Genomic DNA, 144,179 nt, shown 5'->3' with positions numbered 1-144,179 from the left:
CTGCTGCAGAGCTCATAAATTAGATTCAAGCCTGAAGTCGTGGGACTCAGCCAACTTCATTTGCAAAGTGCAGGTGATAAAGATACAGACTCTCTTGCTTTCTCTCTATATTTCTCTCTCTAACCCACACACACACACATTAACAAAATGTCTGTCTCCTCTGAACAGTGTGTGAGCGACAAGGGTCTTTACAAGGACTTATCTATTATGTATTTAATAGAGAAAACAAACATGAGAGCTTTAGGCTGATTTTTATCTGTACTCTATGACCTCCGCTCACAGACTAAATGCTGAAGTGTAGCCTACTTACTAACAACTTCCTACTACAGTACAATATTACTTCAGACCAAAGGTCTGAGCTGCTTTGAATGGACAAATACCGCCCAAGAGGTCATATGACTGACATGTAAAGCAACCAATCATGTTTCGCCTTTTGCTGCGTCATGTTTAGGGCTGAGGAAATGTCAATAACAGACCCACACTGCAAAAAATTATTTTCAAGAAAAAAATGTCTTATTAAAAATATCAAAAAATTCTTAACTTAAGATGCTTTTTCTTGATGAGCAAAACAACCCAAGAAAATAACAAATTTTTAGACCAAAAATATCAAATATAAGTGATTTTGTGCATAAAAAAATCTGCCAATGGGGTAAGCAAAAAAATCTTGAACATTTTTCTTAAACACTAAATTAATTCAAGAAAAAATAGCTTACCCCATTTTTGCTTGTTTTATGCACAAAATCACTTAAATGTGATATTTTTGGTCTTAAAACTAGACTTATTTTCTTGAGCCGTTTTGCTCATCAAGAAAAAGCATCTTAAGTTAAGCAATTTTGTATTTATTTTTCACTAAAAACAAGACAAAAATACTAAGAATCTTTTTCTTAAAAAGAATTTTTTGCAGTGCAGTGTTTATTTTGATAGCAGATTTTGAATCTGTTTTAGTTGTAGTCTTTTGACCAAAATGCAATTTAGTTTTAGTCATATTTTAGTCATCTGAATTGTTTTTAGTTTTTAAAGGGCTAATGTCTTGCGTCGAGTAGATCATTACGTTGCGTCTGTGTAATATTTTGTGCTACGGTGGCTTTAAGCAAACTGTTCAGCGTTCAAAGTACTGCGAGTCCACAATTTTCCATATGCTTTTGATTCGCTGTTGCAGTATTTTGATTTCATACAATCACTCATGCTTGGTGCCGCATGAAGTCCCTCAGTTGTCATTGTGTGTCTAACCTCCCGACCACACACATTCTATCCCTAACTTATTTACTGACACTTTGCCTCGTTTTTATTCATTGACAAAAATGTCATAATGGATTTGTTTGACTTCATGCGGCGCCGCTGCAACTGCCAGGACAAGTTCTGTATTTTAGACTTAAAGCCCTGTTTTCAGATTGTTAATGGTGAAATAGAATGGTTTTGACTGAAATTTCGACATTTGCGGCTGCACTGAGAATTGTCACGTGTTTGTTTTTCACCTCAGACCTCTACAATGGGTTTAATGGTGCACTGGAACAATCCTTCCTAAAATGCATTAAACTTTCGTTTACAAAGAGGTGAAACTCACCGAGTGGTCAGGGGTGTTCACTGATATGCTCACACAAAAATCGCTGCAAAAGATGCTTTCAACAGCTGTTTTAGCATTCGTTGTTAACTTGTGGACCTATTTTTCCAAACGCCTCACACCCGTACATTCTTCCGCTTAGAGCTTGAATAATAGACACTCCAGCCCAGGTGGTGGCGCTAATCCGCCTTTGCCAATTGCAAAAATAGAAACAAAGTTCCTGGCACGGAGTAATACCGTACCTCACAGGACATCTAATACAAGTCAATGGAGTTGGCAAAAACTACGATTAAACCTGTTGGAATGCGTCTTTTGCAGCGATTTTTGTGTGAGCATACCAGTGAACACCCCTGACCACTCGGTGAGTTTCACGTCTTTGTAAATGAAAGTTTAATGCATTTTAGGAAGGATTGTTCCAGTGCACCATTAAACCCATTGTAGAGGTGTGAGGTGAAACACAAACACGCAAAAATTCTCAGGGCAGTCGCAAATGTCGAAATTTCAGTCAAAACCAAAAAATAAACAATCTGAAAACAGGGCTTTAAGTCTAAAATACCGAACTTGTCCTTTAAAGTACCACGAAAGCGAGACAAAATTTTACTTTGTATGAGTTCTCGCGGTACTTTGACTAGGGATGTAACGATTAATCGCATGTCCCATTAAAAATGCCTGTCTGAAATCGATTCTGAATCGCAAGGCTGCGATTCTTTGTTTCATGCACAGCTTGTGCGTGTTGTAACGTGGTCAGAGTGTTAGATTTTACCCGGAGAAAAACAATATGGCTTATAAGAGGAATAAACACTCGATGCAAACAGCAAGTTATCCCAAAAAGCCTTTGTATTTTAGTCCTCTTCAGCAATCACATCCAACTTACATACATGTAAACGGAGTAAAAGGCGAAGTAGAAACAAAACAACACTCGGTTCCCGTCACAAAAGAAAAGAAAACATTGGTTTGTTTAGCTCACATGGCAGGATCACAACAACATGTCTGAACATACCCCGCTTAGCTCTAGCTCTAGCTCTGCCTGGCGCATGCGCACTCACCAGTCTAAGCGCATACGTCAGCAGAGCTCTCATAAAGGCACAGTACACATAAACCATTACAACATGAAAGTGGCCGTTACAGATCCCCCCAGGTACTTTAAGGCTGTCCTCAGCCGTACACAACAGAGTACAGTATTTTAATAACCACATACATGAAGTCATTCAAAACAATCAATAACACAGGGCATATCATAGTGAGGCACATACTAACATACAATGCAATGTGAACAGACTTATAGAAATACATGTGCAGCAGCGAAATATTTCACGTATATGGGGATTTTTTCCTTTTTAAGGAATCAGCCATTAACAGAACATATGACCGTACACAATGTAACAACAGTGAAACATTTGAGCCATTGAACACAACATATACCTTAAGCGTACCCCGATTCAAAACCCACATAAACACAGGGCATCAGAACAACCATATGTCTAAAGATTCATTCTATTAGTGTGATAAACATTCGTCCACCTGTTTGAGGACCAATCAGAGGTGATCCTCGGCACACGCCGAGGTCTCAGAGTATAGGGAGGACTGTTTGGATTATCCCCACCCACAGGCAATTCAACTGTTTGCTCAACACTGTCCGGCTGTTGGCTAGACAAGCAATCCACATCATCAACATGGTCAGTAAGAACAAGGTCATCAGAACCCAGCGGTTGACTACAGTTGACTTCACACTGGAGATCTGGCACAGAAACCTCATTTTCATCCATTTCCGTAAACAATGAACGGTCAATTAAGACATCATCCGAGACATCGGCGGCCACAGCCTCAGGCGAGTCCCATGTACGAAAAGGCAGGAGGTTAACCACATGAAAGACTCCCGCATCCATCCCTGAATCTGCATCAACAAGGCGGTAATTCACATCAGAGAGTTTTTGTGTGACGCGGTAAGGGCCCGAATACAAAGGAGCCAGCTTTGCAGTGAAGTTAGCGAGGGCATCCGATCGAGGGTGGGTTTTAACTCTGACCAAGTCATTCACAGAGTAAGACACTGACCGACGCCTCTGATCATAATACTTTTTCCTCTTAGCATGGCTATCTTCCAACACAGCCCTAGCGTGATCCTGTGCCTCCCTGATGGAAGATTCTAAGCTTTCAGGGTAAGGAATCCCCGGCTCATCCATCCCATCACAGTTAGGTTGGGTTATGATATCAAGAGGAGTATTCAACTCTCGACCGTACAACAACATGGACGGACTGTGTCCTGTGCTCTCATGGGTCGCCGTCCTCAATGCAAAGCAGATTTGCGGCAAGTAGCGATCCCAGGCCGTATGCTTGTTACCAACATAAGCACGTATAGCAGTCTTCAAAGAGCGATTCACCCTTTCCGTTGCATTTGTTTGCGGGTGATACGCCGTTGTAAGTCTGTGTTCCGACCCCAAAGTGGTAAGTACATGATCAAAGAGCTCACTGACGAAAGGAGAGTCCCGGTCAGAGATCAGGTAAGTGGGGGCACCGTGACGAGCAAAGACATCGCACAGCAGCTTGCTGGCTGCAACACGGGCTGTGGCTTCTCTCACCGCGCTAATCTCAACCCACTTAGAAAAATAGTCAACAAAGACCAGAATGTATGCATTACCCCCAGGAGTACGTGGCAAGGGCCCCACGAAGTCCACACCTGTATATTCCCAGGGCCTTTGAGGGCGGATGGGGATCATGAGACCAGCAGGCTTTTTCTGGCTAGGCTTTGTGAACTGGCATGTTGGGCAGGAGGCGACATACTGCTTAGCATCTGACGATAGGCCTGGCCAATAGAAACGAAGTTTAAGCCTAGCAAGCGTTTTGCTCATTCCCAAGTGTCCAGCCAACGGGTGGTCATGATAGTATTCCAGCAAACTCCTCTTCATGGCAGTAGGTGCATACAATCTGAGTCGCTTCATAGGGTGGAGGTTACAGGATGCCTTGCTATCCACAAAGTACAAAAGTCCATCCTGGATTTCGAACTGAGACAGTTCTCCTTCCATGTGCTCCTCCTGGCTTTCCAACATTTGCAGTAGCTTTCCCGTATCATGATCATTGAGCTGCATTTGTCTGAGGTGTTCTCTATCCGAGAAAACCACCGGGGGCAAAGTACGCAAATCCAGACCACCGATTACAGCATAATCAGGGAGAATGTCCATCTGTGTTTCGCAAGAAAGAACAGGGTTGCGAGAAAGAGCGTCTGGCACTTGGTTGCACGCTCCAGGTTTGTGATTGATATCAAAGTCAAAGTCCTGCAACCGCAGAGACCATCTAGCCAGCCGGCCAGAGAGATTAGGGCGAGACATTAGCCAACGGAGGCTGTTGTGGTCAGAGAAAATTGTCACGTGAAGGCCCTCAATGTACGACCTGAAGTGCTCCAACGCCCATATGACCGCCAGACACTCCTTTTCTGAGGTGGAGTATGGTCTTTCAGCCTTGTGCAGGGTGCGACTCGCATAGGCCACCACAACATCTCGTCCTCTGTCATCTCTTTGCATGAGAGCGGCCCCAAGCCCCACATCACACGCATCAGTATGGACAAAGAAAGGAAGCGAGAAGTTGGGAAACACCAGGATAGGTGCAGAAATTAGCTTAGCTTTCAGGAAGTCCATAGCTGCCTGACATTCACTGGACCAAACAAAGGGAACATCCGTTCTGGTAAGAGCAAAGAGTGGTTCCGCGTGACGAGCATACTCATGGATAAAGCGTCTGTAGTAACCAGTAAGACCCAAAAATTGTCTGACTTGTTTGACACAAGTGGGTGGCATGAACTCAGTCACAGCTCTGACTTTTTCCACACACGGCCGGATGCCCTCTGCAGTAACATTGTAGCCAAGAAAGGTGAGCTCGCTTCTGCAGAATTGGCACTTTGCAAGCTTAACCGACAGGCCCGCAGTTTCCAGCCTTGTCAGAACATCCTTCAGGTCAATGATGTGTTGGTCAAATGTGGGTGATGCCACGACGATATCATCCAGGTAAACGGCACAAGACTTATAAATGAGCCCAGCAAGGACAGAGTTCATCAGCCTCTGGAATGTGGCTGGAGCGTTACACAATCCGAAAGGCAAGACCCGGAACTGATATAATCCACAGTGAGATATGAACGCAGTCATAGGCTTAGACTGCTCAGACATTGCCACTTGCCAATAGCCCCTAGCTAAGTCAATTGTGGAGATGAAACTGCCCCTTGCCAAAAATCCAGTGATTCATCAATCCTCGGAAGAGGGTACGAGTCCTTAACTGTCAACTTATTAAGTGCCCGATAGTCAACACAAAATCTGGGTTCTCCTGACGGTTTAGGAACAATTACGACTGGGGCGGCCCAAGGACCCGAAGCAGGTTCGATTATTCCTTCCCTCAGCATATCTTTGATTTGGGATTCAATGAGCTCCTTTTTAGCAGGAGAAGTACGGTATGGGGCAAGGTGAACTGGCTTAGCGTTTCCAATATCAATCTCATGTTCGACGAGAGACGTGTGACCCAGATGACCATCGAACAGCACTCCAAAAGACTCAAGCAGTTCAGTAAGCATGCATTTCTGATCCATGTCAATTGCAGCCTCGTTAACTTTATCAGACAAGAGGGAAGAATTTGTTCCCAAGCATGAAACATTTGAGGTTTCCATCAAGTTTATACTCTCAACACCCTCTGAAGGTGGTAAAACATCACCCAGGGCTACAGTCCTGGAGGGTACATGAAGAGTGGCTGAGGATCTCATCAAGAAGTCCATCCCCAGGACAACAGGAGAGGAAAGATTTTCAAAGACTGCAAAACGCTGATAAAAGCGCTGACCCATGAAACCCAGCGACAGCCAGATCAAACCAAGTGGGCAGCAAAGTGCACCATCTGCAAGCTGAACAGGGGGTGAAGACCAAGATTTCATGCGCGTCAACCCCCCAGGTAAGTTTGAAACCACAGTCGATTGTACTGCGGACAAAGATGCACCGGTGTCAAGAGTGGCATCAAAAGCATGCCCATAAAGGTTTACTTTCCCCCTGAAAGGAGTGTTCCAGTGTGAAGTAGAAGAAACATCCTCAACATGACCTAGCACCTGGTCTCTTGCAGACGTAGTACGTGAGCGAGGTGTATTTACATCAGACGTCGCAATTTCCTCCTCCGTTGTGCTCCGGCGTTCTCTTTGAGGTGAACGCCGTTTTCCTCTTGTGGAACAGTTTGGGCAGGTACGAGTAGTAAAACCCGGTAAGGAACATTTAAAGCAATGGACATCCGTAGCTGGCATACTGCTAGGTTGCGTCTGAGGCAAACATCCAACACTCGGGCCCAGAACCGCATGAAGCTCGTGAGCTCGTAAAAGAAGGTCCATGGTTGAAGGCATGGGCGTGCCGTATAGCGCGAGTCTGTATTTCTCTAGCGCATGTTTCCGAATCACATCAATTTGCTCTTGCTGGGGTGGAGGGGTTTTTAGTTTACGGAACTCGCCTAGCATGTGAGCGACAAAGGTAGGTAGGGGCTCCTCAGGCATTTGTCTACGGTCTAGGATACCCCTCAGGATACGTTCTTGACTGTCTGAAGGTAAATAGACAATGTTGAAGAAGTTACAAAATTGAGCCCAAGAGGTTAACTGGGTGCAAAGTACAGAGAACCACTTCCTTGGCTCCTTAGACAGGAAACGTGGAAGCTCAAGAAGCATTTGCGCGTCCGTGAGGTCCAGAGAGGTTCTGTAATTGTTAACTGACTGAAGCCATTCCTCAGGACTAAGGGAGCCATCAGCAGCAAACACAGGTGGTTCAAGTCGTGATTGTAACAACAATGAGGATAGAGCATTTACTGTGCTATTCAGACTGATAGAATATGGCTTTGAAACAGTTGGCGTTTCCTCATAACAGGCATTTGGTGGCACTAACCTTTGGGTCGTTGGCTGACTGCTTGTCATACCATAAGGGGTAGAACTTGCCAATGGAGTGTGGTGCGGTCTGACAGGTGTTGTACTCTCATTCCATTCTATGCACTCCAACATGCCTTTCTGCAGGTCAATCGAGTCACGAACACACCGCCGTAGGACCATCACCTCGGCCTGTAACTGTTGTACTTGAGCCTTCAAGTCGCCAACACTTGGCTGCGCCCCCTCCTGTTGTGAGGGAGAATCATCGACTGCAGACCTGTCATCTAAATCAAACTTAAGGTCAGGGTGAGAAGCCATATTGTCCACAAGCACAAGTAATCATTAATTGAACTTATTTGAAAAAGAAAATAAAGGGAGAAAAAGAAATTAAAATTAAAATAAAAAAATACACACCATTTACACAATAATACAGTACAGTAATATTGTGATACAAAGTGCAAAAAGATATTTACTTGGTGTATCAGACAGAAAAATTCACCACCCAATATAAAACAGTTTTGATTAATTCAGCAAGTTTTAGAACATAAAGTCCAAGTCAAACAGCTCTAACACATCACCCACTGTAGTCCCCCCTTGTCCTAGCAACCAAGACGACAGTCCACACGTGTATTTCGAAACAACAAGGAAATACACAGTCCGAGTTTGCGAGTGGGAGAAAGTATTGAAAAAACAGGGGAGGAAAACAAATCAACGAGTTATGTCCACTGACAGTTTAGGGATTAACAAAAACGCTCCTCGCCGATGTTTATTGTAGTCTACAAACAACGCGAGCATGTCCGGGCACGTCCAGGCCCAGCACAACACAGTTAACTCGGTGAAGAATGTCAATAAGTGCAACAGCACCACATTAACTGAAGAAATAGATGGAGAAAAAAAATCGTCCAAATACCGTATAACCACACGGATTGTCAGGATTGTTGAGAATTTAACTGGATTATGTACACAATTTTTTGGACCGAAATGTTCAACTGTACCACAAAATGGCCGCGGCCGATCCTATGCCGTCCACTGTTAGCATGCTAATCAACACGATCCGCCGGTTGTAAAACTTGCAAACCTCCTCCGTTCGTGGAAATCATCACACAAAGGGTGGCAAAACAAACGCCGACATCCATGCAGGTGGTAACAGATGTCAATCGGCAGGAATCCAGCAATCCAACAGTAACATACTTCCAACAAGAAAACGTAAAAGATTCAGTTGTTCGGGCGCCAATTTGTAACGTGGTCAGAGTGTTAGATTTTACCCGGAGAAAAACAAGATGGCTTATAAGAGGAATAAACACTCGATGCAAACAGCAAGTTATCCCAAAAAGCCTTTGTATTTTAGTCCTCTTCAGCAATCACATCCAACTTACATACATGTAAACGGAGTAAAAGGCGAAGTAGAAACAAAACAACACTCGGTTCCCGTCACAAAAGAAAAGAAAACATTGGTTTGTTTAGCTCACATGGCAGGATCACAACAACATGTCTGAACATACCCCGCTTAGCTCTAGCTCTAGCTCTGCCTGGCGCATGCGCACTCACCAGTCTAAGCGCATACGTCAGCAGAGCTCTCATAAAGGCACAGTACACATAAACCATTACAACATGAAAGTGGCCGTTACAGTGTACTATGATGTTTTGGTCAGTAGGAAGTCTTTATCAATCTAAAATCATTATGTGTTGGAGTCGTTTATTACGTGCTTTTAAAAAAGCAACACTCGTTAAATAAAAATCTTTCAAAATTCATTATGATGAAATACCTGAAACAATTTGAAGAACAGCGATATAAATATTCCTGTAGACATTTGCTGGAATAGCGTTTGTAATGCTGCTTCTTCTGTGGCACAAAGGGAGTTTCTGCATGAGAGTGCCCCCTAGTGTTCGGATGTGCCGGGATTACACCGTAATTCATTCAAATTCATTCATTGAGAAAACGGCATTTGCACGGTTAGTCCTTACACCCCTAACTTTGACGCCATCACCTGTCGGTTCCTCTGGCACCGCATAACAAGCCTATCATCTCGTTTTCGTCAGTAAAAACAAGTCGTTAACTAAAACTATGACAAAAAGTATTCGTCAACGAAATTAACACTGAACAGACGAGTGTGCAAACAGTAAATCATTGATTCACGAACATCATTGAAATCATAACAACAATCAAATCCCATTTAGATGCTCTTGGATGTCTTTTAACTCTTTCCCCGCCATTGATGAGTTAACTCATCAATTAAGAAATACGCATCCTTGCCAATGACGAGTATTTCAGGCAATCGGTAATACCACTATTATCCACCAGGTGGTGCCAACTTATAAAACCCTGAAGTATCGCCCTAGGCCAGGGCAAACAGCTGTATGTCTGTGTATGTTTTGAGGATCGTTCTGAAACTGATCTCTATCAAAAGTCAAAAGGATTTATCTCAGCTTTTTGCTCAAAATGTTGTGTTTTTGAAGAAACATACCCATATTTGAGAGATGATAAAAGAGAACTAATGAAGGTAGGATGAAACGTTTTTTTGTTCTTTGGTGTCAGGATCCTGTCTTGTCATAGTTTCTAGCTCCTTGTGACAGGGTTCTGGCAGTACCATGTTTTATGTTAAGGCACTTGGCTTTGTTTATCTGGCCATGTGCCTTGCCTGTCTTGTCTACCCCGCCCCCTTGTCTCCTTGTTAATCACCTAATGATTGTTTGATTCATGTCACCTGTTCCTTCTTGATTTGCTCCCCCATTTAAGGCCCTTGTGTTTGCTGTCCTGTGCTCGTTCGTTTTGTACTTATCCTGTGTGTTGATTCTTATTAAATCTAGTCTAGTATTCTGTCAAGTAAGTGTAGTTCCTTGTGAAGTTTATTGTTAAGTCTAGTTTGTTTGGTGTTTTGTTTCCCTAGTGTGTTTTGCCCCCTCGTGGGTTTTGTTTTCTCATTTCTGTTATAATAAAGGTTTCTGTTATACTGTCTGCGCCTGGGTTCGTCTCCTGTTCCTGACAGAACGAACGAGCCACTAAGAACCCAGCAGACAGAATGGACCCAGCTGAGCGAGCCCGCCACGCTCATCGCTTATTCGGTCTCCGCCAGAGGGAGGCCGATGTCTTGAGTTTTGCGGAGGATTTCAGGCGGGCAGCGAAAGACACTCTCTTCACCCAGGATGAGCTAAAGGTCATCCTCAATCGATGTCTCGACGAGCCTCTTAAGCCAAGTGAGATGAGGATGCTGAAACCCCTGGAACTGGAGGACATGATCCGCTTCGTCGGAAATCGGCCGAAGTCCAGGGTCTCGGCCAAGGCTGCACCGCCTCCACCCCTGCCTCCTATTCCGGAGGGTCTTGTGGTAGGGGTTCTGATGTTTGAGGACCCGGTGGTCGCCACTCCGGCGCCGGAGAGCCCCGCGCAGTCCGCCGACATCCGAGGGAAGCGCGAGCGGAGAACATCCTGGGAGTCGGCATCCGAGGGGTCCTCTACTGAGCTTGCCACTCCCACCACAGCGCTCACCCCACCTGGCCCGCTCACCGCACCATGCCCGCGCAAGAAGAAGAGGAGGAAAGGGGTTGTGGCATCCCAGCCTCAGTCTCCACCAGGGCTCACACCACACCCCCAGCCCGCTGCGGCGCCCCCTGTCTCGGCTGTCCAGCCCGCTGCGGCGCCCCCTGTCTCGGCTGTCCAGCCCGCTGCGGCGCCCCCTGTCTCGGCTGTCCAGCCCGCTGCGGCGCCCCCTGTCTCGGCTGTCCAGCCCGCTGCGGCGCCCCCTGTCTCGGCTGTCCAGCCCGCTGCGGCGCCCCCTGTCTCGGCTGTCCAGCCCGCTGCGGCGCCCCCTGTCTCGGCTGTCCAGCCCGCTGCGGCGCCCCCTGTCTCGGCTGTCCAGCCCGCTGCGGCGCCCCCTGTCTCGGCTGTCCAGCCCGCTGCGGCGCCCCCTGTCTCGGCTGTCCAGCCCGCTGCGGCACCCCCTGTCTCGCCACCATTGTCTACTGCTGCATCTCCTGCACCCTCATCACCCTGTCACTCAACCTGGTCCTCAGCTTCTATGTCCTCCCTGAACTCTCTTCCCTACCCATTCAGCCCTGGACTTCCCCTGCCTGTTTCTTCTCCGACTCCTCCTCTGCCCTGGAACCCCGCCTTGTTTCCTTCCATTCCCCCCATCATTTCAGGTCCTGCCTTACCACAACCTGCTATCCCTGTCATGCCCTGGCCCCAGATGGTGGCCCCCCCTGAGACTATCCCATCTCGTTTACCCTCCACCAAGCCTGCCCGGACTCCTCGCCCCAAGCCCTCAACACCCCCTGGACCTAAGACTGTCCCGCCCATTCCCACCCTGTCTGGACCTCCCCCCATGAACTCTGTTCCCCCTCCCCCCCCTCCCCTGTTTGTTGTTTTTATTATGTAACCCCAACCCATTTGTTCTATTGTATTGTTTACCATTGTTGTTAGTTGTCATGTTTTGTTGGTTCTTGTCTCTGTCTCAATCTTGTCTTATGTCTAGGGTGTTCCCTTGAGGGACGCCAGGTGGCGTCCCTTGGGGGAGGGGTACTGTCAGGATCCTGTCTTGTCATAGTTTCTAGCTCCTTGTGACAGGGTTCTGGCAGTACCATGTTTTATGTTAAGGCACTTGGCTTTGTTTATCTGGCCATGTGCCTTGCCTGTCTTGTCTACCCCGCCCCCTTGTCTCCTTGTTAATCACCTAATGATTGTTTGATTCATGTCACCTGTTCCCTCTTGATTTGCTCCCCCATTTAAGGCCCTTGTGTTTGCTGTCCTATGCTCGTTCGTTTTGTACTTATCCTGTGTGTTGATTCTTATTAAATCTAGTCTAGTATTCTGTCAAGTAAGTGTAGTTCCTTGTGAAGTTTATTGTTAAGTCTAGTTTGTTTGGTGTTTTGTTTCCCTAGTGTGTTTTGCCCCCTCGTGGGTTTTGTTTTCTCATTTCTGTTATAATAAAGGTTTCTGTTATACTGTCTGCGCCTGGGTTCGTCTCCTGTTCCTGACATTTGGTCTGTTCTTTCATTTCAAATACTGTATTTTTATATATTTAAAAAAGAACATTTTCTGGAAGGCATTCAACTTTTGTGAAAATCATGATAAATTTTGCTGCTGGCTGGCAAATTTTTTTTAACGCTGGCGGGGAAAAGACTATATGCTTTGAACCTCGTCTACCTTTCAACTTTGTGTTGTTTGCAGGTGCACCAGGAAAGAACACTACACACTCGTCTCCCAGATATCCTGTATAATTCAACCAAACAAATCACGACTTTCGAAGCTGCTGAAGTGTTTCCAGAAAAGTGTACCGTATGCATCAGATGTTCAGACAATGGTCTGTGGGCGTGTCGTCTGAGGTTGAGACTACTGCCCCAGTGAAAGCTAGTGACCTTTTTTTTTGACATTGTAGGTAAACAGGTAAACTGCATGTAATGGTAAAATTGCATTATATATTTATCTTTGTATTGTTTAATGTATAAAATATTAATATTTCTAAAAATGTTTCACTGTTGTTGCTGCAAAGAAAATGCAACATGAGAGCAAAATGTTAAAAAGTCTTTTAATCTCTACTTAATTTATAGTAAAAGCCTGGTGCACCAAAAATAAATCCTTGTATCTACATTATCTGCATTATTTCCTATATTATGTGAACATTTATTTCTGTGATGCAAAAAATTTCATTACAAGAGCCCAGACAAAACGAGACAGATAGTTAGAGTTAGGTGAGGAGGTCGCAGTCGCATCCTTCTAGTTGAGCAATCGATTGTCACAACGGGCACTGCATCACTCCTGCTAAGCATTCTGGGTAATTTACTGCTTTTGTGTTTATGAACGTGTGTATAGTCATTGTTTTAGTATCAGATTTGATTTATATCCCCGCCTTTGGCCATTTAGCTGCAGAGAATGGATTAGTTTGATTTGCATATACTGTTCATTTTCTGTATGCAGTAAAAGCAGTTCATTTTGTCCAGGGGCCTGTGTGTAGTCACGCTCTATATAATACAACAGAGGATTGTTTGAATCTCTTTAAAACTGATTTTTAAGTCCTGCAGCACCGTTATTCGCTTTTTACCTCTAAGATTTAATGCTTATGTAAGACTCTATAAATAGTTTGACGCTAAATTTCTATGAAATGGGCCACTGTCGTCTTAAGGAAATTCTGAAACATTTTCAGAAAATGTAACTGATTCAAATCCATGACTCATTCATGCCTGCTTGCTCTTGTTTGGTCTTAGCTTTAGTTATTTTTATGTATTAAGTGTAATTGTGTTAGTCACAATTGAAATATAAACTGGAGCCTTTTGTAAGTCACAAATTTTGGATATTACTGTGCCTTTAAACTACAGTCAGGCTATCATTTTGGTTACGTAACACAACAACCAAGCGTAGGTTTAACTATAACCCAACCATTGGTTCTGTTCAATATTTACCTAAACATGGGTTAAACCGACCCAGTATTTTTTAAGTGTACAGTAAGAGCGAGGGGGGCATTTTAAGAGAGCGTGTTTAATTATTTCGTTCACTCATCTATAAAGTTGTACAGTATGTGCAATACACTGTGACATATAAGACAGTGATGAAGTGATTCGTCACGCTGCACTGCTACTTGTTAGAAAAAGTTGCTTGTTCTTGAAAAAGCAGTTTTGAAAAGAGCTGAGCCACTGTCAAACTACTAAGAAAATTTGATTGAGTTTGAAAAATCACCTTTTTACTTTGTTTCTGCACGTAATGAAATGTTACAACTCGATGTTTACTGTAATCTGTGAATGGCCTCATGGAGATGTAAGACAGCCAGCTGTGGGTTTGTTCAGTTTGTTGCTCTACAGAGGCTCAGTTTCAAAGGTCACTAAACTCGCTATCAGATTTGTGTTTTAGACATCATGTTCAAAGAATTGCCAGGAGACTCCTGCTACAGATGCCTGTAAGTGTATTTCCTAAGTCTTTAGAAAGGGACAGACTATGGTTTTTAACTTGTACTGGGTGTCAGGCTGGTACAGATCAAGATGACCAGATGGGCGGGCACTGCGTGAGCGTTTTATCTTCAACTCTAAGCTCATAACCACCTGTCTACCTCTTGCTAAAATCTGTCTATCTATGGGTTTCATCTCTTCCTGACCGTAGGTAGGTAGGTAGGTAGGTAGGTAGGTAGGTAGATAGACAGAAAAATAAATAGTGTAGATAGACACATAGACAGACAGACAGGCGGATAGCAAGACAGACAGATAGCTATACAGACAGACAGATATAGAACGTTAGACAATGGACAGACGGACGGACAGACAGACAGATAATATAGATAAAATAGGAAGACAGACAGATAACGTAGATAGACAGACAGACAGATAATATAGATAAACAGAAAGACAGACAGATAATATAGATAGACAGACAGACAGACAGGTAGACACACTTATATAGAACGATAGATAAATAGATAGACAGGCAGGCAGACAGACAGACAGATAGTTAGATAGTGTAGAAAGACACATAGACAGACAGACAGGCGGATAGCAAGACATACAGACAGACACACAGACAGATATAGAACGTTTGACAATGGATGGACGGACAGACAGACAGATAATTTAGATAGACAGAAAGACAGACAGATAATATAGATAGACAGACAGACAGGTAAACACACATATATAGAACGATAGATAAATAGACAGACAGACAGACAGACAGACAGACAGACAGATATATACTGTAGGTTTGTAGGCAAGTAGATAGAGAGACAAACAGACAGGTATGTAGGTAGGTAGGCAGGCAGATATACATATAGATAAATAGAGAGATAAATTGATAAACATACAGACAGACAGATATAGAATGATAGACATACAGAGAGACAGACAGATTGTATAGATAGACAGACAGGTATAAAGAACAATAAATGAATAGGCAGACAGACAGGCAGACAAACAGAGAGATAGAAAGGCAGGTAGATAGACAGATAGAAAAACAGGCAGGTAGACAGATAGATAAATAGAGAGATAAATAGATAGACATACAGACAGATAGATAGTATAGATAGACAGACAGACAGACAGACAGGTAGACACACATATATAGAACGAAAAATAAATAAACAGGCAGGCAGACAGAGAGATAGATAGGCAGGAAGGGTGGTAGACAAACAAAAAGGCAGGCAGACATACAGAAAAATAAGACAGTTTAGGCAGGTAGATAGACAGATAGATAAATAGATAGACATTAAGACAGACAGATATAGAATGATAGACATACAGAAAGACAGACAGATAGTATACATAGAGAGATAAATAAATAGACATACAGACAGACAGATATAGATAGACAGACAGACAGACAGACAGATATAGATAGACAGACAGACAGATATAGATAGACAGACAGACAGACAGATATAGATAGATAGACAGACAGACAGATATAGATAGACAGACAGACAGATATAGATAGACAGACAGACAGATGTAGACAGACAGACAGACAGACAGACAGATAGATAGATAGATAGATAGATAGATAGATAGATAGATAGATAGATAGATAGACAGGTAAACACACATATATAGAACGAAAGATGAATAGACAGACAGAGAGATAGACAAGCAGGTAGATAGACAGAGAGACAAACAGGCAGGTAGACAGATAAATAGAGAGATAAATATAGACACACAGACAGACAGACAGATATAGAACGATAGATAAACGGATGGACAGACAGATAGACAGATAGTATAAATAGACAGACAGACACACATATATAGAACGATAGATAAATAGACAGGGAGGCAGACAGACAAACAAACAGATAGATAGGCAAGTAGGGTGGTAGACAGACAAACAGGCAGGCAGACAGAAAAACAGACAGACAGATATATAGGTTTGTAGGCAGGTAAATAGAGAGATAAACAGACAGGTATGTAGGTAGGTAGATAGACAGATTGACAGGCAGGCAGGCATGTAGACAGACAAACAGACATATAGGTTTGTAGCCAGGTAAACAGACAGACAGTTAGACTTGTGGGCAGAGAGATAGATAGACAAGTTTGTAGGTAGACGGGAGGGCAGGTAGACCGACAGACAGACAGAAAGACAGTTCTTTTGCATTGATTCTTATAGGCCTCTTCTGATGCCTCATTGATTTCAGTCTCTTAAATAAAGAACTAAAAGGCTTTCAAGAAATTACAAACTTTTTTTCAATCTAACCAATGAATATTAAACACAATAATGACACAGCTTCTTTGTCCAGACTAAATAATGTCCTTGTTCAAAGTGTTTAGAAACTTTGAAAAGACAGCAGAGAAAGCAGCCGCACTATATTTAATCAGACTGACTGACACAGGAGTGCTCACTACTTTCCTTCTCTGTATGAACATTGATTATAGGTTAAAGGCAATTAAAGTAATGGAGAAAAAAACTGGAGGACGCTGCCAAAGGGAGTTTTGGCTCAAGCGGAGAGATGGTGAGTGAGAGGTCTGATTTAAAGACCCCGCCGTCTTACAGGAACAAACCCTTAATGCAGCATCTTTGGAGGATGTTCAGCGAGAGAGTCTGAGTCTAGGAAAACCTGTGCCAATGTCCGATACATTTTAGCTAAAAGGCTTCAAAACAAAGCCAAATACAACTTTGAGAGTAAGTACATTTTACCACAGCAATGAAGACCTCATGAATACAAAACAAAGTAGCAATGCATTTCAGTGCTTAGAAGAAAAAGCTTATTGTTAATATGTGTTTACCACATTCAGACCTGAAATGTCAGTATGTGAGTAGTTATTTTAGTTAATGGCAAATGTGCTAACCAGGCATAATGCAATGTTTTGCTCCAGCCTTAAAAGAGACAAATAAGAGATCCAACTGCTGAAAGGGATTGTCACATAAAATGTCTCTGCAGCAAGATACTGTAGATATAACAATAGATGTCTTGAGTAATCGCAGCTGTCTTGATGTCTAAAGTTTTCCCTGTGGTAGCTCTTGGTTCAGCTAAAACGCTGAGTTCAAGCCACCTAAATGTCAATCATTTTGTAAAGGGCAGGGTTTTGTAGGATAAGGTTGTGAGAGAATTTATTGTTGAAGAGAAGGCAGAAGTTGGAGTGATACATTGCTTTGAAAATGAAATACATTGGCTGAGTGGACAAAAAATCCGGTAACGCTTTAGATTACAGCCCGGAAAGTACTGGATAAGTACAGCGAATTTACAGCGTATGTTTCTGTAATTATAGTTTACTTATGAAGTATGTACGTGTAATTATAAGGGAACAATTTATAATATTTGGGGAATAAAGGGGTAACAACCAGGAAAAATACAAATAATATATGCACTAAAGTACTGCGTAATTACAGCGAATTTATAGCATACATTTCTGTAATTATAGTGTACTTATAAAGTACATACATGTAATTTTAAGGGAACAATTTATAATATTTTCGGAACAAAGGAGTAACAAGTGCCACTTTAATTTACAGCCCGCAGATGTTGTATTTACTCTGTAACTACGTGAAACAAGGGGGTAACAAGTGCCACTTTAATTTACAGCCCGCAGATTCTGTACTTACTCTGTAACTACGTGAAACAAGGGGGTAAAATTTTTTGACTTAGACTGTAACAACACAAAACAGTAACTACAGAAAATACACTCTTAGAAAGGATGTGTTAATTTTTTACACTTCTTTGTGTGTTAAGTTTTTAACACATTATGTGTAATTTTAACACATTATATATCATTTTGTGTTGATTTTGTGTTAAAATATAACACAAGTTGTGTTAAAAGTAACACATAATGTATTGTTTCCATAATAACACAGAGATGGGTGGATTTTGGGACAACGCATTTAGTGTGTCGTCCCAGAATCAACACTAATGTGTTGTTTTTAACACATTTGTTCTAAGAGTGTAGTTCTAGTTTTGCTTGCTTTGTTTTCACCAAAGTCGCCTTGCCTATTTTTAATTTTGCTTGATGACCCAACAATTTCCTGTACTCTTTTTCTTTCTTAAGGTAAGTAACCTTTATTGAAAATTCTAAATAAATTGTATCATACTAATAAATAGCATAAACACATTAACTGAATTTTAAGTTTTGTTTAGTAATCTAAAATACTTACTGCATATATTATTTGTATTTTTCTTGGTTGTTACCCCTTTGTTCCCCAAATATTATAAATTGTTCCCTTATAATTACACATACGTACTTCATAAGTATACTATAACTACAGAAACATACGCTGTAAATTCCCTGTACTTACGCAGTACTTTACTGCATATATTATTTGTATTTTTCCTGGTTGTTACCCCTTTATTCCCCAAGTATTATAAATTGTTCCCTTATAGTTACACGTACGTACTTCATAAGTAAACTATAATTACAGAAACATACGCTGTAAATTCGCTGTACTTACGTAGTACTTTCCGGGCTGTAATCTAAAGCGTTACCAAAAATCCTTAAGGTGTAACTGCTGGTTAGGACACAGAGACCTCCAGAGTTCATAAGACGTAGAGAGAACTCCAAAGTTTATAACCGAGGATCAAATTTGGTAGCGGATGTCTAAAGAATTAGGTTAAGGTTATCTGCTCTGAATGCTCATCCAAGGAGATTTAATGGAGAGCCAGTGGAGGACATCAATTATAATCTAACCTATAAGTCTTCTCAGGGCTTAAGAAATGTACCCAACCCGAAATGACCCAAATCACTTTTTACCCAAACCCGACATGCATTTTTTTTAAGAAAGACCCGTCCCGAGACAAACCCGAGAAATATGATCTGAGTCTGACCTGATCCATTGGCACTTTTTTTTACTCGACTGGACCCAAATGTAAACGTTATTGATGTGTGTGCAGTCTACAGCCCCGCACGCACCAGTAAGACAGAAAGAAACCCAGTTTTAGCTGAAAGTTACATATAGATAATTTATTGAAACATAAAGGTGTGAGCAAAAATCTGCCATTTTTTAGTGTGTCCTTTTAAATGCAAATTAGCTAAATGGCGGTATTATCCCCTTCTGACATCACAAAGGGAGCCAAATTTCAATGATCTATTTTTTCGCATGCTTGCAGAGAATGGTTTACCAAAACTAAGTTACTGGGTTGATCTTCTTCACATTTTCTAGGTTGATAGAAGCACTTGGGACCCAATTATAGCGCTAGATTTTCATGATATGTCCCCTTTAATTTGTTATCTGACGATGACACCAAGGTAACCGCTAAAATTTGCATTAAAAATTGATCAACAGGTCTGGCTCAACGAAAATTAACCTACGCCCAGAAACTAAATGTCGCAAGCGCTCTTGGCAAACAGAGGAGAGGGCTGGAAAAGGACTTAATACACATGCGAGATAGTTCCTGTCTTCTCGGGTCCATTCACCAAAAACACATTCATTTTAAATTACCCGCTCATGTCTCGGGTCGGACCTCTGGTTTTCAGTTCTATATGGAGCAGTGGACACATAAAGACTTCTAGTCTGAACTCAAATACGTGAACCAAAGATCTACTATTCATGTTAATTCTGTAGCTTTTTTATTTTACTTTGTTTTAAAACACACTGGACTACAGTTAAAACCCATTGACGTTTTATAGTAATATTTTCCTACTATGGAAGTCGGTGGGTGCCCATGTGGATAAATAAATGTGACCCTGTACCAAAAAACATTCATTAGGGTAATTTTTGTAATTGAGATGTATAAATCATCTAAAAAATTCAATAAATAAGCTTTCCATTGGTGCATGGGTTGTTAGGATAGGACCATATTTGGTCGAAATACAACTATTTGGTGCAAAAAATCTAAATATTGAAAAAATCAATCCAAATGAAGTCATTAGCTAAACTTATTAATAATACATTTTTAATAATACATTAATACATTAATAATAATAATAATAATACATTTTATACATTTACGGTAGGAAATGTACATAATTTCTTCATTGAACATGATCTTTATTTAATATCCAAATGAAGTCATTAGCAAAACATTTTAATAATACATTTTTAATAATACATTAATACATTATTAATAATAATAATACATTTTATACATTTACGGTAGGAAATGTTCATAATTTCTTCATTGAACATGATCTTTATTTAATATACAAATGAAGTCATTAGCTAAACATATTAATAATACATTTTTAATAATACATTATTAATAATAATAATACATTTTATACATTTACGGTAGGTTATGTACATAATTTCTTTATTGAACATGATCTTTATTTAATATCCAAATGAAGTCATTAGCAAAACATATTAATAATTAATGTTTAATAATACATTATTAATAATAATAATACATTTTATACATTTACGGTAGGTAATGTACATAATTTCTTCATTGAACATGATCTTTATTTAATATCCAAATGAAGTCATTAGCAAAACATATTAATAATACATTTTTAAGAATACATTAATACATTATTAATAATAATAATACATTTTATACATTTACGGTAGGTTATGTACATAATTTCTTCATTGAACATGATCTTTATTTAATATCCAAATGAAGTCATTAGCAAAACATATTAATAATTAATTTTTAATAATACATTATTAATAATAATAATACATTTTATACATTTACGGTAGGTTATGTACATAATTTCTTCATTGAACATGATCTTTATTTAATATCCAAATGAAGTCATTAGCAAAACATATTAATAATACATTTTTAATAATACATTATTAATAATTATAATCAATTTTATACATTTACGGTAGGTTATGTACATAATTTCTTCATTGAACATGATCTTTATTTAATATCCAAATAAAGTCATTAGCAAAACATATTAATAATACATTTTTAATAATACATTAATACATTATTAATAATAATAATACATTTACGGTAGGAAATGTACATAATTTCTTCATTGAACATGATCTTTATTTAATATCCAAATGAAGTCATTAGCAAAAAATATTAATAATACATTTTTAATAATACATTAATACATTATTAATAATAAAAATAAATTCTATACATTTACGGTAGAAATGTACATAATTTCTTCATTGAACATGATCTTTATTTAATATCCAAATGAAGTCATTAGCAAAAAATATTAATAATACATTTTTAATAATACATTAATACATTATTATTAATAATAATAATACTTTTTATACATTTTATACATTTACGGTAGGTAATGTACATAATTTCTTCATTGAACATGATCTTTACTTAATATCAAAATGATTGTTTGCATTTAAAAAAGTTGATAATTTTGACCCATACACTGTATTGTTGGTTTTCTGATCCAGGGTCACAAATGAAAACAGATTTTTGGATAAACTATCCATAAAACTTCCTATCTTGGCTGCTTTATTAAGTGTAAAAGCGAGTTATAATGTTTCGTCCGATGTTTGTATTTAAGGGAAAATGAGAAATGAGTGAGCCAATGGCAAATTGACTTATTGCATTGACTTCATCAGCCTTTTGAAAATTAATAAAATCATCTCTTGTGTTCTGAAGAAAAAGACTGACATGAGGTTGAACAAATGATAACAAAAGTTTCATTTAGGGTGAACTGTTCCTTTAAAACTCATTTCAGGTCAAATATGCCTTAAACCAAAAGCATGATCTTTATCCTTTTCTTCCACCTTTCTATTCTCACATTTCTCTAACGCCGTCCCTTTATTTCCCTATTGTGTAAATAAACCTAATATCTGGCAGGATTGATTGACTTCCTGATGGTCTGGTCCACCCAGCGCAGCACCACATGCTAAATTAACTTGCGTTCCCCCGTCAAGGCTCTCAGTCACCACACAGAACTGCCCTCACCATGCTAGAGACATGCGTTTCAGCAGCTCTTAATAGATCCTGTGTGCGGGAATCCACAAGAACACAAAACTCTCATGCAAACTTCAACAGTGTGACGGATTAAGAAGGGTTTGAATGTGAGATGTGTGCTCGAACGTGATGTTGCAATGTTTGCGTATAGCCTGACTCGGTCAGATAATGCAGGCTTTGACAGCTTGAAACAGAGGGCGGTGTGTCTTGTGTGATGTTACACAAAGATATCAGTCATAATGTTTGTGTAGGATTTGTGTTTGTGTGGGTCACTTAAACTTAAACTACTCTAAAGTACACAATGTTTTGTTACTCATAGTCGGCCAATATTGGTTTCATTGAAACGTCATAATGTGGGAAGATAATACATTGTTTATCTTTGGGAGCTATGGTGTCCAATTTTTCCTTTGAACCTGCAGTTTTCCCTCATTTTGGTCCATGTGCGTGGTTGCTATCGGATGTCTGTGTGCTTTTGTTTCCTATGTTTCGTGGTTTGGTGATATTGTTTGTAAAGCAATCATGCTATTATTTTGAAATTTTGAAAGATTGAGATAAATGTGCGGAGAAAGACCTTCACCAGTCTATGACATCACACAGAGAATATAAGTACTGTATGAGGGAGAAGAACAAAAGATCCTAAAATATCCCAGAAAGGAGTTAAAGAAATGAGAAATAAAGGAGTTGTGAAAGCAGGAAAACAAAGAGGGGGAGTAACAAAATCGACATATGAGGGAGTCGATGACAAGAAAATCCCTACAGAGCTGAACACTTATCATTTTTACAACACACACAAAATGATATCATATCAACATATATGTGTATGTTACTTTAACTTAACAAATTAAGTTGAACAATTTCAACTTGTTTTTCTAAGTTAGGTCAACTTATCACAAGTCAAAACTTAAAAGTAGGTTAAATTGACTTCCATAATTAACTCTTTCCCCGCCATTGCATTTATTAAAGTATAACCTTGATATCTTTAAAATTGACTTAGTAAGGTCATGTCAAAGATTGAAATCAATGTGAATTCACTAAGAGAAATCAAACGTTGATGCTTCTAATCCAAATAAGATTGAGATTTCTCAGACAGGGTCACATATTTTCTAACCATACCACTAAACCCACTCCTTAACCATTAAACAAACCCGTTTACATTATTAGATTCAATGTAAAACACAAACAAGCTTTTTATCTAATTGCAACCATCCTTAGAATGCATTTTTTTGCCAAAAGTGCCTTTTAAGATTCACTGATATGTGCAAGGACAATAAAATATACACACGCTTACATATACAAAATTGAAGGACACATACAGACCCAAAGAGTCTCTTGTGGTAAATGGGCTGCATTAGGCATCTGGCCAGTGTGCGCTGAAAACTATTAAATGAATGTACTTATGAAATATGCATTTACCCCCGACTCACTCAAACCCGACAGACAGCTGATAAAGAAAAACCATCCACCGCCACCTAAACCAAGACAGAGATACTTTCATTGCTAAATAACATCTCCGTCACAAGGACACACATGCACCAACAAAAACATGCAGTATGTTTACAGGATATAGACGTAGACCACCTGGAGTAGATATGGGTGTATGAGAAAGATGGGGTCACCCAAAGGTCTGTGTTTTAGCTGTAGTTAAAAACATGTGGAGCTGTAACATACTAATACAGCACTTGGACTCTGACGAATGGCCATGTCTGGGTTTCACATATCACGTTCTTCTTAAGAAAACAAAACAGTCCTTCTGTTGCCTATTATACTCTTGATGTCATTATGATTGTTGTAATAGCTTGTCCTATCCTGACTCTATCTGGTCCGTTTCCTGTGCAAGGTCACAAGAGGTCAAGGTTTGGTGGGTCAGCGGGGGCAGTTTGCCCCTATACTGGTACTGGAATGTCTGGAGACTAAAAGCATCTTTCTTCATTGATGGCCATTTAAAAATGAAGAAAGAGCTCAGATGCAAAACCCTCCAAGTGCTTCATGCATGTTTTCTTGTAAATTAGCATTTTTTTAGGATATTTATGAGGATGAGGATTTTGAAGCAAAAGTATTTGATGAACATAGGCTACACTGCAAAAAATTATTTTCAAGAAAACAATTATTAGTATTTTTGTCTTGTTTTTAGTAAAAATATCTAAAAATTCTTAAATTAAGATGTTTTTTCTTGATGAGCAAAACGACCCAAGAAAATAAGTCTAGTTTTAGACCAAAAATATCACATTTAAGCGATTTTGTGCATAAACAAGCAAAAAACAAAACAAAATTTTAAACACTAAATTCAAGAAAAATTCAAAAAAATATTGCTTACCCCATTGGCAGATTTTTTTGCTTGTTTTATGCACAAAATCACTTAAATTTGATATTTTTGGTCTAAAAACTAGACTTATTTTCTTGGGTCGTTTTGCTCATCAAGAAAAAGCATCTTCATTTAAAAAATTTTTGATGTTTTGACTGAAAACAAGACAAAAATACTAAGAATTGTTTTCTTAAAAATAAAGAAAAAAACCTTTTAAGATACATTGTTACGGTTCCCTTTTGAGGGAACTCGCGCTGCGTCACTGCGGTGACACTTTGTGGACGCCTCCAGGGGTAAGTGTGTCTCAATGTGTATATCAAATTTCACCAATGTTGAGGCTTAACGACAAAGACAGGGTGACGCAGGAGCCAGGAAGTATATCGCTATCTGAAATATTGCCAAAGACGGCGTTAAAGTGACACAGGAAGTATGGCAAGGGAGACACAGCTTCTCGTTCCCTTCTCAGGGAACAACAGTTACATACGTAACCCGAGACGTTTTCATGTGTCAAACACAACTATGCAAAACGCATTTTGGTATGAATCAACATTCGCATACAGAAGATATAAGCATTTAAAGCAAACAGTTTAGCATGTGTGCTTAAAAAGTCTAGAAGTTTTATGATATTATCCTACACTACACAGGGAATATATGGATTGCATAATATTGCATAAAATAGATTCAAGCACTTTCAATGACCTGTATCTATATATGTATATTTTTAAAAACTTCCCACAGTCTTGAATTTGTTTCCCCAGATTCATAAACTTTCAAGGATTTCAAGGACCCGTGGGAACCCTGGATATACAGTATATTAGGATCTTTTTAAATTGTACTGCCCCCGTGAAAGTTTGGGACCATTTTTGACAGTGTTATGTGTTCCCTGGGATGCAAACTCGTGAACGTTTATACCAGTTGAGCTACAGGAACACTCTTGGCTTTTATTCATTGTGTTATGCTGGGAAGCCCCGGACACAGTCAAATCTCATCGGTCCAAATTTGTGCTCGGAATGGAAAATAAATTTGTACTAATTATTCTTTAGCTTATTTTCAGTGTGGATAAACCAACTTCAACACTGGAAACGTTGTTTCCTGTTAGGATACGTGAAAAAGTTATCCAAAATTTTACTGTATCGTATTTGCATGTGCTTACATTCAAATATGCCAAGCCGAATCAGATTTATAAGATAAAGCATTATTAAATATAATATATTAATTGCGGTCTGTTTACACAAAAGTGATCAAATGGCTTCCAAACATTTGGTGTATGGCACATACGTCATACGGTCCAATTTTATGATATTTTCCTGATGCTGTACCGTATGTCATTTCTGTAGCTTGACAGAACCCGTCGATATCGAGTTTCACTGTATGTAAAAGAGCGGCCAGAAGAAACAAAACTCATATGGGTTTGGAACATTATAAGGGTGAAGTATTCTTTTAATCAAGAAGATGCAATTTAAGTCCCAATTTTGGTTAGATGACAGCTGACCTTGTAAACTCCACAGCTCTGACCAAACCCCCATACTCCCTTCTTTTCTATGACAGCAAATATTCGCCTTCGGGAGGAAACCGGAGTCTCGTCTCAAAGGAGAGACCAGCTGGGTTTGCATGGGGAGTCCTCGAAAACAAGGCGAGAAGGTGGAGGAAACATGTTGTCTGGGATTTCCTCAAAGCCAACAGGGGGAGCTGTACTGGGGGGTGTAAATTGATTCCAGCTTTGCAAAGGAAATGCCATTCCTTGTGCTTGAATCTTTTGTCTGGATAAAACATCTTATACCTTTGTTCTGTCTGAAGCTTTAAACCAAAACATCTGGACTGTTTTTACTGAAAAGTTTCAGCTCCTTAGCAATTGGAACATATGGGCTGGCCTGCCTGTGCTGAAAAACAACCGAGTTTGAAAAATAACTCAGTCCAGAACCTGAGAGATTTGTTCTGTAGAAATGGTCTAATAGAGGATAATAGCTTGATTGAGGAAAACGGCAGGATATATTTTCCCATCGGCTGAATGGTGTGTCCTGGCTCGTTCTGAAGATTCCTGAAGATACAACCTGGTTCTCCTACAAACATTAGAGGAACCGTGCTGTTCAGCAACTACCGTTATGACCCCAAGCAAGTCAAATCCTTCATCGCTTTTATGTGAATTTAGGGCGGTGGGGTAGATTTCCATCCTGTTCGTGCTTACTGTTGCATGCCAGTGAAAATCGAAAAATTGCTCACGCAGAGCACATCGTCTTTCAGACGTCCTGGAATGTATCACTCAACCTCTTTTCTGCCCCAGTCGGTTTTATAAAACACAAACAGGTACAAGATTCCTGTAATTCAGATGGAGGAGAGCACACCTGATTCCCAGGAAAAATGTGTTCCTTGAAAGTCACAGAGGGACTAATGAAACACATGTGACAAAATACCCCATATGTTCTACAAACATTTTCCACGAGCACTTTCTCAGAAAAAAAAACAACAGATCCAGCTGTTAAACCAAAGTTGAAGACTCAGCATGGGAGTAGTCCAATCTAAGGGTGTGTTCACACCCATATTCATTTGTTCGGGAGATTGATTTGTCTGGATTACGTGAAGGGGGTTTCAGCAAAGTCAGGTGTACAAATGCAAACCACACTCCATTCTGTGGTGGTCCGAGTGAACTCTGGTATGGGTCACAGGTGATGCGATACAATCAATCCAAAATTGCAAAGGTAAACCGCTATCGATGCACGCTTCTGGTCACACTAATTATAGCACTGAGTTTACTAAAGTTTATGCATCAAGGAATTATTTTCGATTAACCTGTTCAAGATGTTCAGACGTAATACTTTATGTTTCCAGTCTCGTGCAAGTGACTTTGCCCTACCCACTTCATCCCACTGTGCAACCCACTAGTCATCAAAAACTGTGATAGTGCTTTTTTAGTAGACGCATGCGTATATTTCTGTGTTGTTAAGTTTGCTATAAGTGTAATGTATATGATGTATTAAGGTTGATGGTTGTAGTGGTACTGTATGATAATGCAATGTCATCATTTAAATAAAATTCGCAAGCAGTCGAACCAAGCGTGAAAACAGTCTCAGTAATGCTCTTAATGCTATTTATTATCAGGCTGGGTTTTGCCAGCAGCTACAGATGGTCAGACAATGATAGAAAGAGGTGCAAAGTATAAGAGAAAGAAAGAGAGAGCTGTTGCTGGCAGAGCTCATCCGCTGATGAAAGATCCGCAGAATGAAACGGATCGATCCAAACTAAAGTCCTAGAGCCGAGCGGATGCCAAGACTCAAAAGACTTTAACAAACAGTTCCTGGTGGACTTTGCTTTTCATTTCAGTCTTACAGGTAAGTTATGTGCAGTTGTGGGATTATTATTTTATGGCTTAATGTGGTTTTTTAATGTATTTTTAATTTAGGCTTTAATGTAATTCATTTCAGTTACACCAACACATAAGAAAGAAAAATCACAGATGAGATCTCTTTAATATCTCAATTATATCTCTCAGACATCAATGGGATTAAATAGAGAGCACATGGAAACTTTAGCTTAAGTGTCCCATGTCTCAGATATTTCTCCTGAGAAAAAGACCCAGAAATATCACAAATGTCTCCATTAGTTGCAGACGAGATCTCAATGATTTCAATGTCTTCACACTCTCAGAAAAAAAGGTACATGAAGGTAAAAAAGTTGTCACTGGGGCGAAAAAATATATATATATATAATTTTAAATATATTTCAAAATATAAAAAAATAGCCAAAATTATATGTGCTAAAATATATTTTGAAATATGTTTACAAAAATAAATTTTTCACCAGTATATTTTTTGACATTTTTTTTGTATATTTTAAAATGTATTTTAAAAATAAATATATTTTAAAGCATTTACATTCACATCGCATTGAAAGAAAAACTTTGTATGTTACAAACCTGTAAACATGACAGGTTTGAAAAGGTTAAAAATAAATATATTTTAAACTGCTAAAACATACTTTTACTTTTATATTTTATACAAACTTACATATTTTTTGCAGTATTGGTTGTAAAATTAAAAATGTATTTGTTGCCCCTAAATACATTTTTTAATATTTTCTCATATATGAAGGTTAAAACTAAATATTATATTTTTAAATTAAATTATTATTATATTGAATGATTATATTTTACTTTCTATAAAATGTATATATCATTTAAAACATATTTTTGGCCAGACAAATAAATTTTTTGCTGTATGGGCCTTTTCAAAAAGTACACTTAAAATGTACATAGTACTGTACCTCTAAGATACACGCTGGTACTTAAAGGTGGGGTGCATGATTTTTGAGTCGGGCTGACTACCAAAACACACTTGCAGCCAATCAGCAGTAAGGGGCGTGTCTACTACGCGTTGCGTATGTGTGGGGCGAGTCTATCAAAAGAAGGTCCTGATTATATTGGGGTAGGGTGTGTTTGTTTGAGTGATTTCAAATGTCAACATTTTCTTTCAGAGATCATGCACCCCGCCTTTAAGAGGTACATACTAATACCTCAAAGGTACATTTACCTAAATATGACCAAAGGTACCGTCCCAGTGACAAGAATAGTTTTTTTTCTGAGAGTGCATAGCCTGAAATTCCTTCATATATCAGAACCACAACAACAAACTTGCTAAACAGAAACATTTCATTTCTTTGTTTGGCCTCTTTACGGCAAGTCGTACATACGACATCCGACATCCGCAAACACACCGCTGGTCTTAATGGAAGGACAATGAAAGAACAAGGCTAATTTATTCCATTTCAGGAATGCACTGTTTAGAAATGGATATTACAGCTTCAGCACTCCTAATGGACTTTATCCAAACTGAATTTGAATCTGGGCCCAGCTGTCTAACAGTACAGACCCCACGGGTTTCACTGAAACCTGATGAGTGATCACCAGCAGTCAATAATCTTGTGTGGATGTAACTGAATGGGCTCTTTTAATCTGCGGTAAAGGTATCCAGTAATAAAGTTACCAATCTAGCACAAGATGCTTCTGGCTTCTCTCAGCGATGCACAGAATTGCAAACGCTGTGTCTGCTCTTTTCTGGAAGACTTTATCTCTGCAATATTGGTCATTTTGATAAATTTGTCTGTTGGGGAGAAGCCAAAACCTCCTCAAAGAGCATCCATAGTCCGCGGGTGTCCGACTGTTGACCTTTTTTAAGCACGAGATTAATGCCTCTTGGCCAAATTTATACATCCTCTGCTTTGGACTTGTGAACCAAGTGCCAAGTGTCTAGTGGTTAAATCTGGGCGGTTAGTGAAAGGTTGTGGGTTTGAATCCAGTAAGGGGTCATTTGTGAACCATCATTATGGTAAACAAAACACTTGCATGCAGGAAGGAATAGTTCACCCGATCACTCCTTATATTAAGTTCTGCTTGACTTCGATTCATGATTGCATGTAAGGCTGTTGCAGCTTGTAACCCCTGTCTATCTATCAGACATGGGGACTTGTGACTTGGTGACTTGGACTCGAGTCGACTCGAGTCGCTATTTTTGTGACTTGTGACTTGACTTGACAAAAAATAAAATACTTGAGACTCGACTCGGACTTGGAAGTTAAAGACTCGGGACTTGACTTGACTTGAGACACGATGACTTGAATGACTTGAGTGTTAATTACATCATGTTTTCAGTTTGAATATAAAATATATAAATTATTAAAAAAATAAAGTCGACCGAGCTGGAGCGCAGGCTGAGAATGGCGTTGTCATGACTGAATCACGACACTATCATCAGTCATGCCCTCTCGTACCTTACGCACACCACGCCCACTTAGATCAGATATCAACATGTCAGCCGGAGGGGTACCGAGGGTCATCGCTTTTGGCTTCAACAAGATGGCAAAAGACGAACAGTGCGTTGCAAGACATGCAACATTAAAATTACGGGCAGCCAGATGACAACCTCCAATTTCGTTCGTCATTTAAAGAGCCATTATGCCCAGTAAGTGCTTGTCAATTTGTTAATATCTGGTTAGTTGGTAGTTAGCTAATGTAATAATAGCTAATGTAGCCCTCATCATACCGTGTTGGGGACAAATGTGGGCAAAATTATTTTGATTTATTTTGTAAAATACTTATTTTTATTTTTTAATACTTCTTTTTCAAGTTTGCCACCTGAACACACATACAGAGAAAAATTACTTGATTCTACAATGTTAGGGGCGGTTCACATGTCGCGTCTTTTGCACGCTCAAGTTCGTTATTTCAAATTTAGGCACGCGAACGAAAGAGTTGCGACGCGCTCGTTTTTTCTGGGCGCATGTTTGAGAGAGAGAGAGAGAGAGAAGAGAGAGAGAGAGAGAGAGAGAGAGAGAGAGAGAGAGAGAGAGAGAGAGAGAGAGAGAGAGAGAGAGAGAGAGAGAGAGAGAGAGAGAGAGAGAGAGAGAGAGAGGCAGAAATGTAACAAAGTTTAATGTTGTACGTGAACTGTGTTTGAGAGAGAGGGAGGTGTTCAGAGAGGGGTCTGTTGGATGTTAAGCTGTTATTTGTTTTACAGTATGGACTCAATGTGGAAAATTTAAAACACGGTTGGCAGAAGTGAAAAATAAATAATTTATGAAGTTACAATTTTGTTTGATTCCATTATGTATTTTATTGAACATGAGTATTTACAATGCAAATCCAAATTATTGTAATTTACTGATAGTTACTTACTGTATATCTTGTCACTTTATTAAGATCAGACTCTGCAGGAAAAATTGACTTGACTTGACATAGCCTGTGACTCGACTTGACTTGACTTGACTTGACTTGAGGGTTCAGACTTGAGACTTACTTGAGACTTGCACATGTGTGACTTGGTCCCATCTCTGCTATCTATCTATCTATCTATCTATCTATCTATCTATCTATCTATCTATCTATCTATCTATCTATCTATCTATCTATCTATCTATCTATCTATCTATCTATCGACAATAGTCAGACATGGTCTAGTTGTTCACTTAGATCAGGGGTGTCAAACTCAAGGCCCGCGGGCCAAATCCGGCCCGCCCCCTCATTTCATCTGGCCCGCAAGAGTTTACAAATTATGTTAATTATGTGGCCCGCGAGAGTTTACAGATTATTTTATTGTTATTATAAGTTTTATTTTTGCAGGTTATTTCCTATATAGATTTTTTTAGCAGCCACAAAAACTACTTTTTGCCCCGCCAAAGTCTTTTTGTAATGTAATTATAGTGATAATGTTGATGATTGCATGAGAGAGAACGAGCAGTGCCCCGCACGCGCGCACTACTAGAGTGGGCGTGTCTGAATGCGAACGCTGCAGCGTCCGGAGCTCGCATTTCCAGGCTGCATACGTCATCAAGACTGTCTTGTTTCAGAATATTAACAATTATAAAGTTAAATATTATTCTTTGTTTATAGTAAATAGTTGTAATATGCGTATGACTTGCGAATGTCAGTTAACTTAAATAAACCAGGCTTGATGACGCTGCCTATGCGACCTCCGCATATGGAAACGGACAGTAGCCGTTTCTCAATGTCAAGGATACTTCCTTGGCAGGACTAGTCCTTACAAGTCACTTCCTTCAGAGGCGAGGCGAGGCGAGGCTCCTTTTAAGCATTCGGAGAACACGTTAAATGGAACAGGCTAGCAAGTGCACGTCATTACGTCATTACGTGATTGAAAGGTGTGCTTTCGGTGCTGCGCGCAGAGGATTGTGGGTGATTTCAGCGCGTGAAGAGCGCGAAGGATACAAATTTGCATCCTTTCCTGTATATGGGATATTTGTCGAACGAAGGACTCAGTCCTTGGCTGAAATTTCGAGGATCCTCGACATTGGAACAGTCCTTCGACGGACGTCGATGACGTAGCATCCTCGAAATTCTAGCTTCCGAGGATCCTTCCTTGACATTGGGAAACGGCTAGTATCTGCTCGTTCTTTCTCTCCCTCTCTCGCGCCCGCTCACGCGCATCCAGCGAGAAAATGTTTTCCGACTCGTGTACAGAAATGTTTCGCGATGTCCAGCTGGGATTAGTTTACAACGCGTCTATTTCCGCTGAATACGCGAACTAATGACCCATCTGACTCATTAATAAACGATTGAATCTATTGATCTGTAGCCTACAACAATGAACTCATGAGACGTCAGTCAAACAGTCAGACACTCAAAGCCAGGTAAAAAAATCACAGCTTTTTTGTAAAGAGGGCAAGAAATGACAAGCGAGGGTAGATGTGTTTAATAAATGCATGGTGGAGATTGTAAAACTCTTTATTAGTATCTAAAATGCCTCTCATTTTCTGACCTGCACAATGAAGGATAACATAACATTTTGAGTGTACTGTACTCACATACAACATGTGTTTTGTCACCACAATTTTTAAAAAAATAATCTGTAGAATAGTTGTACTCTATACACTTTGTCATTATTTGCCTGGGCTTCTACTTTCAAAGCTAGGTATTAATTGAGTTATTAACAAAACCAATAGTAAGCAAATGCAGAGAAAATTATGCAATGTACAGTAATAAAAGAGTTGATACATTCATACAGTCGTTCAAATACAACCGGCCCTTTGAGATTAACCGTAATGCTGATGTGGCCCGGGATGAAATTGAGTTTGACACCACTGACTTAGATAGTTGTTTCCCAATTTTAATTTTTATTATTAAATTAAAAGTGTTCTGTTACTACTCTGCTAAAGATCCACTGATTCCGATAATCCACTTTGTCTTTTCCCGGCTGCTCCAGTGCATCTCTCACAATCTGTGTCCGGTCTTTGGAAAGCGGAGACGACAGTTCCCTAAGTTTGTTCCATTCACAGGTAGATTCATTACATTGTTGATCACCCTGCTGAAAAAACAGCACCAAACCAGCATGGGAATTATGCTGGTCTATGCTGGTTTGATGCTGGTTTAGCTGGTGGTCACCAGCATACCAGCACCAAAACACAACATATGCTGGTTTTTCCAGCAGGGCAGCTGAATTAGTAATTTATTAGTTTGTTTTTGTGTTTCGGTTGGTAATGATTTGCTCTCTGTCTTCTAAAATTGCTAACAGTTTAGTCTTAATTCACCTCGACATCTGCTCAAAATTGGGTATTGACATCAAAATCAAACATTGGCATGACGTCAAAATCAGACATTGATCCGATGTCAGGATCCAACGTTGATCCGATGTCAGAGTCCAACGTTGATCCGACGTCCAAATCCAATGTTGTTCTGAATTCAAAATCCAACGTTGATCTGAATTCAAAATCCAAGACAGTGGATACAGCAATCTGACAACATAATTTTTTTTAGTATAAATCTGTGGACATTTATTATGAAATATTAACTTACAACTGAAAGGGTTTCTGCAGGTCTTAAATAGTCTTAACGGCTGACATTTTCTTTTACTAGAGAGTAGGGTTGCCATTCGTGCCAGTTCCGCTGGACATGTCCCGAAAATGTTTTCGGGTGCGTTCTCCAGAAGTCGCGTTGGTTGACCGCATACGTCATCATGGTTTAATATTTCGGGTTCAATTTCAGAAAAGCAGCCGTTACATTTCAAGGTAAGATTGAAACTACAATGATTGTATGTCTTAAAAGAAATAAATCTTAATTTTCTAATGTATTTTAACTGAAATGTGAGAACCTGGATGGCGTATGCGGTCGAGCAACACGACTTTCGGGAGAACGCACCTAAGATCCTGTTCGGGACTTGTCCGGTGGAACTGGCACGAATGGCCACCCTACTAGTGAGATTCACAAAACCAACAAGTTAGTTCCCGCTCCCTGGCATGCAAGAAATTTCAAAGCGTCTGGGCATCACTTGACGCGCTAGAATAAATTGCATCAGAAAGTTTCAGTCGCAAAAAATCAGTTTCTTTTTATCTACCAATCCATTGGCTGAATTGGTAGACGTCTTGTGTTTTGGTGATCTCACCTGCGGCTGACGATAGGACGATCTCGCTATATCGTACAACACTAATGCTTAGGATAAGAGCCTCCAAATCACATCTAGCAAATTTACAATATTCAAACATTGGAGTGGATACATGACCTTGTGATTATACAGTAAGATTGCCAGCCGTTGACCATAAAAATGAGTAAGCGGATATTGTGGGCGGGGATTAGACAGGAAGGACCACTGCAGCATCTTGTGAGGTCACGCTTCATGGTGGAATATGTAGGTTGTGTGAAAGAATAAAAAGTCAGGCATTTAATTCAAACAGATAAACAACAAATTAAGTTTTATATCTTGTATTCATTAGGAGATTTTTGAATAAGATAAAAAATTTTGCTCTTATCAAAAAGGATTCAGTTTTTTTATTGTTGCACATTATTTTAATAATTCATAAGTAGACCCAGATTGTAAGTTCTGTCCAGTGTTTTTGCAAACTGTTTGCAGATGTGTGACAGAATTTCTGGGTCAAGATGATGATGATGACGGTGTTGCAGAGCTTTAAAAGATTAAAGTTGGGTTTACTTTGCTATTCTTGAACTTCAACGCTAAAACTTACATTTACATTTATGCATTTGGCTGCCACTTTTCCAAAGTGACTTACAGTGCTTTCAAGTTATACATTTTTTTTAAGTGTGCATGAATCATGGGAATCAAACCCACAACCTTTGCCCTGCAAAAACAATGATCTACCAATTGAGCTATATGAGCATAATTATAAGAAACCTAAAATAAATTTGCACAAAATTTTTGAGAAAAATCTATTTTTGAGGACAATAAAATTAGCCATTTTACTTTATATTCCCTTCAATGATAATTTTCCTACTTTCCGTGGTTTCTTTTTTGTCTTTCATGTAAAGCCACTTTGCAACAATGCAACATTGTAAAAAAGGTCTGATCTTTTGGTCATTGTTGTAAATTTTGGCTTTTTCAGTCATATTAGACTAAAATATCAGACTCTGGAGGATAATTTCACATATTTCATAGTTCTTCTTAAAAATAGGGGTTAGGGTTTTTAAGTGAAAACAGTAGGAGTCTGATGTGCCCCATGTAGAGAAATGTATAAGAATTGGCTCTCCATTGCAAACGTCTGGAGTCCAGATTCAAACAAAGTTCCTGTATGAGACCACACACACCTTATGCCATATCAAAGTCAGTTTAAATACCAGCTACTCCATCCAGTAAGTTGCCTTGAGAGGAAACCACTAACGTTCCTCTTAACCTGCTCTTGGAATTTCATGGAATATTTACCAGAATTTTGGAAGCGATTTACCCTCCACAGCAACATCTGACACCTGCATACTATACTTTCCACCATACTTTCAACATGCTTTACTTCACTGTTTATAAAATACACCGTTTATCTCTGTAAATACATATTTGAGAAATTCTGACAACAGAGCTTATACAAATTTTCGGGTGTTCCCTGAAGAACACTAAACCAATATTTCAATATTTTTATTTTTACACTGCTCTTGTGTTAAATTTTTTGTATTTAAATGTAAAACATTACTTTTTTTGTTAAAATGTCTACATGGTTGTTTCTTGCTCAGCTGTTATATGGACCAAACCTTAAACCTTTCATTCACAGGGTTTGGCTTCACAAGATCACATTTCTTCCGAGACTTTCCAGGTGTTCATCTCTATGTGTTACCTCGCAGTCATCTCATAAATTACAATATGCATTACGTCCCAGTCTCTATCAAAGCTGCACTCACGGCAGCGGTTTGAGTTTCTTTTTTTATTACAAATTGAGTCTGCGTCCATAAAACCTTCACTTCCTCCCAGAGTCAAACGTCAGCAGGTTCTGCGTCTGCGTATTTTTTATTAATGATGAAAGACTGCGAAGTGCTTCCCACTGTCTCTGGTTGTATTTTCACGAACGCATTTCAACTTTACAATCGTTGTATTACCGTCTCGAGTCTTTAATGGATTAAAGGATAGCTTTTGGTTTTGAAATGCTGAACTAATTCAGTAGTATGAATAAATCAAGCTTTATGAGAAAACGATATAAAAAGACGGCAGGGGAATGTAAACTTTTTGATGCCCTGTGCATATATTAAAAATTCGTCACTTTTTGAATTTGATCGAAGGAGCGTCTATGCAGGATTATGTATGCAGAAGATGGCAACCATAAAAGTGCATCCCGATTCTTGTCAAACCTGATACTGCAGTTTAGATATACAGTGTTTAGGATTTTCTTTCCTTTTAATAAATACACCCAGATCTATACGCCTGCTAAATGCTAAGACTATATAAATAGTAAGCAACTTAAAGAAGCTTTGTCTGTCTTTGGAAAATTTTTGCTTTGAATTTGGATGAATAATTTACAATAAAATGCCTTTTACAACCAAGGTAACAGGACTCGGAGCATCTGTATCTCTGTTTAATAATTGAATCTCTCTATTGTCACGAGTTTTTGTAGACTGTTTATTTCCAAGACACATTTGTTGTTCCAAGATTTTTCTCCATATACTGTTGTATACCTTTGCACGTAAAGAGTACAATAAAATGATGACTAACTATAGACCCAATATAGTCTGGCTATGAGTAACACACTTCTACCCTAAATAACCTTGAATTTGGTAACATGCCATTTTTGCAAAAATAACTTGGAGATGTACAATATTCCATCATTTAAGCAAAGTCAACAAGTGTTTGATTTTATTTCTTTTACATGTTTTAAAAGTATATGCATAGTTTATTCTTGGGCTATGGTTAGCCCAATTACTGGCAGTCCAAATTTTGCCAAATTTTGGGTTTATATTAGTACCTCAAAGGTATTGGTACCAAATGTATACATGTTGGGGAAAGTTACTTTTAAAAGTAATGCATTACAATTTTAAGTTACTCTCCAAAAAGTAACTAATTGCGTTACTTAGTTACTTTTCATGGAAAGTAATGCTTACGTTACTTTTGCGTTACTTTAGTGTTACTTTTTCTTACTTGGCTGAGGCTTGATCTCTTTCAGGCCTCGCTGGTGGCTTTTATGATTGAAAAGTTCTGCATTCAGATATTGCATATTTCCATCGCAAAAATGACTGAAACTCTTTCCGCTAAGGCGCGCATGCATAGAGTGCGTAAATCTATGTTAATACATTCAGTTTAATGCAGTACATCGTTTTTTTTACATCGAATTAATTAAACTGAAAAGTAACTTGCATTACTTTTTTAAAAAAGTAACTCAAATATTAATATGTACATTTATAAAGTAATGCGTTACTTTACTCGTTACTTCATAAAAGTAATATTATTACTTAATGCACGTTACTTGTAATGCGTTACCATCAACACTGTACATATCTGTATAAATTATACATATTAGGACCTTTTAAAAGGTACTGCCCCATTGACCGCTAGGAACCATTTTTGGACAATTTTTTTGGACAGTGTAATGTATATGTGTTTGTTTTTTGAGCGTAAGTTAATGCCAGGTGTTTATTCTATGTTGCAGAGCTTCTGTTGATGTATCGGAGTTGAGATACATGATTGAGACACTCTGGCCTTGATCCTTCACTGGGCAGAAAACCAGCACCAAACCCATTAAAGATGCAGCAAAACCAGCCCACCAAATGTCCTGATTTGCCCTCGTGTGCCCAACGTTGCCCCACCCACTTTGGCACTTTTATAACTTTTTTATCTGTCTGAAAGTTTTTTCGCATTTTAAAAGTTTTAACCCTTGATAAATTAATTGTGCTTTGTGCTTTTAGCAAATACTACATGGGTCGTACATCTCTAGGCATTTTGGGTGTGCTTTTATCCAAAGTGACTTTTGAATCAGTATGTGTGTTCGCTGTTAATCGAGCACATGACATGCTAACCCGATGCTCTACCAGTTGAACTGCAGACTTGTTACCCATCTGATACTTAAAAATAAATTTCTTTGATACCTGACAAATATGGCTGCAATAGCAGAGATGGGAATCTTTATTATGAACCTCATTACTTGATTCAATATTGATTCATGGAGTCACGATCCAATTCTAAAGTGATTCTTAATGATCTCAATTTTCAGCAAATCTTTAGTGATTCAAGGTTGCTTTAAAAGATTCACATCTGTTTCACTCACACAATGAAATAGAATCAAATCTTAAACTTCAAGTCTTCATGACTTTAAAACTTTATGATCAAGTTTCTGAGTGTGTGGTATTTATAAACATCTACACATTTACAATAATTCCCCAGATTGCTAAACTCAAGTTGACTAAAATGTGCACAGTATATGATGGATACTTGTATTATGCACCAAAGCATTGTGTTTTGCCTGGTTCTTGTTGAACTAAAACTCCATCTGGACGGCAGAGATTTAGTGTAGGCAGAGCTTTAACATGTGTTATGGGAGCAGTGGACTCTTACAGACTGCAGTGGGAGGAAATGTGTGCAATTTCTGATTAATTTCTGAGTAATACTAAGACATCTGACAGCTCACATAGATGCATTCACAACAACAACAACAATAACAGAATAAGTGACATAAACTCATGTACAAAATCACCACATAGGAAAATGTGTTGGGGAAAAAAACAAGATAACATCTAAACGTGTTTGTCCCAATCCTTGATTCTGATTGGTTAATAGCTGTGTGTTTTATATTTTTAGGATAAAACATCTATGAAGGCTGCACCCATTACTGCACAACACTATTTATTTGGCCATGACATTATTTGTTTTTGTGAAGGTTCCTGGGAACGCAGATGATGAAGGGTGAACAAGATCACATACAATGCATTTACCAGTCAATGCTATCAAGGAGATCTGAGCTTACTGTATATCACATTCCCCCATCACTCTAAACAATTCAATCATTACCTCTTACCCACCAGTCATAACCAGATTAGAGTCGTCATGACGATGCCAGATGACGACCTATGCTCTCACTTTCCCTGTCACATGATGGGTGATAATGCTAAAGGGCAGAAAATTTCACCAGGGGTTCTCCAAATCTTATTTTGGATACAATCATGAGAGTAATAGTGGCTTAGTGTTGCGTTTCGTCTGCGGTGTCCCAGAATCCTCAGGGTCACTAATGGACCCATGCATTAGATGTCACGGATTATTTCGAATAGACATATTAATGTTCTTAGTTATTGTATGCCAATAGAGGCTATCCAATATAGGCTAAAAAGGCATATTGTCATTATGGGCTAAGCTGTCCTAAAGTTAAAAAAAAACTATTTGTGCAAAAAGTAAAGTAAAATAAATAGCAAACCATAATACATTTTATGAAATTGTCATGCATAATAACAATGTGACAACTTGCCCCAGCCTAACATTTAATAAAAGATGTGTCATGCTTGCACTGCATGAAAAATTGATTCTGGTATGAGATAATTAAGCCTGACCACATGAGAGATTGACTGTCTACCTGACATTGTGTTAAATCTTTTGTTATTAAAATCTGACATTGACATTGTGTGCTGGGATTTAGTTATATGCTGTAGTCATCACCATTAAACAAACCTGCAGCTCTTTGGAAATCTCCACCAGACAGGTTTTCCTCTTGAATCCCATAATCCTGCAACCTGTCTGTGTTTATGTAAGAGAGCTGTATCTTCCCGGTGTACATACACAGAAAACTGACATCCCTCAGGTCGCCTGGCTCAGCAATGCCAGCTTCAATCCATAATCTGTCTCAGGAAGATCTGAAATATGATAATGGCCCTATCCAGTGTTTGTTCTGATGAGAAAAGACAGCTCGGATATAATGGCAGATTTTTCTGGGTACTATGAAGACCTACCAGTGTCAAAGTACCAGCGCATTTTTTTTCCACAAGAAATTATACAAATACACTGTAAAAAATATTTTGCACTTACATTTTAAAGTTTAAGCAACTAGGATTTACAAGTCATTTCAACTATCTTGACAAGCAGTGGTGGCAGATGTTTCCTTTTTCGAGGGCGCACAATCAGAAGTTCGTCAAAACGTATTTAGCCCATCATGTGTGTGTGGCTCGTCGTGTCAAAATATGTTTTTGGCAAAGACTGATCTTACGGAAAGTCATGTTAAAGTCACAAAAAATATGATTAATTTATTTGTGTCCATAGCACGAAATTTCGCTTTTTTGTCTTTTTTGTGTCACTTGCACAAATTTCTATAAATAGTTTTTTGTGTCCGTGGCACGACTTTCTTTTTCATTTCATTTCATTTTATGTATTTTATGTTACATTTTTAGACATCCTAACCCCAACTCCAAGAAAAACATGTAGAAACCAATACATAAAAGTTCATCCTAGCCCCAACCCCAAGCGACAATGAGTTAAAAATAGGAAAAAACATTGAGAAAACAATACATAAAATAACACGGAAAAGAAATTCATAGCACGGACACAAAAAACTATTTATAGAAATTCATGCGAGTGACACGACTAAGACATGCGTGCTCAAGACACAAAAAAGCTGAATTTCGTGCCATGGACACAAATAAATTAATACAAAATTTTGTGACTATAACACGACTTTCTGTGAGATCATGTTGATTCGCCACGTCATGCAAACATATGTGCATCAGGCGTCATGTCAAAATACATGCTTGCTGCAGACGCTTCGAAAGGGTTTATGATAAAAGAAACGCTCACGTTTGCCAGATATTCGCTTAATATCATGTGTAATCAAAGTTTAGTGTTAAGTTAGTGTCTTGCGAGTATTTTTTTGAACGTGAGTGTCTCTTTGTGTGCAGCAGGCACGTATTTTGACATGACGCATGATGCACATAGATTTACATGACGTAACACATATTGAAGTCACCGGCCGCCACTGTTGTCAAGTGATGAGTTGCTGTAACTTATTAAATCAAGTTGAAATTGCTTTATATATATGTCAACTTGATTAAACTTAAAAATGTAAGGGTAAAAAAATTTTGTACAGTGTACAATTGAGATCTTTATTATTTCAGGTGACTCTCACAGACAGCAATGAGAAGATGGAGAGCAGATGGAGAACTTCACATAATTTATGTAGAGAAATCTGTCTCAACAGTGTCACAAACTGCACTTAGATTTGCCAAGATAAGTCTGAGATCATACTTTTTTATTACATTCTTCCAAAAACAAATAATCTGTTATGTACATTCATTTGATAGATCTGTTGTTTCTGTTCTTTGTTCCAAAAATGATTCCTCTATGGCATCATAAAGCACCTTTAATTTTAAGGGTGTATGTCAACAAGACTCATTTGTGTCTGTTGGAATTTTTGGAGCAAAGGTTGCGTTAGACTTTTCATTGTCCGTCATTTTGATGGAGTGGGTCAAAAAAAGGTAATAATAAATTATTATAGGTTGTTTCATATTTTTGTGATAATAATTAATAGTTTTTGTTTTCGTTTACATAACCATGAACTTATAAGACATATTACATGAAGCAGATTGTTAGCTTTTAACACAGTGACAGCGGAGGAGGTAAATCACGCGTTCTTTGTGCCTGAACAGGCAAATATGAACAACCAAATTTACAAAATACTATTGTAATTATAATATCAACAAAAAATGACTTTCTGTGTGACACTGTAGGCTATTGTATCTTGATCCGCATTCACTGAATGCTCGTCTTTGTGTAATAAACGCATCAAGGCAGATTAATGCAGACTCTATTGTCAGGAGATTTTGTATCTTTACCTCGAACAGACGACTTCTCATTGCCGTTTTAATTTTGTTCTTTAATCTCTTGCTCTTCCATCACACTGATGTGTGTTAAATCTAAGAAGTGATGTGCAGCTTTATCAGCCTATGACATCAAAGTATCGCAAGAGAGTTTGGAGACCAACGCTTACTAATCATTCGCTGAGTCCCAATTCGACTACTATCCGTCCTAAATAGTATTTAAAACTAGAATTAGTACCTCCCAAATCGTAGTATGTTGAAATGAGTATCCCAAAGATACCCGGATGGTCTACTATTTCCGGTTAGAATTCGAAGTGCAGATCAATGCACACTCTAATGGCTAATATTGCCCACAACCCATTGCGTGCGGGAGGGAGGAGCTTAACCACACTGACCCTCTTGCTTATTTGTAGTAATACTGTGGCTGTAGAAATGTTAACTTTATTAGTCCAGCGAAAGAAACATGGTTCCTACACTTTTACTGTAGTAAAAGCATGGTTCATTTTCATCTGGGTATTTTTGAGTTATATGTAAGTATAAAATACGTTAAACAATAGTTATACTATAAACTTTTAAATATTTGGACTTTAAAATAAGTAGCTTTTGAACGTCAGAACCAGCCGCCTCACAAACGACATGCGTTTGGTTCTAATGACGCTCTGCTTCACTCCTCAACTTGGTAGAACACATTGTAAAATGTATTGTGAAAATAAAATGATGAGAAATAAAGATGGAAATAGTAAATAAAATTATATTTGACATAAGTTACAAGAATGAATGAAATATTGTTAACAGTCGTGGTGTGCGTAACTAGGCAACCACGTTTTCGTTCACGTTGCATGACGTCATCGAAGTACGTCCCAGAACGTGCATACTCTTTTGCTACACACTCAAAAGTATGTACATTTTCCTCACAAAAACAGTACATACTTTTAGGTCGTAGTATAAGTAGGCGAATTGGGACTCAGCATTTGTCTAAATCCCGGGATACACTGCAGGATTTTTGCAATCCTATAAGAGCATCAAATGCACTGTGCGACATGGATCGCTTTAACTTGGGCACGCCAAACATGTAGACTGTACGATAATGAGTGCGTTTACATGCACAGCAAAAAACAATCGGCACAGGTAGTTTTTTACTCATTAGTTTCGCGTGGCATGTAAACACCTTAACCTGCTTTCTCACGGTTTTGTTCATGTGCGCATGTCTCCGCATGTAACGTTTATCTTTAAGTAAGCGCAAAGTAACGCATAAAAGTCTCAGCTCAAATAAAGCAGTTGGCAGAGAACCTGCGAAAATAAAAGCTCATGTTACTCATGACTCATGTTCTGCAGACACGAGAAGAGATAGCTTAAAACAGTATAGCTTAAGACAGATATGCCATCGGCTTTTAAAACGACTATTATGTACTATAGCTGGTGACGTCACTGCCTGCAAGAAACCTGACAATTCTCCAAGTCCCATGTAAACGCAGTTGTCTGCATAGCAAGTTTATTGATTTGCATGTAAGCGCATATAAACGGTTTTCTGCTTATTCTGTGCATGTAAACGCACTCAATGACACCTTTCAAACCGGAGGCTTTGATGGCTTGCAACATATGTTTACGCAACGTCATCAGTATGCGCTAGTAGTAAGCAAATACTGTAACGCAGGTCATAACAGCAAATACACTGAGTGTTGATCATGCTGAATTTCTGACACTGGTTTTTCGTGTCCGTGCCACAACTTTCTTTATCGTGTCATTTTATTTCTTGTTTTCTCATCGTTTTTTCAATTTTTTTATTGTCTCTTGGGGTTTATGTTAAAATCACTTTTTGCGACTTCCTAACTCAAACCCCAACTCTAACCCCAACTCCAGATGAGAATAGTTTTAAAAGCGGACGAAAAACATGTAGAAACCAATGCATAAAATGACATCCTAACACAAACCCAGAATCTAACCCTAACCCCAAGCGACAATGATTTAAAATAGGAAAAAACTATGACAAAAAAAATAAAATGACACGATTAAGAAAGTCATGGCACAGACACGAAAAACCATTTATAAAAAATTTGTGCTGGGTGGCACGAAAAAGACATTCGTGCTCCAAAGACAGAAAAAACAGCGGAAAATCATGTCAATAACACAAAAAACATGAATCATTTTTTTCGTGACAAATTTTTCAATTGAATTCATTCCTAAATGACATACGTACGAAATTACTTTTTCCCACCTAATCCAGGAAAACTAGTCCCATCTGAATAGGTATGAAAATTAACCATGGAAGTAAAAGTGTAGTAACCGTGTTTTTTTTTTTTGTGTATTGATTACTATTAGCAAAACCATGGTTTTACTACTGTAACCATGGTTTAACTAGGGTTATTGCATTTTTTTACTGTAGTAAACCATGGTTAATTTTTGTAAGGGTAGTATTTGCTCACTCAATGTCAGTCTAAACTAAAAGTTGGCGCTGTCCTAAGTCCTTCAAGGTAATTATAAAATTGTATGCATTTTTAGTTATCCATCTATCTTGCCTTTGGATGTTAGATTTAACAATGTCTCTTGTGTCAGGGGGCGGTATTATGTTATAACCTCTGCTCTGATTTATGGGGTCAAACTGACTAGAGTGATATAATCATAATATAATCATTTACAAAGTAAAATACATGAAAGTAAACAATGCATAAATCTCCATTCTCTAAAACTGTAAAGTAGGAGGACTTACAACACTGTTCTTCACTGTTGGATGCGAACGGTCAAGCTCAGAATCAGAACTAGGTCAGGCTGACACACATTTACTTCTAAGAACCGTTCATTTACCTAATCACTGCTAACAGAGTTCTTGTAATAATCCTGCTGAGTTTGATTGAGTTGAATACGGGTGGATTTGGAAATGTAAACATTAAACCCTGACATGTGAATTATTGATCAGCGAGAATTGATTTCACAAGCACAGCGGTCAGACTGTCCATCACGCACTCCCTGCCTTGATTTCTTCCCTGCTCCGATCAGATTTCATAAACACACAACATTGTAAAATTACATCGGATGTGATTTACAAGACTGGATATTGCAGTGAAATGTTTATTTACTGTAGCTGTAAACAAACAAGCTTACTCCACTTATTAAAAGCCTGAGTTTGCAGATGTAGCTTGGCTGTTGAGACTTAAGGCCACTTTAAATGCTTTAATCTCTAATCATTCAGCAATTTAATAAAAAGGGCACTTTCAAACACTTTGCTAGTTGTTTACATACAGTAAGCCATAAAAATGATACTTACAGACTTATGTGAAACAACATACAGATACAAATAATTAAAGATACATTTAATTATTTTGTGCAAAGTCCAAGGCCCCCCATGCCCCAACACTGCCTAAGGTTTTTCTTTGAATTGCACAACAGTAATATTAAGTACATAGAATTAAGTGAGACATAAAACTGCCTAACATAACAAAAATTGTTACAGTTTGGTATAAGACAAAAAATGTCACTGCACTTAATCTTTTGTATTACAGAGAGAGTCAATCGCCTCCTATATCAAACTGTGCGTAGGATACTTACTAAAAGTCTACGTTTGCACAAAAGCCAAAAATTCCATAAGCCAAAACATATTAAGACTTATAAAACAAAGCAATGTTTCCTTTATAAATCACAGATCACCTGCAAGTGTGCGTACATGAGTCATCCTCAGATCTCACCCTTCAAGCCCATTCTCACATCAAATTTGTTTTTTATAGATCACAACCTTTGCATGGGAACTGGCGTACGCACGTTTCTAGACCCGTTTTGTGAGTACGCTTTATAAATGAGGCCCATGATCTGTAGAGAATATCTCCGTCACCTGTTTTCAATGGCTCCGATTTAACATTTGGATTGATGAAATGAGAGAACTTAACATTTCAATCAAACCAGCCTTGGCACTTCCAGCAGGCTCTTGAGAGGCCCGGGGACAGTGAGTCTCATTCACCTCATTACCCCAGCAGGAGGGCTTCTTTCCCAGTCCATCCCCCACTGCAGATGGCATAGAAGACGTCAGCTTCCGAAACTCTGACCGTTCATCTTTTGACGTCTGCCATCATGACAACAAGCCATGCTGTTTCACAGACATATGCACAACGCATTCAAACCCGCACACATATGGATTCTCACTTACCCGAATACACTAATGCTTGTCCCCATAGTCTAATGCAACATCGTACGGACGCCGGTTCCTCCGCAGATGACAGGCGTGAGGTAGACTGTAGCCGATTCTTGGAAAGATGCTGCGTGTGACCTCGCTTGCACGTTTTAATCACTTTATGTAAATATCGTGTTTGCCATGCTTTTGTGGACATGTTAGCTGGCATTAAATGATATCTAAACCCCAGCTGCCTTCTGGAGCCTTTCTGTCACCGCAGCTGGACACTGAACCAGACAATAATAAAAAAAGCGCTTTCGTAACACCAGCCAATTTAAACTGGAGGCTGCAGTGTATTTTCAAGCAGGACCGGGATGTTATCGGGTACACTGGTGTTTACGGCAGTCTAACTGGAGCCGTGAGTGAGTTCTGGCTTTCAGAAACGTCTGTAGGCCTTGACCCCAGTTTGACATTGTGATCACCGACTGTATTTTATAACTGTCAGCAAGTCTGTGTGCCATTGCTGAATTAAGCTCCATCCAAATAACATGGGTTTAACCTGAAAAAAATAAAGTTATATTGCTCATATTGTGGTTTTAAAACCCATAAACGTACATATTAAACTTTTGTGCATAACAAATCCTGCATTGTTTTGCTATGAAGACCAGTGCTGCACATAGGCCACATTTACATAGCGAGTTTGAAGTGACTCAATTCCGATTTTTTTCTCTCATGTGGCACAGATCAGATATAACCGACAAACATGTAAGCACGAAAAACGCATGGATTCTGATATTCCTAAATCGGTTTCAGGCCTCATTCATATGTGGAAATAAATCGGATATAAATCGGATACAAATCGGATACATGCATACGCGTCCGCAATGTAAGTGGCCAAATCAGATATTCCCATATCAAGACGTGTCATACATCATTAATAAAGCGCCGTTGGCAAATTATGTCAACTCATGGCGAGTACACACTGCATGATTTTAGCTCCTATTTTCAGTCGCCAACAGGTTTTGGGAAAATCGCAGCAAATGCCCGAAAAGAATCGGATACAAGCAGCAAATCAGAATTGGACATCAAGATTTGCAGTGTAAATCCAGCCTTATATTTGTTTCTCAGACTAGTTCCCTCAAAAGAAGTCAATTGGATTTTTTTTACATAATCGCAAAAAATAATAAACCTAAGACACGTAAAAACTTTTCCAGCTCCCCTAGAGTTAAACATTTGATTTTTAATGTTTTGGAATCCATTCAGCTGATCTTTGGTCTGGAGGTACCACTTTTTTTGCATAGCTTAGCATAATCCATTGAATTTGATTAGACCATTAGCATCATGCAAAAAATACCCAAAGAGTTTTGATATTTTTCCTATTTAAAACTTGATTCTTCTGTAGTTACATCGTGTACTAAGACTGACGGAAAACTAAAAGTTGTGATTTTCTAGGCTGATATGGCTTGGAACTTTACTCTCATTCTGGTGTAATAATCAAGGACTTTGCTGCTGTAACATGGCTGCAGCAGGCGTAGTGATTTAACGCACTGCCCGAAAATAGTCTCCATGGTTACTTTAAATAGCCGGGGACTATTTTCAGGCACTATTCATTTTCTGTCGGTCTTAGTACACGATGTAACTACAGTAGAGTCAAGTTTTAAATAGGAAAAATATAAAAACTCTTTGGTTATTTTTTTGCGTGATGCTAATGGTCTAACCAGTTTTAATGGATTATGCTAAGCCATGCTAAAAGTGGTACCGCCGGACCCGGAGATCAGCTAAATGGATTCCAAAAAAAAAAAAAAAACTGTAAAAAATGTAATGTTTAAAACTAGGGGAGGTGGAAAATGAGCATATTTTCAAAACAAAGTGCAGTGTCCCTTTAAAAGATCTTGAGTGGTGGTATTATGGATGTGTTTTATCTTGAGCTCGTGTTTAACCAAGATCTTATTTAAGGCATTTTAAAAGGGTTATTCAAAATAACCCTTGACTTCGGTACGAGAGAACAAAAAGTGCCAAAATGAGATTTGCTCACAAAAATGCATCCATCTATATAATGCATCTCTCTATATAGCAATGCACTAAAATCACTCAGATTACCATAGTACCACAGAGTAATGCCATGGTGAACATCCATAACCAAGCACAGGCATCAATCACTATATTCTAAAAATGTAATCTTGGTTTAGATTTTGTTAAAAGCCGGAAGATCGACAGCTATCAGTGCAAATAAACTGTTAAGGCTCAACAAATGAAGAAATTGGATGGAGAAATAAAGATAAAAATGGTCAAAGAGGGTCGCTACAGCAGAAACGGAGGAAGTGATGCATGATCGGTTGCCTGGAGCAATGGCCAAATGCTTAACCCACAATTTTGAAGCTTCTGAGGTCTGTTCATAGCATTTTTGGCTGGTCTGTGAAGGAAGCAGAAGGAGCGTTTCAAACCCTCCAGCCAAATATGAGGGTTCAGCATCGGTACAAGATGCAATTATGACATTATATTCAGAGGGAAGGTTAGATAGGGCAGGAACAGAGGAGACACAGAGTCTTCTATCTAAAGTAATGAGTACAAAGAAAACAAAAGATGGACAGATAAAGAAAATAAAGTAAAGATAGACAGATGGTTGCTGAAATGAGAATGTAGTCATTATTACGTGTCAATGGTAAATGCCAGGTTTGAAATCACAGCACCTGCTCTGTTCTTCTTCTCTAACACTATGTTTCTTTCTTTACCTCAAATGATCTTCTCAATGGGACCATTTTGATAAGCACCTGTCATGTGCATCCCTACTGGCCGATCTCCACCCAATTGTTTGACAGAAATGTGACGCTTACAGCGATAGTCATTGGCAGAGAGTTGTGTATTTATCCACAGTAAACACTTAATCACTAGCAGAACCAAAGTTTCCCTTTAAGCACATAATTTTATATTGTAAATAGAAAGACAAATGGTGAATTATGCACCGCAGTTCAATACTTAGGGTAAGAGTTTTACCATAAGTGTGCGCTAAAGTAAAAGTGATGCTTGACTTGGCCAGCAGCAGCACTGTGTTCTGGTTTAAGAGCTGTCACTGGTCAGTGGCAGGCCGCCATCTTTCCTGCGGTCAGTGACGTTTAAGATTAACGGCTGGAGTTTCACAGATGTTAGTGCTGCATTTTCATCTCGTCGGACTGTTTAAAGTGCATAGCTGATTCCCTGCAGCCTCATGCAAATTGAAACCTCATCAGACGGCCGGGCCGTACTCCCTGCACTCTGCTTTCTTTCCATCACATTTGCCTGTAAGTTGGAAATCATTGATCCGATACTTAATCTGTTTTTCTTTTCGTGCCTCAATGTGCATATTCACACTGAAATAATAAAATTAGATTATTCTAAAAATATCTTCCCAATTAAGCAAATTTGTAAAAATGTAGCATAAAAACGTTCAATTTTAATTAAAGAATTATGTAAATACACACAGTTAAAAGTGCCTTTATTGCAATTTATGTCTTTGTATAGATGTGCTTTTTGTTTTGTCTCTTGTAGTTTTTGAGATGATCAACATTTCTGCCCTCTAGTGGACATGCGCGTTTCACTGCGTCTCAAAATAGAGACAAGATGTAAACATTTCGAACAAACAAAGACACAAGTATACATTAAAATGGAGAAATAATATCAATAATAAAAAAAACAGTAACCCCCATTCTTCCTAAAAAAATATAGCAATAAAAATGCATAAAGTCTATATAAATATTTGTGTTTCAACTGTTGACATTTATTAAAGTTACACGTTACACGTCTTTATTCCAGATTATATATATATCAAAAAGCATCACTTATCAAATTACTTATTAAAATATGAGATACCATTTTTGAACAAATATATATAAATATAAAAATAAATAAATGAAAAAAAAAAAACAGATATGAGATCATAATAATACAGTGTGTTGTGGTGTTGGGTTGGCGTGACGTCGGTCTCCGTGTGTTCTCCGCTGAGGTGGGATTCAGAGCGGAGCGCAGCGCGCATGCGCAGACACGAGAGGTACGGTTGAAAACTCGCAGTCCATCGCGCCGAGCACGAGAGGAGCAGCACAACTAAATGTGACTTATCCGAGCATCATCACATCCGCGTCTCCGGGAGACAAAGACAAGCTCGAAAGGAGAAAACGCCGCGACCAGAGCCTCCCGGAGTTAGCACGAGACCGTTATATCACAACAACATCTCGCGACGTGTCGACTGTTTGTCTGCCTCTAATGTTTGCGACCAGCTGAGACGAGGGGGATTTATTCCTTCTTTTGGTCCTTTGCTTTTTGTTGACCGTTCATAAGAACAGCCAAAAACCAATAAATACGGGTCATGATGGTTTGGTTAACATTGCATAATAGGAAAGGGTTGAATTGCTTGTGCGCGCAGTTCTTGCTGTGGATTGTATGTGCTGTGGACGGTGAGGAACAGCAGTTCAGTGTGGAGGTAAGACATCCAGAGAAGATGCTCAGATGATGATGATGATGATGATGTCCTTCACATCTATAATAACAAAACATGCGCTGGATTGAGCCGTTTTGCATGAGAGCACGAATGCAATTCAACCTTTGGGTATCTAATAATGCAATCCACCCAATAACAAAGCAAAGTTATCAAATGCACATCTATACAGCATGCAGTAAGGATGGCTTTCGTGTTATTGCTCACACTTTGTTGTGGTGTATCTTACATATGACTCATACAGTGCTTGATTTATAGCAAACATTGAACCCATGGGAAGGGTCTGTGTTATTATTGTGTTAAAAATAAAGGTGCAAATGGTTCTTCATAGCAGTGGCATAGAAGAACCATTGACTTTTAGTCATTAAATAATAACTTCTTTCTTACTTGTTATGCTCTGTTGAACATTTATCCACCACAATGAGCCATTTGTGCACTAGAAAGGTTCTTTGGATGTTAAAGGTCCTTTATAGAACCATACAGCCCAACAAAGAACCCTTAAGAAACCATTATTTTTACAGTGTATACTGTAAAGTTTGTGTTATTGCATCACACAGAATTCACTTATTATGTCATTTTTTAAGAAATTCTGCTACTTTGTGCGTTTCATTGCTGTCAGAACTGAAGGTACAAAAGTTGCCACTGAGATGGTACCCTTTAAAAGGTCCTAATATGTACCTTTGGTACTATTTTAAGGGACAAAGGTGTACCGCCCCATATTTTTTGAGACTGAAAGTGTATATTTATAACATGATGGCCACTCCAAAAGAACTTAATTAGTACAAACATGGTGAAATTCATGTTGACTTATTGTGCAGCACAATAAGTGTGTCAGTACTGTTATTTGTTTGGTAGAGAAGAAGGGTTTGAGATTTCCCAGCTTATATGCTTCCATAATTCTAGTCCAAAAACCTGTATGCTCTTTTTTTCTTCTTCTCCGGACACACGCATGCACACACACACACACTGTGATGTTGGGTTTGTTGTATTGGCACCATCTGATTCATGAGAGGGCGGAATAAATCAACTCGACATGACTTGATATCTGGCCAGTAACCAAAGAAGTCAGCCTGTCATTACAGCCTAAATATTGTAGCAGTAAAGTTTGCTTTAACAGTTCGACATTGCAAGATTTTTTTAATGAAACGCAGTAACATTTCATGCAAAGAAATCCTTTCAAAGCGGCTCTGTCTTTGAAATGTGCCAGTGCTATAAAGTCTGCTGCGAATTTACAGTTGGTCGAAAGTTGCGCTCATGCGACACAGCTGTTTGTGTTATTTGGGATAGGGAATACTGTAATCAGGGCAGCGTTTCGCTTTTTGGCTTATAATGAATTAAACACTGGATGATGGTGTAGAGGCAGACCGCTTGTTTATGAGTTTGACAGCTGTGTCAGATGCTCATACACCTTTAAAATATGTGCTAAAGAGAAGGCTTGCTTGAAACTCCTTTCATTCTGACAGCGGTTATTATTTTGGGTCTTTTGGAGAATTGCTCCTACAGACATTTTAAGATTAAGGTTTTCTTAGGACAGCCACAATTCTTCAACAAACTACAGAAGTAGGTACTTTAAAGTCCCAAGTCACCATGCATAAGCGTTCCTTCGTAAAAATGTCTGCTTTGAGATTACTTTCAATATATAATTAGATTATGTAAATGAAATTGAGCAAAATCGGTCACCTTTGCACTACTAGACAAACTAGGCAGAAAATGAAAAAGTTCATTCAACACACATACGAGCATAACAAACCTGTGTATGAATTATTGTTCAGTGTGTTGGGGTAAAAGATCATACAGTAGATGTACCGAATGCCCTGTTGTTATAAATGGACATTTATTGACGCAGTTTTGCTCATAGGCTCGGTTGGAATTTCAGATGCAGAAAGGTTTATATCGGTAACATCTCGTACACCTACGTTGGGATTCGTAGAGACAGGATGAGTGTGTCTTTATAAATTACAGTATAGTTCTAGCCAGTGTTGGGTGTAACTAGTTACTGTAATTATTTTTTTTGTAAAGTAAGGGATTACTTTTATTTTTCCAGTGATTTAATTACAGTGTATGGACTGTCAAAGTATTCAATATAATACAATAGTGGTTTTAACATCAACATTTAAGTCTAAGGTAGGGCCCTATAAAATCCGTTTTATTTTTTCCCAAATTCCGTTTTATTTTTTCCCAAATTCCGTTTTCTCCGTTTTAATTTTTGCATATTCCGTTTTATCCGTTTTAATTTTTGGCAATGATATTTTTTTACCCTTTACTGTTATTTTAGTCATAAAAAGAGTGTGCCTTTAATGTTAATGATTAAAATGTAAATGATTTGGGGAAAAACTGGATAACAGGATTACTTAATGACTATAAAAGATGCATTTAGACACGCACATACACACGAGCGGGCGCACACACACAACTCAATTCAATGCATTGTTTAGTGTTGTTGCAGGAGGCTACAACAAGGTGTCAAAGCAGTGGTGCCTTCAGAAGTGCCTTAAATACATCAATCCAGTGGAACGCGATCCATATTTTATACACAATCGCTTGAAATGCATATAACTTTACAAAGATACACAGGATAGTGATCTGACTTATGACAGCATGAACACGCAGCTCTTTGCACGTGCGAGTGAAAGAGAGACAGAGAGCGGCGCCATGATGCAGATGATTATATTTTAAATGCGAGGGATAGTTAGTTTGCCTCAGCTTGCTTGAAATGCATAAAACTGAACAAATACATGAGGATTTGTGTTCGCACTTCGGACAGATGTGAGAGCGCGTGCACGAGGTGCAGTGAGACAGACGTGGATGAGAGAGTGCATGTATCTTTGCGCTCACCGTGAACAGAGTGTTGACAAAACTTACAAAATAACAGTTCTCCGGTCACATAAAAGTCATGTGAGACCTGCTCGGAACTAAGTGCTTAGCGTCGAATTTCTTTATTTTTTCGCTGACGAAAGCAGAGTCGTGGAGAGCCGCTTCGCCAGGGTTTCAGTGTTTTGGAGGGGGTCTGAAAACACGGGAGGGGGCGTGTCGCCCAGATTTACTTCCCCTGGTCTGCATTTCCCACAGACATACGTTCGTCTCCCACACAAAAACATAATTTTATTCAAAATATGTAAAATTCCGCGAAATTCCGCGTTAATACTAGATTCCGTGTTAATTAGCCAATTCCGCGATTCCGTCCGCGATTCCGTGATCGCGGAAATTATAGGGCCCTACTAAGGTTAAAGGCGGGGTGCATGATTTTTGAAAACACTTTGATAAAAGGGAGTCGGGCCGAGTACCAAAATACACTTGTAGCAAATCAGCAGTAAGGGGCGTGTCTACTAACCAACATCGTTGACTGGGTTGCGTATGTGTGGGGCGGGTCTATCAAAAGAAGGTCCAGATTCTATTTGGGGTAGGGTCGTGTTTCTTTAGGAGATTTCAAATATCAACATTGGCTTTCAGAGATTATGCACCCCATCTTTAAAATGCATGTTTTGTGTGTATCCTTCTCACTTTAAATACTTTGGTGAGTAAATAACAATAATGGTAACACTCTATGGTAAATGGACTGCATTTATATAGCGCTTTCATAGACCAATGGCCATCCAAAGCGCCTTACATATTGCCTCACCCATTCATTCACACATTCATACACCGACGGCGCTGTCAGCCATGCAAGGCGCCATCAAACTTGTCGTGAGCAGTTGGGGTTAGGTATCTTGCATGATCAAGGACACCCTTAGTGGATTTAACATCAACATTTAAAGTCTAAAGTTAAAGGCCGGGTGCATGATTTTTGAAAAAACTTTGGAAAAGGGAGTCGGGCCGATTACCAAAGGACACCTCGACACTTGGTCAGGTGGGCCGGGGATTGAACCAACAACCTTTTGATTTGTAGACAACCTACATAAACCACTGCCGCCCCACTAGTGTAGTTTACAATTCTCACTATTAACTGGTTGGTTATTAGCATTAATATTACAGAGATATTGGCTGTTTATTAATGCTTAAAATGCACATATTAAAGCCTAATTCTGCAAAACCTTCTACGTCCTTAACCCTACCCAATTCCTACCAATACTTAAACAATAATTACGACTATATTGAGGCAAAAGTTGTTAATAGTTGGAATGGGACCTTAAAAAGTTTGACCAATTAGTCTAATTAGCTTTATTTGAGCTGTTTCAAGCCTATCTTTGTATCATTCACTTAATAGGATTTTGAAAGTACAGTAATCTAATCTCATGATTAAAGGAGTAATTAGTAATTAACTACTTTTTTGAGTAACTTCAACCAGCACTGGTTCTAGCTATGTTGACAGTTTGACCAAAATAAGTCTTGTTTTTAATGGCACGCTGACATTTGACCCGCTCAAGAGGGCTGAGGTCAGAAGCTGATTGGTCAGTGGAGCAGAGCATCACCTTTTACTTCCTGTCATCTCACTGCTTCTGTACATTGGTTCAACATGATTAGCATTGTTTCGGCACAATAGGCCTAGTAGTGTTATTGTGCTGCAATCTTTTTCAGATCACATATTCAATGTGAATAGAGCACACATACTGTAGTTTCTCTCTTTCTCACTCACTTACTCTCTCTCGCTCTTTTTCTTCCCCGTGTGTGTTTGGGAGAAAGACATTATTAATAGCGTGTGACAGATGGACAAAAGAAGAATTTAACTAGTGTGCAGTGGAGGCAGCGAGGTGTGTTATAAAAGAAACCATTGACGAACTATTTGGTCTTTCAGAGTGCCAAATTATTAAGAGCTGACAATGGACATGTAATCTTTTCTTGGCAGTTCCCACTTTATATTCTGTATGTATTTCTCTCTGGAGGTCTTTACGAGCCTTTCAGCTAAAGAATGGTCGTCCAGATTCAGCGAGAGGAGTTATCTCCCGAAGACACAACTGATTTATTCTTTAATTAAAAGAAAGATTTATTAAGTGGAAAAAGTTGTATTAATATAAATCGTTCAGATTACTAGAGTGTTATTTTATTCCTCGTACGGATTTAAGCGATTATGTCTTGCGAATGTATGCGGAGAAGTTAAAAAATAGCACAATTGCGTCAGAGCAGTCAATGTGAATGGTTTGTCACGGCTTTCAGACAAAGACAGCGCATTTAAGAATGACACGTTTGACTCGCATAACATGATGTGTGCGTGTGTGGAGTCAAATGAGTTCAGCCACTTTTTTTATACTGTTAATAGGGTTGGGTACCGAACTTGGTACTTTTAAAAGCACAGAACGAATTACTCGTTACTACAGAGTAAAGATACACATACAATAAATCGGTACCAAATTTTGTGATGTCACCCATGCTACTGGTTTATACACTACAATCAGGGCAATGTGCTGTGTCGTCACAAACGTTTATCATTTACACATGATATTATTCCTTGGCAATTTAACTCTTTCCCCGCCAGTGTGTTTTTGCCAGCCAGTGCCAGCATTTTTCATGATTTTCACAAAAGTTTAACGACTTCTAGAAAATGTTTTTCTTTAAATAAACATATAATATATCAATTGAAAGAACAGACCATCAGCTTAAAAAAAAATCCTACCTTTATTAGTTTATGACCCCTCGAATTTGTGTAGGTTTCTTCAAAAACACACAATTTTGAGCAAAAAGGTGAGATAATTCCATTTTTGTGAAGGACTTTTGATAGAGATCAGATTCACAGCGATCCTTAAAACATACACGGACATGCAGCTGCTTGACCTAGGGCGATACTTCCGGGTTTTATAAGTTGAGCATGGTGGATAATAGCGGTATTGCGGAAAGCCGAAAATACTCGTCATTGGCAGGGACGCGTTTTCTCTTAAGTGACAAGATAACTCGTCAATGGTGACGAAAGAGTTAAATATTTAATTATCTCAATTAGCTAGTCTTGTTTGCGTGCAAATCCGAAGCCGCATCTAAAGACAAGCACGCAAATGCTAACGGAGGTCATGTTTTCTTGTGCTTGAACGGACATATTTCCACAAAAGGATCTAAAAATCATTAGTAATTATCATTGTTAACTAAGTTTTTATGCTATCTAAAGTGAATATAAGTAGTTAAGAAATAAAATATATAATCAAATAAAATACAGCATTTTGGATCCGCACATTAAAGTTGCAATATAGACTAGTGTTGGGCGATATGCCCTATTTTCAGATCGTCCTATCGTCAGCCTGTGAGATCGGCGATACACGATATTATTGGGGGGCGGGGCAGACGTTTACTCATTTTTTTATTTGTTAATTTTTTACTCATTATAACAAGTCACTTGATGGGTGGACAAAAAAAAACAAGAGCAACAGCGTCATGACCGCAACCTTCTTAAACCTGATGCCATTAATGCGAGCGCGTCATTAAAACCCTATCATGATAACTTAACTGTAAAAACATGCATCTGCGCGCACACACACACACACACACAAACACATGTGCGCGCACATACAAACAATTCAATGCATTGGTTTAGTGCTGTTGCAGAAGACTACACGTGTGAAGCAGTGGTGCTCTCATGAGGTGCCTTTTTAAACGCATCGGTCCAGCGGAACGCGATCATATCTTAAACACAATCATATATTAAACACGAGGGACGTGTTGCTGCAACTCCTTGAAATGCATATCATACCTAGTGATCTGACTTCGGACAGAGTGCAGCTTTCTGCACGTACGCGAGAGTGAGAGAGAGGCGCTAATATGCAGCGGGTCATATTTTAAACAAAAAGTAAAGTTTGCCTCAGCTCGCATGAAACGCATTAAACTGAACAAATACATAAGGATTACTACTTTAGTTTATGTTTAGACTTCAGACAGACGCGAGAGCGCGTGCACGTGGGACAGAGAGAAGCGCAGCTGCTAATGACGGGGCGCGCTGGATTTAGTGGAAGAAGGAGACCAAGACGCGCGCATTAAGTGCAGGTACGTGCAAGAAGGAATTCTCTCTTTACAAGCTCTCCACGTAAAGTGAAGCCCACAAACCCTCATGTGAGGAAAAGCATGAATTGTGGGTGTTAATATAAAACTATGATGATAATAATAATATCCATTCGCCAACTATCGTCATGACTATCGCCATGAAAGCCTGCCATTGGCGATATGTCTGAAGATCGTCGATACACGATACTATCGTCTATCGGCACAACCCTAATATAGACCTGATACTAGGGCTGGGTATCGATTCAGATTTTCCAGATCGATTCAATTTCGATTCACAAGCTGTCAAATCGATTCGATTTCGATTCTCGATTCAATTTTCGATTCCGGTTCTCGGGACGGTTTTTATACTCTATTCTTGATTCAACTCAATAAATATAGATTAAATAAAAATACTATACTAATAAAAAGAACAGTGAACAGCAGGTTACAAGTGGGTAATTATAAAAATCGATGAAGCACCTGAAACCGCCATTTTAAGCACTGAATTAATGAATGACAGGCTTGCCTCTCGCTCCTTGGTAACCTCGCGCATAGCAAAAAATAGGGTGACATTTAGTGAAGAAGATTAGTAATTCGATTAACGTTAATCTTTCTTTCAATGTTTGCAGAAATAAATATGAAAGAAAAAAAAATCGATTCTGCTCTTTGAGAATCGATTCTGAATCGACCACATTTTAAAAAACAATTAATCGAAAAATCGATTTTTTTGCCCAGCCCTACCTGATACTTGTTGTTTAATGTTAATAATAAAATGGAAAACAAACAAAATCTTTCCCCTGATTAAATAACTTTTGTATTTTACAATACAGTTAAGATTAGGCAGAAATATTTTAAAATTACTTTATTTAGTACATTTTTATAGTTTCTGTACCCTATTCCCTGGAGGTTTTAGGGACGTTTTGAGAGGTAGAGATCAGATTTATTTTGTTTAGTGTGTAAAGTTTCTAAATAAATAGTAACCTGTTAAAATTGAGAGGTATGTACATATTTTTTCACTGAAATAAATGTTTTTGTTATTACACAGAGTAAGGTACCATAAAAATGTACCACTGGGTACCGTTACCGAATTTTGGGTATCGATATACGGGTACCAGCTAAAATGTGAAAGGTATCAAACCCTAAAGCTAGAAGTATAGTATAGTTTTTAAGCATACGAGATTATTGTAACCTCGTGTACTTTCTACGTGTAAGTCGCACATGCATGTGCATACACGAGAATGTAGTTGGTAGCCCAAGAGATGCACTGCATTTTGTCGCAATGCTCATCCGTCAAACGTCTGTGTACACGTATGTCAAATAAACGTATTTGAACGTCTGTGTACAGGTATGAGCTTTGCATGGCTGTGCATTTGACCGTGCACATCATAGACTGTAAAAAAGATGGACGACGCCTGTTCGCTCTCTTCCATTGGTGAAAAGTGAAGCTGCCAGTGCCCCGATATGGCGCTGACATCTTGGGTCTTGAGTCTGCGCAGTAGCGATTTCGGGACCAGTCATGCGCAGTAGTGAGCAGGAATTAAAGCCGCGAAATCAAGACCCGGCCCTCGCTCTCGCAGAATGCGCATATCACACGATATCACATCTGTCAATCATGACGTGACACCACCGTTTTTATATCATTAAATAACTAAACACCAACTTATTTTAATAACAAACATTTGAATTTACATCAGCGTGATAAAAACCTACAGTAAATTACAGAAAACAGCTTCGGAAAAAAGATAATTGAAGTGTAATTAAATTTTTTAGTTGGTCTCAAGTCCCATTGAATAACATGGGGAGGCGGGGTTTATGACCTATACTGGGACCAGTCACTGGGGGGGCGATCGAGACGTTTTGGCTTCACTTTTCAGGGCTTGTGCGGCACGCTTGGTGCACATACATTCGCGTACGCTAACTAACTAAACTCCAAGCTTAACTGTTAATGTCAAGTTTAAACAAGATATCTCAATGGTTAAAGTGTTTTATCTCCTAAACATGTGCCGTCATTTGTGTTTGAATGGCGTGGTGATATAGTCCAAAAACCTTAAATATTGGATATTAATAGCCATGCTTTGAGTTTTATCACGCTTGTATAAGCCACATGCAATACAGACACTTCATTTACATGTAGCTCTCAGAGCAATGCACAGCTTCAAAGAGAATATACAATTCACAACCAATCCCATAAGCCCTCTCTTTAACTCTACTTGCGCAAAAGGTTGTGAGCTTGATCTCAGAGAACACACAATGATAAAAATGTACACCTTGTAGTCGTTTTGGATAAATGCGTCTGCCAGATAAGTACATTTAAACTATGATTTTACTACAGGTTGTTTGTCCTGCCGAGTTACGTGCAAGCGACCGCCCAACCGTACGGGTTCAGTTCTGTCGACAGATCGGATCACAGCAGAACCCTTTGAATGAAGTCTGTGAGTGGCGCCCTGTCTGTTTTGTTGGCGAGCACAATGTTAAGATCTCTTTTGATGGCTTTTGAATGTACAGAAGCCAGAATGTTTATTACGGTAGATGATTTCCGCCGTCTTCCAGCTGTGTGTTTACGTCGCCTCAGTGTTTATGAGATGAGCTTCACTCAGTGTCTCGAGTTTGACTGCAGGCCCATTGAGGTCAAGATGAAAGTTAATTGGCTGTTGGGATTGTCGGACTTTTATCAGCTCTCCTGTTTTATTTCCACTAAATGGGTTTGTTTTCAATTGCCTGTCAGGTTCATGTCAGTTTAAGTAGTAGTCCACCCAAAAATGGGAAAGCTTTAATTTATCTTGGGAAAAAAAGACCATTCCTTTGACTGTTAACAGTTGCCGCATTTACGCTTTTTGGTGTCCTGCGTGTCTGTATGTTTATGCATGCATCCATGCAGTGTTCCAACATTGTGTCATCGTGTGCATTTCCAGGCGAGATCATAGTGCTCCGTGCTCAATGTAGCATGTTGAGTTCACACATGGTCCCTGTGATGTCAGTTTGGCTCAGTACACGGAGCAGATTTTTCACCGGGGAGGGAACGACAAGCCCGTCTGTTTATCTGAGTCCTGCTGGAGAACAGAGCACACCAGTGCGACCCAATCTCGGTGGCAACCCACAGCACAGCTCCATCTTTATGCAATGTGTATTTCTAGCTGGATATTTTTTACTGTTTGTTTCTGTCTGTCTTTCCCTCAATCTCACTCACCCTTTGGTTTTCCTTGGCGTATTGTTAGTGTGTTGAAAGAGGCTGTTGCTCTTCAATCTTTAATGGAGCGGGCGATTGTTGGTGTTGAACAGACGCACATTAGGCTATCAGCTCTCTTGAGATGTTTGGGATTTCCTACTGATAATGTAGGTATCTGGAAAAAATGTCCACACGCTCCAATTCGGTGACGTCTTGATGCCAAGCTTACTTCTACATAACACAGACTCCGGATAAGTTCAGATTAGCATACTACAGTACTACTGATATGGCATGATTTGCTGCAAGTACAGTACAGTAGTATGCAAACTGTGTGTGTATGTGTGTGTGCGTACATTAGGGATTCTCATATCAGTTAATTTTCCCGACCGACAACCATAGCTTCTAAACTGAACATTAACCGTTAACTTATAAGATTTTAATATGAAATTGTCATTGAGTAAAAATACAGTTGACGGTTGTCTGTGAACTAGTAAAAAGAAAAGATTTTATTTGAACGTGCAAACAGCAGCGACAGATCAACAACAGAACCAGGATTCATACATTATCAGATATTCACGCAACATTACCTTATTAAAAAGCACGCGATCGGTCCAGAGGATTAATATCCAAAGGGCAGATTGTCTCCGTTTCATCTACCACAGTGGTCATTTCTAAAGCAGGATGCTTTTCAGAAAGTTTTGCTTTTGCGTCGTCTTTCTCCGTTTGTGCAAAAAGAGAGATGTTTATGGACAGGGTCAAAGGCCATCAGCGAACGTCTGTCCGGATGTGCGCGAGACGGACCGCATCATCTTGCGCGGACACGCGCGCGTCTCCGTTCAGCTTCCAAACACGCAAACAAATGATTTCTCATACAAATTAGTACTTTATCAGACCGTCAGGGCAGCAATCATTTGTGTCATTTACAGGACATCACAAATTAAAGAAAAGTGGCAAAATGTCTGTCGGCTCATGACGACACTCACCATGTATTAACAAATATTTTTTATTTTAACTGATAATGTTAATCAGTCATAAATTCTTACCTTCGGTTAACAGTTAAACGGTCAATGTGAGCATCCCTAGCGTACATGCATGTCCAGGTCACATGACACAAAAACAAAACTGCATAAACAAAATGAACCTATTTTTATTTATATAGCATTTAATTTTAAGTGCTTTGCATATAGGATACATTTATGATAATTTATGACTTTAAATTTAAGAAAGCATTAAAGAAGCGTAAGCACAAAATCCTCATTACCGTATCGTAATACATTTTAATACATTTTAAAGGAAAACACCAACGTTTTCAATATTTTACTATGTTCTTACCTCAACTTAGACGAATTAATGCACCCCTATCTTTTCAATGCATGCACTTTTAATCTTTGTAATGCGCCTTCTGAATGTGTTAGCATTTAGCCTAACCCCATTCATTCCTTAGGATCCAGACAGGGATGAATTTAGAAGCCACCAAACACTTCCATGTTTTCCCTATTTAAAGACTGTTACATGAGTTAGGTTACATTTACACAAGTAAATATGGTGGCACAAAATAAAACTTTTGTTTGGATCCTAAGGAATGAATGGGGCTAGGCTAAATGCTAACATATTCAGGAGGCGCTGTACAAAGATTAAGTGCACGCATTGATAAAAAATAAGTATGTATTAATTTGTCTAAGCCAGGGGTGGGGAACCCTGGTCCTGGGGGGCCACTCTCCTGCAGAGTTTTGTTACAACCCTAATTAAACACACCTGAAAAAACTAAATAAAGTCTTCAGGGTTACTTGGAAATGAAATTCAGGTGTGTTTGATTAGGGTTGGAACTAAACTCTGCAGGACAGTGGCCCTCCAGGACCCAGGTTTCCCCACTCCTGGTCTAAGCTGAGGAAAGAACATAGTCAAATATTGGAAAACATTGGTGTTTTCATTTAAGTTTCATTTTTTATTCCTAGTTCTTATTAAATTCTGAACAAACAGAAACCGACACAAACCTCTCTCTTTTGGATCTGAGGGAACACACTGGAAATTAATGAAAATGTCTTTGTTTGGATTTTGGTTGCGAGGTTAAAAGTGAGCAAAATCTGTTAAGAGGACTTTGATATTCTTTGCCATTTGACCAAACCTGTCAGCAGCATTTAACAGAGGGTTTATTAAGGAGAGGGTCTCCATGGAGACCCCATGTGCCGTATGATGGTTTGAATGAATAATTTAGTGTGTGTGAAAATGGATACCAGGGAGTAATTGCCTTTACAGACACTTTACTCACTATGTGTGACGCAAGAGATCAAATGCATCTGGTGGCACAGCTAAGCCATTGTAAAAGAGACAAAAGTTGAGCACCACTGTGTGAAAATGTTTTTTTTTTTGTATAAGTGCTGAGAAATACATACACAACAAAGCTGTTTCTCTTAAAGATTAACACAATTACATGGCAGTTTGTAACTTTTACAAGATGGCTAATTTGTATGATTTCGTACCATCTCATTCATTCGTTTCTGTATGATCTGCCTACGCCCTCAGTGACATTGGGTTTAGGGTTGGAGCTCCATCATTTCTTTTTATAATAATTGTATGTTTTTGTATGACTACGAACATCATATGAATTCCAAAATAAATGTTGTGTTCCTGTGTAGCTCAGTGGTAGTGCATTGGGTTAGCAACGCAAGAGGTCATGGGTTTGAACCCAGGTAGCACGCATACTGATAAAAAATTTAAAATGTTGTAACTTTGTTAGTTGCTTCGGATAAAAGTCTCTGCAAAATGTATAAATGTAAGATCAAGTTGGATTGTTACCTTCAGGGCCCAGGTGAAAATTGCACTAAAATGCACTTTATTTAAGTACTCTTAGTAAATGTACTATTTTCACACACTGATTTTGTACTTGATGTACAGAAATGAGTCTGTAGTACTTTTTAAGATACATTTAATGTTCTAAATGTACTGTGCTATATTAGGACACAATTTATTTCAAAACACAAAAAATCATTTAAACAAAAAAGTATTATTGTTATTTAGTATACTTTTTCAAGTGCACTGAAGTACTACAGAAGTAGAACTATTTGTATTATTTATAGTGTATAACTTTAACACTTTTATTTTGCACAAAAAATAATATAGTATAATGAACTACGAATTTAAGTATACTTTTAGTACATTCAAGTATACTTTTAGCTGTATAAAAGTTGAAACAACAATTCATCATGTCAACTTGGATATCTTATCCAGTCAATTTTTTGAAAGCAGTATAGACGGTTTCATCGGACGCACGTGATACACGTCTGGATACGAACGTTACTTCCGGTTTCATTTTTTTAATGGTATGACAAGTTGCTATACTGATCTCTTGAACAAATGTCTCGTTGAAAATAACAAATGTTTTGGATTCCTAGGTAATCTATGTTTTTTTTTTTTTTTGCTTGTTATATAAATAAACTACATTTTAAGTACTTTGTGGTTATTTATCATTAGCGGAGTTTACCGGAAGTTACGTGCGGACTGCGACAGCCGCTTGTTTATGTTGTTACTGCTGAAACCGTCTATAGATGTATCCTTCGCTGCCCGTGATATGTCGCAATCCCTGCGCATGTAAGGTTAGCTGACAGTAAAATAAATAGCATGTATACATGTCAACTTTTTCATGTTTCTAACATAAAATAAAATTGTAGTGAATAAATAATTGCTTGTTGATGTCTTAAGCTTATTTGTTCTTTAGATTTTACTTTGTGGTGCCTTGAAAACCTGTCTACACCCAGTTACCTTTAAAGGTGCCACTTGTTAATACATTAACACATTTATCCAGAGTGACACATTGTAAATTTAGAGTACTTTTTAAATCAGCATGTGTGATTAAACCTGTGCCATTTCTTTGCAAACACAATGCTCTGCAAGACACCAGTCACTGACTGTCTGGGCATTGAGTCTCATGCACAAAGATAGCACTCAAATGTTCTACTGTACAGCTGGTAGAGCATTCCTTCAGCAGTGCATGGGTTCGAATCTAGGGAACACATACTGATAAAGTGTGTACATTGTAATGCACAATAATACAAATTAATATTTTAAGATGAGTTTACATAAGATGTGTTTTGGACAACCGAAAACAAGGTTGAAACTACCCAACAGACTCTTATTTGTCTGCTGTCTTTGAAAGTAGCTGTCTGTATTTGTTGCCATGGTCACATCCTCCCACTGAGGGCGTAATGAAGCGTTCAGGCTGCCTTTAGGGTTAAGCTTTGATGTTTCTATGAGGCTAATTAGGTCTCGTTCGGCTTGTTAGCCGGTGGTCTATGAAGCACATAAGCTGTAAGGTTTACCGTTGGAGTTCGGTGAGCAGAACACGTAGAGCGCGTCAGGTCCTGGTCTGTATTAAAGTAAATGTGATGACCTGTACAGAATGAAATTCATTTACATGCATTTGGCAGATTATTTTATTTAGAGTAACCTATAGTATTTAATCTTGAATTAATAATTTTTCTAAATCAGTACGGGTGTTACCTGGGGATCGAAATCATGACCTTTGTGCTATTAATGCAATGCAGTTAAAGGGATAGTTCACACAAAAATAACAATTCTGTAATCATTTACTCTCATGTTGTTACAAACCTGTATTTTTTGTTTTGTTTTGATGAAAACAAAGGAAAATATTTTGAGGAATGTTTGTAACCAAACTGATCAGAAGCCTTCCATAGTACTGTAGGATAAAAAATACTAAAGAAGTCAATACGCTTCTGATCAGTTTTGGTTACAAACATTCCTCAAAATATCTTCCTAACACAATTTTTATTTTTGGGTGAACTATCCCTTTAAGGGACAGAAAAATACAGGGTTACAACTAACTAAATGCTGAGCAGTATCTTGTTTGTAAATTTAAACAACCATACAGGGTCCCACAGGTCCTTGAAATCCTTGAAAGTTTGTGAATCTGGGGGAAATAATTCAAGGCCTTGTTTATATTTATCCAAGTTTTTTCAAGTTTATATTCAAGTTTTTGAAAATATACACATAGATACAGGTCATTGAAAGTGCTTGAATCTATTTTATGCAAGAAGTTTTCTGGAAAAAAATCCATATAATTCCCTGTGTAGGATAATATCATACAATTTCTAGCCTTTTAAGCACACATGCTAAATTGTTTGCTTCAAATGCTTATATCTTCTGTATGTGAATGTTGATTCGTACCAAAATGCTTTTTTGCATAGTTGTGAAAACTCTTGGGTTACGAATGTAACTGTTGTTCCCTAAGAAGGGAACGAGACGCTGCGTCTCCCTTCCCATACATCCTAGATCCCTGTAGTGCCATCTTTGGCAATATTTCAGATAGCGATATATTTCCTGGCGCCCGCGTCACCCTGTCTTTTTCGTTAAGCCTCACCATTGGTTGAATTTGATGTACTTACCCCTGAAAGCGTCACCCAAAGTGTCACCGCAGTGAAGCAGCGCGAGTTCCCTCAAAAGGGAACTGTAACAATGTATCTTAAAAGGTAACACGATGTAGCCTTGCTCTCACTTGAAATGTGTCCCCACATTTGGTCCTTGAATTTGAGGGCATTGGACCTGGAAAGTCCTTGAAAGGTCCTTGAATATGAAGTTAACTAAGGTGTGGGAACCCTGACCATATGTTTTTAAGAAATGTGTGTATATATATATATATATATATATATATATATATATATATATATATATTATATCAGCATGCTATGTCAGTCACCAAAATATCCATAGTCTATTTCTTTCCGTGCTAGTTCATTCTTTATATATAGAGGCAACATTTCATGTCCTACTTGTGGTTCATAATGGTTTCGACTTTTTTTCAAGTTACCTCAAGCATCTTAAATCCAAAACCACCACAGGAGACTCTCTCTCCCTCTAGAGGTCTCATGGGGTAACTTCAGTCCCCACAAAACCCTTTCTGCTGCTTAAAAACAAAGTAACATTAATTCAAGATTGAATTGGCTATATACAGTGGCAAGAAAAAGTATGTGGAGGTCCACAAGTCCGGAGTGTGCCATTTGGGACAGGGCCAAAGTAGCTGTAGTCCACACCACCAAACGTATTATCTTAACAAAACTCCAGGTGTGATAAAAGTCCAATTAGGTTTTTTGAGGTCATTAACTTTAAGGGTTCACATACTTTTCCACAAGCACTATGCACTATGGTATGTTTTGGTTGTTCTCAATAAAGATCAGAATTTTGTGTGTTATTATACACATCACCCTTGACATCGAATTTTATGACCAATATATTCAGAAAATTATCAAATTCAGGGTTCACATACTTGGAACTGAATATATATATAAATGAATAAGTCATACACATTCTCTGATCTGTATATAATCTATAGCGCAAAATAAATCTTTTTAGCACAAAAGAAAAGTTTTTAATAGTTTCTAAAAGATAATTCTGTCCATCTTTACTGTATTTAATGTGGTGGCACTCCTCTGGTATGAGTAACTGATGCATATACTGTAGGTGTAAGAAAACATTGACCTGCTGCGTGTAACAGCTGTCTAACAGGAGCAAATAAGAGAATGAATTTGTCTTGGAAAAGTGAATAAATAAGGAGTAATTCCCCTGAATATTACAGTATACCCTAAAGCTGGGCGTACACGGTGCGAATTCTGACGGTCGGAACGTCGTGAGCTCTCGCACACGACACGGGTGAGTTTATACGAAAATTATTCGGACGCAGTCACACACGACAAGATTTTACTGTACGACTTGACGAGTTCTGACGTAGGCATTTTCACACCTGTGAGGATGAAGTAGGCTACCTTTCGTTGTGGCAGAATGTACAAAAAATAAAACAAAAAGAATAGGGTAAAGATATTGGCTTAGTATATAAAACAGCCTGGAATTTCTGTTCTTTTGAATTTCTATTTATGCATTCCGAAATTGCAATATAGGTCTGCTGTGGCGGTGAAAGAATTTCTCTGGCAGTGATTGTTCGTGCTAGCACATATGCGGTTTTACCGTCTTAATATATCATGTTTTTAGTGCCAAGTAAATATCTATATTGCTATTATTAATGTTACATATATTGTTGCTTTTTTATAAATATGACCGTTCAAAAAACACATTCAGTGGGCCTATTTATTTATTTCTAAATGCAGAATGAGGAGCAATGAGGTAAAACGCAAGCTAACGTTACATGTCTTTCCCTTTATAATTAAATTACTAAGACAACACATCTATAGCCAAATATTAATTTGTAAAACGAAAATAATTTAATTTAATATAAGCACACTGTCTAGGCTTGTTATGTGCAAATGTTCGGTCAATGCGGTGTCTTGAAGTAAAAGTGAGACCGCAGCATTTATGCTCCTGTAACTGCACAAATAAATGCCATACAGAAGGCATTGCATATTAATATAGGGAACAATGTTCTCATCATTTCAAAACAAGCTAAGGCTACCATATAACTTACACTGGGCTATATCATTTGTTTCTTTGGTCGAAAATATGTAAAAAAAAATATATATATATATGTGGGTACAAATACCGAACAAGCTCACTTGTTAAAGCAGAAGCTCCATAATAAGATGGGAAACATCGTCTCCGCATATGATCATCATGTTTATGTACTCTCTCAGTAAATGCATATCTTAGCCTATTAAACATGGACATTCCGTTGCTTTTTTCTGTCGCGACAGCCCTCTTAATATCCAATAATTTATGAAACTACAGCAACTTTGGCACAGCTTGGATTACACAAAAATTGCGACATTCTTTGTACATCCTGTACTGTTTAAACCAGTGTAGTCTAATAATTTTTATATTTATTTATTACATAATTTAGTTGGCTTATTTTATGTTTACATTGTAAATAATGATAAAACATATCAACAAGTAAAGAAAAATCAACAAGTAAAACAAAAAAGTTTTAATATCAAAAAGCCTCGTTTAATGCATTGTGGTAGCACTTATCAGAACAGCGGTATATCCTAAAACAACTACACTCTGTTTCCACACACATCCAAAGCTGTGACCCGACATCACAAAAACACGTATGACAAGTTTTTTCAGGCAAATAAGCTGATCAAGAGGTCGTCACTGAAAGGACCTGTCATATTTGTCATGATGTCCGGTAACCGGAGTGTGTGTGTGCGCGAAACATAGCCAGCTATAGAGTAGTCATCAATATTTGAGGTAGCAGTGCTACATTTGTCTTTCTTCTTCTGCGTTTTGTACATTCTGATTGGTCAAATTCAAGTGCTTTGCCAGATCGTCTCGTACACCCGCACCAACACTACGAATTTATACCGACAGCTCCCGAACTTTTTTGACATGTTTAAAAATGATCGGGAGGTCGTAAGGTGCTCGTAACCTGCTCGGCTCGGCTCGTAATTCCTCTCACACGGTGCGAGCCGCGACCATACGAGCATGAACGATTTGCTCCCGAGGAAAAAAATCGCATGCGAGCCCCTACGACAGCAAAAATCGCACCGTGTACGCCCGCCTTAAGAGTACCTCAGAGGTACAAATTGGTGGCAGTGGCTCAGTGGTTCATGTAGGTTGTCTACAAACCGGAAGGTTGGTGGTTCGATCCCCGGCTCCACTGGACCAAGTGTCGAGGTGTCCTTGAGCAAGGCACCTAACCCCAGCTGCTCCCGACGAGCTGGATGGCGCCTTGTATGGCTGACACCGCCGTCGGTGTATGAATGTGTGAGTGAATGGGTGAATGTGAGGCAACATGTACAGCGCTTTGGATGGCCATAGGTCTGTTAAAAGCGCTATATAAATGCAGTCCATTTACCATTTACCAATCGTATACATATCTTGTACATTTTAGGACCCTTTTTAAAGGTGACATAGAATGATTGAACGGGGTATTTATTCTTGTTCTGTGACGTGACATGTAGACAATTTTTTTTTGGGGGGGGGGGTCTGTAATGCCTTAAGGGCGATTTATAGTCGTGCGTAGGTCCTACGATGTAGCAGCGACGGCGTAGGTTCCTCGTCGGTTTTCATTTATACTTTTGCGTCGCCGTCCGCGTCGACGTGCAAACACACGCGAAACCGCTGGTTGGCAGTAATCACGCGTGTAACCACAGTAGCAGCAGAAGTCATCACAGAAGAAGAAGCAAGTTAACCCACAAACGAAGAAGAAATAGCAACTTGTTGTGTATAATTTGAGAAGACCAGTAATGATGGAAGTAAATAAACAGCGACTTATGTTGCAGTTTGAGTTAAATCACTCCTCAACTTGGCTCATCTTTGTTTTCACCGTCTCAAACGGAAATACCTATGACACAGTTTTTTTACCTGACGGGAGGGGTTCTGGTGGACCAATCACAGAGCTTGCAGTCCGCGTAGAGCCGACGCGCTGTTAGAAATTTTGTGAGGTGTGCGTCAGGCTACGCAGAGCTATGCACAGGCTACGGCGTAGGACCTACGCACGACTATAAATCGCTTCCTAAAAACCTCTCTCAGGTAGCTCTATTAGGGTGGGGGATTTTAAACAAGTGGTTTTGCACCTATTTGGCTCCCCCTACTGGCTTAACTTGCAATCTCATTACTGATAGGCTGACTTTGCTGCCACTCAAAAAATGTAGCCAATTATTTTAAAGTGGAGGGGCAGTGAGATGCCTGTGATGTCGTAAGCATCAGATTGGGCCATTTTCTGGCTGAGATTTCTAAAAGAGGAATTTCTATGAGACTGAGAAGTTTAGCATGTCTAGCACTTTTTGTATGTTTGTGAATGCGGGTAGACTACCATTATTCAACAAAGACAAGGTAAAAATGGTTTTTCATTCTCAGTCCTTTTTAAGGGGTACCATCTCAGTGACAGATTGCACAGAATGGAAGAGCATTTGGTGAACTGTTCTTGCTGACCCTAACGCTTGTGAAATAGCCAGACACATTGGATAATCCTATATCATTTTTCCTGTCTAATTATATGTGATATTACACACATGAATGAGAGGATTGATGTACTGACTGCTGCATGGTGTAAAGCGCCAGATTTAGGAATGAAAGGGTTGCAGTCTGGGCATCTTGGGATAAGCAAACCTGATCCCCACTGCTAAATGTTATTTAACTGTGATTCTCTCTCCCCAAGGAATTATTTTATTTCATACCAAATCTATGTCTCTATGAGAAAGATCTTTGATTTCTGATATGAGCCTAACAGATACCATCTGCTTGAATGGTTTAAATAACCTCATAATTAAAAACAAAATTGACCCTATTTACTTGATTAACACACCGTGCATGAGTGCATGTAATTTTTGTGTTGTTTACTCGTAATGAATACTTGTTTCATCTTTTAAATATAAAATAAGTGTTGACTTGGGCTGTGTGCAGTACTGATATGAACTATGAGGGCGGTAAGATTTCATTCAATCCTTGTGGGAATTAAACCAGCAACCTTTCAGCTACCAGCCTTGAGCTTTAGCCACTGCATACCGCCCACAGCTTAAGTCGAAGTTGATTGTGTTTGTTTTTGCTGACGGGCTTTGCCAAGATTTAAGGTCTTTCTCAACCATTGGGGTTTGGTTGAGGTTTTTGAAACAAAAAATAGTTTATCATAATTTTTTCTAAAAAACTGTCCCTTAGCATTCCAAACAAATAGAGGAATGTGAAACTCCCGGTGTAGGCGCCGGGCAGCAACGGCTATGTCGAGTTGTGTCAGCTGGAGAATTGCGCAATGAAATATTACCACCTCTGCACAGTGCCACCCCCAAAAACGTGACATACTTTTGGATTGCACTTGTTCGGTGTACTCTCGCTCTTCAGGTCTGGTCGTTACAAAACAGTAATCAAACTCGACTGTAAACCTGAACCACCGTAGGTCCCCCTGGATCCCGTTCTGACCTCAAATTAGGTTACAATTTGTATTCATTGAGTATAGGACACAGAGCCAAACGCCTGGTCCAATGGTTCCTGTGCAGCTGAATATGATAACATATCACAGTTTAGCTGAAAACATGCTGTGAGTGTTTGCAAATTCAGGATATGGAAGTGTACAGTGATGCTTTCCTGTGCACGTGCCATCAACCGGGGGTCAAGGGTAACGGGGTGAGTTTTTAACATGTGAGGAAATGATTAATTAAATCCATTTGTTAGCAGATTATATTAGATACATATAGGCACTTGGTCCAAAGCAACATTTTCTCTGGGAATCGAACCCTTGACCGTTGCACTGCTAATGCAATGCTCTATCATTTGGCAACAAGTTATATTTTCCATGTGTTTAGTTGAATAAAAATCATGCTTGTCTCATTTTTTAAATCTTCATACATCACACACAAACAAATACACAAGTCTTTTTAAGAGGGTGTGTATTATGTCATTAAAGTGTGTGTTTGTGTAATGGCATTCATGTGACCTCCTATATCTAAGCAAGCTTTTTGTCATTCAGCTGACGAATGACCTTAACTTTGTTTTTTCATGCATGCTGATAACTCAGTATTGCTTGTAAATAATAACACAAACCAGCTGTGTGCATTGTGTTGAAGGACCTCTGTGCTTTAAACCAGATCCAAGACACTTCGATGTTAGTACATACTTAAGTTGTACACTGCTTAACGTTATTATCTTAGACGATATGTTCCTGGATCGATATCTCTGTTGGGCCTGGAAGAATTTTCCCATCAAACCAAATCAGATTTTAAGGTTAGGTTTACAGTTAGGGCTAGGATTACATTTAATCAGGTCTAATGTGATAGTAAAAAGTTTTATTTAGTAGTATTATTTTTCCTACCATGAAAGTCAATGGTGCCCCAGATCTGCTTGGTTACAAAAAAATCAGAATATCTTTATTTGTGTTTAGCAAACCAAAGACATTTAAACATGTTTGGGACAACTTAAAGGAGGGTTGCATGATTTTTGAAAACGCTTTGGAATAGGGAGTCGGGCCGAGTAAAAACACACTTGTAGCCAATCAGCAGTAAGGGGCGTGTCTACTAATCCACATTGTTGTCTGGGTTGGTATGTGTGGGGTGGGTCTATCAAAAGAAGGTCCAGATTCTATTGGGGGGTTTGTTTGTTTAGGTGATTTCAAATGTCAACATTGGCTTTCAGAGATCATGCACCCCGCCTTTAAAGGGCCATGTCACAGGACTTTTTTAAGATGTCAAATACATCTTTGGTGTCCCCAGAGCACATGTGTGAAGTTTTAGCTCAAAATACCATATAAATAATTTATTATAGCATGTTAAAATTGCCACTTTGTAGGTGTGTGCAAAAATGTGCCGTTTTGGGTGTGTCCTCTAAAATTCACATGTGCAGATCAAGTGCAAACACTGATCACAATGATGGTGGTTTGTTGAAATTGAAACTCAATTGTTCTGTGAATTATTTTCTCTCTGCACTAAATGGCAGTGCTGTGGTTGGATTAAGGGGTTGGATTATTATAATAAGAGCTCCTTATGACATCATAAGGAGAGCCAAATTTCAACAACCTATTTTTTCATGTGCTTGTAGAGAATGGTTTACCAAAACTAAGTTACTGGGTTGATCTTTTTCAAATTTTCTAGGTTGATAGCATCACTAGGGACCCAATCATAGCACTTAAACATGGAAAAAGTCAGATTTTCATGTCATGGCCCCTTTAAGGGAGAGTTAACGATGACAAAACTTTTGTTTTTGGGTGAACTATCCCTTTTAGGGCTTGAACAGCAATGAAATAGGTTTCATCTTCTTATGTTCCACTGTATATTTTATATTTCTGTATACATTATATAAAATATTATATTAGATCACCAAAATATGACAATTCTTACATAATTCACTTATGGCATCCCATGTGACTTGTCTTCAGTTAAACACAAACTAATAATTTTACATTAAAATGCAATCAGATTTTCTTCTAATATGGGGTTATCATATGCATGTTTTATCATGAGACATGTGAAAACCAATGAGATTTAAAATTAACGTGCTGATTTCTGTGTATTGATCAAAATATGAAACACTTTTTCCTCACAAACTTTGTTTCACGTCAAAAGACGTGTTCATTTTTAAGAAATCTGGGCTAATATTTACAATTTGATTTCACATTGATTTCTATCTTTGATATGACCCTAATCAGTCAGTATTAAAGGTGGGGTGCACGATTTTTGAGAAACGCTTTAGAAAAGGAAGTCGGGCTGAGTACCAAAACACACTTGTAGCCAATCAGCATTAAGGGTCTAGGTCTGCCTGGGTTGTGATGTTTAAGTGATTTCAAATGTCAACATTGACTTTCAGAGATTGTACACCCCACCTTTAAAGATATCAAGGTTATATGATTTAATGTTGGAAACAGTAAATCACAAAAAAATACTTTAATGTGGTTTTTAAGATGGGGTCAGGAATGTGACCTGTAATGATGGATAGCTGTGCATTTACATGTTGACCCCCATAACAGAATTTTAATATAAAATTGTATGCCCATCTGTGTTCATCTGTCTCAATTGAAGAAAGAAATGATGTATCCTATCTGGAATAGGACAAGGGTGAATAAATGATAAGATTCTTCATATTTTGGTGAACTATTCCTTTAAGTGGTTAGCATTTTTTACATAAGCACTCTGATTTTTAAAAAGGCCCTCGTATAGCTAGAGGAGAAATCCCAGCTCAATCTCAAGAGAAAGAGAGAGAGAGAGAAAGAGAGAGAGAGAGAGAGAGAAAGAGAGAGAGAGAGAGAGGTGATGATTCACACACACCCACATACACACACAGAGACTTCTACACACAGTGTCATGATGAATGTTGTAGAGTTGTGATGCATTTGGCTGTTGGCTGGAGGCAGCAGATGGGTCAGAATAGGATACGTATAACAGTTCCTGTTGCTTCTTTCAGGCAATAATGAGAAAAGCACTTCAATACAAACTCTATGTTCTTTTATTCTGCTTATGGGAGAAACAGCGACGGCAGAAATGTTTTTTACAAGAATCTGTCAGCATGAATTATTTTAATTATACTTATAACCATTCCATCTATATTATGTGTAGACCTCTATCATAACTGACAATTATTCACCTTGATATTGTAATTACGGTTATTATTGATGGTTAACTCATTCCCCGCCAGCCTTTTTTTATTAAGTTGCACGCCAGCATTTTTTTGTGATTTTCACAAAAGTTTTACAAAATTCCTTCCAGGAAAATGTTCTTCTAAAAATACATAAACATACAAATATATCAAATGAAAAAACAGACCCTCTGCTTTCAAACAAACAAAAGCAAACTAAACTTTGAAAAAAAAGAGATAATAGATATAACAACATTGGCCACTGCTGTTACTGTGAATGGGGGAAATGCAATGCTCAATATGGCCAATCTGGTGTTAGAAGTCCCGCCTTCCAGTATAAAGTACCAATCAACAGTCGATAATGACTGATGATTCTCTGGGCTCTAAAATATCATAAGGTGCTTGCCAACCTTTATGCATATGCAGTATCGACCTCGAAAAAAGGTTTTAAGTGCAATTCGAGCTTGGGGGGGGGGGTTCAACGTTATTTCTGATTTATTAACACAGTTTGTTTCCTCCACTTCTTCTTTCATGCCATTGTTGTGTTTTTGTTTAAGGAGAAGAACGCCAGCATTATGGACACAATGGATATAGTTTGTTTATCTGTGGTAGCAGCAAAGTTTTGCGTGTGTGTTTGTTTAACGCTGGATTTCGTTGAAAGGTCCCAACCGTGTCATGAGTTGCATGCAGTAAAACTTCTGTGCTATGTTGGAAATCGGAGCGTAAGTGCATATAATGTAAATGGCACGAACATGTAGTGAATCATAAGTTATTCAGTGTTGTATACAGTGCTGCATGACTCGTGACTCGCTCCTCCCGCAGCTCGTGACTCCTCCATCTGAATGTTTCCGTGCGTCATCAGAAAGAATCGCTAGAGCTGATCTGTCTTATAAATCTGAATAAACTAAAGACTCTTCGGAGATATGAAGGATGTGGTACTAGTACTCTCTAGGTACTCAAGATTAACATCAGATATGCAGAAACTGTGTGTGTTATGGGAACTTTAAGAAATTAAAGTTATGGTATAGTTGATGTCAGGGTTAATTGTTGGTCGGAAATATGTTTAACTGTGATTTTGTTTGCATGACTGAAATAGCCCGGACATGCCTGCCGATGAAAGTGACTTCCTTAGAGGAAGCTTTGTCAGGGCATTGCTTTCGGGTCGCTATTGTATTTTTGGCATGCGGTTACTAAGATCTTCTGGTTGCTTGCTTGTTTGCCAAAAGAGCTGAAGTGTAATATTTTGGACTGTAGAAATGATTCAGGTCCTTCCATCAACATCTCTGATATCACCATACCACAAAATATTACAAGTAACTGTCTGATTTTAATGGGGTATGATAAAAAGTACAAAAATCAAAATAAATCAAATAAAGCATAAATGACTGACCTTAGGTATAATGATTAAAGTTTCTCTCTGTTTTTTTAGGCTTGGCTGCAGAGGTATGGCTACCTCCCCCCTACAGACCCCAGAATGTCCGTCCTGCGGTCAGATCAGACCATGCTGTCTGCTATCGCTGCCATGCAGCGTCTCTACGGCCTTAATGTCACTGGTGCACTAGATAAGAACACTATTGAGTGAGTATCACTTGTACGCACTCGCTATGAAAAACATCATCACTTGCTCACACATTTGCAGGTGCGGTGTCAGAAGGGTTAAGATGATGTCGCGACTTTAAGGGCCGCTGTTTGGCTTTGTCAAGGACTCATAACCGAGATTTATAGACCGCTGTTCTTGTACTGCAGTAACTAGGCCATGTTAACCAGCTAAACCTTGACCTCATGGCCATGGCACAGACAAATATGGTTTGCTAAATTTTCTGCCTAATGAATGTGATATTTAGCACGTCAGCACATCTGACCGCCAGAATAATTTACATCATAACTCTTACTTGCTCTGTTTGTTTCCTTTACGCTTCTGCATAGTGAAAACACCATAAGGTGAGGCTAATTCTTCTCTTGTGGTCTTTAAAGATATGATTTTTTCTTTATTTGTCTATTTATGAACTGTAGTTGACGATGTCTTCATTAATAAATCAAGTCAAAAATCTGCTTTGGTATTTCTATGTATGTACACTAGCATAATGGTGATACCGTGGTTTTCCTTTGTGTACCTTGGTGTACCGTGTAAATGTTATTACAGTACCATAGTATATTTTTGTCAGGATTGTATACTGTATACCATTGTATTATACACAAATAAATATACTCAAAATATGCTATCTATTACACAAAAAATCTTTTATCAGTATTTTAGTAAAAATTTAAACATCCCTAAAATAAGAGTTTTTTTTATTTAAAGCACAGCTGCATATAATATTTAGAGAATACAAATTAAATTGCTTACCTTTTAACCCATTGGCAAATATTCTTGTTTTAAGCCTACATTTACGGTAAGCACTTTAAACACGAAAAAGCTATTTGGGGTAATAAAAAAAATAAAAAAATCTTGAACCTAATTTTGCTTCTTAGGTAAATTGAAAACAAGTATACCTTGATTTTTTTTTTTTATTAAAATACAAAAATGCTGATAAAAGTGGATTTTTGCGGTGTGTTTATAAATGTAGAATAAAAGTTGAGCTCTTATAGCAAACTGTAGCTTTTACAAGACCCTTATTTTGTAATATCTTACCATTTCATTCATGAAGATTTGTCATAAAGTAACTATACCACAAGCATAAATATTTCTTTAAGTTGAGATAATGTAAATAATAATGTAGTGTTGCAAATGTGATGTAGAGAAATGTAAATAAATTTGTTTCTTTCCCTCCCAGATGGATGAAAAAGCCGAGGTGTGGGGTGCCTGACCAGTTTGGTGGTGCCTCAAAATTTAGCGTCCGAAAAAGACGTTATGCCCTAACGGGGCAAAAGTGGCAACATAAACATATCACATACAGGTAGGCCCCAAGGACATAATATTTTCTTACTGTCCATGTCTGTTATGATACATACCTGAGAAGGTGTGTAAGCTATTGTATATACAGGACAATCTAAATTACATAACACATTAATTGGAAATTAATTGATTTGAAAGCTTTTATTTGTTGGTCTGCATACAATGTAAATAGGATGGGTGCTCATGTTGGTCATATAACAAAAAATCATATAACAGTATAAAATATGATTAAAAAAAATTTATAAAGGATGAACCAATTTATAGTTTCGATATTTGGTTTTATATGCTTAGATACTTAATTAATTACTATTGGAAAATGACAAATACTGATGAAGAAAATGATGTTGTGCAATGCTAACAGCAGTGATGAGATCATTTGACTGTCAAATTCCTCACCTCATTGTTCACCTGATAGATCTTCTCACACCCTCTGAAATAACTTCATCCAACACTTCTCATCTCTGTAACTCCCAGCAGGTCTCTCTCTCTCTCTCTCTCTCTCTCTCTCTCTCTCCCCCCAGTGTTAGAGTCAACAACAACAGCTTTAGTGTAGTGATGGTAAAGTACTTGTACAGATGTAGAAAATTAATTAAACAGGTTAAGTAAAAGAAACAGGGTTCCCACGGGTCCTTGAAATCCTTGAAAGTTTGTGAATCTGGGGGAAAACATTCAATGCCCTGGGAAGTTTTTGAAAATATACATACATAGATACAGGTCATTGAAAGTGCTTGAATCTATTTTATTTAGCCTTACCATTGGTTGAATTTGATATACACATTCAGACGCACTTAAAAAGCGTCCCTGAAAGCGTCCCCAAAGTGTCACTGCAGTGACACCACGTGAGTTCCCTCAAAAGGGAACTGTAACAATGTATCTTAGGGGCTGTTTACACTTGGTATTAAGATGTGTTTTCATCGATCGGATCACAAGTGGACGAGAGAGACACATTACGTTTACACCTGGTATTTAAATCTGTCTTTTTTGTCCACTTTCGACCGCTTCTGTCCTGAATACTGTGAGGGGGTGGTCTGTGAGACGGTGGGAAGTCTCTCTGCTGTCATTCAAACCCAAGCGGGAGTAATTATGAGTTTATATGGACGCAAACTAATATTATGTCACTCATTTAGCAAGTAAACATGCTGCACAGAGTTTTGTACATGTGTATGTTAGAGCTTTCTCTGAATTTTCAGCGCAATTGATGAAATAGGATCGCGCAACTTTCACACGCTTTCAAAACGAAACTACGGAGATCAGACGCTTTAGTTTTATCAATGAAAGGCTAAAAATAGCGTTGTTCACTGTATGTTCACGCCAGAAGTCAAAAAAAGACGTAAAACTTGTGTTTAATACCTCGGATTAGATAAATGGGCGGAGAGAAGGCGGTCGCGTGTGGCTGTTCGAACGCATTCAACCACATATGCGTTCCGCAACTCCAAAGCGATCCGATCGAAAGTGGTTTCGACTACCTCTGGATGTGGTTGAAAGTGGTAGAAAGTGGACGCGTTCAAAATGTTTTGAACACCGTTTACACCTGGCATTAACGTCGTCCACTTGTGATCCGATCGACGAAAACGCATGTTAATGCCAAGTGTAAACAGCCTCTAAGGTGTGGGAACCCTGAAGAAAATACAATAAGCCCTGTTTCTTTTGCCTTCAATCTACACTGGTATATTTTTAGGTGTAATCACTACTGTATTAGATAAAAGCCACTGGGTTTAGCCTAAAATAATGTTATGTAGAATTATGTACTGTACATTTAATATACGTATATACTATACATATACAACACACACACATATTTGTGACCCTGCCTATAAAAAACCAGGCCAAAGTCCCAACATAGTAGTGGTATGTGACAGACAACATCCCATATTACCCCAAAATTCTGATTATTTACATCTAAACTGAAATGTTGACCCACTTTAAGGACAATTTAGACAACCTAAAGCAGTGTTCGCCAACATGTTGCCCGATGGCACTAGGTTGCCCACACAGAGTCTGTGAGTGCCCGACAAAGCACATTCTATAATAGCCTCAATTTTATTATTTATTTATTACATTTTTACATTAGCTTGGCTTCTTTTATGTACTGCATGTTAACATTTTAAACAATGATAAAATATAAGTAAAAGAAAAGAAAAGAAAAAAGTAGACTATATCAAAAAATAGCTCTCCAGATTGTTTTATCCATTGTGGTAGCCTTTGCAAACAAAAAGGATGGAAACCCCTCACCTAAAGAATAAAATAACAAATTTTGAGTTTTAAACGTAACGTAAAAGCACTTTTTATTTTATTTTTTTATTGTTTATTTTTATTTTTTGATATAACTGACAAACGTCACACATGTTGTCAATAGATCCTATTTTTTATTAAGCTTTACAAAAACAGCATTCATATGTACATATGAATTTAATGTGAAAAAAGACAATATGGAGTGAAGATAGAAATTGGTTACCACTAGTCAATATATGTTATAGATAGATACTGTATAAAAGTCAATTAAAGGGGCCATGGCATGAAAATGTTAGCATTGCCACTTTGTAGGTGTGAGCAAAAATAGGTAATTGAAATTTGGCTTTCATTATGATGTCATAAGGATATCTTATTAGAATAATACCGCCCCCTTAATCTGCACTATCCAACCACTGCACTGCTATTTAGTGCAGAGAGAAAGAGAGAAAAGAAGGACTTGACAGCACAATTGAGTTTCAATTACAACAAACCACCATCATTGTGATCAGTGTTTGCACTTCATCCGCTCATTTGCATTTTAAAAAACACACCCAAAACGACACATTTTTGCTCAAACCTACAAAGTGGCAATGCTAACATTTTCATGCTATGACCCCTTTAAATGAAACACTAAGAGTGTCCATTATTGCACATGCGATGTTTTAACACTATTATTAATAGAGTAGAATGTATTTAATTGTATTGATCCTTGAATTTATTACATTAAGTACAGCTAAATGGACGGAAGGTCCTAGTTTCTAGGTAGCGCTCAATATGTAATATATTTGACAGCGAAATGCCAACTCAGAGCATTCATTTACAAATCATTGGCCAGACACAAAAGATTGTACCAGTGCATCATTTGACATCAGTTAAACAATACAGTGTTTAAGAGAGAGAGAAAGCCCCCTAAAAAGAGAGAGATTATGATTATGTAATAGAAAGCAACCTGGTGGCTTTAGGCAGTGGTTGCTGCGTGTGTAGTTGGGCAGAACAGATGGGTAGGCAGATGTTGCCCTCAGCACTGCCTGCTCTCTGTTTGATCCAGACGGTTCCGGCCTTCACCTTCCCCCAATCCTGGATTATACCATGTGAACCATCTCCTCTGCTATTGGTGTTCTGTCTTGTTGAGTGTTTGTTGTTAACCTGATCTCAAAGCAGTCTGTGTTCCCATAACCATTGACACACGTATGCTCATTCACGTCATGGTTTCAATAATGCCAGCTAAGAGCATTTTAAAAAAGCAATGTGTTGTGTATTCAGAGTCTAGAGGACAGATGCTGAGTTCTCCCTTGAATGGGGTTTGAGGGTTTGCACGACCATGGTAATGGATTTTGCTTTTGTTGGAGATTGCCTCTGCTTACCAAAATGCTTTGAAACATTTTCCCAACTTATTTTCTACAGATAACAACCAAGACTGGAAGTAGCTAGTAGAAATCCTGGATAAATGTTATTGTTATGAATGTAAATAGATTTTTTTGGACGCATACAAGTGTCACAAGACCAAGGTCGTTCTTACCTCAGCCTGTTATGCCGAAAACTAGGATACAGTTTTCCAATAAGACTTTATTCTTGTGGTGAAGTAGTCTCTTTAAAGGTCTAGCAGAAGCAGAGCACAGGAAGGTGTTGGAAGGCTTGTAAGACACCTCACACAAGCTAACAAGCAGCCTTCATGGCAGCTGTGATGAAAATCTGAGCCGAGGAAAAGAAGAATCTGAAGGGTCGTAAAGTTCACAGACATGATTATGATTTCTGGTACTACAACTGAGAGTGTGTAGAAAAATACATGAGGAGTGGAAGCCAGATGCTTATCTTATAGTTTGCAGGAAGTAGACGGATGGATGTCTACGAATGACATCCAGACCTGCGATGTCTGGTTTGGATGGCTGCAAATGACATCCAAACCTCATCACACACCACCTGGAGAGGGAGAAAAAGAGAAAATCTATAATTATATTTCAACATAAACTCACTAGGGAGGTAGGGAACACAATCTAGATAACATGTACTGTATAGTGAATATTCAGCTGAAAGGTTGCAGGGATATTTAAAGAGATAGTTTGGCCAAAAATGATATTTAACCCATGATTTACTCACCCCCAAGCTGTCCGATTTGCATATGTCCATCGTTTTTCAGACAAACACATTTTTGGATATTTTAGAAAATGTTTTAGATCTTTCAGTTGATTTAATGTAATGTTACGGGGTCCACCCATAGTCCACGACCTTCAAGTCCAAAAAAAGTGCGTCCATCCTTCACAAATTAAAACGAGGTTCCAGGATGATAAACAAGGGTCTTCTGAGGGTAATCCGCGTGGTGTTGTTGTAGAAATATCCATATTTAAAACTTTATTAACGAAAATAAATACCTTCCGGTAGCGCCGCCATCTTAGACTCCTCTGTATTCAGGAGAGAGTATTAGCGTAGTGTACGCACTTTTCTTAGTGACGTATGACAAATTCGGAGGGAGGGGGCACAGAGCCGCAGCAGAGTAGCCTCCGTAGGCTGCGTAAGCTCTCATCCTGAGTGCGGACGTGACTAAGATGGCGGCGCTATCGAAAGGTATTTATTTTTGTTAATAAAGTTTTAAATCTGGATATTTCTACAACAACACCGCGCGGATTACCTTCAGAAGACCTTTGTTTATCATCCTGGAGCCGTTTGGATTTAATTTGTGAAGGATGGACGCACTTTTTTTGGACTTGAAGGTCGTGGACTATGGGTGGACCCCGTAACATTACATTTAATCAACTGAAAGATCTAAAACATTTTCTAAAATATCCGAATAACGATGGACATATGCAACTCGAACAGCTTGGGGGTGAGTAAATCATGGGTTTAATATTATTTTTGGCCGAACTATCCCTTTAACAGAATAATGTATAGTATAGAATAATTTTTTTTTAATCAAACGTATTTTCTTTTTTCAGCATAAAAAACGTTACGCCTAAGGTGGGAGCAGAAGAGACCCACAACGCCATCCGCCGGGCATTCGATGTGTGGCAAAATGTCACGCCGCTGCGTTTCGAGGCCGTGCCCTACAGCGAACTGGAACGCAACAAGAAGGATGTGGACATTACTATAATTTTCGCCTCAGGTTTCCACGGCGACAGCTCCCCTTTTGACGGAGAAGGGGGTTTTCTTGCACATGCGTACTTTCCCGGACCGGGAATCGGAGGGGACACACATTTCGATTCAGATGAGCCGTGGACTTTGGGGAACCCTAACCATGACGGTACGTAACTGGTTTATGTATTCACCATGCTCAATATGTATTCAGTTTTAAAGCTTTTGTTTAATAGGACTGAAAGAGTCTCCCTGTGTCCTGTTGTGTGTGTATTAAAAGTTTTTTGTGGTACATCCTAATGCAGAGACTGTTGCATTGTAATGTGCGTTTTTACGCAAGTCTGTTATCTTAATGTATTGATTTCAGCTTTACTTAATCCTTAATAGTAGGTAAAAACAAAACAAAGTAGTGTTTGCTTTAGATATCAATGAGAAGTCGTGTATAAATTGCTTAGCTAAATGGCCAGCGTAAGCTGCAACAGACCAGACTTTGGCTCAAAACCAGATTGACTCTAATGCTGCATGTTCTTAATCAGGAGGCGTGTCCTCCGCTCTGTCAAAAAGTATGATTTGCTCAGAATATATGGTGTGGGCGGAGCAAGCTGCTATCAATCCTGCTACAGTCACAGTCCTCAGTTCAGCTGTGCCAACATTAAAAAATACACCCCGCTGTTCACCACCTATATCATGTCAGTATATCTTTCTTCTCCACCTCATCTCACTGCCCATCTGTGCCAATCCTCCACCAGCTCTCGCTTCATTTATTGCTTTTCCACGCTTTCAGTTCGGCTGTTATAGGCTCTCTTTCTTTCTGCTACATTACCATAGCTCTCCATAGATCCCTACGTAGGCAGCATTTTAATGCATTAAGACTGTCTCATTGTATCTGTACTATGTGCAGGAGATATCCCATAATGCCTTGCGACAAGCTCAGGTTTAAAATAAACTAATTTACATTAATTCATTTAGCTGACGTTTTTATCCAAAGGGTTTTTATAATTGCTATATATGTCAGAGGTTGCATGCCTCTGTAGCAACTGGGGGTTAAGTGTCTTTCTCAGGGACACAATGGTGCGTCACAGTGGATTTGAACCCGGGTTTCTCACACCAAACGCATGTGTCTTATTCACTGCACCATCACCACCCCCTGAAATTTTACTGATAATATCAAATAAAATAGAGTGTAATGTGCTATTTTACCCAATATTTGTATTTTTGCTTAGGAGAGCCAAATAGTCCAACCTGCAAAAACTCATTTCAGGGAAGTAGCTCACCAACCCTTCCCCGGTTGTGGCCAGAAGGGATACAGCAACTGCCTAAATCGTGTAAAATCTTGCTGGATGAGCACTGTCTTTATCCTACGCACCTACCCCTAAACCAAACATTTCACAGGATTTAGGCCATAGCTGTATCCCATCTAGCCAGAACCATTGTTTATATCCTAATCCTACCCCCAGTCTTATATAGGGTGACCATTTGTGCCAGTTCTGCCGGACACGTCCCGAACATGTTTTCGGGTTCGTTCTCTGGAAGTCGAGTTGCTTGACCGCATACATCATCGAGGTTCTCTCATTTCAGTTAAAATACATTAGAAAATTAAGATTTATTTATTTTAAGACATACAATCATTGTAGTTTCATTCTTACCTTGAAATGTAACGGTTGCTTTTCTGAAATTGAACCCGAAATATTAAACCTTGATGACGTATGCGGTCGACCAACGCGACTTTCGGAAAACGCACCCGAAAACATGTTCGGGACGTGTCCGGCGGAACTGGCACGAATGGCCACCCTAGTCTTATAGGCAGAAGTATATTCTGTTTTTTTTACGTTGATCGCAGAGCCTTTCAATGTATAGTTTATTGGATGTTCGATGCATGCGCATTGCTGTAAAATCATACTACACTCTCCTAAAGGCGCATGCATGACCTACGTGTACAATGTACGCAGGGTTTTAAAAATACGGAGTGCGAGTACAGTACACGCACACTCTTCTGATGATAAAAATTGCATCACATGCACTGTACGTGGCCCTCGCATGGACCATACTTCAGCCTTAACCCTAAATCCAACTTCTCATCCCTAAACCCTTCTGTATCCCATCTAGCCAAAAATTCCCGTGCCCCCTTGGTGTAAGAGATATAAAAATGTGCATGCATAAATACAAAATACAATGCATACTATATCTTCAATAGCCTACAAAATAAATAACAAGATTCTGTTTATCAAGACTTAATCTTTTGTTATCTTAAAGTGCATTTTCACTTTAACACTAACTTTAAATTTAATTATATTTTATAAAACTGTTGTGAGCATTTAGTTAAAAGCTTATCAGTGAGTGGCAAATTTTTGCAAATTTGTATATTCTGAAAAATATAAACATAAAGCTGAAAAAAAAAAATATATGTATATATATGAGACCGCCAACACCTAGATCGATGGTCAGACCGCCAACACCTAGATCGATGTATTGTTACACCCCTAATGTTTACACACAAAACCGACAGCCTGAAGGAGACAACATCTGCGCTTCTGTCAAATCAGTCCCCAGCCTGTTGCCGGGGAGGTGGCGGGCCGATACCATGCGTAGTTGTTTTGTCGATGTGGAGCGAGGGATTCCAGCTCCCAGAGGCTCACGTGATCTGCCACTTCCACTGCCGGACTGTGGACATCTTCTCGGACTTCCCGTCTCTCTGACATGAAAGCGAGTTTAGCTGTAAGTAGGTCAGGAGCGTTGTGTGTAAAAGAGGAAGTGACAGGGATTCTGGGAGCGTAATAGGAGCGACATGAGAGGTTTTGTCTGGGTTAGCAGGACAAATGTTTTAAAATTCTCACCTTGTTTTATCGTCCTGCTCAGATCTCCTTCAGAAGAACATTGCCTGGCCTTATAAGTGTGTGTGTGTGTGTGTGTGTGTCAAGGAAAGTAGTTAGACCTCACAGCAGGAACAATCTCCTGTTCTCATTCTAGGCTGAGAGAAAAACAGATTGTCTGTAATGATAAAAAAAGGTGAAATACACAGGATAGAGCTATAAAAAACGATTTGTTTAGCTGTACAAGTCCACAAATATTGTAGCACCAGACCTGTGAACGAATGAATTTGTTTTGCCGTTATGAGTACTGCGGTTCAGTGGGTCCGTGGCGTCACCCATAGGTTTTTAAAGAGCATTTTTGAAGCACAAAGTGGGCGAAGTTGGCCGTTGGCATCTTGGCAGCACATCGCCACACGTCACTCCTGGATAATCAAGCAAAGAGGCGGGACATGGGTGGAGCTGAGTGCCTGGTTGCTAAACCTGCAGCAACAATCCACCTGTCACTCAAGTGACCACGCCCTTAAAGGGATAGTTCGGCCAAAAATGATATTAAACCCATGATTTACTCACCCCCAAGCTGTCCGAGTTGCATATGTCCATCGTTTTTCAGACAAACACATTTTCGGATATTTTAGAAAATGTTTTAGATATTTCAGTTGATTAAATGTAATGTTACGGGGTCCACGACCTTCAAGTCCAAAAAATGTGCGTCCATCCTTCACAAAACAAATCCAAACGGCTCAAGGGGGATGAACAAAGGTCTTATGAGGGTAATCCGTGCAGTGTTGTTGTAGAAATATCCAGATTTAAAACTTTATTAACGAAAATAAATACCTTCCGGTAGCGCCGCCATCTTAGTCGCGTCCGCATTCAGGATGAGAGCTTACGCAGCCTACGGAGGCTACTCTGCTGCTGCTCTGTGCCCCCGCCCTCCGAATTTGTCATATGTCACTAAGAAAAGTGCGTACACTACGCTAATACTCTCTCCTGAATACAGAGGAGTCTAAGATGGCGGCGCTACCGGAAGGTAGTTAATTACGTTAATAAAGTTTTAAATATGGATATTTCTACAACAACACCGCGCGGATTACCCTCAGAAGACCTTTGTTTATCATCCTGGAGCCGAGTGGATTTAATTTGTGAAGGATGGATGCACTTTTTTTGGACTTGAAGGTCGTGGACCCCGTAACATTACATTTAATCAACTGAAAGATCTAAAACATTTTCTAAAATATCCGAAAATGTGTTTGTCTCAAAAACGATGGACATATGCAACTCGGACAGCTTGGGGGTGAGTAAATCATGGGTTTAATATCATTTTTGGCCGAACTATCCCTTTAATTGTGCAGAACTTTAAGGCTTAATATAATTCAAACAGATGAGTTACAACTAAAAATCCACCATCCCTCACAGTTAAACGGCATGAAGGGCAACCTGCACATTACATAATTTGGCCCAATGGCAACCACCCCAAACCCTCTAGCATTCATGTTTGGCATGGGCACGCACTTACATTTCCTTTACAAAATGTAATTCAAGTTTTATCTACGGTGCCCATCATCCAATTCATGTCTGCCTTCCTAAGCAAATAAGAAAACCAATGCTCGTGCGACTGTAACAGCCAGGCACCATACCTACAGATTAAACTCCTTAAACAAGATAAGCTGCCATTGTTTTATTTCTATCAAAGCGTCCCCAGGGGACACAGAAGTACATGAATTCCAACCAATTCTGACGTTTTTCACGCTCTTAAAGTTGATTCGATAACATCAGCTACAGTGGAAAATATGGAACGTTCATGTGGCTGCACTCATGCAGGAAATTAAAATTCCAGAGCGATATTTTCTCTCCCTCACCCAAATCGGGGTGAGACGGGGTTTGCAGGGTTAGAAAAACAATCAGGATGAAGAGGAATGGTCAGAATGTCTCATGAATCGGAATCACTTGAATAATTTAACGATACCAACTACGTATCTGATGAGAAAGTTCAGTCAAGCTTGTTGGGGCATCTGTGAGAGCGAGTTGGATTTAGTTCTTTCAGAAGTGGCGTGCTGGGTGTTGGAAGAACAGGAAGAGGAAGAGGAAGATCTTGGAAAATGAGGACATCTGAGACTGTTTGCAGAGTACAAGCTGTCTTGGAAGAAAATGACTGGCAAGAAGTCAAAACAGTTCATGGTTTTTTAACTGTAGGAGGAGTGGAAGAGTTTTTATTGAGTGCTGCATTGGTTAGAGATGTGCATGAATAGTCGAATATTCGAACTGCAATAATTATTTGAAAAGAAAAAATGTTTTTCAAACAGGGTTTAAAAAAACATCAGCGCAAGGTTAAGGCATATCGCTACATAATGCTCACTTAATGCTTTTTCACTTTTATATAGTCACATCTCTGCTGACAAACCAAGGTTAATTTAACAAAAATAATTTCATTTAGACAAACACCCAGGATCAAATCAAAACCTGATGGATAAAATTAAGTCCTGCCCTACGATATTTACCACTAAATATGCCTTACATTAAAAATATCACATAATGGGTTGGTTTCCCGGACATGGTTTATTCTAGTCCCAGGCTAAAATCAATGTGACCTCACATTGATAAGAGAATTAAAATGACAGTCTAATCAGACTGCAGGTGGATTTTTTTTTATTGTAGTATGGTTGTGTTCACACACTGCCAACACACATTATGTCCAAAGACCTTATAAAAGTGGATTTAGCATAATAGAAGCCCTTTAAATGAACTATTTGTTGATGGTCAACTTAGTATTCTGACCTGATTTAAATACAACATACGTCCACTGTGTCATGTGATGTATTTACCAAAATCACAAACTCAACTCATAACATAATCATGCTCTTTTAGCTAAACCTTTTATAAGTAATTGTTTATGCTCTTGTTTTGTTCATAATAATTGTTATGTGGTTTGTAGTTTGAAATATTTTTAATGACCTGCAGACCCTGCGTTATGTGCTGATCCATATCCTATATGTGTAAGGAGAGCAATTCATGCTGGTACACACCAGGTCTGCTCTCAAAATAGGCTCTCACCCACCGACTGAAGCATTAGCATTCCATGTGGGTAGCAGAAGCGCCTTCCGCCAGCACAGCCTGACTCTCTCTTTTTCTCTCACTATCTTTCACTTTCTCTTGTACATCATTTTCCATTCAAAATTTGCCTCGCACAGCAGAGTGGCATAACGTCTGGATAGCTTAACCTGAACACTTGTGTTAAATACTGATCTTAATTTCTCCTCTATTAAAATATCTCAGATGGATATCTCAGTTTTTGTATGAGTTTCAAATTAGTTTAAAATTTGTCCGGAAGGATTGACAGACAGTAGCTTTACCAGATTATTGTCTGGCTTTTTTGGTAACTGCAGTTATATAACATTATTTTAAGCAGGAATCAAAACTTAGGCAGGACAACATTCTTACCATGTACCTATTTGGAGAAGAGCAATTAGAAGACATTTTAACAGGAACAGGTGCGCTTTTGAATGGTGTTGACGTGCTTACCAGAATTTGTCACCAAAGAGCCATCAGGTATGTTCATGGTTAATAAAGCAAGTAGATAGCCTGTTCATTTGTTCGTTGGGCCGGATTGCTTTCATACTTTTACCGAACTGCTGCTCCAGAGTTTGTTTGCAATCGGGCTGAGACCATCTGGATCCGAGCACGATTGCCGTGTTCGCAGATGCCAAATCGAACCAAGGCAGAAAAAGCACTAGGTTCCGAAACAAAGGCTCAGGTCTGAAAACACTCTACGATGGACAGGAGAAGGGAGGAGGTTTGGTACAGAGAGATGGACAGGAGAGAGAGGAGGTTTGGGACAGAGAGTTGGACAGGAGAGAGAATGTGTTTAGGACAGAGAGCTTGACAGGAAAAGAGGAGGTTTTGGACAGAGAGTTGGACAGGAGATAGAGGAGGTTTAGAACAGAGAGTTGGACAGGAGATAGAGGAGTTTTAGAACAGAGAGTTGGACAGGAGATAGAGGAGTTTTAGAACAGAGAGTTGGACAGGAGATAGAGGAGTTTTTGAACAGAAAGATGGACAGGAGATAGAGGAGGTTTAGGACAGAGAGCTTGAAAGAAGATAGAGGAGGTTTAGAACAGAGAGTTGGACCGGAGATAGAAGAGTTTTTGGACAGAGAGAGGGACAGGAGATAGAGGACTTTTAGGACAGAGAGCTGGCCAGGAGAAGAGAGGAGGTTTTGGAGAGAGAGATGGATAGCAGAGAGAGGAGGTTTTGGATGGAGAGCTGGACAGGAGAAGAGAGGAGGTTTGGGACGGAGAGTTTGAGTTTAAAGAGAGAAGGTTTGGGACAGAGAGCTGGACAGGAAAGAGGGGAGGTTTAGGACAAATAGCTGGACAAGAGAGATATGAAGTTTGGGACAGAGAGCTGGACAGAAGAAAGAGGAGGTTTAGGACGGAGAGCTGGACAGGAGAGAGAAGAGGTTTGGGACAGAGAGCTGGACAGGAGAGAGAGGAGGTTAAGGACAGAGAGCTGGGCAGGAGAAGAGAGGAGGTTTGAGACAGAGCTGGATAGGAGAAGAGAGATTTAGGACGGAGAGCTGGACAGGAGAGATTTAGGACGGAGAGCTGGACAGGAGAGAGAGGAGGTTTAGGACGGAGAGCTGGACAGGAGAAGAGAGGAGGTTTGGGACAGAGAGCTTGACAGGAGAAGAGAGGTTTGGGACGGAGAGCTGGACAGAAGAAGAGATGAGGTTTAGGACAGAGGGCTGAACAGGAGCAGAGAGGTTTGGGACGGAGAGCTGGACAGAAGAAGAGATGAGGTTTAGGACAGAGGGCTGAACAGGAGCAGAGATGTTTGGGACAGAGAGCTTGATAGGAGAAGAGAGGTTTGGCACGTAGAGCTGGACAGGAGAAGAGAGGAGGTTTAGGACAGAGGGCTGAACAGGAGCAGAGAGGTTTGGGACAGAGAGCTTGACAGGAGAAGAGAGGGTTGGGATAGAGGGCTAGACAGGAGAAGAGAGGAGGTTTAGGGCAGAGAGCTGGACAGGAGAAAGAGGAGGTTTAAGACAGAGAGTTGGACAGGAGAGAGAGGAGGTTTAAGACAGAGAGCTGGACAGGATAAGAGAAGTTTGGGTCAGAGACCTTGACAGGAAAAGAGAGGTTTGGCTCAGAGAGCTTGACAGGAAAGAGAGGTTTGGGTCAAAGAGCTTGACAGGAAAGAGAGGTTTGGGTCAGAGAGCTTGACAGGAAAGAGAGGTTTGGGTCAGAGAGCTTGACAGGAGAAGAGAGATTTGGAACAGAGAGCTTGACAGGAAAAGAGAGGAGTTTTGGAATAGAGAACTGGACCTACCTGGAGAGAGAGATGCCAGAACAGCTGGTCTCTCCACAATGCCTCATCTGTTCACAGTCACCGGATTATTAACTTGAATCTGATCTCTCTACTAGAATCAGCCTTGGGCAACAGAAGAATGCTAGGAATCAGAGGACTTGCCGCTATCTCTCCATCTCATTGTCTTTAACTCTTGCCCTCTCACTCCAGTTCTCCAATTATTTAGACTTTTTTGATAGGCTAAGTACAAAAAGGTCTCTTGTTCTCAGCTGTCCCAGGGTTAATGTTTTTAATCAACACTCTTGCTGAAAATATCTTATTAGCATTTCAGGGCTTCTTCTAAATTGCTGTACAGCAGCAACACATTTGAATGATTTTTAAACTTGTGACTTTATTTGATATTATAAAAGTGAATGGGGACTAAGGGTGTCTTACTATGAAATTGCTAAAACAACTATGAAAGTATCACACATGTAGTCAAATAATTTGCATGTGTTATATTTAAATTCTTAAGGCAAGCTTGGTCTTTTTATAGCGAGTTTGCAGTTTGACAGACCCAATTCCAATTTACTGTAGTTTTATGGAATACAGTTGCTGGGATTCCTAAAACATTCAACTTTAACAAGTAGACCTGCTGTTATCGGATCCATTGTAAGCTTTTTTGGCTTTAAACATGATGTTGTCTGTAACATATGTTAGCAAGGTGTCTTTCTGCTTTGTTTACTGAAGAGCCAGCAAGGGTTTGCTCATGGCGTGTGTTAGTGCAGAATCGAACAGGGAAGGTCTGTTTATAGGGTAAGCTAGCAGGGTGTAATGGATTGTGTTAGCAGGATGTACAGTTAGCAGGGCAATGTTAGCACAGAATTGCATTGGCCTGGTCTATATCTAGGATTTCCTTGCAGGGTTTAATGACTTGTGCTAGCGGGATGTCGAACACAGAAATAGAATAAGCAATTAAGAATGGCAGATTAGCATGAAACTGGGAATGGCCGATGCTTTAGGTCATTGCAGAATTATGGTCGGTACTTGACAACCTGTTACTTTTCTCGGCACTGGTTAAGATGGACTGTGGTGTGATCTTTGGTAAGAAAATTGGACTTTTAAATCTTTTAATAGAAAATCTTAGTGTGCATTTCATTTAGTATGTCAATTCTAATAAAATGTAAATTATACTATGAGTTAAAAATATCTATGGTTTGATGACATATGAAGCACCCTCTAGGGGAAGACACGGGATGTTTCAGTTTTATCCAAGAACTCCATTCAGGTTTTGTTGACACTTTGATATGTTGTTCAGTGTAGCTGTGTGGTTTCACTTCCCACTACAGATTATCTTTGCACACTCATTGTTCGCTGTTAAAGAGGGAACATGCATTTGGCAATGAGGCGGAAAGGGGAACAGGCATTTGGTAAATACCCTCCAAATGTTATCCTTGGAAACCACTAGGAATGCATAGAGACCGGGGTCCTTCTCACCACAGTAAAAACTGACTGAGTGTAATATGGTTTCGATTATAAGAAGGAAGGAAGAAAATAAATAAATAGTTCTTACTCTCTCATATACTGTACCTGGACTTTCTTGACTTAAGCTCAACAGGAGGTTTGTCCCCTGCAAAAAGGAAATCTGTATGGATTATGGATTATCCTCTTGTCCCAAGGGTATCGTTACTGAACTTGATTTTGTGTGCCAACACACTCACATATATATATATGTGTGTGTGTGTATATCTTCTTAGCTAAATTGTCTCTGTCGCTATGTCTTTCCCTTAAGAAATGAATTGTGATGTCACATCTTTACAGGCTTACGAATCTTTGACAGTTCATTAAAGATCTGAGTTCATCTGTTCTCTGTTATAAAAATCATATCCACACAGTGAACTGTAGAAACGCTTGTCAGTCATTACCAGCGGTGTGGCATGATCCACTTAGACGTTTCCTGTCTCGTGCTTGGAATTAATCGGATACTCCATCAGCTCTGTCATTTGTAATCAGAGCTCAGGTCTCTGGAGCCCAGTGTGTGTATGTGTGTGTTTGTCTCAGGCTGTGTAGACTTGATGTGGATCTATTATACTTCATAAAACAGATTTTAATGGTACAATGGTAATGCCATGGTGTTTTTTGAGGTAGTAGGGAGTTTGAAGTATTGTACATTGTAAATTTTATAACCATTCAGTGGCAAATAACAGTTTAGGATTCCACTTAAAGGTCACTTTAAGAGCATGTTGCTTAAAACTAAATTATTTTGTGTATTTGGTGTAATAAAATGTGTTAGAGTGGTTTGTGGTAAAAAAACATAATTTTTTCCACATACCGTACATTATTGTTGCTCCTTTATGCCCTTCCTCCCTGAAACACGTTGATTTTGTACAAAGCTCATCGTTCTGAAAAGCGCAGTGTCCTCCGATTTGCCAGCTATCCAAAACGTTGTAATTGGCCTGAATACCTCTGACGTTAGCCGAAAATGTGACGTTTTTTATGTTTTGCTCCCTATGCAATATTGACAGGAATTAATATGGTCTTTACACACTTACTCAACAAATTGATGTAAAATCGTGAATTGGATAATAGGGGCTCTTTAATAATTCCATACATTATAATTTTATAGCCAATAAGAAAATTTTGAAAACAATGTTTTATTTTATCTGATGTTGTCAGCAGGCTGTTGTGGAATGATGAGATCATATCAGCGTCCCACAGAAATGTAATAAGACTAAAATAAATTGTATTTTACGACTCTTGCCAATATAGACAAAGCCAAAGTAAATAGAGTAAATAGGAGATTGTTATCTGATCACATTTATTGCATCTACCAACCTCACTGTCTTTATCATCTCACCCTAACCCATATTTTAGATTTGGTTTGGCTGAGTCATGCCATGAACAGAGGTGGAATAAATTTATTTAGACAGAAATCAATAATGCAGAAAACAGTCTGGAACTCAAAAGTCAAGTGTTGTGCATGTTTACAGTGCTACCATTGGCTGAAGAATGTTGTAAAAATGATTGGTTCCAGTGCTTAAAATAAAACCACCATTGTGCGATTTTGTAATGGTGTTTAAACTTTTCGCATAAGTGAAGATACTTTTTTTGTAATTTTTTGCATGAGCGTCAGTACCTTTTATATTGTTTTCCTTTTTAGCAACTTTTTAGCATCTTTATTTAGCATGAATGTCCATACTTTTTAAGTACTTTTTTACTTTTTAGCTTTTTATCATGCATTTCGATTCTTTAAGTACTTTTGGCTTCTTTTTTGGTATGAACGTCCATACTTTTTTAAGTACTTAACTACTTTAAGTACTTTACTTTTAACTACTTTTTAGCATGTGCGTCTGTACTTTTTAATTTGTTTTTACGTTTTAGCTACTTTTTTAGCATGAAATTCAGTACTTTTTAAGTACTTTTTTACTTTTAATAACTTTTGTCGCATGATCGTCAGTACTTTTTAATTAGTTTTTTTTACTTTTTAGCTACTTTTTTTTAGTATGAGCATTGATACTTTTTAAGTACTTTTAGCTTATTATCATGAGCCTTTAGTACTTTTTAAGTACTTTTTTTACTTTTTAGCTACTTTTTCAGGATGAGCCTTAGTACTTTTTAAGTCCTTTTTCACTTTTTAGCTACTTTTTTCAGCAAGAGTGTCAGTACTTTTTAAGTACTTTTAGCTTCTTTTTTAGCATGAGCCTTTAGTACTTTTTAAGTACTTTTTTACTTTTTAGCCAATTTTTTTAGTATGAACATCTCTACTTTTTAAGTACTTTTAGCTTCTTTTTTTGCATGAGCCTTTAGTACTTTTTAAGTACTTTTTTACTTTTAAGCTACTTTTTCAGGATGAGCCTTAGAATTTTTGAAGTACTTTTTTACTTTTTAGCTACTTTTTTAGCATGAGTGTTGGATCTTTTTAGGTACTTTTTTACAGTAGCTTTTATTTTAGCATGAGCGTCAGTACTTTATAAGTACTTTTTTACTTATTAGCTACTTTTCTTAGCATGTGTATCTTTACTTTTTAAGTACTTTTTTACTTTTTTAGCTACTTTTTTGCATGAGTGTCGGTACTTTTTAGGTGCTTTTAGCTTCTTTTTTGCATGAGCCTTTAGTACTTTTTAAGTACTTTTTTACTTATTAGCTACTTTTCTTAGCATGTGTATCTTTACTTTTTAAGTACTTTTTTACTTTTTAGCTTCTTTTTAGCATGAACGTTGGTACTTTAAGTACTTTTTAGCTTCTTTTTTAGCATGGGCGTCTGTACTTTTTATGTACTTTTTAGCTACTTTTTTAGCACGAGTGTCGGTACTTTTAAGGTACTTTTTAGCTTCTTTTTAGCATGAGCGTAGGCACTTTAAGTACTTTTTAGCTTTTTTTAGCATAAACGTCCATATTTTTTAAGTACTTTTTAGCAACTTTTTTAGCATGAGCGTCATTACTTTTTGAGTACTTATTAGCAAAAGTAAAGGTAAGGTGATTTTTATATTGGGATTAGTCCTTGCCAAATGGGGAAATTCGTTTTATGGTCACCCTTTTTTTTGTCTGTGAACTTGCATTTTTGGTGCCTGCTAATTGCTCAGCATTTTGGGTCTTATGTAAACAATTTGACAATTCAACACAGCTGTTCTGATGTGAACTCTTGCACAAGGATCTCGGGAGAACCTTAAATAAACTGATATGACGGCATATCTCTCTTTCCCATACTGTTTGTATCAGAGGTTAAGTTGGACATTTTCATTGTCCATCATTTCATTATCTAATATTACACATAATTTCATTTTTAATTATAATAATACATTTATGATATTTTTTATTGATTGATCTGCGCACTAAGTGAAGTGAAGTGAGTATTTGCCAATGTATGGTAACCCATACTTGGAATGTGACCTCTGCATTTAACCCATCCACTGGATGGGTTAAATGCATCCAGTGAATAGTGAACACACGCACTGCAAGTCGTGAACACACAAACACCCGGAGCAGTGGGCAGCTATCCCTGCAGCGCCCGGGGAGCAATTAGGGTTAAGGTGCCTTGCTCAAGGGCACCACAGTCACAACCCGCCGGTCGTGAGCCTCGAACCGGCAACGCTTGGGTTACAAGCCCAACACTCTAACCACTAGGCTACAACTGCTTTAGCCTATTGGCTAATTATTTTGCACACTTGCCACCTACTGGACAGGGGTTGGAAATTACACCTGCAACCTACTGGCCCATGTCGAAAGATCCCATTTCCAAATCTCTATGATATTCTGGGCCCTAAGATATTTTGACTTAGATCCTTACTTCAATCCAAGCTGAGAGGATTTTTATGTCTGTTTTCTTCAAAATTGTACATCTGATCACCAGCTATAGCACACCCCACCTCAGAAGACCTTATAATTTGAGATGCCATTCATATCCGTAGACCAAACACTGCCGAATGAGCAAATGTTTGTAATTTCAGGCAGATGCAAAGTTGTCCCACTTTCTAGCACGCTGCAAAGTGTTATTGCAGTTTCCCCATCACTCGTAAATTCTTAATATTGCTTCTGTGTTGTAAGTGAACAGTATGTTTTCCTTCTAATATCCGACCAAGCTGATCATTTTCTCTGATATCAGAAATGTAACAGCCGCTCTTACGCAGTTTGTTCGCATTTGGTCAGTTGTGTGTTTTGGAGCATTTCGCAGTTGCCAGCTTTGCTGCCTTCAAAGATGGTCGAATCCTCCGGGATGAGCCAAAATAGACTGAAATATCCAGGAATGTAAAACATGCTATCTGATCTCCGTCTCCGTGCACCGATTGTTTAAATAAAACACGAGCCGAATGAATATAAATGTCACGCCTTTATCTGTGCATCATGCTGTGGAGAGACATTGTCAGTTCGTACAAGACAGCAAAAGAGTTCGACAGCAAGAAAGACATGGAGAAAAGTGAGTCACAGTTGGAAGCAACAGCTAAAGCAGAGCACAAAAGAAAAAAAATGGAGGTTTGTAGCCGCTGATGTGGCCCTCATGGGCGGACTGTCCTCCGTGGTCCTTGGTTACAGACACATGACTTCTGGCGTGCTTTGCTAACTGGGCCTCAGCCAGCGCCCCATTTTCCGGCCAATGGTCCGCATTTGAATTTTAGAGTCATTACAGAGCGAGCAGGGTGGAGGTTTTCATCACAGAGGAAAGATGCTCAGCATGAAGGTTTGATGTCAGGGTGTGTGTGGCGATGGGTTTATACTGTAATAATTCCCAGCAGTAGCTGTGGTTTCTCTAGATTTAGTTATTCTGGAGTGGAAATCATAATTATGTACAGAAATAACCACACACTGGTCTTGATTTGATCTTGACATTCTGAATCACACATTAACAAACAGTATTTACTATTTAGTTGCTATTACGTTGCAATGCATCACAATTTTATGATTGGATGATTGTTAATGCGCACATTTTACCTTTGTAATTCTGAATGAAACTAAATTTTTTTTAGATAAATTATTAAATCCTGGGTTGTTTCGTTGGGTAAAATATGGACAAACCCAAATGTTGGTTCCCAGTAAGAAATTTTAAAAGATGTCTAAGTGCTTTTTAAACATGGCCCAGACGTCTAGGCTAAAACAAGGCACAATTTTGGTTAGACATCTTAAATTTAATAGACAAAATAAAATGAAATGAAATAAATAAATAAAACCAAACACCCTGTGATCACTGTTGACTGTTGAAGTTATTTTGGCAAAGCGACATGTAACCAAATTCTAATTTATTTTGGCTAGAATGGGTTAGTCATAGCCTAGTCACGTTTGATGCATATGAAAAACTTTTTTGGAAATGCTTCAACATTGAAGTCGTCCTCTGATTGGTTGAATTATACAGGATTTCGGGGAGATGTGTGTTGCAAACTTTAATGGTCAACACAAAGCCGTCTGATTGTAGAAGAAAGCTTTCTGTTTACATTGGTGACAACATGCTTCATCAAAATTGAATAAATGCTGCATGTTCAAAAGTATGCAAGGTATTTTAACGTGTTCGCTATTGTTTTTATAAACTTTAGAGACATTTGTGAATGATGGTTGCACCAGACTGTTATTGTGGCAACCTCTCCAAGCCCCTAAACATGCCATGGCACAAAGCGAAACACGATTGGTTGTTTTACGTGTCAGTCATATGGTCTCTTGGGCGGTCCTTGGCCATTAAAAGCTGCAATATTCTGGCTATGCGAGATGGCTGTTGCTTGCTGGGTTTGGAATCTAGAAAATGTCCATGTTTGACAAAACTGCATTTGCATTCATGCATTAATCCAACACAACTGTCTTTAAGCTGTAGATTTTTTAAGTATATGTGTTCCCTGGGGATTGAACCTATGACCAAATGAAATGCTTTACCAATTGAGTTAAAAGAGTACTTTTTTATACTACCTATACACTGAAAAAAAATGATTCATTGAATTTAATAAAAAAAAATTAAGGTAAGTGGTTGCAATCAATTTATTTAAGCTACATTTAAACAAAAGTTTTATATTTTATTTTACTTTACTTTACACATTTTTTGTTTAAATGTAGCGTAAATAAATTGATTGCAACCACTTACGTTAAAAAAATGGATTAAATTCAATTAATCATTTTTTTCAGTGCACTGCAAAAAATTATTTTCAAGAAACAAAATGTCTTAGTATTTTTGTCTTGTTTTCAGTAAAAATATCTAAAAATTCTTAAATTAATATGCTTTTTCTTGATGAGCATAGCGACCCAAGAAAATTAGTGTTGTCTTTAGACCAAAAATATACAATTTAAGTGATTTTGTGCATAAAACAAGCAAAAAATCTGCCAAGGGGTAAGCAAATTTGAATTTTTCTTGAATTTAGTGTTTAAGAAAAATTTTCACGATTTTTTGCTTACACCATTGGCAGATTTTTTTGCTTTTTTATGCACAAAATCACTTAAATTTTTGGTCTAAAAACTACACTTATTTTCTTGGGTCGTTTTGCTCATCAAGCAAAGTATCTTAATTTAAAAAATTTTAGATATTTTTACTGAAAACATTTTTCTTGAAAATCATTTTTTGCAGTGTAGCATTTTGGGTTGAAACAACCCAGCACAGGTTAATATAAACCCAACAGTTAATTTTAATAATATAAATATGTATTAAATGTATTTTTGAAAAATATGTTTGTAAAAACCAGATAATTTATTAAAAAGTTAATCTATAAATTTGACAGTAATTTTGTTAAAATGTGCTTTTTTTGTGTTTGCAGGGAACGATCTGTTCCTGGTGGCGGTACACGAGCTGGGTCACGCTTTAGGCCTGGAGCACTCCAACGACCCCACTGCAATCATGGCTCCCTTTTACCAGTACATGGACACAGAGAACTTCAGATTACCACATGATGATCTGCAGGGCATCCAGAAGATCTATGGTAAGGCCTTTTATGTTTCTCAGGACTGCAGGCACTCAACATTCAAACAAATCATTCATACCTCGTTTCCTCACATAACCCTTATTAATGGCGCTTGCTAAGATTTTTGGGGGGCCTAGCGGACGTTACATCATCCCAAAAATTGTGTTTACCTACGTTGAGGACCAAAGAACATCAAATAAAAAGCTTGAAGGGGGCTTTTTTGATTTAGCCAAATATCCATCCATCCAGAACATCAAGTCCAGTAAGGAAACCATTTGGAACACCTTAGCAACCACAAAAGAACCCCCGGCAACCACTCACAGCACCCTTAGCATCATGTTGGCAAAATAATTTAGAAGTCGAGTCTCTTTTGTTTACTTTATGCTCCACCACCCCATAAAAGTTAGGAAAGGGCATCTTGTGGATGATTAAATCCTGTTTCCTTGACCTCAACAGACCTTTGTGTTTTTGGTGGTTCACTTTCCTTCCACCCCACCCTTCGTTAACTAGTGGGAAGCTTCACCTTTCTACACATACAAACACAGGATGAGCCCTAGAGACCGGGCAGGGTGGAGATACTCATGAATCTTGACACATGTAGCATACATATATTACCAAGTACACTTTTATCTTTTTTACTCATCAGATACCAAGTATTAGAACAGCCAATGTTGCTTATAATGATACCAATATTAAATAAATATTATATGTATTAAATAAAAATATTTGATCAATTTAAAAATCTAAATCATAAAGTTAATATATGTCATAGTCATTTTTGACCCTGCCTGTAAAAATCCAGCTAAAGTCATTTTGTGTGATTTACTGTTTTCTACATAAAATCATTTTTAAAGTAAAGAACATTCTGTGAAAATATAACCTTGATATCTTTAATATTGACTAATCATAACAAATATTAAAATAAGTTATTGAAATCAAACTTTGACCCTCCATATCTCATAATTAGATTGAGACTTAAGGTCACATATATAAATCGCAAAAAAAAGGACTAGCTGGGTTTCCACAGGGACGGTTACATACACTGCGAGTTGCATGGGGTTAAATAAAAAAATAGAAATAAAACACTTACACAAAAGACATATTATATTTTTGTTTAATCTGAATGTCATGTGGCTATTACTGTGTGTTCACACCAGGTGCGAATTAAGCGAATAAATTGCGCTAGACGCTTGAACGTTTTGAGTTAATTGATTTCATTTGCGTGGGAATTTGCTGTTTAGATAGCTTGTAGTCTCAATATGTTTATAAGTAAAGAGTAATGAGTGTTTTTTACAACTTACCAGATTGTCTTACCTTCTCACTCACTTTCTTCCAAGCAAGATCCTTTTTATTCCTGTTTTTATAAAAGTACGTTAAAAGTAGTTTCTATAAAGGTACAAAGATGTGTCATACAGCTCTGGTAGTCAACATTCAGCGACGATAATTTTGTCCTCCATTGTTGTTTTGCATTTCTGCCTCAGCTCGCATCGTTGTCACTAATATAGCACGTCACTTATAGAGCAAGCTCTTAAATGGTTAACGCCGGCCGAATATCCGCCAAAGTTCAGATTTTTAAACTTGCACAAATCACCCGTTAAACTCGTAAAATGCTCATTCGTGCCACGTCACTTGCACCGCCTCATTCGTACGAATCACGCCACAGGATGTCTATAGTGTCTTTGCATTGACTTAACGTAAATCACTCACGCTTAACGCTTCATTTGCTTCTGGTGTGAATGCACCCTTACACAACACTACAATATATCAGAAAACTGAGAACTTACCGTATTTTCCGGTCTATAAGTCGCTCCTGAATATAAGTCGCATCAGTCAAAAAATGCATCATGAAGAGGAAAAAACATATATAAGTCGCACTGGACTATAAGTCGCATTTATTTAGAAAATTATTATTCTTTTGGGGGGCATTTTGTTTGTTTAGTCTTTCTCCATTGTCTTTAAGTTAATGTTTCAGTTAACGTTTTTTTTCAGGGGTAGGCTACAGGAGCAACATATAGCGCCATCTCGTGGCTGTAGACGGTAATGTTTTCTTTTGGTTCATGTTAGTCAGTATGAATTAATTTTGACATATAAGTCACACCTGACTATAAGTCGCAGGACCAGCCAAACTATGAAAAAAGTGCGACTTATAGTCCAGAAAATACGGTATGCAAAATGGACAGATATACGTTTCATGCACCCAAAAATATAAGGTCCAATAACAGGTTTTAATATAAATAATGATAAAAAATATAAAAAATAAATGTTTTTAGGGTTAAATATTGGTATATTAATAAAAAGTAAATCAAGTAAATCATTTAGGTCAAGCTGATTTAACATATTTAATTTAAATTTATATAAACACCACATTTCTGCTTCTATTGTGAAAAGGGCTTAGTTTTTCTATTATTTTAATGCTATTTTGATATACCATAATTTTCATGCTATTAATTAAAAACAAATTAGTTATTATAAATACTTGGGATCTGTATTTTTATGTGATGATCTCAAATATTTTCAATACATCAGTATTGAATGTATCAATATTTCAGGCTTGATTCATCCTCTATATTCATCTTACACTCCCTCTCTCATTCACTCGGTGTTATGTAATGTGAAAGGCTGTAATCTCTGCTCTATTTAAGGAGATTTCATTATAGACAGTGGCTTCTCCCTGGTCTTGTAGGCGGCTCAGATCACTACATAGATAACTCTCTAATCCTTTCATACGGCGCATCTGATTCATTCTTAACTATTGTTTTGTTTCATTTAATCACCTGTCCTTTCATATCCACACTGTAACCTCAGTGTAAATTTTTGGCAGAGCATCTGATACAAAAAAAGGAGGGTTATACAGTATTAGACCATACCGATATGTTGCCTCATCCCATATCCCACTGGGAAAAAATACAGATATGTTGCCAAAACTTGATATATTGCCCATGCCTAGTGTAGAGTACACTTATGTAGTATGTTTTAATAATACACTGGAGTAATAAATACAATAGATTCCCGATTTGCTAAACAATATTTAATGCTGCATAATTTACATCATCATAAGTATTAATGCAACCTGCGGTTAGGCTAATGAACTATATTAGGTGGCATTTATTTGTTCTTTATAATCCAACCCCCTGGGACACAAGTTGCATTTGACATTATATGTCATTTTCTCTCCAGGGCCTCCTGATAAACTCCCTCAGCCCACGAGACCTCTACCTACGATCCCACCCGCCCGCTCGCACCCTCCTATAGATCCACGCAAACACGACAGACAGACTCGGCCACCACGATTACCGACCGGCGACAAACCGATGCACCCCAATGCTAAGCCAGACATCTGCGACGGTGGCTTCAACACGCTGGCTATCCTGAGAAGAGAGATGTTTGTGTTCAAGGTAGGACTTTTGGGATAGTTCATCATTTTTTGCACCTGGTTAAAGGAAATTCTCACGCCATCCCAAAAGCGCATACATCCATGGGTTAATATATGAAGAGCTCAGATGCAAAACCATCTAAGTGCGTCTGACGGGTTTTTTTTGGAAATGAGCACTTTTATCAGACTTAATGGGTATTTATGAATGACTTGAGGCAGGGATTAACTCTTTCACCACCAGCGTTTTAAAAAAAAGTTGCCAGCCAGCGTTTTTCATGATTTTCACCAAAGTTTAATGCCTTCCAGAAAATGTTCTTCTTTAAATATATAAACATACAATATACCAAATGAAAGAACAGACCCTCTGCTTTCAAAAAAAAAAAAAAAAAAAGTTTCATCCTACCTTCAGTGGTTCTTTTGTAATCAGCTTTTGAATATGGGTAGGTTTCTGCAAAAACACCACATTTTGAGCAAAAAGCAGAGATAATTCCATTTTTGTGACGGACTTTTCATAGAGATCCCATTCAGAGCGATCTTTAAAACAGACACGGACATGCAGCCGATTGCCATAGGGCAATACTTCCGGAAAGGCGCCACCTGGTGGATAATAGCGGTATTGCGGAAAGACAGAAAATCTCGTCATTGGCGGGGAAGCGTTTTCTCTTAATTGACGAGATATCTCGTCAATGGCGGTGAAAGAGTTAAGCAGATTTGAAGTGAAAGTATTTAATGGACGTGTAATACGTGCAGAGAGCATTCGGTTAATATAATTATCTCATTTTTTGATGGAGGTGGCATTTTAGCAGCTGAGCACTTAATGTATTTAACATAAAAATCAAAGTATTGAGTATGAATATGGTGGAAAATCTCATTGGTGTCTCATTTGCATAAAATACTTCTCTTACAAATCTTTTGTTTTGGAGTCATCTGGATGTATGCTTTTTAGGACCTATAAATGTATATAAATTTTATTGTGGCATATATTGTTATTAAAAAATGACAAAGGAGGCATACATCTGGGATGGCATGAGGGTGAGTAAGTTATGAGAACATTTTGGAAAGTTTTATTCCTTTAAATAAGTTGCAGGTGTTTGCAAGGTGAATTTACTCCAGATTATATGTCTGAAACAATGAAAGGTTGTGAAGGTATTCAACACGAACAGCTCTCTGATTCATGTTACTTAATTACACTGTGTGAAAAGAGCTCATTTCAAGCTTTTGTCTCATAAATACTGCTTCAGCTCTGTGTTTAGAGAGCTGGCGGTCTCAGCTGACAAAAAACACACACACGTGGCGGCCGCAGGAAATAGACTAGCTTTATTTCAGTGTTTCACCACCCTCTGTGTGCCTGTTTTTCCTTTGTTCTCTAAGTGGGCTGTGCTGAAGGAAACCGACCCATTAGATGAAGCCATTGAGCTTTTCGTCGTTTACTGAACCCGAGAGCCTCCATCAGCGAGTCCTCAGCGTGACACTCATTTCGGCCTCTCTCTGTGTCGTAGTATTAGAGTTTGAATGGCAGGGTGGGAATTATAGAGGTTTTTTTTCTCTGATTAATACTTGAATCACCTCATCCAAACAAAAGGAGAGGAAAAGTTTCAAAGGCTGGGTAGCAAAACTTTTTTGCAATGCACAAGTAATGTGGTGACATAAATATATGTCTTCTGTAAAAAGTGCAGGATGATAAAATGTTCGTCCAGTCATTGCATACGATCAAAATAATTTTATTTATGAAAGTAAAGTATTTACTTGACTTAGTAGCAGATCTCGCAACCCCACATCTTCCATTAGGCCATGCAGACCAAGCGGGAATGGAGGGCAAACAACGACTACATTACGTTCCTCCTGAACTGAAAAAATATGGCAAAAAAAACGATGTAAAGACACAGTCTTACTGTGGGTTCACACCAGATGTGAGTTCAACGATTTGCGTGAGTAGATTACATACAAAGTCAATGCAAAGGCGTGATTACAAGTGTGGGGCAATGCGAATGACGCGAAATGGATGGCACGTTTGCGTGCTATTCGCCTCAAACGCATCTTCGCCCAAGTTGAAAATATTCACTTCAAGCGTAAAATCCGCATGACATGGAGTTAAATCCCGCGAGTAATCTGGAGCGAATAACACGATGCCCTGCGTTTGGAGTGTACGTAGCATTAAAAAATAGGATGCGACGGATGGTTGGCGTGGTACTTGTCCCACCCCTCCTCCAAAAAGTGACACTAGCTGCCTTTCCATTATCCTTTGATTCGTGCAAATTGACATTGCAAATTAAAAATAATTAAATAATTTCCATTAGCAGTGTACATTGGCTTTATTTCAATTCCCAATGTCAATTTGAAGGGTAATAGAAACAGCTAATGACAAGTGTAGCAACTTACCCAAAGTTGAAAACTTTTACAGAAAAACAACGTTAAGTGCTTAGCATAAAAAAACACTTGTGTTTTTTAAAAATGCGGCATTCCCATTGCAAACAATTTTAACTCTTTCCCCGCTAAAAACGAGTTATCTTGTCAATTAAGGAAAAAATATTAGCATAAAAACGTGTTTCTGAAGAATTTTTATGTTAATCTGCAATACCACGATTATTCACTAGATGGCCAATTTATGAAAAAACTGAAGCCAAAATTTTATTTACTAATTTTAAACTCTGTGTATGTTTCGATAATCGTTCTGAATCTGATCTCTAACAAAATTCCTTCACAAAAATTTAATTATTTCAGCTTTTTGAAAGTTTTTAGATTTAAGAGTTTATAAGCAGATAAAAAATATAGATAGGATGAAACACTTTTTCTCGTTTTGTTTTTTTATTGTTTGTTTGAAAGCAGATGGTCTGTTCTTTCAGTTGATATATTTGTATGTTTATATATTTTAATAAGAAAATTTTCCTGGAAGACATTTTGTGAAACTTGTGAAAATTACAAAAAATGCTGGCGGGCAACTTTTCAAAAAATGGCTGGCGGGGAATGAGTTAAAAATATGTTAACCTTTTTATATTTACATTAATGCATTTAGCAGACACTTCCATCCAAAATTGGGTGAAACACTCAGCTCATCAATGTCACTTTTTACTCAGCTGTCCAATAACAATGGAGGAGGGGGTCAAATCCCACAACAACCAACCGGTGCATCGTACAATGTTTGATATACAAAACAGAAGTATAATAGCAACAAAAGCACTTTGCGAAAGAAACGATGGCAAGCGGCCACAGTTGTCGCTTTCAGTCTCGTTTAAACACTTTGGTTGTGCACGCCCCCTAATTCACCTTTACAAAACGTTCAGTGTTTTTTTTTAAAATCAATGTTTGGCTAAGATCTGCATTGATAGTTTTTGTGTAAGACACATTTTTTTAAGTGACCTTAAATTCTCTTGTGATAGTTGTCCACCCCTTAAAGACGTTGTTTAAATCGCACATCGAGAACAGGACAAACCTTCAGGACAGAAACACAGATTGTACACAGAATGAGTCCTGTGAAGTCTCAGTGTGGGACTGTGAATTAGAGCACAACATCAACCGTAGCTCATGTCCCTGAGGGCTAGAACAGATTTACTGTGCTTTCACTCTACAGATACTGTTTTGTGTATATTTTGTGTATATTTTTAATAATAGATACAACTGATTTGTCAAACATTGTTTTATTCTTCGGAATGGCTAAATTCGTGCAGACGTTTCGATTGATTCCAGTTGATGTGGGTTATTGGTTGAGCTCTAATCTTGTCGCTCGGTTTCCAGTCCCAGTTCCCAGCAGATGTCTTTGGAAAAACAAAATCTATCTCGAATGGCATTACATTTCCCTGTTCTCTCTCTCTCCGTCTCTCTCGCTCGCCCGCTCTGAACTGGAGCAGTCTATTACTGTAGCTAGACAATAACACAAACACATTTCAATGCTGTAAAACTCTCAAAGTCTGCTAGCTACGCTCAGGGGTGTATCCGTGGAAACGTCTGTGTCAGCGCTCTCGGCCCGGAGGCTCAGGGTTGCAGACGCAAGACATGACGGGTGAGATGTTGTTTTTGACTATAGACAACTAATCAGAGTCACAATCAGAGGGGACCAATAATCTCCAGACAAGTTTAATAAGAGCTTTATAGAAATACAATTTAGATTTTATTGTACCACCGTTGTACTGTGTTTAGTCTGCGTTCAGTGTTGTGTGTCAGTATGAAACTCTGCAGAGCTGAAAAGAATTGGCAGAGTTTAAAAGTGATCTTGTTTATGTGCTGTTTCAATGCAGTTGCATCTCTTCGAGTCTTGATCTCTTCTGCCATGTCTTAGGGTTTGTGAAGGTAATTGCTTCGATTGATCGACTAAACGGAACTATAGATATTCTTTTTGTTTGGACTTTTTTTAGTGCCAAACTAAATTCTGTAGATCTGCACAATATTGAATAAAATGTTTTATGCAATAACTTGATAAATAATACGATATACAATACTGTGCGTTATGATGCTTAATGTTTGCACAATAAGTTTGAACTTTATTGAAATAAAAACTTAAAATGATGTAACATTCATTTTTACTTATCGTTTATCATCTTCCATGTCAGAACCAGCCTGATCTCATGAGAATTTGTACATATTTCACGAGTTGGCTAATTTGTATGAATTTGTATGAAGTTAATCATGCAAAAACTTACGAAACCCCACCCCCAACTAGGCCTGTCGCGATAATGACTATATCGACTTTTTTGAGAGGCCATATATTACCAGAGTGTTTACATGTGTGTTTGTTTGCATAGAAATGAATGTCATTAGCATGTTAGTCGATCGCAATTGCCTTAAAAACTCAAAAAGGTAGGTTCATTTCTTTTTATCACCTCTCAAATATGGGTAGGTTTCCTCAAGAATACCAAATTTTTAGATAATAGATAATTGCATTTTTGTAATGGATTTTTTTTTAGAGATCAAATTCGTAGTGATGATCAAAACGTTCATGGAGTTCGAACTGTTTGGCATAAGTGATTGCTTCTGGGTTTTATAGGTTGGGTAAGAAAGCCACTGGGTGGATAACAGCGGAAATACAGATTGACGGAAAAACTTGTCATTGGTAGGGAAGCGTTTTTTTCTTAATTGACGAGTTAACTCATCAATGATCTCACAAGCTGTTTTACAAATGTTTTAATTGGCGAGTAAACTTGTCAATGATGGGGAATAAGTTACAATGCATTTTTGTATTTTGGATCACAAGTGGACGAAGCTTATGGCAGTTGTAAACGAGGTGTTTCGAAAACATTTTCGACTGGATTTCTTTTTGCGGTGTAAACTCTCATGTGGTTGAATGGCCACAAAAGCGGCACCTGGTGGATAATAGCGGAAATACGGATTGACGGAAAAACTTGTCATTGGCAGGGAAGCGTTTTTCTTAATTGACGAGTTAACTCATCAATGATCTCACGAGCTCAAAATGTTTTACAAATGTTTTTTCATATTGACAAGTTAACTCTTCAATGGCAGGGAAAGAGTTACGAAGCATTTTCGTTGATTGAATCACAAGTGGACGACGCTAAAGACAGGTGTAAACGAGGTGTTTCGAAAACATTTTCGATCGAATTCCTCTTGTGGTGTAAACGCTCATGTGGTTGAATGGCCACAAAAGCGACACCTGGTGGATAATAGCAGAAATAAGGATTGCCGGAAAAACTTGTCATTGGCTGGGAAGCGTTTTTCTTAATTGACGAGTTAACTCATCAATGATCTCACGAGCTCAAAATGTTTTACAAATGTTTTTTCATATTGACAAGTTAACTCTTCAATGGCAGGGAAAGAGTTACGAAGCATTTTCGTTGATTGAATCACAAGTGGACGACGCTAAAGACAGGTGTAAACGAGGTGTTTCGAAAACATTTTCGATCGAATTCCTCTTGTGGTGTAAACGCTCATGTGGTTGAATGGCCACAAAAGCGACACCTGGTGGATAATAGCAGAAATATGGATTGCCGGAAAAACTTGTCATTGGCAGGGAAGCGTTTTTCTTAATTGACGAGTTAACTCATCAATGATCTCACGAGCTCAAAATGTTTTACAAATGTTTTTTCATATTGACAAGTTAACTCTTCAATGGCAGGGAAAGAGTTACGAAGCATTTTCATTGATTGAATCACAAGTGTACGACGCTAAAGACAGGTGTAAACGAGGTGTAAAACATTCTGAGCTCATCCGCTTTTGACCACATTCAGAGGTATTCAAAAACACTTTTGACCGAATTGCTTTTGTGGTGTAAAAGCGCATGTGGTTGAATGTGTTTCTAACAACCGCAAAAGACTGCCTACCCTCCGCCCATTTATCTGATGTGATGAAACCATTGATAAAACCAAATCAGCTGATCTCCGCGTCTTTCATTTTGCGAGCATGTAAAGTTGCGCAGGCTTATTTCATTTATTGCGCTAAAATATCAGAGAAAGCTCTTACATATACATACAAAACACTGTGGAGCATGTTAACTAACAACACAAGCAGCCGACTCTGACATAATATTCGTTTGCATCAATTTAAACCTATCATTTCTCTGCTCGCGTTTAAACGAAATCAGAGGGACTCGCCCACAGTCTCCACAGACCACCCTCTCAAAGTAATCAGGACAGAAGTGGTCGAAAGTGGACAAAAGAGATGGCTTAAAAAATACCAGGTGTAAACGTGAATGTGTCTCTCTCGTCCACTTGTGATCCGATTGACAAAAACGCATCTTAATACAAGGTAAACTGCTTCTAGGAGCCAGATTTACTAAAAACTTGTGCCAGCGCAATTGCCCCTTTTGTCGTTATAAAACTACTGTCAGGATTTACTAAAAACGCGCAGTGAAAAATGAGCACTGAAATGGCGTGGACACAATTGTTTTTGTGACTGACCTTATTGCAGTATTATTTGTTGGAGTATGAAAGGAGAGTATTTAGATGAGTCACGCAATGCAATTTGCGCTTTTTTAAAATTGCTAATTTGCCCTGTTTAGTAAATAAAGCTCTGGATTTGTTCTTCAGCGGTAACCTGCTGTCTAAACTCTCTCCAAAGGCTTTTTGTTTAAAGTGACATACTCAAGCGCAGATCTTTTGGTGATCTTTGACTGCTCCAGTGATTTATCTGTAAGCATCTCTATTAACACACAGCTGTACTTTCGTTCTGAGAGCATCGAGCTTTGAGTTTTTTCTGTAATGCTGTTGGCAAAACGATCAGCCTGCTGTGTGCTGAATGTTCATCTAAGCCAGAGCTCACAGGGAGCTCTGCTGCCAGAAGGAGGCTCGCAGATTTATGACACCAGGGAGAGACGATTTCTGGAAGAGATTTCATAGCAATAAGTGTTTTAAAGAATAGTTTGCCCATGATTACAATTCTGGCATTATTTACACTTATAGATGACATTTAAATCTTTAAGCAAAGTGGAAGATTATCAATAAATAAGGATTTAGTTTTTGGAGGGTTTGCTTAAAAACTATTTACCTCTTTTTAAATCATTCCATTGGTGGTTTATTATTTTGGTCAGTATGACACATTTTTTTATTACATTTTCTAGCCTTTGTGTTACAAAGAAGCCTTTCCGTCATGCTATGACCTCCATGCACGAGTGATGCTGACTTTGCATTTAACACCTTTGCATTTATCAAATCATAAGATTTTCCTTGAAATCGTCAAACCTCTCACTTGATGAACGTAACTTTTACGGCATACACTTGGACTTCGGTTGGCTGTCTCATGATGGCTTTTTGTGAATGCCGAAATCAATTTCTGTCTGTTCGACTTTAAAGGTTCACACTTTGTTCTCAATCTTTTTTTTTTTTGAGTAATATAAATAGTTGGCTCTGTCTTGGATTATGCATGTGGATTGGAGAGTGTGTTTCTCGCACTTGCCTGCCAGTCTTTTAAACAATGCTGTTTGATGCACTATAGTTCATCACCCGGAGACAGATCTGATCTGTTCAATCGTGTGAGGAGAGTTTCGCGGTCCTGTGAGGGATCTATAGTCGTAACGTGGAGAAGTGGAAAAATAGGCCGATCTCCCAGCAGCAAGCTCTCGACCTGTCCAGCGCCACACTGTTCACATTTCTTTCATCTCACCAGCATCCTTCTCTTCAGTACACTGGCTGGTTGTTACAGCCGAACCTTAACACACAGCATGGAGTCCATATTCACAACCTAACTCATCCTCTGTTCTTTCGTAAATACCTGCTTCATCTTTAAAATCAGAGTAAACATTAACTAGAAATAGATACACATTAACTACATTGTCAATAGTTGTCTTTTTAGTAAAAGGTGAGTTCTTTTAAAGGAACAGTTCACCAAAAAAATGAAAATTCTCACAGGTTGTGCTATCTGTCTGTCTGTCCATCCATTTTATTAAAATTTGTCTTTCTGTCCATCTATTAATTATCAATTCCTTATCTGTCCATCAGTCTATTCATCAATTCTATCACTTCCTTCTTTGTCCGCTTGTGTCTTTCGTCTGTTTGTCTACACCGCCAAAACACCGCCAAAAATGGTCAACAAATGGTCCCAAGCTGTCACTAGGGCAGTAGCATTTCAAAAAGTATACCTTTGCAGCTAAAGCGTTCATATAAGTACCTCAAAGGTATGTACTCATACCAAATGTATATATTTCTGTATCTAAATGGTACATATTAGGACCCATTAAAATGGTACCGCCTTGGGCTGGACAATAATTCAATATCAATATATTTCGCTGTTTATATTTTCAATAACGGTGATATGGTTTCTAAACACATTTCCGATATTTTGATATACATTACAGTCATAACTTCACGTCTAATAGTGCGTGTAAAACGCGGGTCAAGGTGTTTCTTACTTCCAAAAACGCGCTCCCATGGCGTCTTTCGTAGTAAAGAACTCATGAGTCTTGCTTTCCGGGATGGCGAGGAAACAAAATGCCTAGATCAGATTTAAATTGCTCATCTGTGCTCTTGCGTCAAACCATATCATTGTCACCATGCCATCAATAAATCTGGTTGGGACTTTTAAGTGTTTCCCCAAAGAAGAGCTGTCCCTCGAAGTAGGAGAAGGAGGTACGGGTTAGTTTGCATCAAGTCACAGCTTATATATAGGGAGGGAGAACGGGGGATGTAATGCAACACACACTGAATGCGGATGAGAAAAATAGGTTTAAGCCATCAGGTGCCCAGGTTAGAAAGGGGAAAGATAAGAAACGTATAAAAGTATGTATGCAGCTATGACATTCGTCTCATTATAATATGTATATGATGTAGTATGCTAGTTGCTAATATATCGTTATGCAGCTTGCTATGCAATTACAAATAGATCTTTAATATTAATTTGTCTGTCTTATTAAGCCCTATATTAGGTTCCGGGGCAATTTGATTTTTAAGCTGTCGGAAAAACCAGTTAACCTGTGATTTTATTCTTGAAATTTTGTGACTTTTTCACATTTTGGGCCATTAACATGCATGCAAAGTTTGGACACAGTGATCTGTTTTGAAGTGTATCCAAATAATTTTGTAACAATTTTGATGTTCGCGGGTCAATTTGACCCACATTTTTTGTACAGTTCCAAAGCAACTATACAGACCTAAATTAAATATATGCTTTCAGTATATGTTGCTATCAATAAATCTGGTTGGGACTATTAAAACTCAAAACATGTCATATTGACCCGGAACATAATGTAAGAAAATAATAATAACATAGAAAAATATATATTATAATGAGATGAATGTCATAGCTGCATACATACTTTTATCTTTTGCATGTTCTTATCTTCCCCTTTTTAACCTTTCCCATGCTTCATACATTTTAAGAAGTTTGTAAGTTTGTTACTTCTCTGGATCATCCAAATGGTCATTGGCATACTTAAGACGGGTCTGGACATGTGCTGGTTTAAGCAGGGGAACCTTCCGTGCATGATTTCAAACCATGACGTCTTAGTGTATTACCAACAGTAACCTTGGAAACGGTGGTCCCAGCTCTTTTCAGGTCATTGAGCGACTCCTCCCATGTAGTTCTGGGTTGATTTCTCACCTTTCTTAGGATCATTGAGACCCCACGAGGCGAGATCTGGGGCGAGCCCCAGTCTGAGGAAGATTGACAGTCATGTTAAGCTTCTTCCATTTTCTAATGATTGCTCCAACAGTGGACCTTTTTTCACCAAGCTGCTTGGCAATTTTCCCGTAGCCTTTTCCAGCCTTTTGGAGGTGTACAATTTTGTCTTTAGTGTCTTTGGACAGCTCTTTGGTCTTGGCCATATTAGTAGTTGGATTCTTACTGATTGTATGGGATGGACAGGTGTCTTTATGCAGCTAATGACCTCAAACAGGTGTATCTAATTTAGGATAATAAATGGAGTGGAGGTGGTTATTTGAAAGGCAGACAAACAGGTCTTTGAGGGTCAGAATTCTAGCTGATAGACAAGTGTTCAAATACTTATTTGCAGCTGTATCATACAAATAAATAGTTACAAATAAATCATACATTGTGATTTCTGGATTTTTTAAGATTATGTATCTCACAGTGGACATGCACCTACGATGAAAATTTCAGAACCCTCCATGATTTCTAAGTGGGAGAACTTGCAAAATAGCAGGGTGTTCAAATACTTATACACACATACATATCAATATATAAGCATTTTGAAGCTATATGATACTGTGTATGAAACAGAAACAATTTTTATCCATTTACTGAAAATGTATCATAGATCTCTAAAATCTTGTTGGAGTCTCATTGAGTTTGGCTGCAGGGTCGCTCTGTCACACAGCTCTGTAATAAACCAGGCAACCTGTCAGCATCACCCACATGAGGCTGTTTTTAGAAGAAACCATTCTGATACCACAAGATGTTTTAAACCTTTGACCAGACATCAAAGGCTATGTCTCCTTTTCTCTGGCTCTCTGTAGTCTAACATTATATTTAACGCTTCACACCTCCATGTTGCTCATCTGAATAGAGTATTTTTTTAACAGTCCAAATAACATATTCTCTATATTTACAATTTAGCCACTGAGATGAGAACCAACTGTGCATTATAATAAAATAGGGGTTCAGGGTTTAAAACTCGGGTGACGTCTTCTATAGCCAACATTTCTCACTCGGGTATAATGTAGACACAACAGCGTCTCATCGCAGAAGCCAACTATAATGAAATGCAGATGATTGTGGAGCATCTAGTAAACAGACGCTTTACTGTTTGTGAAAAGGTCATTGTTGACTGTGTGGGTTTCCCTGTAATTAAACAGCGCCTGTCGAATATGTTTGCCTTTCTCTTTGGCTCGGGAGAGAAGAAACCTGTGAGGTCGAGATGAAAAAGAGAAGAAAGTGAGGATAAGGAGTGTGTATAGACAAGAAAGGAAGAATTACATCTTTTCATGTTATAGGGCTATCAGGGTGGAATGGCTACATGATAAATGTATTATAAATAATTGTCGGAATAATTCTGTTGTTAAAAATATAATATTTATATGAGAATATAGTTGTTTAACCTGTCTACAGGCTTTTTGCTGTTGCCAAGCAACGTAGCAACATTAATATAAGACGTGCTGTCACAGGCGTGAGTTTATTTGCATTTTGCAACTACATCGAACTAAAAATGAGTCAAATTAGAAGATAGTTAGCATTTAACAACAATAAAAGTTATTTTCAGTGGAGATTTTGTTAGATAACAACTGTAAAAACTATGTTATACAGTAATGTGAGGACGTTTGTCTGCATTGCATTCAACTAGATGTATCAAAAGAATGATGCAGAATCTTAAGAATGATGTCTTTGTAATCGAGTACAAAATGTGTCTGGAGAAAACGGGCAGAATTAACATATGGCCTGCTAAATTCCTTGTTGTGAGATAAAACGAAAAAGTCTTTCAGTTTTAGAGATTGATGGTCAAATTACATTTGTCTTCAATTTGCTACAAAAGATTTGTCAGGAGACGCAGTTCTGCGGCAGACAAATAATGAAGGCGTTTTCATCTCTGAACCATATGCTATTCTGAAGCTCGCTGTGAAATTTTATTGTGAACTTTATGAAATGGTGCAGAGATAAATATTTCCAAACTACACAGACTAATGCATGGGTAGACAATATTGATGCTCACCTTATGTCCCACAACATTGACACTGAGCTCATTAGACTGAGCCATTGACCTTCATCAGCTTCTTTCTGAATTTTAGAGCATCATTAGAAGACAAATCCCAAATGCTCTTTTTAGATAAAGTCTCTCCAAAAAATAACTTGTTTCTTATAGTACAGGTAGAAGTTTAAGTTTTACGATTTAAGGATCTTAAGTTTGAATGTATTTCTGTATTATGCAGTTGTTTGTGTACTGTTGATAGTGTTTAGATTGCCAATTTTTTTTATAAACTTATGGTGCGTTTACATGCGCCTAGTTTGTCGCTTGAACAGTTTGAATGCATTCGCGCGTAGAGCGGAGTAGACGCGCGGAAAAAGCTAGGATTTGACACACGTCAGAGGCATAATCCGCTTCATGTGGATGGGGGAAAGTGCTATGCGGTTGTCTGTTTGCAAGATTATGTTGATTGTGCATTTATCAAGAGAGTTACCAGTTTGTATTTGGTAACCTTACTATAGGGGGAAAATAAGCGCGGGTCGATAAACGTCACGTGACTCAAAAGTGAAGGGTGTATTTACAACTTACCAGGTTGCCCAAAGTCCTCACTGACACTCTTCCAAGCGAGGTCCTTTTTATTCCTGTTCTTAGAAATAAGAATTTGTGTCGTATAGCTCCAGGTGACGGCTTACGGACAATATCAAGCGTTGTTTGAATGAGTGACTCCGGGCAGGGCTGCCACCACAGCAGCAAGCAGGCTCCTGATCGGTTAACTCTTTCAACAAAGTTAAAAATTTTCAACTCGAGCGTCAGCCACAAATTCGCGTGAAACGCAAAAAGCACCATTCGCGCATACCGCGCACAACGCTCAATTCGCGCCTTTCGCGCGAGCTAGACGCGCGAATGACTCGCGAATGACGCCATACGCCTCTCCGCGCCGCTGGACCTCTAGACGCGCGTCAACGTGTCGTTACATTGACTTAACATTGAAATCACGCTTCACGCCTCTACCGCGGTTGGTGTAAACGCAGCATTAGGCAGTTTACATAGTTTTAAATTAAAAAAACTGAACCACACAATAGGGGGCGCTATGATGCATGTGGCTGCCACATTCGAGTTGTATTCAAGTCCAGGTACTCAAAAGGGAAGCAAGTTTGAATGTGATTCACTTTCGTTTCCTAAACTTACCCCATCTTTCTTCATTTTTGAAAAGGGGTAAAAGGCTCAAATTTCTAGTAAATATATTTGGTATGTCCAACACACGCACACCTTTGTTCATTCGATTCTTTTCCGTGCACTTAGAGGACTTTGATGAAAAATCGATTTGCCGTTTAACGGATTCTGACAACAAAGCGGTATTTCTGAATGGTCTGAGGCTGGGTTTAAACGTCCCATTTTTCCTGCGTTTTCGAAGCTTTGATTGTGTTTACGGTGCACAATATAACATGTGTTCATGTTTTGTGTGTAAAAAACGCAGTATTTCTGTTTTCACTGTCCTAAAATGGGCTGATGTCTTCCTTGTTCTATGAAGTCCCTCCTTCAGAAATATGTCATATGTTCAGATTGTGCTTGTTTTGTTTGTTGTCATTCGACAGCAGCTTAGCTTAGCTGGCGATTGGCGTAGTCCTGTGGGCGGAGGTTAGTCAAAAACTATACTTATATTTAGGGGTGTCAACAATAATCGATTCGGCAATGCATCGCAATGCGCACATACACGATTCAGCATCGATGCAGCAAATGCCATAATCGATTATGTCACTGTTTATTTTCTGGAGATGACCGTGATAGACGGGTAAATAAAAACACACCCTTTTCCGTGGAAAGTGGACATATGGGCACATTTCGGATTCTATGAAGTTAATGGGCAACAAGACTTACGCTGTGTGTAAATTTTTCTCTCGGGCAGGGCTCGCAAAATCGCTAGCCCGACGTCTCGTTTCTATTGTGAATTCCTGTCGGGGTACCAAAATGTATCTCCACCCTGCCTGTCGGGCTATCTTGGGGAGGAAATAATATTTTAATATTTTTGCTTTGTCTCAGATTTAGTTAGGTAATTATAGTGTATGTATTTCGGTGTCCTCTTGTCAGTCATTATCCTCACGTACCAAGTGAAACTGTCAGGAAATGAAGTGAAAGCATAAATAAACTCATCCTCTAATGTGCACATCTGATATATGCGCGCGACCCTCTTCACGCGCTAGATTCTTCATTCTTCACTCAAGTCATTTAATAAAATAACGTCATTTCATTTTTACCTCATAGACTAACATTGTTTTATATATTTTTTTTCTTTCTTCAGTTAGTAACTTAAATATGTTTGAGTGATTTACGTCTAGGCTATTGAGAGTATGATGTTACAAGCTGATAGGTGACTAAACAGCTGTGGTAAGATATGTTTACCTAAAGCGAATAGAATGTGTGTTTTATCATTTCGTTTTACCTCAGAGTCTAACATTAGGGGAACATAAAGGGAATTATGTTTATTCCTTTTTAATAAATATCTGCTTTAAGTCTTCTATATTGTGTTAAAGTCACTGGTTGTTTATATATTTGATAAAATACCATGTTATCTAAATACAATGTGTGATGTGTTGAGGTGTTTTTTATAAAAAATAACGTGTTATAATACATTCATATAATATTTCAGTAATATAACAATTAAATTATTCTAACGTTAGAGGAACGTTAAAATAACCTAACAATAACATTAGGGGAATGTTTATTTTCTTAAAGAAAACATTCCTGGCTAACCAAAAACCTTGGAAAATAGGGGAACGTTTTGGGAACCGAATTGTTTGCTGGGATGGGCAGGAATATTTGGCTTACATGGAAATCCAGGATTTATCAATATTCTACATTAAACAGTGTATTTTTTTATTCTGGCTACTTCTATTCATTTCGGGCTACCAAAAATTAAAGAGTGTCTGCCGAAGGGCTACCAGGGATTTAAAAATTTTGTGAGCCCTGGTCAGCTTTCGTTTTTGTTGAGAATAGTTGCACTTGAGTTTACTACTTGACTTATTAAAAATTTGCCTTGTTGTGTACAGTAGAATTGTGATGCATCACAATGCATCGTAGAATCGAATTGAATTGAATCGTTACCTGGTGAATCGTAATTGAATTGAATTGTGAGGGCAGTGCCAATGCACACCCCTACTTATATTGACATCATATATCCAGGAAGTAAAGGGCTGTAGTACAAACCGGCTATTCTATGTAGTCCTTGAAAAGCAAATTCTGTTATTCTGAAAGAAATATATCGCTTGGCATTGAACTTTGAGCTGTATAATTTTGTAGGGATCATTTATGCTCCAACAGCAACCTTACACCAAATAAAGTTTGAAAAATGGGATCACTGAAAACAGCTGCTTCAAAGGGACACTCATTTTCCAGCTCCCCTAGTGTTAAAATTTTTATTTTTACTGTTTTATAATCCATTCAGCTGATCTTCGGGTCTGGCTGTACCACTTTTAGCATAGCTTAGCATAATCCATTGAATCTGATTAGACCATTAGCATCGCGCTCAAAAATAACCGAGTTTCGATATGTTTCATATTTAAAAATTTACTCTTCTGTAGTTACATCGTGTACTAAGACAGACAGAAAATTAAAAGTTTTGATTTTCTAGGCAGATATGGCTTTGAACTATACACTCATTCTGGTGTAATGATCAAGGACTTTGCTGCTGTACTATGATTGCAGCAGGCGCAATGATATTACGCGCCTGAAAATAGTTCCCTGTTATTGAAAGTTACCAAGGGGACTTTTTTCGGAAAATGAGCCTATTTTCAAAAAAGTGGAGTGTCCCTTTAAGCGAATTTGAAGCAGAAGTATTTGATGAACGTATAATACATGTTGAGAGTATTAGGCCAATATTATTGCGTATTTTGACGGAGGTGGTGTTAGGTGGTTTTCATTTAAGCTTTTGATATTCACTTGAAAAGCTGAATGACTCAAGATATTAAGTCTGGTTTTATTAAAAAAATTATGAAAATCAAGTCAGTTTATGCTTAAAACATGTAAAAATATCTGCCAGTGTGGTAAGAAAAAATAAACTAAATTCAATTTTTGACTTAAATCAATAAACGTAATTTAAGTAATTTTCTTGTTTAAAGCATAAACTCCTTTTTTTTAGGATACAAAACTTATTATTTTGGGTCATTTTTCTTATCTAGTAAATTAATTTTAAATTAAGATTTTTTTTTATTATTTATGCTAGACAAAAATTAAAGACATTCATTTCAATCAGTGAACACTTTCTGTGTTTGTTAGAAGATGAAAACGCACTAAACTTCCTAATGTGAATATTTTTTTTAAGCACTTCAGCTCGAACACATCGTGGTTATGATTTTCAAGAGCTTATAAATAGAAACTTCCCTGGAGGTTTTGATGCTTTACCACAGAAACCGATGACAGAAATATTATTGTTTTACTGGCAGTGTTAAAACAAGCTTTGGAGACTTCAAAGCTGTAAAAGTGTTACAGGGAATTTTCCAAAAGCTGGAGGTCGGAGCAGCTGTGGCCATATGGAAGTTGATAGAGGGCAGGATGCTGGAAGCAGGATGCCACAATCAGGGGTGTAGTTTCCAGATTGAGGGAGGTAACCCCCCCAAAAAATCAAAGAACCCTTTTTTATACAATGATGAAAACATATGTACAATTGACACTTCAACCCCCCGATGTTCAAATCTAATATACACCCTTGGCCACAACTGAAAATGATTCACTTTAGGAAGAAGCCTGTCCCATTTCAAATGAGCAGCAGGTTTTTTTTAAATCTGGCTTTATTTATTATTTTCCCAAAAGTGAATTAGTTCTCAAAATTGGCTCCAGCAAATCTGTTTCCAAGATGTACCCGTTAAGCAAATATCTAAAGCCTTGTTTGAACCACTCAGTGCTCACGAATCGAAAAAAACAACAACAACAACACAGACGTAGAGCATGATGGGATATGTTTATCCCTGAAATTCACCATGGCGTTGTTTCTCTATTGTCTGAATTGTTTTCCTCAATTGTATGTTTTTGTCTCTTTTCTCTGTGTGAAGGATCATTGGTTTTGGAGAGTCAGGGATAACACTGTAATGCCGGGCTACCCAATGCTCATCAATGTGTTCTGGAGGGGTTTACCACCCAGGATTGATGCTGTATATGAAAACAGTGAAGGCAAATTCGTCTTCTTCAAAGGTAAGAATTGTGCAAATCAGATTTGAGAAGCATCTCTCATTGTGGTGTTTGTTTACACAACTGCTGAGATGACATGAGTTGTGTTTAGTGATGCAGAGTGATGACACTTACTGCTGTAGGGCTTACAGAGTTTGGATCCTTATTTAAAGCTGTTACATCTTCATATATTGAATATACTGTATAGAATATAGTGTATATGTGTGTGTGTGTATAAGCATATATGAGTTTTCTTTCTGTGCAAATCTCTTTGTACACAACCGGTAAAAGAGGAGTCACAATTCAAATCACTTTTATTGTCACACCACAGCATTGACATTATAGGTGAAAGTCTTTGGTCCACACTCCAACATACAGGGCAAACATGTACAAAAAGTATACAAAGTACTACACATCATACAAAATATACACATAATAAACAGTAGAATGTACACAATGCAAAATATGCACAGTATACACAAATTATACAAATATACACATGATAAAAGATACACACATAATACAGAATGTACACAGAATATACAGAATACAGGATTTGTACAATACAGTACATACAAAGTATATACACAAAACAAAATGTACACAACACAACATATGCACAATGCAGGATTTGTACAGTACAGTACATACACACTATGTACACTACACATGATATACACATAATACAGCATGTATACAATACAAAATATACACAACACACACTTCATGATGTGTACACCACCGTATTCACAAATTATACTCAATACAAGATACACACATAATACAGAATGTACACAATACAAAATATACACAAAACAGTATTTGTACAATACATTACATATACATTATATACATATTATATACACATAATACAAAATGTACACAACACAAAATATACACAATACAGGAACTGTACAATACATTAAATACACATTATATACATATTATATACACATAATACAAAATGTACACAACACAAAATATACTCAATACAGGATTTGTACAATACATTACATAAACATGATATACACATAATACAAAATGTACACAATACAAAATTTGTACAATACATTACATACACATTATATACAATTAATATTATACACATGATACAAAAGGTACACAACACAAAATATACACAATACAGGATTTGTACAATACAGTACATATACATTATATACACATAAGACAAAATGTACACAATACAAAATATACACAATACAAAATTTGTACAATACATTACATGATATACACAAAATACAAAATGTACACAACACAAAATAATACTCAATACAGGATTTGTACAATACATTACATACACATGATATACACATAATACAAAATGTACACAACACAAAATATTCACATTACAAAATTTGTACAATACATTACATGATATACACAAAATACAAAATGTACACAACACAAAATAATACTCAATACAGGATTTGTACAATACATTACATACACATGATATACACATAATACAAAATGTACACAACACAAAATATTCACAATACAAAATTTGTACAATACATTACATGATATACACAAAATACAAAATGTACACAACACAAAATAATACTCAATACAGGATTTGTACAATACATTACATACACATGATATACACATAATACAAAATGTACACAACACAAAATATACACAATACAAAATATGTACAATACATTACATGATATACACAAAATACTAAATGTACACAACACAAAATAATACTCAATACAGGATTTGTACAATACATTACATACACATGATATACACATAATACAAAATGTACACAACACAAAATATACACAATACAAAATTTGTACAATACATTACATGACATACACAAAATACTAAATGTACACAACACAAAATAATACTCAATACAGGATTTGTACAATACATTACATACACATGATATACACATAATACAAAATGTACACAACACAAAATATACACAATACAAAATATGTACAATACATTACATGATATACACAAAATACTAAATGTACACAACACAAAATAATACTCAATACAGGATTTGTACAATACATTACATACACATGATATACACATAATACAAAATGTACACAACACAAAATATACACAATACAAAATTTGTACAATACATTACATGACATACACAAAATACTAAATGTACACAACACAAAATAATACTCAATACAGGATTTGTACAATACATTACATACACATGATATACACATAATCCAAAATGTACACAACACAAAATATACACAATACAAAATATGTACAATACATTACATGATATACACAAAATACAAAATGTACACAACACAAAATAATACTCAATACAGGATTTGTACAATACATTACATACACATGATATACACATAATACAAAATGTACACAACACAAAATATACACAATACAAAATATGTACAATACATTCATTACATGATATACACAAAATACTAAATGTACACAACACAAAATAATACTCAATACAGGATTTGTACAATACATTACATACACGTGATATACACATAATACAAAATGTACACAACACAAAATATACACAATACAAAATATGTACAATACATTCATTACATGATATACACAAAATACTAAATGTACACAACACAAAATAATACTCAATACAGGATTTGTACAATACATTACATACACATGATATACACATAATACAAAATGTACACAACACAAAATATACACAATACAAAATATGTACAATACATTCATTACATGATATACACAAAATACTAAATGTACACAACACAAAATAATACTCAATACAGGATTTGTACAATACATTACATACACATGATATACACATAATACAAAATGTACACAACACAAAATATACACAATACAAAATTTGCACAATAAATTACATACACATTATATACAATTTGTATTATACACATGATACAAAAGGTACACAACACAAAATATACACAATAGAGGATTTGTACAATACATTACATACACATAATATACACATAATACAAAATGTACACAACACAAAATATACACAATACAAAATTTGCACAATAAATTACATACACATTATATAAAATGTTTATTATACACATGATACAAAAGGTACACAACACAAAATATACACAATAGAGGATTTGTACAATACATTACATACACATAATATACACATACTACAAAATCTACACAACACAAAATATACACAATACAAAATTTGTACAATACAAATAACAATATAGTTTATGTGGGTGAGATGAATATAGCTTAAAGAGGGATAGAAGAGGTTGAGCCAATTGAGATAATGATGACAAATACACACACACAAACACATTTGGTTGTGTTCCTTAACAACTAGGCAAACAGTCTCTTGTGTTTAGAGAGCTTAATGAATCTTTTTAGCCCATCAAGGCCTGTTGTTTTAATAATTTATTTGCTTGCACAGCCCATAAGGCCAGCATCAGATCAAAGACTATAGGGAAAATGATAGGGAGGAACTGAATTATGTATATATTTAATCGAGAACAATTGCAAGTTATTTTTGTGTATGTGTTGGTGCATGATTGTGAATGCATGGCATAGGTGCGCTTCAAATGTTGCGTCGATCCCATTTGTCATTTTGCTATGAGGTGTTATACGGGGTATGTGTTGAATTTTGAAGTCAAGAAAAGTGTTTTACAAATGCTAAACACTAAAGCTCCAGACTACAGCTATAGGTTGTCTGGCATTTTGCATTTATGCTTGTGGCAGGCGCTTCCCCCTGGAATTGAACCCGTGACCTTTACCCTGCTAACGTAATGCTCTACCAATTGAGCTACATGAACACTCACTATTTGGCACAGATAAAGTTTGACCCTGCTGAGAGGGGCATGAGAACGTCTCACGTGACATGACAGGCATTTCCTTTACTAGAGGAAATATGACGGACCTGTCCTCCGCTGACCCGTCAGAATCTAAACAAACCACGGCAACCCTTTTAACCCTATCCGCTGTCGACATCACAGAGCATTTCCTGAGCTCATGGGGTCGAGTGTCCCCCTCCTAGAGAACAGGAACTGAAACATACTGACGTTGTAAAGTGACGATATTACCATGTCAGGTCTGAGTAACTGTGGCAGAGGGAATGTAGTGGCGGTAATTAAAGGCAAACAGGAAGTGGTAGGGGTGTGAATTTCTTTTCTGAAACTGAAGAAATAATTCACCAAATATGAACCTTTCAGTTTTTTACTTGAAGGGGTGGCAATAAGACTGACATGACATCTTCATAATCATGACAAGACACATGTCATACACATGAAGGAGATTTTATGCACATATATGACAACTGTCATAAAATGTCATTAACTCAATTATGTCATTTGTAATGCAAAGACAGTACCATTAAGTGTTAATAATCTGTCAAATAGTTTAATAACAGCGTCATAAATATTTTTCTTGACCTCAACTACAGTGGTACAAATATAATTTGTCATTAAAATGTCATTAAGTGTCAATACTCCGTCAAATAGTTTAATAACAGCGTCATAAATATTTTTCTTGACCTCAACTACAGTGGTACAAATATAATTTGTCATTAAAATGTCATTAAGTGTTAATACTATGTCCAATAGTTTTATAACAGCGTCTTAAATATTTTTCTTGACCTCAACTACAGTGGTACAAATATAATTTGTCATTTAAATGTCATTAAGTGTTAATACTCTGTCAAATAGTTAAATAACAGCTTCATAAATATTTTTCTTGACCTCAACTTGTGAGGATTAGACAAGAACGAACCCAAATGCAGACAGGACTATGAAAATAATAATTTATTGACAAAAACAAGGAAAACAAAACCCACGAGGGGGCAAAACAAGACAGTATAAACACTACACTAAACTGACATAAAGCTAAACATAAACCAACATTAAACTACAGATAACAAACTAGACTAAAATACTCAATACTCACAAGGCAAGACTCTTTAACACGACAGGGATGGTAACAAGACGAACGCGCACTGGACAACAAACACAAGGACTCTTAAATAGGGAGAAAGTAAATTACATACACCTGGAAAATAATCACGAGTAAGGGATCGGGGAAAAAGTGACGAGACCTGGGAAATGTGTGGTCAGAATAAACCAATACAAAAACCACACATTTCCCACATAAAACATGGTACTGCCAGGACCCCGAACACAAAGACTAGATGTAATAAAACAGATGGTTTCAGACGGATCCTGACAGTAGCCCCCCCTTAAAGAGCGGCTACTAGACGCTCCTCAAGGGGAACACTTAACACGGGACAAAACAGACTGCATACAAGACATAACCCACGAAAACATAACAAAGACTAACAAGGGCAAACAGGAAAAAACTATGACAGGACTAGGGTGGGACAATAAAAATAACAAACAAGGGAGGGGGGGGTGGGGGAACACAAGAGTTCAAAGGGGGTGGTCCAGGGTGGGAGGGTGGCTTAAGGAGTCTGGGTGAACTTGGGGAGAGTTCTGGATGGTTCATGGCCGAAAATAGCAAAATCTGGCTGGGGTCGCGCTGGCTGCGGCCACGGCTGGGGTTGCGCTGGCTGCGCACACGGCTGGGGTTGCGCTGGCTGCGCACACGGCTGGGGTTGCGCTGGCTGCGCACACGGCTGGGGTTGCGCTGGCTGCGCACACGGCTGGGGTTGCGCTGACTGCGCACACGGCTGGGGTTGCGCTGGCGTCTGCGTCGAAGCCTCTGGGCGCTCTGGCGTCTGCGTCGAAGCCTCTGGGCGCTCTGGCGGCTGCGTCGACGGCTCTGGGCGCTCTGGCGACTGCGTCGACGGCTCTGGGCGCTCTGGCGACTGCGTCGACGGCTCTGGGCGCTCTGGCGACTGCGTCGACGGCTCTGGGCGCTCTGGCGACTGCGTCGACGGCTCTGGGCACTCTGGCGACTGCGTCGACGGCTCTGGGCGCTCTGGCGACTGAACCAGGTTCCCCTTCCTCCTGTTCTTCCTTCGGGGTCGCGGAGCAGATAGAGGATGTGGTGGTGCTCTTAAGTCGGAGGAGGACCCCCCAGACGAAGACTCCCAGGAGATCCTCCTCTCACACTTCCCTCGAAGGGACAGAGGCGGGGAGCGGCTCCCTGGAGCCGGAGGAGGGAGTTCGGGTCGGGTTCCGCCTGGCGTTGACTTCGGGTCCGCATACGAGCGGGTCATAAAACTCGTAACCCGTCTCGTATGCGGGACAGGAACCCCTTCCCCGTCTCGCCAGGCGACTACCGGTATACATGTCTGCTGGGTTCTTTGTTGGCGCGTTCGTAATGTGAGGATTAGACAAGAACGAACCCAAATGCAGACAGGACTAAGAAAATAATAATTTATTGACAAAAACAAGGAAAACAAAACCCACGAGGGGGCAAAACAAGACAGTATAAACACTACACTAAACTGACATAAAGCTAAACATAAACCAACATTAAACTACAGATAACAAACTAGACTAAAATACTCAATACTCACAAGGCAAGACTCTTTAACACGACAGGGATGGTAACAAGACGAACGCGCACTGGACAACAAACACAAGGACTCTTAAATAGGGAGAAAGTAAATTACATACACCTGGAAAATAATCACGAGTAAGGGATCGGGGAAAAAGTGACGAGACCTGGGAAATGTGTGGTCAGAATAAACCAATACAAAAACCACACATTTCCCACATAAAACATGGTACTGCCAGGACCCCGAACACAAAGACTAGATGTAATAAAACAGATGGTTTCAGACGGATCCTGACACAACTACAGTGGTACAAATATAATTTGTCATTAAAATGTCATTAAGTGTTAATACTATGTCCAATAGTTATATAACAGCGTCTTAAATATTTTTCTTGACCTCAACTACAGTGGTACAAATATAATTTGTCATTTAAATGTCATTAAGTGTTAATACTCTGTCAAATAGTTAAATAACAGCTTCATAAATATTTTTCTTGACCTCAACTACAGTGGTACAAATATAATTTGTCATTAAAATGTCATTAAGTGTTAATACTCTGTCAAATAGTTAAATAACAGCTGCATAAATATTTTTCTTGACCTCAACTACAGTGGTACAAATATAATTTGTCATTAAAATGTCATTAAGTGTTAATACTCTGTCAAATAGTTAAATAACAGCTTCATAAATATTTTTCTTGACCTCAACTACAGTCGTACAAATATAATTTGTCATTAAAATGTCATTAAGTGTTAATACTCTGTGAAATAGTTAAATAACAGCTTCATAAATATTTTTCTTGACCTCAACTACAGTCGTACAAATATAATGTGTCATTAAAATATCATTAAGTGTCAAAACTCTGTCAAATAGTTTAATAACAGCGTCATAAATATTTTTCTTGACCTCAACTACAGTCGTACAAATATAATGTGTCATTAAAATGTCATTAAGTGTCAATACTCTGTCAAATAGCTTAATAACAGCGCCATAAATATTTTTCTTGACCTCAGCTACAGTGGTACAAATATAATTTGTCATTAAAATGTCATTAAGTGTTAATACTCTGTGAAATAGTTAAATAACAGCTTCATAAATATTTTTCTTGACCTCAACTACAGTCGTACAAATATAATGTGTCATTAAAATATCATTAAGTGTCAAAACTCTGTCAAATAGTTTAATAACAGCGTCATAAATATTTTTCTTGACCTCAACTACAGTCGTACAAATATAATGTGTCATTAAAATGTCATTAAGTGTCAATACTCTGTCAAATAGCTTAATAACAGCGCCATAAATATTTTTCTTGACCTCAGCTACAGTGGTACAAATATAATTTGTCATTAAAATGTTATTAAGTGTCAATACTATGTCCAATAGTTTTATAACAGCGTCATAAATATTTTTCTTGACCTCAACTACAGTGGTACAAATATAATTTGTGCTCAAAATGTCATGACGACATCGACCCCCATATATGGTAAAGACAACACCAGCTGATACAGCTAGACGTTCAGTCACATGGGTTTAATGTTCGCTGCGTTAGAATTTATTTGGCAGATGTGTTTTCTCTCATTATTCGCATTCACTCTTTTTCGTAAAATCAAAAACCGCCCTAAGCCCCAAAATGTGCCTGTGAAGGTTCAGGTCCAAATACCCTATAGATCACATTTTATACCATTTTTGGGTGTGCAGGAAAATGTGCTGTTTTTGTGTGCGTGTCTCTTTAAATGCAAATGAGCAGCTGCTTCCCTCCCCGTTTACTGTATCTATACTAAAAAAACATACATTAGTTTTAATGAGAATTATGTGAACAAGATTTAAAATTAAAATTATTATTCGACTGTGGATGGTTGTGGGCGGAGCCTGCGCAAAGTGATGTCAGTTCTTTATCATTACAGGTTGGTTGTGTACACACACAGACGATACACATTAATGTTCAAGCAACATATAAAAGTGAATTTCTTATATTAGGTGACCTTTAAAATTCAATTAGAGGAGCAAATATTTCGTTTTAAAAGTACCACACTGTTTTCACCTTTTGAGGCTAAATCTACATGGAAATTTTTAAGCTGCTGATATAGAAAAGCAAGTATTAACTTTGATAAAAGACACTTTAACTTAAATTGTATCTTTCTTAATGCTTTCGTACTCGCAAGTCACACGTCATTAGTTTAATGAAACAAACGTAATAGCCAGTTGAGAAATGCATTAAAATCCTCACGACCCTTACGAAAAGTCAGCTAATGGTTTTATTATAGATAAAGTGAAATGTTCCTGTAGCCCACTTGGTAGAGCATTGTGTTAGCAGCGCAAAGGTTGTGGGTTCAAATTTCAAGGAAACACGCATACTGATACATCACCTCAATGGACTGTAAGTCACTTTGGATAGAAGCGTCTGCCAAATGTTTGTTTTCAACTCGTAACTAAGATTTTACTATAGTAACCATGTTTTATTTCTAGTAAAACCATTGTTAATTTAACCATTTAAAGGGTATTTCCACAGTTGCTTTATTTATGTCACTCCCAAAACCACACTAAATAAATTGTGGAATTTTGATATACTGCCCACCTTTGGAAGGAACAACCTATGAACAAATCACCAGACACAATTTATAGGATTTACCTCGGCCAAATGAGTTGAATGCTGTCATCTTATGATTTCCTCTTCTAGGAAAGCAGTTCTGGGTGTTCAAGGACACAATGCTACAGCCTGGCTATCCCCAGGACATCTCAATGTTTGGGAACGGCATGCCAGCACAGAGCATAGAGACAGCTGTCTGGTGGGAAGATGTGGCAAAGACCTACTTCTTCAAAGGAGACAGGTATGTGCGCAGCATGCGAGTGTTAGTCTATGCGTGCACGGCTGCGTTTGCTTACGTTCGCTTGGCCATCTGTGCCTGTGTTTGTGTGTTACTAATGTTTCCATTTATCTCTGTGGAGGTATTGGAGATACAATGAGGACATGAGAACAATGGACCCTGGTTATCCAAAATCCATCACGGTCTGGAAGGGGGTTCCGGATTCTCCGCAGGGAGCGTTTGTTGATAAAGCCAACGGTACGAGCCTATTGTCATAATTTAATTGAATTAATACAGTTTCGTTTGCATCCAGTTAGTTTGCCCATACTGGACAACTCTGTAGTCATCTTCTCACCCATGTCATGCTTAACCCTTTCACATGTATTTATTCTGCTCATGTGGAGCACAAAAGGATCTGTTAAAGGGACACGCCACTTTTTTTGAAAATATGCTCATTTTCCAGCTCCCCTAGAGTTAAACATTTGATTTTTACCGTTTTGGAATCCATTTAACTGATCTCTGGATCTATACTTTTAGCATAGCTTAGCATAGGGCTGGGCGATATGACCCAAAAAATTATCGAGAAAATGTTTTCCATATCAGTCGATATCGATAATTATCATGATAAATAACAAATCTTTACTCCTGTCAAATTTAAAGGCAGATTTTTGCTCCTGAATGAAAATTGTAAAAACCAGACAGTTAATAATGGTTTTAAACTACTTTTTATTCAGAACATGACAAATACAAAAACTAAAATCTTGTTTTAATGCATCTGTATTAAATGTAAATCTATTTGTTATGAAATCAACACATTTCTGACACAAAAGCAGCAGACTACTGTCCCTTTAAGACCCAAGACAGACTGCTTTAAGTTTCAATATACTGAGTAACAGCTGTTTATGTTCACTTAAACAAGAAAGAAAACTTAGTTCAGTGATCACGCGTGTGTTATACATATACGAACTATACACGCTGATAAATGGATGTCAAGGGTGTCACTTTGCTGTGGGAGCGCACATACCCAAACACTATATTCACTGCAGTGGTGGATCTGCTGCTTTTCCTCCGTTTCCTGAATTTGTGAATGTCCTGTAAATATACTTTTAAAGCTGGGCGGACGTGTGCGTGCGCAAGGCGGACGCTGAATGAAAGTAAAGTATACTGCACGCACCTGTGTCTGCTGTGTTTGACGAACCCTGTTTGCGCGTCCAACATTACACACAAGAAAATGTTTCCGCGCATTTGGATTCCGTGATTCCGTCCGCGTTATCCGCATCGCGAATTTCATAGGTCTCTACTAATAAATAAATAACTTGCCTCATCTTCCACTCCTTCAAGTCTGACTGTCACTGTGATTGTAAACCAACAGCGCGTGCCGCATCCGGAAGTGCTCGCGCAACATTACGCACAGTGCTTAAACATTATCGATCACTTATCGAACTGTCCTTATCGTTTTATCGAAAAAGTTTATATCGGTAAAATTATCGTTATCGAATTATCGCCCAGCCCTAGCTTAGCATAATTCATTGAATCTGATTAGACCATTAGCATCACGCTCAAAAATAACCAAAGTAAATTTTTCCTATTTGAAACTTGACCCTTCTGTAGTTACATCGTGTACTAAGACTGATGGAAAATAAAAGTTGCGATTTTCTAGGCCAATATAGCTATGAACTTTACTCTCATTCTGGCGTAATAATCAAGGACTTTGCACCCATACCATGGCTGCAGGAGGAGCAATGATATTACGCAGTGCCTGAAAATAGTCCCCTTGGTAATTTTTGGACACTGGGTAATATCATTGCGCCTCTCTTTGGTTATTTTTTAGCGCAATGCTAATGGTCTAATCAGATTCAATGGATTATGCTAAGCTATGCTCAAAGTGGTACCGCCAGACCAGGAGATCAGCTGAATGGATTCCAAAACGGTAAAAGTCAAATGTTAAACTCTAGGGGAGCTGGAAAATGAGCATATTTTCAAAATAAGTGGAGTGTTCCTTTAAAGTTGTATGCTGCTGTTTGCAAACAATGAAGCTGGATGAACCCCTAAAATAAAAAGCATCTTTACAGGTGGCAGATTTAGTGCATTTAGTATGTCAACATCAATTGAGGTTTGATTTCTTCTTGCATGGTCCTATTTGCATTCTGTACATATGAAGGTTATACAAAGTTGTCACAGATTTAAATCTCTTTGGCCGAGTGGGTACATCTTGCACAAGTTCAGTCCGTAGCTGCAGGCTTACAGGTCGCAGTCACACACATGCCATCTGTACCCGTCTCTTGTGCCAGGTTTGCTCATGGACGCATGTGTTCATCTGAGCGTGAAGGGTGGATTGATATTCTAGAGAAATTGTTTGGCTAACCACGCTTTGAAAGTGATTGTGGGCTTTGTTACAGCCCCGTCTCTCCACGTCACCCAAAAGGCCTCTGTGGGCGAGACAAAGTACAGAAAATTGACCCTAATTATGTGTCATCATGGCCAGCCGAACACAGAGAGATGGGAAACGACGGCTTTCTCTCGGCTCTATTTTTGTCTTAATGCAAGTGTCGACGTTGTGATAATGCAGCAAGTCTTTTGTTACGATTTTCTCCCTGGTTTAAGATCCGAGTTGTTCGCAGGTTCAGGTTCACCTTTTTTTTATGCGCGAGTCCTTTAAATTGGAATACATTTTTAATTTAATTGCTGTGAAAGTTTTATTGTTAAACAAGCGATCCAAACCATTTCATTCCTCTGTTTCTTTATTGTTATTGATTTGGTGTGGACTCCACTCTTTTCTTTTTAAAACTTAGGGAAAGATTTGCTAAACACAACAAATTAAATAAAGCGCAGATGGGAGTGAATATTTACTGACAAGGCGCATGTTAAAATACACAGGTGGAAAAATCGTATTTCCACAATGAGCAATGCAGTCTACCAAGAGCAGCGCAAAGTAGCGTAGGGTTGAAGAAATGTCTGGTGTATGAAATTGCATACTGTACGAAATTAAAAGAAGTGCCTAGTAGGGATGCTATCGCGATTAATCGTTAGCAGAATAAAAGTTTTTGTTTACATCACATATGTGTGTAAACTGTGTATAATAAATATAAATATGAACAGATTCATGTATAATTTTAAGAAAAAAAATGTATACATTAAGTATTTATATTTATATATAATATAAATTATACATAAATATACAAATGTATTTACACATGTAAACATTTCTAAAACATATACATGCATGTGTGTACATTTATTTATACAAAGTTATTATACACAGTTCACACACATATATGATCTAAACAAAAACTTTTATTCTGCTAACGATTAATCACGATTAATCGTTAAGCATCCCTAGTCATCGACCGTTAAAACAGTAAGTACTATATAGTGAATATGGATAGTATGAATGAAATCAGATGTACTTCATTGAGCCGCGTTATCGCTTTCTGACATTTTTTAATAAAACATCACCTCTCCTTCTTCTTCTTCGTTGGATAGCTCCTCTTCAAGGGGCTCATGGGATAGTAAAGTGTCTATCGAAAGAACTTTGGGATCTTGGTGGAGGTAATAGGTAATCCGGTTACTTTTCGCCTACTGTTTTTTTATACTACGAATTCTGACATACTACTCGCCTCGCCTACTGCTTTTCGCCTACTATATAGTATGAAAGTAGACGGTTTCTGATGCAGAGGTGTTGTTTTTGGTGGTAATTAATGGCACAAATTCCAGTAAATTAAAAAACAGCGGAAACCTTACCATATTTTCCTCCCGTAAATTTTCCACGCCTTTTGCGCTGGTGCATGCTGTAAGTAACTTTGGCCCTTAAATGATTAGGCCATTTTCTTAAAAAAAATCCAGATAATTTACTCACCACCATGTCATCCAAAATGTTGATGTCTTTCTTTGTTCAGTCGAAAAGAAATTATGTTTTTTGAGGAAAACATTCCAGGATTTTTCTCATTTTAATGGACCCCAACACCCCAACAGATTTAATCCAGTTTAAAATTGCCGTTTCAAAGGACTCTAAACGATCTCATACAAGGCATAAGGGTCTTAACTGGCGAAATCATTGTCATTTTTGGCAAGAAAAAAAAAATGCACTTTCAAACCACAACTTCTCCTCTTGCTTCGTTCGTGTGATGCACCAGCACGACCTCACGTAAACCGTTATCACGTCAAGAGGTCACGGATGACGTATGGAAACTACGCCCCAGTGTTTACAAGTGTGGAGTAAGAGGACCGTTCCGACGTTGTTGTATGTGGAATGATACAAATTAATGTCTTTGTGTCAGTTTATTGTTTAAAATGGTCTGCAAATGTGCTTTTCATATATGTAACACGTGACCTTTCGACGTCATTACGCAAGTACGTGATGTCGTGCTGGCAGTCACAGGACTGGAGATAGACGAGAAGTTGTGGTTTGAAAGTGCTTTTTTTCTTGTCAAAATGACAATTGTGTCGCTAGATAAGACCCTTATGCCTTGTTTGAGATCATTTAGAGTCCTTTGAAACTGCAAAAGTGTTGGGGTCCATTAAAGTCCATTAAAATGAGAAAAATCCTGGAATGTTTTCCTCAAAAAACATAATTTCTTCTCGACTGAACAAAGAAAGACATCAACATTTTGGATGACATGGTGGTGAGTAAATTCTCTGGATTTTATTTAAGAAAATTGACTAATCCTTTAATCTTCAAAGTTGTTCTTTGTGTGAATGGCCCATTAGTAATTTCAGATTACTAAAAAAACTGAAAATTCTGAGAATTTCTTTTCGACTTTTGCTTCTTGGTTTGACGGATAAAATGTGGTGGAGAGTGATGGGAAATGATTAGGCGAATAGAAGGGGGATGAACTCGTGACAGGTTAACACCTACGACACCATAACATTGTGCTGTCAGGCAAGCAACGAACAAAATCTAGTCATTTAGACGACTGAAGCGCTGTTACGCACAAAAAATCTCAATCTCTCGCTTTCTTCGTAAGAAATTAATGAATCGTGCAGATATAGATGTTAGAAAAATGAGACAGGTTGTCAGTCTGAGGATGCCAGCAGTTTCTGTGTCTTCTCCAGAATGGTGTCGCCCAGCCGAGTGTGGCCAATCAGCCGTGAGAAGCCTAGTCAGAGCTGTTATACAATGCTTTTTACATCTGTCTGACCGAGAACCTGCAGCAGTGATAGATCTGGTAACACGGTGGCTCTCGATCCAGTTTACATTTGAAATCAAGTGCTGGCACAGTACCAGATGTTGGAAGTCAAACCTCAGAATAAAAAACTAATGCACCAATTTTCTCTTAAAGGAATATTTTTTATAAAAAAATTATATTTTACTCGCCCCATGTCATCCAAAATGATGTTTATGTCTTTCTTTGTTCAGTCAAGAAGAAATAAAGTTTTTTACGGAAAACATTCCAGGATTTTTTCCATATAGTTTACAGTTTATACATTTTTTACTTTTAAGCAGTAACTTTTCCTCTTGCATTAGCCGTGTGATGCGCCAGCATGACCATCTCACGTATTATGTAATCACATCCAAATGTCACGTGTTACGTATGTAAAACACACACTTGCGACCCATTTTAAACAATAAACTGAGACAAAGACATTCATTAGTATCATTCCACATCCTTTTCTCCATACTGTGAACACTAGGCGGTAGTTTCAAATATATCTTGCGTGATCTTTCGACATGATTACGTAATACGTAAGGTCATGCTGGCACATCACAAGGCTAGTGCAAGATGAAAAGTTGTGGTTAAAAAGTTTCTTTTTTAATTTTTTTTTTGGTTAAAAATGACAATCGTTTTGCTAAATAATACTCTCGGTTGGACTGTAACTATGTACACTGCAAAAAAATTATTTTCAAGTCTAAAAACTAGACTTATTATCTTGGGTCGTTTTGCTCATCAAGAAAAGCATCTTAATTTAAGAATTTTTTGATATTTTTACTGAAAACAAGACAAAAATACTAAGAAATTGTGAGTGGGCGTGGCTTACAAGATTTTGATAACTTATTTTTTTTCACTTGGCATTTTTCCATCATATTTTGAAGAAAAATACCCACAGTGCAAAAAATGATTTTCAAGAAAAAAAAAATTCTTAGTATTTTTGTCTTGTTTTCAGCAAAATATCAAAGAATTCTTAAATTAAGATCTATTTTCTTGATGAGCAAAACGACCCATGAAAATAAGTCTAGCTTTTAGACCAAAAATATCAAATTTAAGTGATTTTGTGCATAAAACAAGCGAAAAAATCTGCCAATGGGGTAAGCAAATTTTTCTTGAATTTTTCAACGTTATCAAACTAAATTGAGTGTGTAAGAAAAATGTTCAAGATTTTTTGCTTACCCCATTGGCAGATTTTTTTTGCTTGTTTTATGCACAAAATCACTTCAGTTTGACATTTTTGGTCTAAAAACTAGACTTATTTTCTTGGGTCGTTTTGCTCAAGAAAAAGCATCTTTATTTAAGAAATTTTTGATATTTTTACTGAAAAAAAGACAAAAATACTAAGATTTTTTTTCTTGAAAATAATTTTTTGCAGTGCATATTTTAGAGTTTATAAGCAGAGAAAAAATATAGATAGGATGAAACGTTTTTTTTTTCCCGTTTTGTTTGTTTGTTTGTTTGTTTGTTTATTGTTTGTTTGAAAGCAGAGGGTCTGTTCTTTCATTTGATATATTTGTATGTTTATATATTTTTTGAAGCAAATTTTCCTGGAAGGCATTTTATGAAACTTGTGAAAATCACAAAAAATGCTGGCGGACAACTTTTTAAAAAAAATGTCTGGCGGGGAATGAGTTCATATCTGACTTAACAGGTTCTTTTCGCTAGTCTACGCATGCATGATCACCAATGTTTCCTGTCTGTGTTTGCTTGCCCTGCAGGTTTTACGTACTTCTACAAGGGTAAAGAGTATTGGAAATTCAACAATCACCGGCTACGAGTTGAACCCGGCTACCCTCGCTCCATCCTAAAGGATTTCATGGGTTGCGACCTCACGCCCATCGATCCCGACAGGCAGCCAAAGGAAGACGTGGACATCGTTATCAAACTGGACAACGAAGCCAGCACGGTCAAAGCCATCGCTATCGTCATTCCCTGCGTCCTGGCGGTTTGCTTGGTTGTGTTGATCTACACCGTCTTTCAGTTCAAGAGGAAGGGTACACCTCGACACATACTTTATTGCAAACGCTCCATGCAGGAGTGGGTGTGAGTTACAGCCGCCATGTACTCTTCTACAGCCACTAGACAAAGTGGCGTTGGCAACCTAAACTTACAGACTTTGGCTCTTCACCTGCGTGAAGGAGATCAGAGAGAGCCTTTGCTTTGATTCCCCCTTCAGGAGATGATGGGCGCATTCCCCCGAAACTCCCCACTCTTCTCCCATTGGCCGATGCACCCGCCGTAAGACTCGGGAGACTCGGTTCTCTCACGGTGCATTGCGACAACCAGTGCCACTTCAGGTTTTCACTGTTTGGCGTCGAAGTGTTTGCTGTACCTTTTAGGTTTTACGACTGCACGCTTAAAACAGGAAACAAACGAAAACGTATCCATCGAAGTAGGAGTCCGTTTTTTATCTTTAAGTATTTTTCGGTTGGCTCCGGTTTATAATTTATTTTCGAAACAAACAGAAATATTTACGATTCCCTTTAAAGCACTCCCAAACCAAATAAAAACTTTCTCTCCAAAGAGGATCTTTTTTTTCTATACGTATTTTTTCTCCCTGCTCGAAATACTTCGCAGTGATATGTAGTGGGGAATTCTCGACTGTTTCTGGCAGTCTGTGTGAAAACCAGGGGCCAAAATATTTTGCAATATTTTAACAGCCTTAATTATGGATGGTGTTGTTTGCTTTTATTTCTCTTGATTTTCATTTATTGTAATTTTCGACTAACGCTTTGTTCGTCTATTGGAAAAGGCGGCGCAATATAGCTTTGCTCCTCTTTGTCTGATTTGAGATCAAAAGTCGTGGTTAACCTCATTTTGTCAGCAGGGTCGCAGGGACGGGACTCCTCTGCGTAACACGAAGCATATCAGTCAAAACAGAGGAAAGACCAAGCCACTGCAATGACAAAAAGTTTATTGCGATCGTCTGACGCTTGAATCATCCGCTCACTTGTTTGGTTGTGTTTACAGACTTTTTCCAGATTCAAGAATTCGTTTCTTCCTCTTCCGAAAGGTTGCTCCGTACGTCAGAGCATGTCACCCTCTTCGGACCGCCTTGTTTGTAGGTCTACAACCTTGAGACGTACGCTTCACAGGAACCAGAACAACCCGATTAACTCAGGACAGCGCTTGATTCAAAATGTATGCAAGCCTTCCTCATTCAATTCTGTGTCTTTATCAATCGAGAAGAAAATCAATGTCATATCTCACCAATGCTTGCGATTGAAAGTTAGCCTACTGCAATAGGATTGGACGATATGTTTTTTGGCGTTGCAGTCAAAGATTTTTGCTTGCATTGACATTTTTACGTTTGTTTCTTTTTCGGTACAGTACAATTGAAGAAAATTTTATTGTCTCAACCTCAAAAATTAAAGTGGTACTTAAAAGTGCCGAGCTGTCGACCGGCAAGTTTTCTTTATATGCGACAAATGCAGATAAAAGAGAAAATGTATGCTAATGCACTCCGGTTTAAAGGAAACAAGAGATGAGTGTTTCTGCCAAGCAGTGTTTTGAATGTGTGTCTGTACTGATGCTTGATTTATTTCTGCTTTTATTTCACTCTTAAAAAATGAAGAAAAAAAAGGGACATATTCAAATTCATGTGTATCATGACACGGTTTGGGACAAACAGTCCTGACAGACTTAATAAATTAATCAGTATATGATTAAAATGACTTTAAGCGCTTTGTTCATATCTACATGTTGTAAAAAAGGTTACAAAAACACACCATGGTTTTACGATTGATTTCTGGTTTATTCCATTTAAATATGTGATTTTTGTAAAACTCTTTCAGGTTCCCTTTCTTTCTTTCTTTCTGTTACTCACAGCATTTATTTCCAAATGTTGAGATTTGCCACAGTCAAAGAAATGTCAGCTTTGAAAAACGAACAGGAAACTGCAATCATATTAAATAATGCAGAAAACGGTGAAATATCAAACCTGAATTTGTCAAAGCTGCAGGTGCTGTGGTTATATTTAGCTAGCATGATAGGAATCAGAGCATGCACTGCAAAAAATGATTTTCAAGAAAAGATTTTCTTAGTATGTTTGTCTTGTTTTCAGTAAAAATATCTAAAAAAGATTCTTAAATTAAGATGCTTTTTCTTGATGAGCAAAATGACCCAAGAAAAACAGTCTAGTTTTTAGACCAAAAATATAAAATGTAAGTGATTTTGTGCATAAAACAAGCAAAAAAATCTGCCAATGGGGTAAGCTAATTGTTCTTAAAATTTTCTTGAATTTTGTGTTTATGAATAAAGTAAACTTATTTCAAGAATTTTTTTATTCCATTGCCAGATTTATTTATTTTTTTGCATGTTTTAAGCACTAATTTACATAAAGTTTATATTTTTGGTCTAAAAACTAGACTTATTTAGCTAGGTCAGTTTGCTCTTTAAGAAAATTCATCTTAATTTAAGAATTCTTAGATATTTTTACTGTAAACAAGACAAAAATAAACTGCAAAAAATTATTTTCAGGAAAAAAAATATTTGTATTTTTGTCTTGTTTTCAGTAAAAATATAAAAAAATTCTTAAATTAAGATGAAATTTCTTGATGAGCAAAACTACCCCAAAAAATAAGTCTAGTTTTTAGACCAAAAATATCAAATTTAAGTGATTTTGTGCATAAAACAAGAAAATAAATCTGCCAATGGGGTAAGCAAAAAAATCTTGAAAATTTTTCTTAAACACTAAATTCAAGTAAAAGTAAAGAAAAATTTGCTTACTCCATTGGCAGATTTCTTTTCTTGTTTTATGCACAAAATCACTTAAATTTGATATTTTTGGTCTAAAAACTAGACTTATTTACCTAGGTAATTTTGCTCATCAAGAAAATTTATCTTAATTTAAGAATTCTTAGATATTGTTACTGTAAACAAGACAAAAATACTACACTGCAAAAATGATTTTCAAGAAAAACAATTTGTATTTTTGTCTTGTTTTCAGTAAAAATATCTAAATATTCTTAAATTAAGATGCTTTTTCTTGATGAGCAAAACTACCCTACACTCTAAAAACAAACAGTGCTATATAGCACCAAAAGTGGTTCTTTGCCCATAATCATAGAAGAACCGTTTTTAGTGCCATATAGCACCAGTGAAGCACCTGTGAAGAACCAAATAGGGGCCATATAGCACCACATATGGTTTTACATAGCACTATTTGGTTCTACACAGGTGCTTTACTGGTGCTTCACCGGTGCTATATGGCACTAAAGCGGTTCTTCTATGATTACGAGCAAAGAACCACTTTTGGTGCTATATAGCACCGTTTGTTTTTAGAGTGTAGATAATAAGTCTAGTTTTTAGACCAAAAATATCGAATTTAAGTGATTTTGTGCATAAAACAAAAAATCTGCCAATGAGGTAAGCAAAAAAATCTTGAACATTTTTCCTAAACACTAAATTCAAGAAAAAATTCTAGAAAAATTTGCTTACCCCATTGGCAGATTTATTTGCTTGTTTTATACACAAAATCACTTAAATTTGATATTTTTGGTCTAAAAACTAGACTTGTTTTCTTGGGCCGTTTTGCTTATCAAGAAAATACATCTTAATTTAAGAATTTTTTGATATTTTTACTGAAAACAAGACAAAAATACTAAGAATTTTTTTTCTTGAAAATCACTTTTGCAGTGTAAGTAAGAAAGTCATGTTTTGCAGTTTAAAATATGATGGGCCGGGGCATCTAGTAGTACTGGCCAAGTGAAAATGTAAACAGGACAGACCCGCCTGATGCAGATCCAGCCATCTGTGTTTTAGTTCGAATCCAACTCAGCCGAATCACTGCAGACATTTTTACTGTAAGAATAACATGTGATGAGAACTGCCGATGTCATCATTTACTGTATCTGTGGATTACTCATGTTTATGGATTTAAAGCGACCAGCAATGCTGATAGTAGGGACGTGCTGAACTAGTATCTTTTTAAACTAGTTGGTGGATCGTCTGTACAAATTGTAAACTTGTCAGTCTTAAGTATGCTCTGTGTTTTTAAGTAAGCTCTGAGGAAAATGTGGAAATCAGGAACATTGGTGGGTTTGGTGAAGATTTGTTGCAGAAATGGTGCTTTGATAGTTTTAGTGACATCACTGTAAAAGACGAATTTAGAGATACACTTAAGAGTGAGTTACACGTTGTCAACATTTCCAAAACCTTCTTTGAGAAGTATGCATATAAATTTAGGTAACTCACTACTTGGCTCAATACATGCCATTTTTCCAGGGCGTGTCCTGGCCAGGATTTCTGGTGCGTCTTCCGGAAGTCGTATTTTTCGAACGCTTACGTCATTTATTATTGTAATTTATTATTTCAGGTTCTATTTCAGAAAAGCAAGCATTAAATTTTAAGGTAAAAATGAAAGTACAATGATTGTGTATGTTTTTAACTGAAATGTAGGAACCTCGATGCGATCGACAAATATGACTTCCGGAAGACGCACCCCTAATCCTGGCCAGGCCGCGTCCTGGAAAAATTAAATGTATGGTCACCCTATACTTAGCCTAACTACACTGTGGAAAATGTATCTGCCTTAACGGAGTCATATGATGTAGCTAAAAATAACATTGTTTTGTTTATTTGGAGTAATGCAAAGTGTTTACGCCGTTTAAGTTTCAAAAAACACATTATTTTCCACGCACCGTACACTATTGTTGCTCCTCAATGCCCTGCCTATCTGAAACGTGTTGATTTTTCGAAGCTCTAAGTGCGGTGTGCTCTGATTGGGCACCTCATCAGTGTGTTGTTATTGGCCGAATACCTCCAGCATGTGACGGAAATGTTACGCCCCTTACCATATTTGGAATATCAGCTCCCAAAGCACATTGTCTCCATGACTTGGGGGCAGCGACAACAATTCAGCGAAAATAAAAGTTACGCCTTTCTTTGCGTATACATTTGATGTTACGCAAATCTTCCACACAGTGACATAGATATATGGGGGCGTGTTTGAATGAGGACTTTTAGAAAAAAAACAAAAAAACACAAAAAAGAGGACTATTAGGAAGGACTTTAAGATAGAATATCTCTTTCGGTACACGGGGAGAAAACGTTAACGCTTGGCCAACAGCCAATCACAGTGGCCGCAACACATGCTCCAGTCTTGTATAATCGTAACTGGTTGTCTCGCACATGATTGGCTGACGCACACGTTGGTGCTTGAAAATTTTACAAATGTTTGACTTCTGCCGTGAGCAACGGCAGTGGCGTTGATGGATCCACAATTCAGTTTGGCAACGCATGACGTCATCCATTAAAAGTAAATGAGAAGCGTTAATGCTTACGCCCCGTGTGAATGTACTGGTAGGGTTGAGACTTTAATCTTTGCGACTTTACGTATCTTATATTTGCACAAACAGCTTTGAAAACTCCAAAGAAAAAGAAAAACATGAAATCGCATCATATGACCCCTTTAAATGTTTAAGTTTAATCAGATTGGCTGTGCAAGACTAATTTAATAAAATTTGACTCGTAATGATTTGATTTAACTTATCAGTGTAAGTAACTTTAACCACCTCTCTAACTGAGTGTACAGGTGCAAGAAATATCAAACAGTAAAGTGAGGTTTGTGTAGATTTATTCTTCAGGCGTAGGAAAGTAAATGTGATCCCTCCTGAGAGTTTTCTGTCTTGCTAACAGATCTTGTGGTGCTAACAGGACTTACACTGGTGGTGAGCGTCATTCTGTAATCTTTTGGTGCTGTTATTATTTTAGACATTATGGATTTAAACTTGATTAATAGAGGTCCAGACAGGAATAATGTATTTGTGCTCATGTAGCACCATTCAATATAATGCATGCATGGTTTCATGTTTTAAAAGGCTTCTTATATTTCTCATGTGCTCTCCGAGACAGCAGACGACTCTGGTACGGATCCGGCCCCGAGTCGTCTGATGTCTGGGCTGTAAGCGTTAAGGAATTCGTGCGGTTCGTAGGCCTCATGTCGGTGCTAGACTTTGAATTATGTTTACAGTTGAGAATTTATAGCAAGTGGAAACACTGAGGACGTGTTTTTCCTTTTTTGCTTTTATTGCGTTTATTTTCTGAATTAACCGTCTCAATTTCACAAACTGCTAGCATTATCATCTATGCTAATCGTTATCATCCTCATTTTCTTTCCTTTTTTTCTGTTTATCATCTCCCATCTGTATTTTAAACATAATGACAATTCAAATGGAGAAAACGAAGTATTTGTACTCGTATTCATTCTGTCTGTATCCATGCATTTGTGATGTATCTGTTGACGATCCATTTCATTGATCAATAAACTCATTTGAACATATTTACCGAATCAGTTTAGCGTTCATCTTCATGTTTCTTTATATCCTCCCTCTTATGGTTGTTACATATTGTGTCATTCCTGTTTCCAAAAATGATTCATTCTAATAAGCTCAACGTGTTGCGTTGTATATGCTAGCTTAACCAAAAAGCTCTGCTGGTCCACCAGTAAGACCAATGCAAAACCAGCCTATACTGTAAAAAGTGACACGTTGGATTAACTTAAAATATTACTTCAGTTGGTAACAATGAAAAAAAATTCACTTACATTTTCACTTTACTTCATTTTTTAAGTGTTGCTTATTTTTATTTTATTCACTTTTTACAGTGTAGACCAACAGGTGGCATTTCAACACTGATGCATGATGGGTTTATATAGGATACAGCTCATGACAAATTGTTAAAAGCATTTTACACTAAAGCAATGCGATTTCATGATATAAAAGTATAAAACTGCAAATTAAGTTAGCCTAAAATATATATGTGCTATCACTTGATCAGTAGGCATGTTCCCTGACAATAAAACCCATGACCTATGTTGCTTAAGATACAGAAACAATTGCAAACAAGTTATACCTAAATAAATTATTCAACAATTATTACATGCTTTACATGTTTTTAGACCAATTCCCTTACAGCATTACCCGGTCTATTTCCTTATCCTACACTTTTCCCCTGGTATTGGAAACGGTTCTGTTGCGTAATCTGATTACAGACTTGAAATGTAAATATGTTGCGGTAATTGCCAAGTTCAATTTAATTTAAGTGCTTAGTGTTCTTTTAAATTATATTATTTCCCCTAATTTGAAAACGTGAAATATAATGTCTTTATGAGCGTCTCTAGAACCAGATGTGCATTGATTCAGCCCAGCTAGAAGGCACGTTTACAATGAGTGATCATTATCTTCATTAGTGCTGAAGAGATTCAAACTGCAGGAAGAGATTAGCTTCATTTCTCAGAATATTGACTTTCTGTGACCGTTTATTGTCCTTTCGTCCCTGCCTTACGGACTACACTGTTAGACCCTACTAACACACATTTACCGGCATAACCTGAATATGCCACCCATTGACTCCAATGTCATGTGTTAGGCCCCTCCCACTTACACTGCCCATAAAATAGCCTAAAAATATTGGGTTTGTTCTTTATGCAGTGCTGCATCACAGACTCCGCCCACTGACTCTGATAACAATACAGCTCACAGAATCCGCCCAATGACTTCATTAACCAATGCATATCGCAGACTCCGCGCCCACTGACTTCAATGACCAATGCATCTCTCAGACTCCGCCCACTGACTCCAATAACCAATGCCTCTTGCAGACTCCGCCCACTGACTCCAATAACCAATGCATCTCGCAGACTCCGCCCACTGACTCCAATAACCAATGCATCTCGCAGACTCCGCCCACTGACTACAATAAACCATTGCATCTCACAGACTCCGCCCACTGATTCTAATAACCAATACAGCTTATAAACTCAACCCAATGACTTTAATAACCAATACATCTCACAGACTCCGCCCACTGATTCTAATAACCAATACAGCTTATAGACTCCGCCCACTGACTCAAATAACCAATGCATCTCACAGACTCCGCCCACTGACTCCAATACCAATGCATCTCACAGACTCCACCCACTGACTCTATTAACAATACAGCTCACAGACTCCGCCCACTGACTCTAATAACAATACAGCTCACAGACTCCGCCCACTGACTCCATT

At 38.1% G+C, this 144,179-nt stretch overlaps 1 protein-coding gene across 2 annotated transcripts; it reads left to right on the top strand.

Moving 5' to 3' along the window:
• Nucleotides 1–50,059: 50,059 nt before the first annotated feature.
• LOC135740307 (matrix metalloproteinase-16-like) lies at nt 50,060–137,843 on the top strand. Of its 2 annotated transcripts, XM_065258536.1 has the most exons (10): nt 50,060–50,525; nt 75,989–76,137; nt 77,334–77,456; nt 82,618–82,922; nt 99,066–99,227; nt 102,387–102,604; nt 119,641–119,779; nt 128,896–129,046; nt 129,165–129,280; nt 135,888–137,843. In XM_065258536.1, exons 1-10 carry the CDS (start codon nt 50,412–50,414, stop codon nt 136,214–136,216), a joined length of 1,806 nt encoding a protein of 601 aa, XP_065114608.1. In that variant the 5' UTR covers nt 50,060–50,411; the 3' UTR covers nt 136,217–137,843. The 2 variants fall into 2 exon arrangements, with proteins under 2 accessions (XP_065114608.1, XP_065114609.1); XM_065258537.2 differs by lacking the exons at nt 50,060–50,525; nt 75,989–76,137 and adding an exon at nt 76,153–76,500.
• Nucleotides 137,844–144,179: the final 6,336 nt, after the last annotated feature.

This window comes from Paramisgurnus dabryanus, chromosome 22 (assembly GCF_030506205.2).
Source record: "Paramisgurnus dabryanus chromosome 22, PD_genome_1.1, whole genome shotgun sequence".
NCBI lineage: Eukaryota > Metazoa > Chordata > Actinopteri > Cypriniformes > Cobitidae > Paramisgurnus > Paramisgurnus dabryanus.
Note: the sequence above shows the minus strand (reverse complement) of the source record. Positions and strands in the feature narration are given on the sequence as shown.

What these genes read in the sequence shown, in the direction of transcription:
- LOC135740307 (XM_065258536.1), top strand. Translation starts at nt 50,412, where the DNA reads ATGATGGTTTGGTTAACATTGCATAATAGGAAAGGGTTGAATTGCTTG. An exon ending in GGGGAACCCTAACCATGACG is followed by an intron (nt 82,923 to 99,065) that starts GTACGTAACTGG and finishes TTGTGTTTGCAG; the next exon opens with GGAACGATCTGTTCCTGGTG. An exon ending in GGGCATCCAGAAGATCTATG is followed by an intron (nt 99,228 to 102,386) that starts GTAAGGCCTTTT and finishes TTTTCTCTCCAG; the next exon opens with GGCCTCCTGATAAACTCCCT.